The 144,179-nt window shown below is 26.8% G+C and overlaps 7 protein-coding genes and 3 long non-coding RNA genes across 19 annotated transcripts; 4 read left to right on the plus strand and 6 right to left on the minus strand.

The window, feature by feature from the left end:
- Positions 1-256: 256 nt before the first annotated feature.
- On the plus strand, positions 257-20,343 carry LOC132924081 (glycogen [starch] synthase). Of its 4 annotated transcripts, none has more exons than XM_060988169.1 (13): positions 257-278; positions 9,390-9,533; positions 10,685-10,869; positions 13,037-13,228; positions 14,112-14,309; positions 15,229-15,491; positions 16,718-16,838; positions 17,653-17,819; positions 17,883-18,075; positions 18,955-19,129; positions 19,398-19,609; positions 19,740-19,955; positions 20,163-20,343. In XM_060988169.1, exons 2-13 carry the CDS (start codon positions 9,395-9,397, stop codon positions 20,193-20,195), a joined length of 2,094 nt encoding a protein of 697 aa, XP_060844152.1. In that variant the 5' UTR covers positions 257-278; positions 9,390-9,394; the 3' UTR covers positions 20,196-20,343. The 4 variants fall into 4 exon arrangements, with proteins under 4 accessions (XP_060844152.1, XP_060844151.1, XP_060844149.1 ...); XM_060988168.1 differs by lacking the exon at positions 257-278 and adding an exon at positions 686-1,166; XM_060988166.1 differs by lacking the exon at positions 257-278 and adding an exon at positions 1,859-2,110.
- Positions 20,344-20,673: 330 nt separating this feature from the next.
- LOC132924080 (low-density lipoprotein receptor-related protein 6-like) lies at positions 20,674-32,447 on the minus strand. The gene is made up of 23 exons (XM_060988164.1): positions 31,676-32,447; positions 30,515-30,600; positions 30,257-30,376; positions 28,642-28,832; positions 28,401-28,578; positions 28,222-28,334; positions 27,645-27,883; positions 27,403-27,566; positions 27,160-27,333; positions 26,853-27,086; positions 25,921-26,230; positions 25,697-25,841; positions 25,085-25,215; positions 24,795-24,948; positions 24,457-24,718; positions 24,096-24,375; positions 23,814-23,965; positions 23,483-23,739; positions 23,231-23,419; positions 22,266-22,464; positions 21,704-22,022; positions 21,298-21,625; positions 20,674-21,217 (listed from the first exon to the last, which is right to left on the minus strand). The coding sequence occupies exons 1-23, from the start codon at positions 31,983-31,985 to the stop codon at positions 20,782-20,784; spliced, it is 4,971 nt and encodes a 1,656-aa protein (XP_060844147.1). The 5' UTR covers positions 31,986-32,447; the 3' UTR covers positions 20,674-20,781.
- A 6,727-nt stretch (positions 32,448-39,174) lies between these two features.
- Positions 39,175-49,746, minus strand: LOC132927507 (desmoplakin-like). 2 transcript variants are annotated; one of them, XM_060992049.1, is made up of 6 exons: positions 49,188-49,745; positions 43,476-43,558; positions 42,404-43,393; positions 41,846-42,071; positions 40,189-40,406; positions 39,175-39,652 (listed from the first exon to the last, which is right to left on the minus strand). In XM_060992049.1, the coding sequence occupies exons 1-5, from the start codon at positions 49,296-49,298 to the stop codon at positions 40,215-40,217; spliced, it is 1,602 nt and encodes a 533-aa protein (XP_060848032.1). In that variant the 5' UTR covers positions 49,299-49,745; the 3' UTR covers positions 39,175-39,652; positions 40,189-40,214. The 2 variants fall into 2 exon arrangements, with proteins under 2 accessions (XP_060848032.1, XP_060848033.1); XM_060992050.1 differs by lacking the exon at positions 40,189-40,406 and having other exon boundaries at positions 49,188-49,746.
- Positions 49,747-54,528: 4,782 nt separating this feature from the next.
- On the minus strand, positions 54,529-60,650 carry LOC132927036 (dolichyldiphosphatase 1-like). Of its 2 annotated transcripts, XM_060991491.1 has the most exons (7): positions 60,248-60,650; positions 60,095-60,183; positions 59,033-59,133; positions 58,781-58,965; positions 58,612-58,710; positions 57,234-57,362; positions 54,529-54,760 (listed from the first exon to the last, which is right to left on the minus strand). In XM_060991491.1, the coding sequence occupies exons 2-7, from the start codon at positions 60,180-60,182 to the stop codon at positions 54,625-54,627; spliced, it is 738 nt and encodes a 245-aa protein (XP_060847474.1). In that variant the 5' UTR covers position 60,183; positions 60,248-60,650; the 3' UTR covers positions 54,529-54,624. The 2 variants fall into 2 exon arrangements, with proteins under 2 accessions (XP_060847474.1, XP_060847473.1); XM_060991490.1 differs by having other exon boundaries at positions 60,095-60,650.
- Positions 60,651-61,483: 833 nt separating this feature from the next.
- LOC132927477 (uncharacterized) lies at positions 61,484-63,730 on the minus strand. The gene is made up of 4 exons (XR_009661736.1): positions 63,614-63,730; positions 61,878-62,082; positions 61,730-61,781; positions 61,484-61,567 (listed from the first exon to the last, which is right to left on the minus strand). It is a non-coding gene; the product is annotated as an uncharacterized LOC132927477 (long non-coding RNA).
- Positions 63,731-69,999: 6,269 nt separating this feature from the next.
- On the plus strand, positions 70,000-95,515 carry LOC132926675 (sodium/hydrogen exchanger 9B1). 4 transcript variants are annotated; one of them, XM_060991070.1, is made up of 11 exons: positions 70,000-70,137; positions 71,702-72,256; positions 77,375-77,453; positions 87,401-87,775; positions 89,249-89,431; positions 89,593-89,768; positions 90,222-90,328; positions 90,739-90,903; positions 93,167-93,310; positions 93,544-93,645; positions 94,562-95,515. In XM_060991070.1, exons 2-11 carry the CDS (start codon positions 71,980-71,982, stop codon positions 94,901-94,903), a joined length of 1,950 nt encoding a protein of 649 aa, XP_060847053.1. In that variant the 5' UTR covers positions 70,000-70,137; positions 71,702-71,979; the 3' UTR covers positions 94,904-95,515. The 4 variants fall into 4 exon arrangements, with proteins under 4 accessions (XP_060847053.1, XP_060847054.1, XP_060847056.1 ...); XM_060991071.1 differs by having other exon boundaries at positions 70,012-70,137; positions 71,716-72,256; XM_060991073.1 differs by lacking the exons at positions 70,000-70,137; positions 71,702-72,256; positions 77,375-77,453 and adding an exon at positions 79,908-80,069.
- Positions 95,516-99,342: 3,827 nt separating this feature from the next.
- On the plus strand, positions 99,343-113,299 carry LOC132926895 (uncharacterized). 2 transcript variants are annotated; one of them, XR_009661551.1, is made up of 5 exons: positions 99,343-99,657; positions 100,370-100,622; positions 111,118-111,211; positions 112,072-112,171; positions 113,034-113,299. It is a non-coding gene; the product is annotated as an uncharacterized LOC132926895 (long non-coding RNA). The 2 variants fall into 2 exon arrangements; XR_009661550.1 differs by lacking the exon at positions 111,118-111,211 and having other exon boundaries at positions 99,344-99,657.
- On the minus strand, positions 104,164-122,633 carry LOC132926894 (probable G-protein coupled receptor Mth-like 1). The gene is made up of 6 exons (XM_060991316.1): positions 121,982-122,633; positions 113,210-113,751; positions 110,852-110,930; positions 108,548-108,726; positions 106,981-107,155; positions 104,164-105,026 (listed from the first exon to the last, which is right to left on the minus strand). The coding sequence occupies exons 1-6, from the start codon at positions 122,590-122,592 to the stop codon at positions 104,741-104,743; spliced, it is 1,872 nt and encodes a 623-aa protein (XP_060847299.1). The 5' UTR covers positions 122,593-122,633; the 3' UTR covers positions 104,164-104,740.
- On the plus strand, positions 113,745-119,135 carry LOC132926896 (uncharacterized). Its single transcript, XR_009661552.1, has 3 exons — positions 113,745-114,103; positions 117,934-118,014; positions 118,082-119,135. It is a non-coding gene; the product is annotated as an uncharacterized LOC132926896 (long non-coding RNA).
- A 4,832-nt stretch (positions 122,634-127,465) lies between the features above and the next one.
- LOC132925328 (fibroblast growth factor receptor homolog 1-like) lies at positions 127,466-132,124 on the minus strand (the record flags this gene model as incomplete). Its single annotated transcript, XM_060989736.1, has 10 exons — positions 127,466-127,805; positions 128,075-128,215; positions 128,436-128,629; positions 128,800-129,098; positions 129,223-129,454; positions 129,610-129,833; positions 129,929-130,088; positions 131,310-131,497; positions 131,649-131,840; positions 131,962-132,124. Coding segments are annotated over 10 exons (1,953 nt in total), but the record flags the coding sequence as incomplete, so codon positions are not given.
- Positions 132,125-144,179: the final 12,055 nt, after the last annotated feature.

Here is a 144,179-nt window from a genome sequence, read left to right on the forward strand (position 1 = left end):
TTTGAGTATAGTGCCATCCCCCTCTTTCTATTCTTAGATATTTATATTATTTTCTAAAGCTTAGTAAAAGTATTCATCGAAATTCATGTGTATTTTTTATAGGTACGTCGTCAATGTTACAATAATGTTCAATAATCTTCGATGAGAACAGAACTGATCCGAGTTCGCATGCATAACCACCCATAATATTATATTTAATGTAAGATACTGGGCGTTACGTCATTGTCGCTGACATTTAGTGAAGACGGAATCAGAAAAGTTTTGCTAAGACGTAGAAGGTATTAATAATATTAGCTTAATGCCAATGTGTTGTGTCTAGATAATTATTATTTATTGCTTAATTGGTTTTATTTTCGTTTTTCTCTCGAGTCTCGGCACTCGCGCCGTTATCGCAACGGCTGCGCGTGTGCTATACTGCCTATACTGCCATAATGCCATGTGCGATGTATGGCAGCGGCGACGACGACGACAACGACCGGTTTCTGCCGTCCGTCCGTCGGAGAGAAGGAAACGAGGAAAAAATAGAAACCATCGCCTGTGACCGTAATGCGATATAAGGCCTCCTGGGCGGCAGTGGCGGTGGTTATTGCCCGATTAAAAGCGTAACAATAATATAACCGACCACCGTATTATACTATATAATATTTTACATTTCAAACCGACGCATTATGATACGTGAGTTACGACAATTTCGGGCCGTCACTCGTCTCTAGTGTATAGTCAATGCCGTCGCCGCCGACGACCGAGTACACTACGTTCTTATTTCAATATTAATATTATTTCCATTTGAACAAAAATATTTTATATTGTTGAACTCGCGCCCGCCAGTGTGAAAAACGGTGAATGAAATAATATTATTTTTAAACCGCCGCCGTCGCTCGTTATTATTTACTTCGTCGTCTCGTCCGCCCGATGTCTGTCGTTTACCGTGCCCGACGATTATTGAACATTTAAAAAAAATCATAATATTATGTTATAATAATACGTCTATTATACGTACACACCGTCGCATTAGTTTCGTTTTTGGTTTACACGCACGCGACACGCTTATGCACCACACGTATTATTATTTGTTTTACTGCCAGCTACGCGGCGGCGATCGTCTGTTATATTTTTGTCACTGAACCATATAGCCACCATACTTGCGGCTTTCCGCTGCGAAATCGGTAAGATTTGTGCCAGTGATCGGCATTGTTTTTTTTTATTTTTGTTTATATCTTGCTCTCTTATAATATTAAAAAAAAACCCACTAATATTACCGCCACGCGCATATAATAATATTTAAAGATTATGTTATATATAGGTCATTGACGTAAGGGTCCCGAGTCTGGAATTCTAGACTAAATGGATTATGGAGCCCCCCACTGGCTCCACTTGAGGTTACATTTACTGTTCACATCAACTGATATTATATAGATGTTTATACCTATTTATATGGATTGTATATTTGTATATACATTTCATTTAGATTTCATTAATGTTAGAAAAAAAAAAACAAAAATAATATAGATATGTTACGAGGAACATACCCCTCTACCCACACCGGAAATTTCTGGTTGGGCCATCGTCCTATCGATAGGTATGGTCAATAGTGTACAATAATATGTATATTATAAATTATAATCCACATTATCGTTTATCGAGTGTTCCTATATTACTTACGCAGGTACATAGCGTCATAGCGTATATTATACCTATACACACACAGAATAAGTATAACGTAGGCGACATGCGTTCATATTTACGTGCATCTACTGTTGCTATAATATGTCTTATCTAATCTCGTGTTATTGTTTTCAGATTAAAAGGTTTGGTAATTTAGTAGGTTTAATAGCCGTATAGGTATTGCTGTATAAGCATAAGCAGTATCAGCTCGTGTATCGACATTCATACGTAATAGTGTTTTCAGAGTGGTCGAGCACGCGCTTTCGATATTCTTTTAAATATATTTGTTTTTTCTTTCAACAAAAATGCGTTCAATAAAGAACACTTTTACAACTTAAAACTGTAACGTGGTACTCATTAGTTGCATGAAATTTTACTTCACTTTTTTCAAAAAATATTTATATACTCTTTTACTTGTATATCTCAACATTTTTTTAGAAAATTGGTAAGTGTTTTTTTTTCTAAAGCAAAATATAGTCCTATTTAGTAACATTGTGTATTATACTATTTATACTACCTACTAACCTATTGTCTATATTAAACCTTTAATACATATACCGTATGCGTACAGATAAACAATAATGTATTAATGATTTTGTAACTTAAAACTAAAATTAAAACATGTAGCAGCACGGTAAAGCAGGATTAAAAAAATTATTATTTTATTAATAATTTACTTACTAAATAGTACTAATAAGTAGAAACTACTATGTCTTCTGTGGCTGCTTATAATAACACGTAAGCTGCCATGAGCAGTGTTGGTGATCCTTTAACTCATGCGGCCAATTAATTTTAATGATATTTAAATTTTATCGTTCACGGAGTTTTCTATATGTTATTTTTAGTTCAAAAAACAAATAGCACGTATAAAAATTTATAATACGAAAATAAAAATACTCGTACATCACAAAATGTAGTCATATACCTATATAAAACCAATTTTTATGGTATGGATAGGAAATCAAAATACCTCCTTATTTACGTGTTAAATTTGAAGAGGTATAATTATAAATAATTTATACTTACATTTTAATTGGTAATAAATAATTACCGTTGAACGTTGAATGTTGTATGTTAATTATAGAAAAACTATTTTTGTTAAAATCATTTTTTTCATAAATTCAACTAACATTTTTGCTGATGCATCTCAGGGATATTGTCAGTATATTTTCAATCTATAGTCCATAATATTAACTAGATATAGCAATAAACAAAATATGTCTTATAGGTCAGGGTCTATTACTTTATATTAGTATATTATATTTATAAATGTTAGATAAACTTTTATCACGAAATACATTATGACAATGAATATTATATAGTTTGTGAATAGTGTGTTAATTCTAAATCTAAATGATTGCGTAGTCAGATATCTAATCCCCGTATATTCTATATTTATATGAAAGAAATTACATACAAATAAACTTACATTTTTCTTAGACATTACACGCTGATATTCGCATTTCCATCTTACAAACAAACAGATGTATGTGCAAAGTACAATATAAAAAAGTTGAGTTTAACAGAAACAATTTTTTGATCAAAGCTAGAGGTGAAAATCTATGTTTGTATACGTTGGGTTTTTACTTTTTTCATTATTTTTATTTTAAAGAGTGTTATGTGTACGGTGTACCTGCTACAAATATTACAATTTCAAAATGAATTAAAATATCATAAAAATATTTAGGTAAAAAAAAAAAATTAAATAAAGCGGAAATTTATTTTTAAAAATCAACAATATAACAATAAATGTATTAAATTCAACAAATGACTTTTTAATTGATTTGAAGTACCTAGGATTATTTATTTATTGAATATTATTATTATTTTATAAATCTCTAAAAAATGTGTTTATCAGCTTACATTTTATCATTTGAACTTTGGTTTATTCATTTATCTACGTCATAATGTTGTACCTTACACACGAAACATTAAATCACGTTTATGCAATTTGAATGTATTTTGTGCGTCAAAGTAATTCATAGTTAAAAACTGAAATAATTATTTAATTTAAATATAACAGATGTATACACATTTTACACTTAAATATTGGTTAACGCAAATATTGCAAATTTATTTAGTTCACGTCGTTCACGAGTGTTTATAAAGACGCTGCTTTTATTATACTTCCTATAATAATTCTTTTATTTTGTTGTAAACTTGTTATCATTCTATTGGAGTTTCAAAATTAAAATTAAAATTGATATAAAATCAAAAAAGTTTTTATAGGCAACAATGCACGTATGTTATAATTTAAATAAATTGAATAAATATTTTGAATAAACATGTAAAAATTATTCTTTATGTAATTTTACATTTGACTTATAAGATTAGCACAAGCCGTGGGTTATAACTTATAAGTGTTATAACTATAAATTGTATTATTAATTAATAAATAAATATTTAATATATACTTAAACATAAATGTAAAAATACTAACATACAATAACTAATGTATTTTTTAAATTGTCTTCGTAGAAAAATAATATTTACACGTCAGTTTTTGTATTTTTATACCGATTTTAGACAAGTAATATTTTTATTTGTATTCATGATATATAGGTATGGACATTGATGTAGACGGCATAGTTATATTATAATTTATAATATAACCATATATCAATATATTTTTAAAGTTATAGCTCACTTTTAATTAGGTGTGTATTATGTATGTTGTACCACTTGTACTTATGTTATACATATTTTATTATTTTTAATTTTTTAAATAACAAGTACTACAGTGGTTCTCAACCTAAGTTGTCTTAGTCATATAGATTTTTAAAATATATTTTAATAATAACTAATAGTCAATTGACAATTACAGCAAAATATGTTTGTAAAATACACCGTGTTGTCACTTACCTTTTGCAATCATTTATACGTATAAAACGGCATTCTCAGCTTAATTAATATGTATCGACAAAAATCAATAAAACCTAATATATTAAGTTTAAGTATATTTGTAATAATAAATAACAATTTCAGTCAGCTCATTAAAATTTAAGTTTAAAGTCCTGTTTGTCTATTATTTTAAGAACTTTTTAATTAATTCTAAAGATATTTTTTGAATCAAATAAATATTATTATAATATGAAATGATTGTAATTTTTGTTACAAATAATTTTTGCATAACATTTTTCATTAAAGCTACTGAAAAAAAGTTGGGGGTTAAAAGTGGACAGAAAAAAAGTGCCAGGTATAAAAAATATTAAAAAACGCTGAATGAGTAGAATAATATTTTTGATCATATTTTTTTGAGAAACTATAGTACACACCTGGCGGCTGCATCCAAGTTCCGTTCCATGTATGAAATTTAAATATACACTAGTTCATCCGTCCCGGGTTTGATTTTTAATGGGTATATATTTCTGTATTGTGTCAAACATTTAGCTACTCCAGTACAGTTCCTTTTGTATGTAATTTTATATTCTAATAAAATAATTGTTTACTTATAATTAATATTGCAATTAACATTCTTTTTTATTAAAGACGAAATTGGTATAAAAAAAATTTCTTGGGGACAGAACTCGCGGATACAGCCGACCTGACCGAGAGAGCTTTTTCTTTGTACATCGTTATCAAAAATAAATATAGAACAAACCTTAAAATAAACTGCATGAATATTGATAAAATTATACCTTGTATCATTTAAACTTGATTGAAAAACTAGGTATGTAGGTACCTAACTCAAAAAAAGAACAAGAACTTCACTAATAAGTAAAATAATTCATTTTTTTAATACAAAAATACAAAATAATATATTTATTACATCATTGTAATTTTGTTTAATGCACCTATACTGTATATTTAAAATTTTAAAGCAGTTATGTGAAAAAAGTTTAAAAGTTATATGAGGGTATAATCTAGCCAAATAATTAGCTCAGAGGTATGGAAGTAAAAAAATGGTTTGGGAACCGCTGGTATACATATTATATATATATACATAACTATAAATTATAAATAAAATATAAAAATTAATTTGCTTATAAACCTATTCATAGTTATTCACTTTTACAGTATTTTATATGCTGAATAAACTCTTGCACAAACAGTCTGCGCCCATGTAAACACGAGTGGGGAGCTTTGAGCAATCTTCCTCCTTGGTGTTTTTTAAGAAAAAAACTGAAAAATGTTTTCATAGAACATATATATTTCAATTATGAAAATGAAATTGTAAAACAAATAATTCAAATCGGTATCGTATTTCAAATTCATACTGAAAATTGTGTTTAGTATAATATATATCTACTAAATGGCAATGTAGAACATTGTATTATATTCAAGTATAATATCTGTGTGACGTGTGTGCGTGTTTAACTATACAAAGTTCAAGACAGTATCTCTATTTAAAAAAATTTCCATAAATATACATGTATAGTATACACAGATGTAATGTTTACGCTGTTAAACATTAATAGCTTCTGATAGTTCTTGTTTTAGTGGTCAATTGGTTATTACATTTTATCAGCATATTGTATAGGCCTGGTTTGTTTCTCGTTCTCAGCTGTAGACGGCATTTTACTTATTTTATGTTAGTGATTACTGATTACTATAATCAGTATACGGTGTTTGTGTTTCCTTGTACAGTTGTAAGTTACTACAGTCTTACCGTGCTGTATTTTTCTTTAGCGTGAATAACGTAAAAAAATATCTTGAAAATCATTAAATTTAATGCATATATTGGTTTTTGATGAAAATACATTAGTAAGTATACCTACATAATATTATGCTTTTATTATCGACGATGAAATACATTGCTGAGGATATTATAATTTAATTTTTATAGTTGTTGAAACATAAATTTGAATTTTCGTTCAATAAAATCATCGTCAAGACCCATAGTGTGTATAGTACCTATTTATTTATTTATTTATTTATTATTATGCAACGGGATGAGCCCAATACAAATTCCAATATTAATCTTAAAGCAAAGTATACTGTAACTGTATAATTTATAACAACGATATAGTGAAAAAAAATTTAGTTTAATTTAAATACAAATATAATTAACTGTATAGATATATATAGGTACAACTGGTACAAGAACAATTATTTTTCGCTGATTTAATCATTGGTCATAAGGAATAGTCTGCACAATTTTACTAATACACGAAATTAGGTTTAAGTTATTTTTACCACAATTTTTAACTTAAAAGAAACATTTACATTTGTTGTATATATTTTACAAATGCGTAACACAGCAAATATTTACGTTCAGCAGTTTACGTTTAGTTTCATTTGTTTTAATGAGTACCTATCAATTAATATATTATCGAACGTAAAAGTAAGAATATGATATTTGTTTGCGTTAAAATTTATTGAGATATTTTAATTTTTATGGGACGAGCATTTTTAAATGGCAATATTTTATGGGGCAATTAATGTTATTATTAATATACTAAACGTGAATGGATTAACGTAAATTATATAAATATAATAATTTTAAATGTTGTTTTGCAATGACATAAAATTTTTTTAAAACATTATTAATTAAAAATATTATAGTTGTTCGAAATATTATATGAGTATCACACTAGATGTTAAAACATAAATGATCACCTTGTGTACGAAAAAAAAATTTAATATGTTAATATTCGTGTAATTATCTAATTGGCCTAGTTTTAATTCAATTTTGATGACTTTAAACAATTATGAATTTTTATCTTATAACCATAACTGTGAATTAAATGGCTATTCGTCAATGTATAATTGAAAACTTATTATTAAGATTGATTTAACACAAGTGACAAGTCATAACAATATTCTAAATATTATGTATATAGAATTAAAAAAGTTTTTATATTTATTGTTATGTACAATATTATACTATTATAATATTATTATTATAATATATATATATATTATATTATTATTATTATTATATTATTATTATTATTATTATACTATTATAATAGTACCATATATGGTCACCTCTGTATATTTTATATTGTTTTTAATAAATCTTATTATTTAATTTTTTTTTTTAAATATTGGTTAATAATTAATTTTATAGAATTTTTTTCCAATTTGTACTATATATGTTATCGTGATATAATCGAATAAATAAAAATAATAAAAGTCCAAGTCTTTTTTTTATTGAAAAAATGGACACTTGTTGTTGACTTGTCATTAATTGATTGAATAATCAGATGAGAATGCACTACGCAGTGCCTTTTATGATATTTATTTAATTCATTTTTGATAAAAATAATAAAAAGTTACTGTAGTTAAAATACCATTTTTCAATTACTTGATTTAATTGAATAATTAATTTTTTTAAATTTTAATTTCATTTAATGCAACAATCGTTAAAACATGGCCGTTGAATTATAAAATAGTCAAGAAATTAGATTTTTACCTGGCTTATTTATTTTTATTGTGCTGATCACGACAATTGCCATATTGGCTTTTGACGTCACGTTTCGTCGTTTCATTATGAAAATATAAAATTAATACTTTCTAGTCCACGGCACATTTACGTTTAACAGAATCAATGTTGAGTAGTTACTTGTTAGCTTTAATATTAGAATACAGGTACATTAACTTATTATCAAATTTAAAGGTAATAATATTATCTAGAGCACCACAAAGACTTTTATTTATATTTTAATTTTAAAATTGTACTAATTTATACAGTCAAATACTTTGAAATAAATATACGAGGCCATTAGGTTTCCTATATAGGCTAAATAACATTATTATCTTTAAGTTTGATATAATTGGTTAATTTGCTCTTATATCAAACCTAAAAATACCAGATTCATTTTATTTGACGTAAGATATCTGTTGCTCGTGGCTCATAGATCAGTGTGAGATAACAAATAATATACCTACGATTGACATCCCCTTAAATTATGTCTATGTATTATAAACGTATGACATTTCAAACTTGAGTTTATCAGAAAATCTTGTGTCGTTATGTCGAAACTTAAATTCTACCGACTCGCTGTGTCATTGAAAAAGTTAATTTTGATATAGTACTCGAAATTTCTTGTTTCCGGACTTTAGACTCTTTTAACTATTGATTTTTAACCTGTGGATTGATATGAATGTATTTATATACTAATGAATATTCTTAATTATACATTTTGTTATTTATAATTAAATTACATAATATTATCAGAAAGTTATCTATTGTCTATCTGTATATTAAGATAAATGTGTAGGCTTGTAATTGTGTAATAAGTAATAACTATACCTATTAAATATTAATTCAATTTGAAATACATTTAATAAAATCATTTTTATTTACTTATAAAATTAAATGAGTACCTATCAATTAATACTTTTCAAACGCATTTTATTTTGTTTTATTATAATTTTATAAATAATATATTATTTATTAATCTAAGGTATTATATATTTATTTTAGATGTATAATTTCATGTTTGTTGTTTTTAGGAACGAAAATAATGATATTAAATTGCTTTGTATATATTATACTATTATCATATTATATTATTATTCATTAGTTTGGATAATTTTAATTTGGTTTTTTTTTTTTTTTACTTAAAATTGGAAATTTTTAATTTTGGAAGTCCTAGTTTACTGGCAACATACATGTTTATGTATGGTTGTTTGCCAAAATCAGTATGTTGCCAAAGGCTTGTCCTTGAACTAGGTTTTACTGACAGTTCTTACTCACAATAAACGATATTGAAAATCATTTTTATCATTACAAACGTTTAAATTTATTTCTCGCGTTCAACACAATTTTTTTCCAGGTATCATGACTAAAGACCAAGCAAGTAAACGTTTTTATCGTGTGGACAGTAATTATGATTTTACTGCATTTATGGATCGTGGCCAAACAGCTGCTTACGAAAACCGATGGGTTTTTGAAACAGCTTGGGAAGTCTGCAATAAAGGTTTGTAAATTATATCAGTAAAATTACACCTATACGTATTTCAAACAATTACATATTATATAATATATATATATATATATATATATTTTTTCAATAATAAATCATTTTTGACATACCCATTTCATTTATTTATAATAATATCTATTAATTAAATTAATATATTATTCGTACTACCTATTGTATTCAAATATGTACATCGTTTTACTATTAATTTTGCGATTACTTATGAGTGGGTTGGCAGAACCACAAGAATATATATAATACAACAATATACTTGATCAAGACAATTATTTGTTAAATTACATTATCAAAAGTCTAATAGAATATTGTTTACAATAACTAATGAATACAACTAAAATATAGTTTCAGCTGTCATTATACCTATAGTAGTATAGTTTATGGTTTATCGGTGAATTTACGGTTACATTAAACAAATTCCGAAAAAAATACTAAAAATATGCTTCATATTTATTATATATTTCTCTGTAGTATTGATATTAACTCAATTTTTATGCAGTGTTTGAGTGTTTCATAATATAAGAAAGTATTTCATAAATATATTTATTTTGGACTTAGTTTAATTTTTTATTAGTTATAAAGATTGGCATTTTATTAAAATATTTCGACACTATTTGTTTTTGTTTACCTACGTAGTTGTGAAAAAAAAATAAAAACAATAAATAATAACATTTTTGTATTTCATAATATACATTATTTACCTACTGATTAATTTTAAAAAAATCTAAAATATTTTACTCTTATGCACTTATTTATTTTAATATTTTTTAATATTTCATTAAGATATTACATTACGTTTCTTAAAACATTTAAAAAAATTAGTAAAATAAAATTAGAGATATAAATGCTTACTCAGGTATTTTTTAAAAACGGGTAATAACAAAAATATATATGTATTATGTACCTATAAACTATTAAAAGTTTTAAGTAGATAAAGTTATTACAGATCTTTTGATTAAATTGACAATTTTTACAATACTTTATAAAATCCTTTTTATCGAACTCCTAATTAATTGAAAATCATTTATTGTTAATCATATAATGACATAATGCACTCAGTATTAATTAAGGTATTGTTTAAGTCCTCTCGTTGATTTATACTTAACGTTTGATTATGTTTTTTGTTATTTCAGTGGGCGGTATTTATACGGTTATTAGATCCAAAGCATTCGTTTCAACTGAAGAAATGGGAGAACAGTATTGTTTATTAGGTCCTTATAAAGAAAACTATGCTCGGACAGCTGTTGAAGAACTAGAATTTGAAGGAGGATCTCCTTATCACACAGCAGTAACAAAAATGAGAGATCAAGGATTTAAGGTAAAACTTACCTAAAGTGATAAATGATTTTGATTTTGATGTTTATATTTTGTTGTAATCTATTTATTCATATTTACATTTTCTATTTCATATTATCATTCTAGCGATATCAGCTCTTTTAGATTCTGAACGGAGCGAATAATGTAGTATTGGTTTTACATGTGTGCAATAAGACCGTTTGTAGCTGAATGTTAAATATTAAGAATTGAGGGTGGTTTTTGGTAGTAATTGCAGGATTTAATTTGTACTTTAAGAGGACAAAAGTAAAAAATGTCTTGTTATTTATAAAATAATCGTGAAAAATAAAGGAAAAACGAGAATATCATCGCAATACTTATTTTTGACAAAATCTATTTTGTTTTTTTTTTATCGTAATTCAAAAATGTTATGACAAATTACTGGAAATATCCACCAAATGTTTATGATTGTATTTTATATTTAAGACATAATTTTCAAAATATTTTTTATATTCTTGAGCTATTTAATATTTATAAACATTTTTAATTTCTTACTTAGTTTTTATTTATATTAATAATATTTTTGTCTGTAAGTCAACATACCTAATTGAAAATGTACAATATTCTTCATAGGTTTTTATTGATAGAATAAAAAAATAAAAGTAGAGCTTAAAGGCACGTTATTTTTTTTAAAGCGTTTAAAAATTATATTATAATAATTAATAATATAATATATGCAATGAGTTTTTCAAAATTAATTTAAGTTAGGTACCTACCCTATTACTAATAGAAAATTAAGTAAATTATAAAATATCTTTAGTAATAGAGTCAGACACAGTCTTCGCCCAGAATAGTTTTAAATGGTTTTATCATTAAATTCTAATTTATCACTACCTTGGTGATTGTCGATGAGGTACCTATATACTCGAAATGTTGGATGACCTTTACGATCGACCGATTTTCGTATATTTTAGTATTTATTATTCAAATATATATTAAGAGGATACTACTCACGGCACCCGCATGTGTTGTCTCCGTCTTATATAAGTAAAACAGCAAAAGCTGTTTTGCGCGGGATAGAATTACTTATGCTGTAGTGATAGTTAAGACTCCAAGTTGATATACTATAATATAGTTAAGAACATTATCTATAAAATATCGTTTTTATTTTTTTAATATCACTATGTCTTATTGTTTCAAAATCCATTATTTTTGAACTTCAATAATTTTTTTTTTTAGTTAGGTACGATATCTAAAAAATAAAAACGATATTTCATAGCCAAAGTTCTCCTTTTTATGTGGTGAAAATGTCGTTTCTTAGTTATTACTGTAGCCTTCTCGGTTCTTTTCCTTGCAAAACAGTTTTTGCTATGTTTTACATTTGTAAGACGGAGATAACATGCGTGTGTAGCGTCCTCTTATATAATATATATTTTAAATACCTATTAGGTACTACCTATACCTACTAAATTAGAATTTAATAAAAAGTTATAAATAATTTCATTACGAATTAATTACGATTTTTAACTTAACATATCCAAACGTTTTAAGAAATATATAAAAACAATTATTTTTTAGTACTTATGAATGCTATTTTTTTATTCATGGTTCAGTAATTAATATAAAAATATCAATTTATGCATAAAACTTTTATGTTCTAAAAATGTTACATATATTATTTTATATTAAAATGTATCTATTAAGTATGTTGTCTTAGACAGCTAGTGACAACTTTTGTAGACAAAATGAGGGAGATTATGTTGAGATTTTACATGTCTAATGTCATGTGGACATAAACATAGTATAGGAAAAATAATGTTGAAAGAGACTGAAAAAGAAATTAATAGATACTCGTAGAATGAAGAAAAAAATAGCTGGTATGAGTAAATAATAGTTTGATGAGTGATGACAGAGCCTTGTGAAGGTGTAGTTGTATAGGACGAAGGTTTCTGACCACATACAGTTGTGAGAGAAGTTCGAAGTAGAAGAATATGCATACCTAGTCTTACGATATGATTGATAATGAATATTTTTAACTTTTTAGTTAAAATTAAATTATTTTCTTGCAAATTAAAATTATTCAATTTTATTTAATTAGTTTAATTAGTTAGTGACTATAGGAATTGATTAAGTTTACTTCGTTTCTTTTGAAAGGGTGAATTTAATATTTATATTAAGTATTGTTATCCTAATAAAATAAATAAAAACAGTTGTTGACAGGTCGATGGTTAGTCGATGGTAGTCCACAAGTAATATTGTTTGATATTGGTTCAGCTGCTTGGAAATTAGATGAATACAAGCAAACTTTATGGGATACGTGCAATATAGGAATTCCACATTTAGACATAGAAGCTAATGATGCCGTAATTTTAGGATATTTAATATCTGAATTTCTTTCAGAAGTAAGTATATACCTACTCATTAAAATGTAATATATTATACTAATTTATATATTGTGTATATAGAAGCTTTCAGCCAATAATATTTATCTATAGAAGTAGGTAGATTTGTATGTTTTTAAAATCTAAAAACTTTCCTTAGAGTTCCCTCAAATATGTAATAGATCATGATTACTGATGCATTCCAACACAATAATTAGTACAATTTATTATGTGTGTTTGGAGTTAAAATTTATCCATATCAAATTTGGGCAGTTTTATTTAATTTGTATTTCCTAGTGTTTTGTCACTGGACAACCTCCCTCCTCATACCATGTCAGCATGTAAACTATTCTCCATTATATCATATTTGCTATTGTACATATTATATTCCTTGTAGTAAATTTTCTATTTTAATAAAAAAAATGTCTTATTTTGCTTGAATATTATTTTAACAATTCATTATTAACTATTTTTTATGAATGTAATTGTTTTTAAAATCCATATATTCTATATAGACTACTTTATGAACATAGATTAATTTCTTATATACAAAAATAAAACAGTATTTATTTTAATAATATTTTAATGAATACAGAATAATAAATAGTAATAATAATATAGTAAATAGGTATTTAATGTCAAATATATGCAAAACAATGAAATCCTGTACTAAAATCTTAGAGAAATTATACCTGTCTAAGGTGAAAAAAATTATGAATTTGTGAGTGTAATTTAAAAATATAATATAATTTTAGAACTTTTATAGTGACCCATTATTCTATCTATTTACATATATATTTTATAAACCTAAAAAAAGGAAACATGTTTAGGTCATTTAGGTATATTATGTATATAAATATAGTTAAGGATCTAAAAATATTTATATAAATAATTTCATTTTCAGTTCCGAGCAGCAGCAGCAGCATACATTGATTCAACACCGTTGGTGGTTGCTCATTTCCACGAATGGCAAGCTGGCATAGGATTAATTGCATTACGCACAAAAAAAGAACCAATTGCTACAGTATTCACAACTCATGCTACATTATTAGGCCGATATCTCTGTGCGGGAAATACTGATTTCTACAATAATTTAGACAAAGTATGATGTTTTATTAGCTTATATTATGTTAAGGGCCTAGAACTTGCTCTGAAAAATATAATATACCTATTTATTAGTGCAATATAATAGGTTCAATTAATTGTGCTTTTATTTAATTAATTTTATTTCGTGCAAATCTTTTAAGTAAAATCCAAAGTTAATATTTTTTATTTAATTTAATATAATTAGAGTTATGCAATACAAAACGATAAAATGAATACCTATAATGATATCAGTAAATTTAAATTTTTAAAACATAATTTCTAAAATGACTAATACAAATAAATAGATTTAAAAATGTTTGTTAAATTAAATTTTTTATCAATTAGGTATTTAAAAATAACTATTTATTATATTATGGTGAGAACTTTCAAATTGAATGTATGTATAAACTTATTTTAAATTATACATTTTTAAATTGTAATTTGTATTATTGTTTCTCATCAAATATAAGTAATTAAAATAATTGTAAACTTTAAAATATGTTCTTAAAACTAAAAATTCATCAAAAATACTTTAAACTTTTGATGTTATTGTCTTTTTTCATGAAACCAATTTATAGCTTACTTAGTACCTAATATATTATTAGCCCACAAAAACATGCAAATGCAATATTTTCCGAGTTTACACGAATGTTTAATACTTACATGTTTGCTGAATGCATTTGCGGTATATCCTTGTATATTATTAAAAAGGCATTAGATATATGCATAGACAATTTTATAGTTAAATTAAATTATAAAGATTAAAATGCAATTATACAATAATTTATTATATTTATCATTTATCACCTATACTTATAGTTCAAGAATATCAGTGAAAAATTAAAATCATATTTTATTGAAGTGATTTAAATATTTTCAATAGTATTTTTAAATGAAAAAAAAATCTGTGTTTATATCTACGTTTTATTTTTTAGTTCAATCTCGATGAAGAAGCTGGTAAAAGACAAATTTATCATCGTTATTGTATGGAACGAGCAGCAGCACATGTTGCACACGTTTTTACCACAGTATCTGATATTACTGGAAAAGAATCTGAGTATTTACTCTCCCGGAAGCCTGATATTATAACTCCCAACGGGTTGAACGTTGTCAAATTTTCGGCATTACATGAATTTCAAAATCTTCATTCACTATCCAAAGAGAAGATTCACGATTTTGTCCGAGGCCATTTCCACGGGTACTTATTATAAAAATAATATTTTTTTTTAGTGTGTATTATATATTTATAATATAAACAAATATCTATTATTTATGTTGAATCTTGAAGAAAATAATATTTAATTATATTTAAAAAAAATGCTAATACATAAGTAGTTAGTGTTTAATTGGGGTGGAAAGTGGTCTCATACGTCATCTCTGTTGAATAATTCAATTTTAAAAAAACAATATTAATGATTATATCCCTTTCAAAAAAAAAAATACTTGAAAAATTAAAGAAATATTTCGATAAAATTACAAATTAATTTCGTTTATATTAACATTTGTTAATCGTTGATAAATATTAAATGAAATACGACTACTTGAAACTTTTGGAGCATTACCACAGATTGATAATGATTTATGATGTTTATTTACAGATTAATATTTATTTCCTAAACAATACCAATAAATTCCTATTAATTTTTTCACCACTCCTTTCGTTCCTTAATGTGATCTGCACACTAATGTAACAGCTGTTACAACTTACAAGTATCTACAATTAATAAAGAATATTTTTGTGTACATATGCTTGTCGTAAAATGTTGAATAATTTACTCGTTATTTACTTGTGTATTAATTATTACGATATTTTTTTATCTTTAAAATATTGAGTATTAACTTGTAATGATGACTGTGAATTTAATGCAATTAAAAACCTTAAAAAATGCACTACAAATCTAAAAAATATAGTATACATTTCACTATAGTCTATATGTATACTAAAAATTAAAAAGTATAAATATCTATCAAGTGTAAAACATTTGAAATAAAAAATATTATTAATTAAGTACTGTGTGCGTTTAAAATGTTAAAAATAGTTATAAGACAAAAATTAAAATCGAAAAAAGTAATAAAATATTAAAAATGATCTAAATAATAGGTAAAAAAAAAGAGACCTAAAAATAGAAAATAAAAGTTTTAAAATTGAATTCATTAGTATCAAATCAATAGTATCTAATTCAAACTTTGTGTGAAGCTAAAAACAATATATTTTTCTATAAATTCACTTCTGAACTAATAAATATTTATTACCATTATCTCTATCAAATAATATATTTGGATTACTGAGGGTTTATAGATTTCCGTATGATTAGTGACCATTACTTAGTATTTATTTTATAAATGTATTTATCTATCTATATTACATTATTTGTAATCGTATTTATTTCATGTGCTAATTACACTGATTTATCTTAATAACAGACATTATAATTTCGATCTGGAGAAGACATTATATTTCTTTACGGCTGGAAGATATGAATTTTCTAACAAAGGAGCAGACATATTTATCGAAGCATTAGCTCGTTTAAATCATTATTTGAAAGTAAGTTTATAAAATATAATATTCTACAGCTCTATAGGCCGATTCTTTAAACATTGAACACTAATTATATCAAAAAGTGTTGATTTTTTTTCAAAATGTTTAGTTTCATGCTTTTCTAAAACTAATAACTATATTACATTTTTATTTTTTTCACCCTTTATTTAATAGTGAAATCACTATCAATTTTTAAATGGCAACCTATATTTAAAAGTAATAAAATGTCATAGTAGGGCTATTTTTTTATATAAATTTTAATATTAAAATTATTATTTTTCATTTAACCGTTAGTGAGTTATAGCTGCTCAAAGTTGGGTGGTTTGAGGTTTTTAAGTGTTAACCTAACTTACAGGTTATCGCGGTTGTAAAGCGTTGGTAACTGCAGATACAAAGTTCATCACTGCTTTGATAGTCGATAACAAATTTATTACTTTTGAAACAAGAAATATTATAAAAACCGAAAACCGCTCATCTTTAAAAAACTATATATTGCTAAAACAATAACAAAAAATAATAATTTTAATGTTAAAATTCATAAAAAAAATTGTCCTATTAATTTAGTATATTTTAAATATAGGTTGCCATTTGAAAATCAAAAGTCGACAGTGGTTTCACTATTAAATACAAGGGTGAAAATAATAAAAATTTCACACATTTTGAGAAAAGCATGAAACAAAATATTTTGAAAAAAAAAATTTTAAAAAATCATTACTTCACGAAATAATAAATGTTTAATGATAAAAGAATCACCGTGTATAGATAGGTTAATTACCGAATACCAATCTTATTTAATCTGAAAAATGATTTTCAATTGTAGAATGCCAATTCAGATATGACTGTTGTAGCCTTCTTAATATTTCCCGCGCGGACAGATAACTTCAACGTGGAAAGTCTCCGTGGTCATGCCGTTACCAAAAGCTTAAGAGACACCATACTAGAAATACAAACAAAAATCGGTCGGAGGATTTACGAAACATGTTTAAGGTTTTTTAACGATATAATTTATGCGCAAAATACGATGTTAACGTATAATCTTTTGTTTTACAGAGGTCGAATGCCCGTCGAAGATGAGTTGTTGAATAAAGAAGACACAGTGAGATTGAAACGGTGTCTGTACGCTTTACAGAGGGACGATCTGCCACCTGTAACCACTCATAATGTAGTCAATGATTGGTGCGATCCCGTATTGAATACGATACGAAGATGTAAGCTGTTCAACACCACATCCGACAAAGTTAAAGTAAGATAACATGACACTTTGATCTGCAGTGTGCCTATGTATATATATATACAAATATATATATTATATAATATAATATATATACCTAGTGGAACAACCACTAATATACTATAGGTACTGTACGTTTAGTACACAAAAACAAGAGTGTCATTTAAACTCTTTTAAAGGTATGCTAACAACTATAGGCAGGCCAATTTATTATATTGTACATATTATGAAATAATTAAAAAAACATTTTTTTCTCACTTTTCTCCAATAATTCAATCTTTAGATTTACTTCTGATGATCTATTATGTTATGCTTAACATTGTATGCGGCGGTAATACGGTATACCTAAAAATACTAACTTTTTATTTCAATTATTTTTATTTTTATTTTATTATTTATATAGTATTTATACACATTACACAATATTGTACCTAAAATATTGTAGATATATAAAAATATAAAACAAATACTATAATCCTCAGTCACAAATAAATTATTTAGTAGAAACCAAAATATGTTTATATATTTTATTAAGATAATACATTTAAAAAAAAAAAATTTATTTATATTTTCTATTGATATTATAGTGCGGGTATCTTCTTTCTTTCATTTTTGCTATGGTATTTTAATATTAGGTACATAATAATGCTGCGTAATATACCTACTACACCTTATGGCCATAGTAGGCTGATGTCGAACAAATAAAACCAATTACAAAAAAAAAAAAATAACATTATTTTTTATCATAGCGCAAAAACTTATAGTTAGGCCAAAATACAATTTTGATAAATTTTAGGTATGCTTAAGCATACCCTGCAATACCCCAAATGACGCACCTGCACGAAATTAAACGAAAAGCTCCCGTTATATTCATCTCGTGCGGTTTTATAGATTGTGTTCCACCCAGAATTCTTGTCTTCGACTAACCCGCTGTTCGGATTGGATTATGAAGAATTCGTGCGTGGTTGTCACTTGGGAGTTTTCCCGAGCTACTACGAGCCGTGGGGATACACTCCCGCCGAATGCACGGTCATGGGAATCCCGTCAATAACTACAAATTTGTCGGGTAATTGCTAAACTATTATTATTATCTACGATTCTACACGACATAAGACGATTGTAAATTTCACCGATTGTACACTTTTTGGTAAAAATTAATTTTTTTATTTTATATTAATGGGCTATTTTTAATCTGACCTATAAACATAATTTGTGGTATATAATCGGTGGAATTTACATACGGCCCCGGCCGCCATTATATATTGCATCGTTTGCGTGTACTAACACGCCCTACGTAGACAATTAAATGCAATTTGGTGGTCCCATATTTTCAGGTTTCGGTTGTTTTATGGCCCAGCACATCGCTGATCCTTTGAGTTACGGAATTTATATCGTGGACCGTCAAAACATCAGCATCGAAGAATCTGTCAGACAACTGGCACAGTATATGTATGATTTTGCGAGAATGAGTCGTAGACAACGGGTGATCCAGCGGAACCGTACCGAACGATTAAGCGATTTGCTCGATTGGCGTAATTTGGGTATTGTAAGTGAACATTTCAAAACAATAACAATTATTTTATGATATAAAATGGAGTCTCGTGGGTTCGCAAATTGCGACGATAAACGTTTAGGCTATGCTGACATTTGACGATAATAATTACATTGGTTTTCAGTACTATCGTCAAGCCAGGTTGAAAGCATTATGTCAAGTGTTTCCGGATATGTTTGATAAAGAAACAGAAATGTTATGCATCACGGAAGCATCGAGACGCCGATACAACTATCCTCGTCCTTATTCTGAACCGCCGTCACCATCGAGTAGCCGACCAACTACACCAGGCGCTTCACTGCACGGATCAGACGACGAAGATATCGATGATGAACGTGAGGTAAAAAAAAATTTTTATCAAGATGAATAGTGTTTGATTTTATTGTGAAATCACTATTTTAAACAAACACGATTAAATAATATTTTAATCGTTCTGCAATCAAATTGCACGTTTTATTATTTATATGATGGAAGGCAAAAATAATCCATTATTATTGACGGGTGGTTTAACTGTATTTTAATCTATACGTTTTATTATTTTTTTCAGCTTGCAGAGCTTTCGAACCATAAAAATCATTAACTATACATACATAGTTTGCTTCTGTAATAAATATTATATAATATATTTAACACGTAATATAGTACTTCTGAAAAATGTATTTAAAATTTTTTAAGTGTAAAAAAAAATATGTTGTTTTTTACTAAAAATACATTTATTTTAATGAGAATTCATGTCACAATAATTTTTTTTTTTTATGAAAAAACATACAAAAATATAATTAATTGATTCAATTATATTTATACATATAGATGTATATATTAAAAAAAAATAAAAATAGTAAAATAGTATTTTTTTCTGATCTAAAAATCAGCAATATGTATAAGTACATAAATACCATAAGTCTTTAATAATTTATCTTAAATAATTAATTGTTATGGCAAAGCTCAGGTCACAAAATATAAATACACATGTACAAATAAACTTAATTACTTAAAAACGCTTATAATAATATTTCAAAAACTTAACCTAAGTAGGACATCAATTTATCATATCATGTATGATAAATAGAACAAAAATATTGTATTATAAAAATTGTTACAAACAATGAATAAAACAACAATATACACAATCATAATAAAATTCAATTTTTATCAAAAATAAATATTCAACAAAGCCTTTTACAGCTATTAGGTGATGGCGGTGGTGCATTAGGGCTAAAATAAGTGCTTGATGATGGCGAATGGGATCGAGGAGTAGGGGGTGGGGGACAAGGTTCGAGAGGCATTGCAAAATCAGAATCATCATAAATATCGGTGGGCAAGTCAGTTTGTGAACACAATGTGGGGCAAGGAGGCTCGTAACGATCGTCATATCGCAGGTATTGATTTGTTCTGATGTAATCATTTGTTTGCATTGTAAGCGTGGTTGTAGGACTCGGTGGTGGATTCAGGGGGCTGCAGTTCGATGGCGAGATCAAATCAATATGCGTTCCATTTTGCATTGCCGTATAAGCAGATGTTGAAGAATATTGTCTGGGAATTGGTATAGCAGTGTACGTGACTATATTATTACTAGTCAGACTTGGACTATGATCTAGATCACTGAAAACAAATAAGAAATGGAAAATTTATAAATGAATAATGAATATATTTGCAAGATAAGGAAATTAAATTTTACATACCTTTTAGCACAACGATAAATAATGACCAACAACAAACTAAATACTGTTACAAAGAAAATTATTGTGAAAAACAAAGTGTCTTTAAACGATTTGTCATTTGTGGGGCTTGTGGTATGTCCCACATTTCTAATCAACGAGCAAGCCAAATAAGTTTCATCAGATCCATCGATACAATGTTTCCAACCATCACAAACTTCCTTAACTGGTATACATGCACCATTAGAAATGCATTGATATCTATCATTTGAAAGCAATCCAGATTCACAGCACCGAGATTCATCTGAGCCATCAGAACATTGTTTAGTACCATCACACACCCAGCTTTTATCTGTAAACAATTAAACATATTACAATGTTAACACATTCTTGCTCTGTAATGAATTGATATTTTTGTAAGTGTACACACCAATACAATGACCGTCTAAACATTTGAATTGTTGTCTACTGCATTCTGAACAATTGACTTCATCTGAACCATCATGACAGTCTGTTTGCCCGTCACAGCGCCATATCAAAGGCATACATTCAGGACTCAGAGAATTGCATATAAATTGTTCGGGGCCACAAACTGGTACATTCACACATTGGCGGTCACTCATTATCAGACCTAAAGGACAAGAGCATTGATGGTTGCTGGATGTACTCTCATTGACTCCAGTGACAATGCATAAGTGCGAACACATACCGTGTTTGTTCATTGCACTACATGGATGCGATGCTAAAATCTAAAATATAAAGTTATAAATTATTAATGAACAATATTAACAATAGTTCAAATCATGATAAAGATACTATCTAAAATCAATTATTCTATATAATTTAACAAAATGATTATAAGCAAGTGTGATAATAACTAATTTAAGGTTTTAAGATTCAGAATTAAAATGCGAGTTTAAGATAAGCATACTTTATAGTGAATTAAATGATTGCTTAAATTATAAGAAAAGATAAAATAAATATTTCATTACCTCAGGTGTAGGGATGTATACCGAAATTATGTCTATTAAATGTGGATTTTGATTCATGACAGTGCTGCCTTCACTAACAACACCAGTGGATTTATTAACTCTTTCTATCACCTGTTTTTCTTTATCGATCCAATACAAATATGGTCCAAGAACAGCTATATTGGTGATAAGTGCTCCATCAAATGAAATCAACGTTTTCCTAAAATTATAAATTACAAATTAAAATTAAATCTTAACATGTTCTCTAAAATAATCTAGTTATATACAAGTTTGGAATAATAACTGAAGTATATTAATAAACTAATATTTGCAAATTAAAAATAAATTTTATGTTAATTATAGCTAGTGGCAATAACCATAATATTAATTAAGGAACATCAACTTTTTTCTTGAGCTTAACAGAAAATATCTCTTGTTGTATGAAACACTTAATTTTTAAAATCAATTCAATACAATATAGAGAAAAGTAAGGCGGAGATAAAGTTATACTGGATAAGATATTATCATTCCTCCAGTGTAGCGTTAGGATTTGTGAGGCCCTAATCAAAATATGCTACAAATTATAAATGGTTTTACTTAAGTACTTTTTTTATACATAAAACATTTATAATATATTTTCATGCATATAACATAAAAATGTTAGTGATAAAAATATTTCTGTGAATTGTAATTCTTAATAGATTATTAGCAAGTGTGGGTTGAATAAAAATAAAAGTGCAGGTGTCTAGCTACGAGGCACTCATAAAAGTGTAAGGTTACGGGCAAGAGCCATGCTGACTTCCCCCCCCCCCACCACAAAAAAAAAACAAACTTAAAATTTAAATTTACAATTTTGCTAATGATGTATTACGTACTTCTATTTTTATAGTCTAAATAAATAAATAAATTTTAATTTGTTCTAGTATACAAAGAAGGCCTTCATTGAAATTATATAAATTTATACATCATATTTATTGTTAGCTTACCTTTGATAACCATGAAGATCACAAACGTCTACTTTACTTGAATAGGAAAAATAAACCATATTTTGTACTCTGTCAACAGTAAGTGCTTCAAGAGATAACAAATCAGAGGCGATAATAACTCTATTATGGCCATCAATACGAGATCTTATTACTCTGTGTTGACTTCCCAAATCAGTCCAATAAATATAACTGGAAATTTTAAACGAATTATTTAATTAGAGAACAAATCTAAAAATCTAAATAATAAATTACCCTTTCTCGGGATGTATTGCCAAATTTCTTGGTTTTTCCCCATCAAAACTTTTAAAGATAGAACCTTGGAAGCTGCTATTTGTTAAACGAGTAACGTTTATAGTATCTGTTACTGTACAAGTCCAAAACAACAATCTGTTGTATGGTTCCAAAGCGAGATCATATAAATTGTATGTATTTCCATTGTTTCCAATAAACATACTTGGATTTGAACCATTCTCGTGGCAACGTTTTATCATTTGAGTTCTACCATCAATCTAAAAAATATAAAATTATTAAAATAAATATAAGTGAAGGTTCTTTGGAAATAAATAATAATAAATAATTTTACCCAATAAATCATGTGTGATATTGGATCATATTCAACCGCTTTTACATGTTTCAATCCTATGACGGGGAGTGAAGAATCAGAAGAATCGTCTATATCCATTACCACTCTATAAAATGTTGTTTTCTGTGCCACAATCAAGAAACTATTTGGTGCTAAATAGTGAATGAAATTAATAAGTTTTTAATAGAATCAAAAGCTAAGAATAAGATTTAAAAAAATATATTTATAAATAAGATTTTTATAGTTAGAAATAAAATATATGATTCAATAAATTGTATTTACCTGAGCAAGTGTTATTTTTAAATAATGTGAAATGTGTTTCACATGAACAGTGATATGATAACGGTTCATGATCTCTTGTTGATCCTTTTACGAGACATAATTGTTGGCATCCCCCATTATTTACAGCGCATGGATTTGTTCCAGTTTGACTTGCTTTATCAAAGGTTATCAAATCCGTAACATGATCTAAATTTATTTTAGTCTGCTTTAAAATTGTACCACTTTGAATATCGACTTGGAAATAAGTTCCATTTGACCAATCCAACCAATATAAAGAACCCTAAATTGTTTTCAATAATTAATACCATGATTTAGATTAAAATAACAACCGTTTTAAAGAAGTAATGTAACTATTTATTACCCTGAAATATGTTATGGCAGAAAGATAACCACCAAAAGGAATAGACACAATTTTACTTTGACGTCTTCCATTAAAATCAATGCTTTCGATGGATCCACTATTTGGTGTCAACGTTGTCCAATAAATCAAACCACTATCATAATCTGAAGTAATACTTATGACTCTACCAATCTTATTTATCAAACAATGTTTCCCTTCGCCATTCATCGATGCTTTATGAATTGAGCCAGTAATGCCATCTAATTCACTCCAATACATAAATCTAATAAATAAAAAAAATGTATTAATTAAATAAAAATTAATTTAATAAATTAAAGATACTATATTATAAAACTAACCCTTTTTTAGGATTAAGTAATAAATTTTTTGGATTTTTAATATCATTCCAAAGCAAAACTTTACGCATAGTTCCATCTAATCTTGATACTTCAATTCGCTTAGTGCCTGAATCACACCAATATAAGTTACCACCAATCCAATCAACGGCTAATCCTATAAAACATAAATAACTTTTATTTGAATAATCTGTGCACAATAATTTATAAATTATAATACTTATATTTCAATTTATTTTATAGTTGAAAATATTTTTTATATTACTAAATACTACAATATATTAAAAAATTACCTTCTGGAGATTGTAGGCCAAATGTAATAATTCTTTCTGCCATTGACCCATTTAAGTAAACTCTATTAATTGTTTTTAATTTAATGTCAGTCCAATAAACTCGTTTATTCTTTATGTCGACATCAACAGCACTGAAGTTCATAAAATAATTAATTACCAAAAATTACCCAATAGTCCAAAAATAAACAAAAAATAGATTTTTTAATTTAACAATAAAATATATGTTGTACTTAATATTAAATTGCAAGATTCTATTAAAAGTTATAATAGATGTAATGCAATTTTCTAGTTCATCAAATTAATCAATTTTATAACATAATCTGTCATTTCTTATGTCCTAAGTTAATGAAATATAAATTCTATTTTATAATATAATATTGGATTACAATAATAAAATAAGCCAGTGAATGTGTCCAAAGGATAAATATTTTTAAAAGAGTCGCCACGAAAGGCTAATGCAGAACATTTGAGATACTTTATATTATTTACTATTCTACTGTATGTCTGTATTACTATGCAGACATTTTGTGAATGAACTCATAACAAACTAAATACTCATACTAATATATACCATGTTTTAGTTTTAGTGTATTTAAAAAAAAAAAAAAATACCTGGCTTCTTTCATTCCAGCTATAGGAATAATATCTGAATAATGACTATTTTCAGTACTTAATATTCCGATATGTTCAGATCGAGCAAATATTAGAAACGATTCAGACAATATGCAAGTTTTTCCGTCCATAGCCAATTCATAATCTAATTAATAAAGTAAAATATATTAATGGTTACTATAAAATAATAATTATCAATTTTTTCATCATTATATAATAATCACCTATTTCACATGCACAAATGTAGTAGCCTTTAGGTCTATAGAAGCAAAGTTGACTACAATTTCCATTATTATCACCGCATGGATTGTCATTAAGAGGTTCTTTTAAATTTATAGCTTTTACACCCATTAAATTTGGTAATTGATCTATAATGATTTTACGGTCAGATCCAGTATTTTTATTCACTCTGTCAATTGTACGACGCTGCCAATCAGTCCAATAGAGGTAGTCACCCAATTGTGTCAAACCAAATACATGTGGCAAATTTTCACTCACAAGTTCTTTACGGTCTTCCCCATTCATACCAACAACCTATAAAGTAAAATATAGGTTAAATAATTACATCAATAAAACACAAGGTGAAATATGGTGATATAAGTTAGTTCCAGCGTTGGATTAAATTAATTACTAAAAGTAACTAAGTTACAAAATAAAAAGATAACTAAATTATTCTGTTGATTATATGTCTTTGTTACTAGTTTTTAACTTTATTTTTTTATATTGATAAGTAACTAGTTATAATTACGTTACATTTAACATACTTGAATTACATAAAAAAAAAAAAAACAATAATAATGTAAATTTTTAACTATAATGTAATCCATTATTTTGCAGGTACTTACTTAAAAATAATTAACTTAGTTTCTTGTAAAAAAAATAAAAATAAAACAGAAATTACGTTGCAGTAATGATTAATAAGTATGTATATTATGTTATTAACTATTATTCAACCAGCATTAGTCTAATATTAAAAAATCTTAAACAATAGATTTATAAGTACATAGAATGTTTCAATTTTATATATTTTATTTGTGTTTGACTTTATAATTTGAATAAAAACATACAATACTATTTACAAACTAAATTAACTACTTTGTATGAAAGTTATTTTGTTTTTGACTCTTACTATTACAGTAAAAATGTATTAACTCACTTCTATTCTATCAGTTTTTGCATCACAAAAATAAAGGGTTCTTGCTTTAATATCCAATGTTATTCCATTTGGCCACCCTAAATCATCTTTAAGTAAAATAATTCTATCATTTCCATCTAAATTGGAACGTTCAATTTTGGGTCTTTTGTCATACCAATCAGACCAAAATAGCCAACCTAATTCAGGTGCTACAGCTATACCTCTAGGTTCAACCAAATCATTAGCAACTATAACCTAGAGTACGAAAAAAAAAAACATGTTTTAGAATATGAATTTTATATATATAAACGTATTAAAAATTAATTACTCTTCTGTGTTTTCCATTTAATCTTGCAACTTCAATTCTATCTGTTCCAGTATCTGTCCAATATATGTTTCTTGCAACCCAGTCAATGGCTACTCCATCTGGATGATATATTTCATTAGAAATGACAACTCCTTGGTTACTACCATTCATTTTTGCTCGTTGAATCATTTTTATCTATAATAAGAGATATTTTATTATTATTTGAATTATTAATAAAAACATTAAATTTGAAATGATAAGTACTTCATCGTCAGTCCAATAAATATACCCATCAACAGGGTCGTAATCTATGGCAATAGCATGAGCCAAACCAGTAAGAGGTATAGACATAATAGTATGATCTGGAGAATCTAATGATATTTGACAGATATCAGTTTTTTGTACAAGAAATAAGACTTCTTGGACACCTACAAAAAATAATGATTAAAAATAATACATGAAACATCAAAGTAAAGTTTTTATTTAATTAATATAATTTAACAAACCTTCTGCACAATTATGATAATCTATAAGCTTAATTCCTGTGGAACAAGCACATGAATATCCAGGAGAATTTGGAGAGAGAAGACATAGATCTGAACAACCTCCGTTATTCTTATCACAGAGGGTAATTTTTTCTGGCTGTCGAGCTGGGTTCCACACACGGATATCCATAGGTACATTATTACTATGTATAATTTCACGGCTATTACCACCTCCACTACGATTTACTACATGAATCGACCTATAAAAAAAAAAAAATGATTTGTAAAACTATTGTATATTAAATCAATTTTATAAGTTTTAAATTTTTAACAACAATAAATCATGAAAATAAAAAAAATAAAGATTAATACTGAAAATTAATTAAATATTTTTCCTATTCAATTTTTGCTCATTAGTAAAAAAAATACAATCATTCTATGGATCATTGAGAAAACCATACATGAATGATGTTCTAAAAGGAGCTTAATGATATATTTATACATTATGTTAATTACTTAATTAATATACTTAAGTTATAAATGTATGCTTTAAATATATATAAACAATTATTTATAAAAAAATATATCTTAAACAAACCATGTCTTCCAATCAGTCCAATATAATCTATCTTGATAAAGAGCAATACCATATGGATATGGTATTCCTTTTTCAAGAATAGTCTTCCTATTTCTCCCGTCATAATCCATTATCTAAATAAAAAATATTAAGACAAATAAATATTATTTAAGTACTAAAAATAAAGTGAAAATACTTACATCAATAAAACCAAGTTTTCCATCAACCCAGTAGATGTGTTTGGTATAAAAATCTATAGTTAACCCATTTGGCCAAAATATGTTATCACTAACTATGACTTTTCGTGTAGATAAATCTCCATTCATTCCTGCACGTTCAATTTTTGGAACTTCACCCCAATCAGTCCAAAACATTATACTGGAATAAAAAGAAAAAATAACACAATAAATAAATAAATTTATGAGATAAGATGTAACATACCCATCCATAGGAACTAAAGCTACAGCACGTGGTTGATCAATGTCTTCCCAATAAAGTACTTTTCTATATTTTCCATCTAATGATGCAACTTCAATTCTATTAGTATCTCCGTCAGTCCAATATATTTTTTTAGTAAGCCAGTCACAAGCTAAACCATCTGGTGTAATAATACCAGTGTTCAATATTGCCACCTATTTAAAAAAAAAGATATAACTATGATATTATAAAGTCAAAAAAGATTTTTTTTTAAATGTATCAACATTTAATATAATATAATAATAATGCTCTCTTATATTATACTCTATTAAGTTTAATAGTACATCGGGAGACAAATAAAAATTTTCTCCAGTTATTGGCGCTGGGTGTCCGCCTTTTAATCATCCGCTGCTACTACCACCTGTTTTTTTGTCATGCCAATGAACAATGACAGCCGTTTGATTAGTAACAATTTTAAACATTAGATCAATCAGGTGGATTCGGCAAAGTAAAGCAATCAGTAACATATGCACAAACCAGTATACTTTTAAACTGAACAGATATGTATATTTAAGAGTAACCTCACATTGCGACACTGGGTATGGCTAATGCACATTAAGATTTAATTATTTCAATATCTGTTTGGGCAGCCATTTTGCCTGGATCAATACAGTTTAGCTAGTTTTAGACTACAACCAATAGTTAGAAACAAAAGCTGATCAAAAAAGATTAAATAAAAAGAGTTATCTGACCGTACTATGTGAAAATCAATCACTGCCCGAGGATACTTTTATAAAACACGGACTACATTACTACAGAGTATATATTTTTTTCGATATATTATGTATAGGGACCGGATTTATATGCACAAAAAATCCTCAAAATATGCTTTTAATAATGCTGTAATATGTTATAATATATTTATTTATTTTTAAACATGTACTTAAATATGCACTTAAATTTTGTTTAAATTTATGTAAAAATATGTAAATGTATTATGTAAAATTATGTAACAATATTTATTAATTAATATGGTATTAAAAAAGTATAAAAAAGCTTTTAATGTATTTTAAACTCGATGCACGCGGGCACAATTTTAAACATAAAACGCAAGACACAGACTGACATCGAAAACTGACCTTGGAACACTTAAATTCTTTTATATGAGCAACAAATTTATCTATATATATATATTATATATGTTGCATATGACCATATGAAGTATGTCATCTTATCTTTGGAAATTGGAAATAACGACTGGTGTCAATTTTATCGATATTATGTGGCTGTGAACGTGAAAATACGACAAAAAACGAATTTATGTGTTATAAATAATAATATGCACTTTAAAACTAAAAATATGCATTCAATATGCATTTAATAGGTAAAAACGTTGAAATATGCAAAATAAAATTAGTGTTATTTTAATAAGAGTGATCTAAATCGGGGACAATTTTCATCAGATTTCAAAAAGCTTATTCCAATACATTATGCATTTGCATATAAATCCGGTCCCTAATTAAGTATATGAAATGTTATTACTTTTATTAAAATAAAATGTGTAAATAATTTAAAGGTAAATAATTCATAATAGATATTGTTTAAAATTATGAATTAAATTAAAATAAAAAATTTTTACTTTGTTAGTGGCATGAGTTCCGTTGTAAGAAACACATTGAATAGATTCTTGACCATGATCAGCCCAGCATATCAAAGATCCTTTATAATAGAAATCAAGTGCACTTCCTTCGATGAGATCCTGAATAAATAAATAACGATTAACATAATAGTTGCACATTTAAATATAATGGTATCTAACTATTTAAGTTAAACTGGCTAGATCATAACTCAAAATAATTTAAACAAATAAATATTGTAAATATAACGAGGAACTTACTTTTACAATAACATTAATTCTAGTCATTTTTGACATATTAGCCATTCGGATATCCTTAGATGTTGTGTATATCAAATTTGGATAAGCTATAAAACAAAAATTAATTTTATAAATATTATTTTTAATTTTTTGCAGTAATTATATTTCTAAAAATTTAGGACCAATACATAAAATTATTAAATTATATAAATTACATTATAGGCATTAGGTATATTATATCACTTGAAAAATAATCATATTATTATTAATGAAAAAAAATTTAATAGAAAATATACAATTAAGATTTAAATATATGTAAGACCCGAAATAATAAATTTTAGTTACAGCAGGTGAGTGTATTTACATCACACGCAGTTCCACAAAATCTCAGGGCCTTTACGTTACTTTATAATTTTAATATAAAATACATTAGAACAACAAAAATATCGTAATAAAATACAAATTATTAACACTGAAAATCAAACTAGAAATATTTATTAATTGAAAAATTCGTACCTATGAAAAATGTGAAAAAATATGTAATTGAACAAGTGTTTTGACTATAACTAATTGAATATAATGTTATAATGTGTAACAATATTGTACAACGTTAAACAAAGTACTTTTGAAATGCAACGTGATTATTTATCCGTTACCAAGAACGTTACTAGAACTACCTGTGGGGCTTACATTCACATGGTATGGAAAATATGAGAAAGTATGTGAAACAAGTGTCTAGACCTAAACTGATTAAAAATAATGTGTAACAATATTGTACAACATCAAACAAAGTACGATCGATATGTGATGGGACTATTCGGCTCTAACGATAATACCCACGAGAACCACCTGTGGAGTCTACATTTTACATGGTATCCGAGCATCTATTTAACGATCGGTGTACTGTTTGATTTAACGTAATGTGTGCAACGACAGGTGCAATACCTGTCGTTACACTAGGAATTCGAAAAAAACGAACTAGAAAGACGCGTATCATAGAAGTAGACGAAATTAGTCTGTTGATGGCGAACGCGTTTCGTATAGCATTCAAACGCCGGTATTACATGCCCATAAAACGTCGCGAAAATGACACGGTAATAATATAAACAACAACAACGACGACGACGGTCGCGTCCCGCGGCGATGAAATAATTTCACAAAAAACATTGCACAGGTACTTACCGTTGACGAGCGACATCATCGCGGTGCAGTACAGCATCACATAAATCCATGGCGACGTCATCCTGGCGCATTTCCCGGTGACTGGTGTCCAGGACGTCTCGGTTAAAACAGTGGCGATCGTGCTCCTAGCGTTCGTGCCGGTGTTGTGATCAGAAATGACGGCGGCGGCAGCAATGGCACAAGGTTCACGACGGGCGGTCGTCCGACGGGACAATGGTCGTGTTGCGCATCGTCTTCGCTGTGGTGGAGGCGAATGATCAGCAACTCGGCCGACGGATCGCTGTTGCGCGTCCGGCCTCGTCGTCGACATCGGCGTGTTGGTGCGATAATATTGTCGTTGTCGTTGTCGTCGTCGTCGTCGTCGCCACTACTATCATATTTTCGGCGGACGCAGCGTTAGAAAAGCGGCGGGTAAAAACGCGCGCGCCTTGCATGTACTCTTGCGCGTGCGTGCGATCGCGTTCCTGTGCGTGCGGGCGGGCGGACGCTACGGGGAGAGAAAAGAAAATATTTGCACCCGAAGGGACGGGGGGGGTGGTGGGATGTCCGGCAGGGGTGGCGAGAATAGAAAAAAAATTCGAACCAAAACCGAACGAACAGCTCGAACAACTCGCCGAGGTACGGCCGATCGCGACGTACCGGCGTACTATTACAATATTTATTAATTTATTATTGTTATTATTCGTTTTGTTATGAATACTTAATGTTGTTAGCTTGTTGTAATAACATTATCATGACGGTCGGCGTACGCACACGTTATCACCGCTGTAAACAAACGAGCATGTTGTTGCCTGTGGGTGATGGCCGGTGACGATAACTCGGCGCGCACCAACACGAGGAACGCGAGAAATTTTTCGCTCGCAGCGCGTCGGTTCGCAGCGGGGCGCCTGGCCGGTGCGCTGCGTTGCGCGTCGCGTCCGCCTGCCCACCTGTCGATTGTCTCTTCCCCCTCACCGTTCCCCGTCAGACAATACACACGGACAAAACCCGGTGGCGGCGCCGCACCGTAGGCCGTAGGGCGCAGGTGATTTTTATTTTCTCCGGACTATACCTATACAATATTATATTGCGTATAGGTATTTTATAAATATTGTACGTGCGCGATTTGCGTTAACCATCCCACACCCGCCCTACGGCAGATGAACACGTCGTACCTAACCGTTTATGATGGCAAACTACCCGTCACGTATACCAGGTATAGCCGTACAGGTTCTCCTGGTTACCTCCAAACTGACCGCTGTTAGTCAAATAGCCAACTACAATATTATTGTTGTATTACTTTATAATATAAAAAATAGTAGGTAATGCAATGGTTAAAAATGTTAAAATCGTGAAAACCACCTGTAAGATATAGAAATCAATAAGTGTACTGCATATTATAGAGAAATCTCAAATCACGTAGTCTCTAAAAGTATAGGACAAGTATTTGTATACCTACCTACCGTGTAAGAACCTTTATGAGACGTGACTGTCTATAATACTAAAACGTTCCACGAATCCTCAGGATATATTTTTGTTACTTGACTTCTAAGCTTTAAACACATAAATAACAATGGGAAACAATTAAATTAGATAACATTAATTTATTGTAGGTACGTTTAAATTGTAAAAGTACATAAAGGTATTCTATTTAAAATCTCATTAAATACAGATGTAAATTTATGATGTTGGCGTAATAAATGTACCTATTTATCATAATGTTTTATTTAAACATCGTTTTTTAACTATTTTAATAGGTATTTACTAAGGAAATCCTACATGCGATTATTGCGATTATACTGCAACGACACTGATCTGAAGGCTTTCATCTCTCTATTGAGATGCGCTAAAAGACAAAAGTTGTGCCAGACAGAGCAGCATTGAGACATCGGGATTATAGCGGTTGACGAAAAGTGCCACTAGAAATAATTATTATAAAAATGAACTTATTGTATTTTTTTACCATCGTTAAATTTATATTACCTACTAATTTATATTATTATGGACTATGGATAACATGTATACAAAACTAAAATAACTATACAAGTACAATTAATATCTATCAAACAAGAACACGCCATATTATGATGATTATTTAGATTTTAGACCTTTGATACACACATATAATATTATACAGATAAGTCTTAACAAATAAACGGATGACAGGTACAGGATGCCTGTTATTATAAATAAGCCATAGAGTCAATAATATATTATGTTTACTGAATTATGATTAATTACCGTTTATATTTATTTTAATTTATATTTATATATATGCTATATTGCTATATCTATTACAATAAATAATTAAGATTCAACAAAGGTACGTGGGTAACAAAAATAAATTGTAAATAATTATTTGATAAAAGTCGTAGATATTTATTTTGTTGCTTATACATTTTTTTTTTTATTCAACTGCGATATCAAATAAACACTAATCAAATTGTCTAAAATATTTTAAAAATACATTCCTATTATAGGTAAATATGCTATGTGGCACAAACAGTCAGCTACACGCTCTTACAATTAATTAAATATATTAATAATATTTTGTACATCGTACATGGCTAATTAATGTACGATATCGATAAACGCTGGACCCAAAACTCATTGGTTATGTTATAGCTGTATTATTATTTTTTTCCATTTGTATAAAAGATAACCTTTTGGCTCAGTTTGCTGTTTTGACCTTTATTTATATTATAAACATAATATATAGGTACATCATAATATATGTACAAAATATAATAGTTATATACTGCTATAGTACCTTAAATCCATTATCATAATTTATAACTATTATTATTAAAAAATTATTCTGTATTCTGTTAAAATTATAGTTCGTAAAAAAATAAATATATGTATAAATTGTGTGTAAAGCTGTCTCTGTTAAATTGAATTAAAGCGTACAATCGTACAAAGTGAAACTTATTGTTATTAGATAAAATTAAAAATTAAAATACCTATAAAAATAATTGTTTTTTTAATCATATTTTGAGAACTTTAATTTTAACTGATCGCAAATAATTTTACAATAATAGTTATGAAAATGATAAATACATATAATAGTACCTATAGGGCTATAGATAATTAATGATATTTTTTTCTTGGATTTTTTCCTTACACTTTTTTTATTGTTAACTAATTCGGGAGTCACAGAAAATTTGTATTAGTTTTTGATAAAGAAGTTGGATAAAGGAATAAATATATACAATATACATTTACGTATATGTATTATATTTTTCAGACATTCCGTAAGCGTTTCGTACTCACAGAATTATCTATCATTATGTATCACGGTGTGAATTAAACAAAATTTAATCAAATAAAAATGACTTTAATTTTTTAGCGCTTTAAGTGACCTTCAATATCATAGACATATAAAAAAATTTAAAAATAGACTGATCATAGAGAGAGAGAGAGTGATAGAAAGAGAGGGAGAGAGATCTGGTAGCCAACATTGTTAGAAAATGTTAGTATACAATTTATAACAGTTGACAATCTATATCCATTGGCCAGTGGCGTCATTTAAATTTTTTTTTATTAATACGCATGATGTATAGTCGTATAGAGCAGTCCACTTAAGTGCAAGCCACTATTAATTATTCGGACCAATCAATTTATAAAGTGGGCAAAATTACTACAATATTGGATTTTAAATACGCAAATGTATACCTTGCGCAGTCCAAATGACGCTATTGCTATTGGCCATTAATAGTGAGAGAAAAAGTTCAACAACAAATATAATATTTTTTAGAAAAAAGAATTAGGATTCATCATGCACACTTTAGATTGCCTATTTCTTTGTAACAATGTTAGTTTTTGTCTTCTTGTCTGTCCTAACTGCATGATTTCTACACGAGAGTGTATAGTAATTAAAAAAAATTACGTACGTCAATTCCTTTTCTTACATAGATAATATGTGATGTGTAAGTTCCTACACAAAAAAAAGGTACGTTATCTATGTTAGTTTCTACACGATGGGAGGTAGGTACATAAGTAAAAAATATACTCTATTTTATATAATATTATAAGTTATCAAACTGATTATACTGTCTTAAAAAAATAAAAAATATATCATAAATCATAATAAATTTTATTTTCATACATTTTAATAGAAAAAAAAATATATATAAATATATATATACATATACTGCATTTTATAAAATATTATAACTATAAGTTATCAAACTTATGATATGAAAATAATATAATTTAGAAGATTTGTGATTATTTAATTGACAATTATAAATCAAATAATAGTAGTTTTCAACCGAAAATATGAGCGAAACAATTTTCTGATAGAATATACATACGACAAACCACAAATGCATGTGAACGTTTTCATTTAAATGTTTATCATCAACGTCCGCACATTTTTAAATTATTGAAATTCTCGAATTATTTCAAGTTAATACATACATAAAAATAAGAAATGCTGATAATGACACAAGAATAAAAATTACCTAGTCAAAAAATGCCGAAAAATAAAATTTTATAAATCAAAAAATAGTAGATTAGAAAATAAAAAAATATAACTACATAAAATATAATTTTTTTTTATTATTGTTGTATTATATTAAACTGTATGGCAGTATCATATGATATAACTGATATTAGATTGATAACTTATAAATTATAATATTTTATATTATATAGAATGCAATATATTTTTTTCCAATTAACCAATTATGAATTATTATATATAATAATAATATAGGTACGCAGTGTAGGGAACTTACATTATATGTACCTTATTCTATCGCGTAGGAACACTAGGAACTAACATATGTATTTTTTTACCTGCTAGGTCTCGCGTATGAACTTACATTTAGCCAAAATAAATACTTAAATGTAATTTGCGTTTTTAATATTGTAAAAGGTATGGGATATACCTATATACACAATTTTATTTTTATAAGCGTTTGATGTTTGATTGGTATTCAAATTTTAACTTCATTTCGTCTATAACTTGAAAATTTATAAACTATATTGTAGGTATAGTTAAAAATTAATAAAGCTTTCAATTTTAATAGTTAAAACTTAAAAATTGATTAAAAGATTTCTCATAAGTTATTCCGCCGTTATTCGTATAGAAACTTATCTCGAGAATACAAATAAGTACAGAATATTATTTTGAAAGGCACTCCCAAGTTCAAATTTCAGTTGCTATTATAGCTACAGATTATATTGCTATTAAAACTATAGTACAAATATGACAATTATATTAAAATATGTGGAGTGTGGACAAACTTGTATTAATACATTTAAAAATAAAACAAATATTATTATCAAATATCCAATATGTACTTATGAACACAATTATTACAAATTACAATGCGATTCTTAATTCTGGGAAAAGTTTTGATTTAAACACATAAGGACGAATATCAATTATACCTACTTATTAGGTAGGTACTTAACAATCTTGATGATATAAGATTCAAATACGTTTAAACTTAATAGCTTTCGTTAAATCTGTCTATAGTTTTTAAGTTAACATCAAAAATATGTCCATAATTAAAACGCGAAAAATCATAAAAATTGATGTTTGTAATTGTTTGTATTATCTATACATTTCAACTGAAGCAAAACGGAAGTCGAGTAATATAGTTATAATATTGTGTAAATACACAATGTAAATACCTACCTATCAGCTATTTATTTAATTAGGTATATAATTTGTATTTGATTAAGGTAAATACTAAATAATATAGGTAATATAATATAAATAAGATTATTCAAAAATACAAATTATAATATAATAAGCTTCTATCTTTAAAATATAAATTGTATATCAATATCATAGACCATAGTTCATTTGCTAGTAGCTAATAAAAACGAAATACCTACATATTTAATAACAATATAACTGTTTATGTTGTATTAATTACAACATATTATTATTATGGTCGATAGAATTGGCTTTATTATAATATTTCAGGTAGGCGGAAAAAAGTCCACGGAAAAAAGCACAAAAAATAAACACACCAAGGAAAAAAAGACCAGAAAAAAAATTAAAAATAAGCGTGAACATAATATGTAAAATATAACATATTATAATGAAAATAATGCCATAAATTATTATCGTGTTTTGTTAATTGTATAAAAGGGACCAATATAGGCAATTTTATATACGGTTATTTCTTTTTTTAACCTATTTATTCAATAAAAAATAAAAATATAAATAATGTCTGAATATGACTTATGCTAAATTATTTTAGCTTAACTATCTATAAATATAATAAAATAACTCGTAATAGTAAAAAATTTAAATATAAATATTAATATAAATTGAATTACAACAAAATAATTATTTAATAATTTCTAGATACTAAATACATTATACTGTCACCAGTTTTTTATTAACTTTTTACTCAAATTTTTATATTATTATTTTTCCTTGATGTGTTTATTTTTTGTGCTTATTTCCCGCAATTCAATATTTCAATTTATATTAAGATATTAACATTAACATAATTAACATGTTTTTTTGTCACATTTTACCTACTTAATAATAACTAGCATAAAAATTGAAATACTGTAAAAAGCCAACTTAAGAACATAGAAAACATTCATTAGGTGTCTACTTTAAGTTTGATAATAGATTAAAATATTAAAGCTAAAAACACAAGGTTAGTTCTGCTGAACGCAAATTTCCTATGAGTTAAAGAAAGGAAATAAATATGTAGTGCGCCGACTTCCTCTTAAGGCTGTTATAATAGACAATACACTACAGACTGATACGTGAATAACGAGCCCTAGTACAAGAGCTAATGAAACCAAGATAAAGCGCCACGGTGATAGACAATAATGTCACTTAAAAAGTCTAATACCTATAAAAACCACCACCAAATACCAATAATTATAGTCGGCGATGTTATCGCGTTAATTAAATACAAAACTTAGCAATTTAACTCGTGAAGAAATAGCTGGTCACGAATATTAGCTAAAAGCTATCGATAATGGTGATATAAAAATCCTGACAGAGAATGTTGAAACATCATCAGCTCAAACAAACATTAAAAATTCTCAAGGTAAAAAAATGAGTATCAATAAAAAAAATAATCCTGGTTATAATACACGGATTAGGTACTCGGTACTTTGTACTCTTAGAAACTGAAATGTGATATTAAAAAAAACCTAGCTAATAAGTCATTTTGCATGCAATACGTACTTAAAACAAAAAAAATTAAATTCGAAAAATAAATTAGTCACTGGATGTGAACAAAATTATTTTAGAGACTTTAAACTTTTCAACATTACATAAATATAGCATTATTTTTTATACATCATAATTATTTTCAAGATATTTAGACTAATTTGAAACTGAATATATATAACTTGAATTCATTAACATCGTTCTATGGTACATTGGTTATGTGCATTGTAATTGGCAAAAATTATTTTAGCTCACCAAGTTAAAAAATTAAAATAATATTTTGTTTTTAACAACAACAATAATTTATTGTGAATATTTATAAGGATTTAGGAAATTACAAATGAGGATACTTTTATAATTATTCTTAATAATTTTTGTTTTATTGTCAAATAAAATAATTGAAAAAAAAAACAATATTTTTATAACTCTAAATAATATCGGTTTGTAATTAACAATTTCATATTGATCATATGTTGTCCAGCAATTAATCAATACCAACATATTTATTAATTAGCTAGTGACATTTAAGTCCTACCGTTTGAATATATTTTTATGAGGTATAATGCTTACCAAAAACTAAATTGTTACCTATTTATTACAATTATTAAAACAACTAAATTTCATACAATAGTAACAGTTCAAAAAAATGTAAAAAAAAAAAAATATGTTTTTAAAACAAATATCACAATATCTAATACATCAAATATGAATGTTAAAATTAAAAAAAATATATAATACCTAAAAAATAATTAATTTAATTAACATATGTAATTGGTTGAAAAAATAATAAAATAAAATCAGTCGTAAAATAGTGAAAACGCAGTTGACAGCACTATCTGTAAAACAAATTGAAACAAATTAAACATCATTAAAATTAATTAGTGGGTTTACATTATTTACATTGAATAAATTGATATTAAAATACAATTTAGGTAGTAGGTACTAAATTGTCTGAGATTGTAATATTATTTACAATGGCCAATATTTAACTTTAACAAAATATTATATATTGATATTAATATAATAATCATTGGTTATAAATGTATAATACAGTTCTTTGGCTAAAATATATATAAAATGGTATCAGTGTTTACAGCTTTTATACAATTTAAAGCATTCTTAAAATGTGTTTCTAATAAAGAAAAATAATTAATAATATTATCTATAATTGAATTTTAGTTGTTGTAATGAAATATATTAAGTATGGTAAAATGAGCTATGTCAATATTACAATCATTTTTATGCCTGTTAATTCTACTATAAAATATATTTTGTTTAAAATCTAGAAGAAATTAACAGCATATATTTTATTTTTTTTGATAAATTATAATGAATATTACTTTTAATAAAATATTTTAAAATACTGTCTTACATCATTGAGGTAAACTAATTTGATCATTAGTAACGTAAATTACGGACAACACCTTCCCGAAACAAGCTTTTGTTTTGACGTTTGTGTGTATCAATAATTCCAAATGACCGTGTGATTTTTTCGGACTTTGATTGAGTTTTACTAAAAACCGGAGTTCGGACAGTAGATGTAACATTATGTACTTGTTTTTCAAATTCCAGTTCTAATGATTTAATTTCCTTTAAACAATGAAATTAAATTGTTTAGTCTTAATTATTTTTTATATTTCATAATGGGTAAAAGTTTATTGCCTATAATACTTAACATCTATCAAACAACATTTTAAAAATAACCATCTACTTTAAGACTACCACAAATGTTTTGATCAAATTTTTATCATTTTGAACTACACATAAAAGTGCATGAAATTAATATTAATTTTGTGACATTAAAAAAATAATAAGCTAAATAACAACATAAAATCATTAAGAAGTCAAGTAAATAAATATTTTAAATTAATAAAGGAAAGAATTCCTATACATACATAAAATGTTTAGAAACTATATTTTTTTATTCATGAATGTATTTCCATTCAGTTATTATAAATTATATTTGAGTGGACGTTTTAGTTTTTTTTCTTAAATAAAAATATATTTAAACACTAATTCGGTATATTTCTCAGACTTACAGTTACTTTGTCAGTCCCATTATTGTTATTGAATAATAATTGTGAAATCGTAAAAAATAATTAATTCTAACACGTTAATGCAGATTGGTAGTTTATATTATATGCCAATCTGCCTAATTTATATATCGTATAATATAACATAATACTAATCGATTTTAAATGTATATTAATTAGTATTTATTTTATCTTTTTTGAACAGCTATAAATTCTTTATTATAGGTACTTATATTAATTTAAAAGACTATAATATTACACTATTATGTTATAACTAGGGCCCAGATTTCAATGCAAAATGCATCTTTTTTTGGTTAATCTTAGACAATGCTTTTCAAGTTTATAATTTGATTCATGTAACAGAGACTTCAAAGGTGAAATTTTTATTTTGCATTTTTTTTCATATTTCAATATTTTTTTAATTTTTAGAACATATTTTAGCATTTTTGTACAATATACAAGTATAATATATAGTATTTATACATATTACGGCCATAGATTAAATATACTTATAATATTAAATCTATGATACAACTTAATAATCTAAATGTAACTAATTCAAAATATTACTTATGTTTTACAGGTTTTATTACAATTTATAAACCGTTCTATAAATACAATATTGTTTTCTTATCTTTATTTATTACTGCCTGGACTCAGCGAATAATAAATAATATTATAAATTACCCATAAAATCAATAATTTAATAAAAATTTATAAATCCATCTTTTAAGGGCATTTTCCTGGTAAAATGCATTTTTTAGAGCATTTTTCAATGATTTTTAGTGTATTAAAATCTGGGCCGTAGTCATAACTTATAATCTTCAAAATATTTTAAACTTTAAAAATTAAATTGTAATTTTTATTCTAAAATCATTATAGAATAAATAATTAATTACTATTCTCTATAAGTATATTTTTAAACTAAAAATATGTGGGAGAGAGTCTTTAATTTTGTACATGTTTATATTTTGTATTTAATTAGATATTAATCACCTGTGTTATGGAATCTATGTCTTTAATAAGCCTCCCTGTGTATTTGATCTTTTGTTTTTCATTGTAATGTCCCCATGATTTGGCATATGCTTCTAAAATTTCACTTTTTTCGATTTCAATTTGTTTATTCTCAATTTCCAATTGTTTACATTTAAGCTGATATTCGGAAAATTCATTTTCAAGATGACACAAATCTGTTTTCAACTGTCTATTATCATTGTCATGACTAAAGTAACAAAAATCAAAACATCAGTATAAACAATTAATGATTAATGTAACAAAAAAATTTAACTAACACAAAAAATTAAAACTATAAATAATTCAGAGAAAAGATTAGTAAAAATCTTAGGTAAACCCAATTTAAGTCTTTCATACATATTTAAATTAATTTTTTACATATAAAATTATTTTAAACTAACCTAATATTACCTAATTATTATATTATTTACATTTTACTGAGTTTTATAGTTTGTATACACTTCGACACTTTGTCTATAATAACAATTATAAAAAAGGTTATCTAAATAGTAAACACGTACAATAAAAAAATCAATTTACCTGAGGTATTCTATTTGAAGATCTTCTAATTCTTGATCAATGTCTTGAGCTCTTTGAGTTTGTATTACTATTTCTTGACTAGTATCCATTTCATCCCAATGTTGTTGAATCATTGATTCATTTTGATTTAATAATTCTTCTTTTTTTTCCACTACTTCAATTTCTGTCATAGCTTTTAGTTCGAGCTCTTTCCTATTATTTTCCATTTCATCAAGTTGTAACTGCAAACCAATTTTTTGCATGTTGAGTGAAATGATTTTATTTGTCAGATACTGATGTTTCTGGAACAAATTCTTAACTAATTCCCATAAGCTGATCATATCCTCTAATTTATGTTCACTATCCTGAGAGATTTTTAATAAACCAATATTTTCGACAGCAGAATTATAGTCAAGTGGTATATTGGATTGAAAATGTTGTAGATTGGAAATGGTGTGTTTTATTGTGTTATTAAAGTCATTCTCGTTCATTAATGCGTAAGATAGTTCTCTGATAGTAGCTTTCTCAATGATACTGATACATTTATCACAACCAGATTTCAGCTGTTTGACTGCTTTAACTAATGGACAATTTTCTTCCAAATTGGTCAAACATGAATGTAGTTTATCCTGATTAGATTTAAAAATAGATATTTTATCCAAAATACTACTGACAAGCAACATACTTTTGTAAAGAATGTTTGGCGCATGTTCTTCACATAACTGTTGCATCGTGTCACGCTTCCACTTGGTTTCATTAAGTGCTGTTGTAAGTGAGTTAATAATTTTCAATTTTTCCGAGTTGTACAGTTGCAAGTTTTCGATCTTGATTGTTTTCAAGTCAATATTTTCTTCCAGCTGTACCACTTGACTTAGTAAACTGTCAACAACATCTTGGAAATGTTTTCTTTCTACTAATATGTTTTCACTAATGAGCTCCATGTTTTCTTCTAAGGTAATCTCTTTATTTTTCAAATATTGTAAGCCATTTAAACGAATAAATCTAGAATCACTAAAAAATAATAGTTGAAAGTTAAAATGATTTAAAACCATTTAATGATTTCTAAATATATTATTGTATAAACATAACAAACCTGTAAGTACATTGTGTCTTTATAAAATCAAATGATAATTTTCTTAGTTCTGGTGTTAAGGTTAGCTTTTTTCTTCCAGAAGACTAAACAAATTGAAAAATTGTAAATGAATATGAAATTATAATATATTTACGATCATATAATTTTTTCAATGTACTGAAGCAATAAATTCTTATACAAATATATTCTGTTCTATCTTTTTAAATAGATACTAAAAAAATATAATTATGTTTCATGATCTTATTAGTTTATTATCTAATATACTTAGTAAATACTACTAAATAGTATTATTGTTTAAACTTTACAGTAAATATATTTTTTTTTTATGACAATTCTTGTGCATAAATATTAAATAGGTACCTACGTTTCATATGAAATAACCCAATCATTTTTTTTTAAGTCAATTATATTACACATTTTATGTTTTATGATTTATGTTTTTCATAATATGTAAATTAAGTGGTTTTAATCTGGATATTATTTATCAACAGATATATTTACTTTTTGATAATTATATATTATTTATTTATTTAATGATAATAAAATTAACTACATAATATTGAGTCTAGAATATTAATTTAATCAGTTATATATCATATATAATCAGTTATAATAAAATCAGTTAATGTTTATAATAAATAAATAAATAATATATCCAACGATGAAGTGAATCATTTATGTTATTTATCATTTTAATTTTTATAAATAGTATCCGTATTGAAATATTATTAAATGCAAGATTAAATGGTATTGGAAAATTAATATTTATAACCTTTAAATGATTAAATAATTGAAATTTGTTAAATTGTATAATATATTTATATCAAACATAATATCCTTAAAACTGTAAGTATTTTTTGAATACTTATAAGCAGAGCTCGGGACTTAAAGCATTTTCTTATTTTTATGGATTGACTTAAAATGTAGCAGAGTGCTATGGAAGTGTAAGTCATGTTACAACACGTTCAATTATGAGATTTGAAAGTTCTTTTTTTTTTTGCTTTTTTCAACGATTTTTTAAAAAGATGCTTGTTTCCAGTTTTTATGATTATTTTTGATTTTTTAACCAGTTTTTCTACTTTTTATAGTTTTTTCATAAAATCCCATGGAAAATCTATAAACAATAAGGTAAAATGTCTTGAAAGTGAAGTTTGATATTTTATAATAGAAAGATTTATTTAGTTAGAAACTTTTCCCAATCATTTTGTTTCAATATTTTTATAATATTTAATTATATTATTTTTTAGCACAGTTACAAATTATGTCTAGTACCTACTTTATCATGTAAAAAAAAGTTATTTTTTTTTATTAAATATTTTTGCTCAAATTTAAGTTTTTTAAATGCTTATTTTAGTGCTTATTATCATGTTTTTAAGCGCTTATTTTAATGATTTTAAGTGCTATAAGTCCCGAGCCCTGCTTATAAGATTTGAATTTATGTATATTTAAATATTTTTACTGGTTGTTTGTACTGTAAAAAATAACAAAATATGTTTTATGAACCAGTGATTAAAAAAATTCTTTTAGAACATAAATAGTTGTGATTTTTTTAAATATTTTACAGTTTATAGATAGATAATACAAATTTTAAGGTTTTATTTTATCACATGTTGTAATATTTTGTACTTAAGTTAAAATTTTACAATATCGAGAAAACAAATTTTTTTTTTTTATTATATCAGTCAATTTAGTAGAATCAAAATATATAAATCATTAGTCAACCTATCTAATTATTATTTTATAGTTGTTTATACTACCTATATTATTTTTTCAGTATCATTAATTTTAAACAATATAAATAATAATTAAAAAAAAACATTTTTCAACGTGTACACTTCACCACTTATTTCAATTTGGTCATTTTAAAAAGAAATATTTTCATCATCATCACGAACGATTTCTAAGTTTAACATCGACCTAACCTAATGAGCTGTTGAGACTTAGCATCAGTTGAAACCGATCATTTCCATACTGAACGGATTGAAGGATAAACATGAAACAGGAAAGTGAGAACAAATTAAATTTCATAAGGTTCTTCTGACAGAATCTTATTTTCTGTCTGTCAAAAGGATCATACAAAACTTAGTTTCAAAGACTAGATTATTAAATATCAGATGTTGTGAACAGTTTTGATATTTTAGAGTCATATCGGACTCGTATGAATTAAAAAGTGTTTGCGCCATACGTGCGGATTGAGGTGTTTTATATAATGCTAATCAATGAACAATCAATAAAGCATCAATGAAGAATTTAAAACCATTAAAAAAATCGAAGAAATACTAAGACGTCGTCAAAATGTTAAAAATAATGGTGGAAATAGAAATAATATAGAAAATAAGACAGATGAAACAAGTTTTAATTTAAAAATGTATAAAGTAGGTACACATACGTACAACGTACTTACGTAAAGACGTATACTTATTATTTATTTATGTATATCAAGTTTATCATAATTACCTAACTACTAGTTCTAAGATCAAACATTTTAATTATCTGTTAGTCTGTTCGTTATAACATTTTAAAATGTCAAAAATTGTTTTTTCATTATAAATTAATATAATATAAATATAACGTTACTAATGAGTTATAAGATTATCCAATTATTTAAAATTATTTACTGTGTAAATACTGTAAATCAAGCAAACTGATTAGACATTTAGGTATAATTATTTTTATAATTAACTATTTATAATAAATGTATAATATATGATATTTTGTACATAGAAATAAAAAAATGTGGGCAACGTGTACCCACTGGTGGACGGTGGACTGGACGACCGGGATACCGGGAAAATTCCCGTTGGACCGCTGCTCATATAAAATATATATTTATTAATATTGTTATTCTGAAATTATAAATTAAAATATTACCTAATAAGTAATAAGTATGTATTATGTAATATTATTAAACATAAAAAGCCAGATTTCTGATGATTTTAAAATGCGGGACCGGCTTGTGTTCGGCCAGTCCGTGCTTGTTGACAACTTATTGTAACAAGTTTAAAAATAGAATCAAAAATAGTTATTCATTTTATTTTGTTTTATATCAATTAATTAAAATATTTAAAATTTTAAGAGCTAAATTGTGTTTACAAAATATATAATAATTATATATATAAAGGGCCGTTAGTGTACTGAGGGTCGCTAAAATTATGATTTTCCTGGCCTGTTTTTTTCTCCCAGTCCACCACTGGACTAGTACCTATTCTGCTTTGCTTTATGGTAAGTGTCGGGTGTAATCTATGTAATCGATGAGTTAAATTTAAATTTAATAATGATACATCATTGTACACGAAATATTTTTCGAAAATGTTAATGTGTGTAAAATATAATAATCTCGATAATAATGTACGACAAAATTTCAATAATTGTTTAAGGAGAAATTGTTATTTTACGGGTGATCCCATGTATCTCATATATTTTAAAAATGTAAACTTCAAACACTTCTAAAATTTTTTTTTAGATTTTGCATAAAAATTTCCATTTTCCTTAATTTTTTTTCCGGCTATTTTGAAATATCCTAAGAATTTTAATTTTAACTTTTTAAAATACAAACAAGATCCAATTTTCTATCCGAAACCACAATCAAAGTGCAAATAGACTTATATAAAATACTTATCAATCATATCGTTACAGAATGCCAAAAATATAACCAGTATCGAAACCAATACCACATCTCCGGACAAATTTGTCAAGCACTTGGACCAAACCCACAGGACGTTAAAAACTAAATTTTATTCTTAAAAAAAACAGAATTGTACAATTTAATTTAATGTAATCATGTAAATACTAAAATACTAACAATGTAACCAAAAAATTCTTGTACTGATGAGTAATGGCCTAGTTGTCGATGTCTATTTTAGATCAATAAAAAAAAAAAAAATACTTATCATGTAACAGAAGAAAAAACATATACACGTCATTGAGAAATTAATATATTCATTACTCCGCTCGGAATCTAGAAAAATAAGTACTTTATTTTATCAAACTTGATATTTTATTCTGTATGAGACACTATATCTTATCAGGGTTTATTTTTGTAATAATGTAGTAATTTAGTATATACCATTAGTACCTACACAATTTTTATGCGTGTAGGTAATGAATAATTTATAACAGCACACACATTATGTTTAATATGTTTAGTTACAGACTTAAAATATGTACCTAATATAAAGTAACCATTTATTATAATTATACATCAATAGCATTTATTTTGTGATAGAATATTAATAAAAAATAATGAATTTTATTTGCCAATTATCTTGTAGACATTTGTCCAAAATTTATTTCATTTTTTTTCTTGTGGTTCAATACTCATTAGTTTACCGATTTAAGTGTATAAAACTATAAAAAGAAAATTAATGAGGTTTAGTAAATTAAATTTACACTAATTATTTCAATTAAAACTATTAATTAATTTACTAAGCTTTAGAGGATCGTGGTCGATATCGTAGTTAATAAAATAATTAACAAAATTGATTAATATTAAATTGCCCATTAGATATTTAAAAAAAGCTTTGATGGGATTTATTAAAAATATAGTTTTAACCATTAAAAAAAATAATGATTTTGCTGTTAGTATAACTGAGAACTTAAAAATTGCCAGTTAAAAACATAAGAAACGTCTTTTTTCCTTTTTATGAATTTCTATATTATCGACCCATATAATTATTAAAAAGCAACTTAGAACGAAATTAGACACACCTTGTACAAACAATATAGTTATATGACACTACAGTCTACATGTCTATACCTAATCAGTAAACACTTTTCAATCGAACCATTTTCATATGTACATAAATTAATATATTAAAAAAAAAAAAAAAAAACCGGAAATGAATAAAAATTAATCTAATGTAAATAATTATTGAACACAAGATAATTACCATCATCAAAATTAACGATTAAACAAAAACAACATAATATTAATTCGCTCAATAAATAGCGTATTAAAATTACCCATATCTATGCGCAAAACGCTTATTAGTTTAGCGAGGACTTTAATCTTTTTAGATACCTATATCGAACTTTATGATTTACTTAAATTAAAAATACATCTCTAATTGTTATTTGAAGATTTCACTACACGTGTATGTGTTATTATTGTTTTACAAAATTACAAACGTAGGTACCAAAAAATAACAACCGCAAAATTGCCGAACTACTCGGCACATTTTCTACAAGTAGATATCTACTCGTTAGTCGTTAGAATTAAGTTTTTTTAAATATTAATATTTTATATGTTTATAATCATGACTCGTTGGAAAATAGCAATATTATAAAACGCCATTGTAAAGACATGAATGTTTTTACTTTTGAATTTTGATTAAAGCCTAAGATCTATTCGCTTTAATATTAAAAGACTAACAAAAGTTAACAAGACAAAATCGATACTGAATGTAAATTTGTTTTGTCGTGGGTACATGGACATCAGGTGTGGTAAATCTAAATAATATTCATTCTATTTGGAGATATTGATCAGAACTCAAAATCACGGCGATGTGAAAATATTCATGATAATAATATAATCATTGTGAATTAATAATACGATTATATAATTTTGATTACGGGTCAGGTTGGACTTGACGTTTAAAACGTCAAATGTTTTTTTTTTTAATAGCTCGTGTAAATAATTTCGTTTTCATTTCTAAGTACCCAACACGAATTTTATTAATTCTGGAAACAGCAGAAACTCGAAACGTCGTTTACCTGGTCGTTTCTACAGGACGGCCGACGCGAAAAATCGTTCTCGACTGCCAAGGTCGTGTTGCCGCAATCGTCGTAAACCGCCGTCGCTGCCGGGTTATCCAGACTCGACATGGTATTATAGTGTTATTATCACAGAACAAACACCTATTAAATTAATATTTTAATCGTTTCGCACACTTTTCTTAACGGTTTAATATAAATCGAAAAACATAAAAACACATTTATCGGTGTAACATTAACAATAACGATCCGTGTACTACGATTATGCCGATCGGTCGATTTTATTCCGTCAGAAACGTGTTACATTAATTATTAATATTATAATATCGAGTGAGCGCGGATTATTTTTCGATGGACCCGACTACAACGAGTAATAAATAATAATCGATATTATTATGTATACAATATATTATATATGTATATAATATAATATTGTTTTATGAATATTTATATATATATATATAATATATGCACTTATATATATAGTTGAATAATAATAATATGTTTTTGACGAAACTCAAATAGACATTAGCACGGCGATCTTCGGTAATTGACTGTTGTGGTCGTGGTGTTGTCGAAAATCGTTTCGCGGAGAAAGTAATAAAATTTTATCATTTTTATCGGAATTTATTATGGCTGTTGCTGTACAGTCGGTGTGCGGAATTGAGGCAACGCAACGATATTCGATAATAATAATGTTATGGAAACCCCACACGATCAGACGCAATCGTCTAATATTAGATGGATACGTGTGCAGTGGACAGATTATGAGATTACCAGCGACGGCAGCAGCGATAATAATATCATAAATCTTATTACACGAGTCACGACAATTACGAAGTAAAAATGATTTAACGATATTTTCTCGTAATCGTCTAATTAAATGAAGGAATACGGGTCGTGACGTACAGGCGCAAATAGGCAACTAAATTTACAGAGGATTAAGCAGTTTAGCTATAGTCGAAAATCGCGAGTGTTTAAGAATGCTTTGTAGTTTGTACCACGAATTCTAGAACTAGCGCTCTTCGATGGAGGTTTACTTTTATAATGAATTAGATCTAGACATATAGTTAGTACTTTTAGGACGTGAAAGTTGAGAATTCTCAGTATATTGAAAACGTCAAGTATATGTCGGTAATGTCAGTTAATATACATATTGTCAGTTTATTATTATTTTATTATATAAATTACATTTTTTTTTTAATCTTATATTTTAATATGATGGATAGTTAATGCCAACTAATAATTAATAACAACATTATAAAAAAAAAAGTAGTATTAAAAATAAAATTTGAAGTACCTATAATGAAAATTTTGTTTTTGCACGATTTTGCACATTTTAACATTTTAATTGCATGTTTTTTAGGTGTTAGCTGCACAAAAATCCAGTATTTAGTTAGGTTAACTAATACTGTATAATATTTGAATGTATGTATGAATAGTTCTGCCAATTCTGGTAAACTTATAAATTATAATACTTAATACACGTTATCACTTAAATTCATATTTCTATACTAACTAGGTAATAAAATCAGTTATTGTATAAGTATTAAATTACTATAAATATTACTTATATTTCAGAATATACATTTTGTTAGTACCATATAGTATTATAGTTATTAATAAGCTGGTAGCTAGTTATTATGAAATCCGTAAACAATATCACTACTTTTAGAAGTGACTACTGAGTACTGACACTGTTGAACCATAGACATATCAATAAATTAATAAATATATTAATATGTCTATGTGTAGAACTGCACGTTTGTCGCTTACACAAAATAAATATGTGATAATAATATCAATATCACGATTTAATATATGAATAAAAACCATTGATTTTATACCAAGTCAATGATAAAAACTAACATATGACTAGAAAAATATTTTTCCATTAATATTATACAACTAAATTATTAAAAAAAACATATCACGTGTATACATTTTATAAACGAACTAACTTTGGTTACTAACACAGTAACACGGACTACTACATGATTATGGAATCGGTTTGTTTTTTTTGTTTAAAAAGCGAGTAGGCAATCGACCGTCGACACCTGTACGCTTTCAAAATTTCAAAATACAGTGAAAACTCTTTATAACAAATCAGAAGGGACCAAGAGATTTCTTTCGTTAAAGAGAGTTTTCTTAATAGAAAGGGTTTAAAAAAACTACATTTTTGTTAGAAGTTACGTCGATAATAAAATGTCAAAATGAATATATTGGATATCGATAATAACGGTATTATTAGTTTATTACGATATTCAAAGTGAAAGAATGTAATCGTTCTTGGAAATTTCGGCATTTTTGCCGATTACTTTTATAATTTATAATACGATCACAGGTAAATTGTGTTATGAAACATAAAATATTGTTTCGTTTATTGAAAGTGACTATACGTTATAGAGAATGAATTGACTAATGGGTTATATAAAGCAACCCAAACATTAGTATTATAATGTTTACGTAATTTAGAGTTTTTCGATGTAAAGAGTTTTCACTGTATTATAATTATTAAATAATATAATTATTAACAATATTATTATATCCACGCACGAATGCGGGTACCGCGGCACGTCGCGACGTCGCGTCAACTCGCCGCACTGCACAGTTTCGAGCGACGATTATCGGCGCCGATAGATGGCGTTGGCTAAACGACGGTGTATCGATGGCCCATCGAAAGCGAACCGCTGACTTCCGTTCGCGAACTTTCGTCTCAGCCACCCATTACACCGTGTGACGATACGTCTTTTTACGACTTGTCGATCGGCCTATATCGCGGACCACCGTCTGCCGACCACCTTAGGACGTCAAAGTGACCATGACCATAAACGCAAGACTGGTGTTGGTGTCCAGAACATTATAGCATAAATACGCTGGCGACGCGTCGAACGTTTGCATCAGTAGTGGTTACAACTTAACCATTACATTTCATATGATGAAGCAACTACATGATCTATACTGATTAATCGTGTTGCGCCAATGAGAGCTTCTCCAGAGGATCTCATTGGAATTCTGATGCCTCTCTAGCTACTGATGCCAATTATTTTATTATATAAAACAAGATGATTACATGTTATGTATCTCTCAACTTAAATTTATTTAACTGATGTCGAATAAACTTATAATATGATAGTTTTATTTTAATATTAATATGTAACGTTAACCGCTGTAATGTATTTTTTCTAATCCTATTCATCATATTTACTTTCTTACAGAAAATTGACAAATGTTGATAAGAATGCAAAATGACGCTACAGTCTAAAAGTTATAGATTAAAACACAGAATCGCCATTAGTCATTACTCATTACACTAATAATATATAGTTCTCACTGTTCTCAGTATTAATAATTACTAATTACAATACCTACTTAAATGTATAACAATTATTATTCATATCTACACGTATTCAGTTTTAAACGGATTGTAGAATATTTTTGACTTTTTGTTTCACAATGCTGTATGATGCGTACCTTATATATTTAAATCCATATCTGTATATATTTTAATTTTAAAATTGTTTATCATTGCCTTTTGCAGCAGTTAAAATACTTGTCAGTTTGTCACTGTACATATTTAAACAAAACATAGTGATATTATAAAATATTCTTAAAATAATATTGTTCACTGACTACATTACTACAACATAGGACTGGACACTGTATAAAATAAAGTAGCTACAGAGTTGTACGGTGGTAGTTTGTGGTTCATGTTATCTATGCAAATATAAATATGGCTATTATCAATTAATAGAGATAAAGATAAATAGTCAAGAAGAAAAAATTAAATGATTAAACTTTAAGTAAATTATTATAATTATATAAATATATAGATAGCTAAAAAGATATTTCATCATTTCAGTTTTTGTTTTATATTTAACATGGTTAGTTCAAACTTTTTTAAATTAATATTTAAGATTTCACCTAGACCTAATCTCTTACAAGTTGAGTTAAACTATCTAAGTTAAAATGTGATTATAAAATAAAAATTACATATCTTTAACAAGTTTAACACAAAAAAATTCAGAGCTTAAAAGAAAATAGTTAACCTTAAGTATATTTATTTCTATTTTTTTCATAAATTATAATATATTGTTGTTAACATAACAACATTTTATTGAAAATAGAATATTCTTAATCAATCAGTTGGTTAAAAATATCTTTAACATAGGTATCTATAGTTTTTCATTTTGAACTGCCGGTAGGGGGACTGTTTTTACAGTGATCTATATCTGATATATATATGTATATAAATACATACTATGTTTACTACTAGTTATGATATATATTATTGCATTATTATCCATAATCTTTTATATCATTAAATGTAATAAAATACAATGTTGACTAGGCACATCAAACTCAATATATATTTTGTTACTATAATTAATAAGTTTTCAATTTATTGAATAAAAACATTTAATTTCAAAACACTTATATTATTATGTACTTAAAAAATAATATACTTAATCATATATATGTTGACGTATACCAAACAGAGAATATATTAATATACTGTAAATGTGTATAAATAAAACATTTTTAATTAAATAAAGATAGTACATTTTTAATCATTATTTGATTATCCACACAAAGTAATTACCTGATTTTTCCTCAATTACAATAAATTAGTGTGAATAATCAAAAAATTACTATAGTACATTTTAAATTTAATTACTCTAAAATAATATTGCGTACATAAATACATTAAAATAAGTAACAAACTTAAATATAGTATGTATATATTAATATATTACACATTATCAAAAATTTAAATTGAAAAAATGCTATTAATTGTAGTTGTAGACTATTCAGTATTGAAATGTGAATTAAATCAAATCAAACTAATTTAATTCAATATTAATATTTATAGTTTAACTTGCTTTTTTAAAAACATAAAATAAAATAAATTAGTTACTAGTTGAATGTATTCAATCATTCTATAATAAAATAAATAACAGAACATTTGAAATAATTGAAATACATTTTTGTACTTATGTGAGTTATTTTTATATTAAAATTAATAATATTGTATTTATTGTGTGCATATTATTTAAAATTAACACACTAATGCCAAGTCGCATAAAAAATTGATTAATTTAATGGTTTAATAAAATGTATTGGACTTATCACGGGCCAAATCACTAAATGTTTGAGGGGCTATTAGCATACTATTAATTCATTAAATGTTTAGTGATTGTTCTATGCAACCCGATATAAAGACTTTAACAATTCAATCATTATGATATTAATAAAACAGTATTAGATATTATCAAATAAAAATGAAAAATTATATAGCTGTTATAATCACACTTAGACACGTCACAAACATTACACTGGATAAAAATAAAAGTATATTATGTATTTGTTTTTTTACATAATTATAAATGCTTGGACAGGTTATATTATTATTATTCTAATAATTTCAAAATATTAGTCATTGAGATTTTGCAGAAATCGATTTTCGGCGTCTGGCTCTTGCTCCTGCTTCATGACGAATATTTGTGTATTCAAACCATAAGACGTTGGGAATCAGAGTAGTATCTCTTAACAAAAAGAGTTCTGATATTTTCCTAAAAAAATAATATTACATTATTGTAACAAATACTTAAATATTTAACAACAACACACTAAAGCATAGTTTTACCCATATTACCAGAAGAAGAAAATAAATCAATCAATAAAATTAAAAATGTTCATTCAATATTGCACACATACATTGTTATAGTGTATTAAAAAGATAGGAAACTTTTAAATCCAGTTTTCATTCTTTTTAGACCACTAATACAAGCAATAGCGGAGCGCCAATTATCTAACCTAATTGAAACTAATAAGGGATTTTGTAGGTATTATAATTTGTTAATAATATATTAATTAATTTTGAATATAATAAAATTAGGTTAATTATTTCAGATAATAGACGCTCTATTAAATACAATAAAAACAATAAGGCACGTTAAGAATAAAAAAATAAATGGTTTTTATTTATTTAATAAAAGAAAAATAATTTAAGATGTAAAAAGAGCATCATTGGTTATTATTTCTGTGTTACAAATAATTTAATATAAGTAGCAATGTACATTTAAATATAATTTATTGAATTACAAACCAAGAAAAATGGTTAATACGGTTTAAATATGTTCAAATTAGTTTTAAATATTATAATATTGGTTATTTTAAAGTTCAATAATAATTTTTAAAATTTTATTTATACATTAATACATAAACAGATTATGCAATATTATGATATTAAATTATAAGTAATTATTATTAGTATTAAGAAATATTTGTGAATAAATATAAACACTATAGTATTATTATAAACTTCAAATATTGTTAATAGTTTGACTTACAGAGAATATGGTTAACCTATCAATATTCAAATGTTGAAAGTTATTTGATAAGTAAGTGGCTTTTAGGAATATAGCAAAATATTTATTTTTATTGTATCAAGTATTTTTAATTTTCATTTAATTATTAAAAATAAAGAAGACATAAATATCACAAGTTTGGTAGTAAATTTGAAATACAACATTTAATCCATTCAGAAAATTTTAAATATTATATTATTTACTCATTTAATTTTCTCCCATTACTTGCTCTAACCTTTAAATTGTTTTTTTTTTTATATAAATAAATAGGTTTTGGATTTAAATGTATTGAAAAAATATAGTATTTGTTCTAAAAAATATGAGTTTATACACTAAATATGCTCATAAGATCATATATTTTTTTCAAAACAAACTATGATTATTTATTATAAATTAATATAAAACAAATTACATTAAGGTTTATTTATCAATTAATTCATTATTCTATAATCTATACCTTATTATAATTTTAATAATAATAATACACTAACTAAATTAATATTAACTGAGTAGGTAAACTTTGAATTCATATTTTTAGCTACTACTGAATTTGTAGTATTTTCTTTACTCAAAGTTGGATGTAAAGTTTTAACTTATTAAGTAACAAAGTAGTGCAATATACCATAAAATGATTAAAGGTAACCTTGAAATTGTGAAATATACTCTAAGAAATGTAAAATGTTGAAATATAATCTAAATTTATTTGTACTTCACTATTTCGTGAAACAATTTTTATGCTTACTTAGCATATAGTTAATTATAGTAGGATAGACTAGTAAAAATATGAAAATTGTTATACAATCCAACCTAATCTTACCTAATAAATAAACTACCTAATAGGATCACAAATTGTAATTTTCATTATTATTTTTTTTTTATTTATTTTTACAATTTACTACAAAACTATTCAAGTAATATATCTTGATGAATTTTAAATTTAATGAACTTTTTCCATTAATTAATCAAAGTATTTGATTTTAATTATATGCATTTTATTATTTGGTTTGTTTTTTTTTTTGTTTAAGCATAAAACAAAAGCACATATTTTACTTATAGTTAATAATATACATTTTATATGATCATAATATTATTTAAAAATTATAACTTAACTAATTTACATTATTTATTGACAATGCTTCATTACTTTAATGTAATAAATAGTATTTGCCTATCACAAATAAATCATTTTTCTTTTTAATTTAACTTTTTTATAAGATGTCTATGAAAAAGCTTTTAGTATGTATAATGTTTGTGTTATTCAATACTGAACTTTGGCAACAAAACAATTAGACGACATTCAACACATTTTTGAATGGTAGAATATGGTTTAAATTTTAAATGTATCATTTAAAACTATTTAATATCATAATATGTGCTGATAAAGATGTAGATAGGTGAAATATTTCAAAGCAAAACAAACAAAAATTATCTTAGCACTTCATAGAACTCAAGCCTCAAAGCTGAAGCAAATTAATAATTATAATAAATTAAACTAATGTTGGACACAGTAGTAGAATCCATACTCCAGAATGAACATATTGAGGATATGTCTATAATTTTTACAAAAAAAATCACTAGTGTTATTTTGTATAAAACATTAAGTAAATAAACATATTTTTATATTTTTTAATTAAAAAAAAATTATATAATTTGAAAAATGTATTATTAAACATACCATGATATAACTGTTGGAAAATAAGGAGTCAATACCACATTAATTATGGTAAACCAAACAGTACCTATAATAATACCAAACAGTGCTCCATATATTACTTGCTTCCATGTATGATATTGTAGAAATATTCTAAAAAAGTAAAACCATTATTATATTGGTGATAATAAAAACATGTTATATATCATTTAACAAGAAACATCATATTAAATACACATATTTCACTAAATCATGAAATGTATTATCATTTAAAATCTATAATTGTTAATAATATGGATTAGCCGGATTAGAATTTATTCAAATATAAAATTTTATTTTGCTTGTTTTTAATTATATTACTATATTGACGCATATTCAACAACTTGTTACAATTTGTGGATAATATAATTATTTAAAATGATGAATGATTAATTACAAAAATTTGTTTTGAGCACTAATACTATTCTGTAGTTAATTGTCACAAAACTATTACACATTAACATGATTTATAAATACTCAAGAAAAGCAATTTGATACGCTAAAAAACAATGTAGTTATCCAAGTCGGATAATCTTAATAGGAGAGCTTTTATGTTTGAAGATGTTCGAAAACATCTAATAGTTCAATGCGATCATAAAGATAAAAATTTTATTAACTACAATAAAATTTTAGTAAATATTTACCTATATTATAGTTATTATACATGCATATTTTTTTTCAGAATGTTCATAACAATTTTCAAGAAACTTAATTTACAGGTATAAATTAATAATAATAATATTAAAATGTCCAATAATATTAACATTTTTTTTTCATATCTGATATTCTTTTTGTTAACTATTCTTTGAGTGTTTTATTTTTTAAGTTTATTGGGTCATATATAAGTGCACATTTTAATGTAATTTAGTGTTACAAGGTCCAAACTCAGGTTATTAACATTTTTGAAAGATCATTAAGTAAATGAAAAAATTATAATAATATAAAACATAAAATAACAATATGTTAGAATGGAGTTATAATTAAGGGACAAGGGAAATATAAGCTTTTCTATCAATACAAAAGAAGGAATTCATTGTTAAAAAAATTGTTTTATATTCCTAAGTTTATTTGTTTTACTATTAAGAGGTCAGTAAATATACAAGACCATGGTCTGAGTTCTAATATTCAGCTTCAAAGGAAGAAAATGTTCTTTTTGGTCATGATATTTAATAAAATATAAAGTACGAGTAATGATATTAATAATAATTATTAAAAAATGTTACAACAATCATTGTTGTTTTAATGATAATATTATCAAATAACTAATAAGTCATGCAGCTATCAATTTAATAAAAGCTTCTTCTTTCTCATGAACTAAAAAAAATATAATTGTAAAGATATAATATAATAGTTGTCTAAATACCTGCTATAAGAAACTATACAGGCAATAGCAATACATGATACAGCTCCAGCAACTTTCCAGAAAAACTCTTTAAATGCCTTGTTGTTAGCATACTGTAACCTATACAATTAAAATTTATAATATCTACATTATAAATAGTTCTTACTATTAATATTTATTATTAATATACCTTATAAATGTGAAGTAAAACATGTATGATGCAAAAAACCACATAAATTGAGAATGAGATGAAGGCATGCCATATTCTGAGTACAATAAATTTGTATTTCTAGCTAAGGGTCTAGGTTCACGTAATATATGTTTCAGAATTGTATTGCATATTTCATTGAGTAACACACCAATGAAAAAAGTTATCTAAAAATAAAAAATTTCTATAAACAAAATATAAGTAATGGTAGTTTTAATTTAATTGTTTACTTACTGTGTGTAAATCTCGACGAAATAGAATTAATGAAATAAAGCCAGACAGAATTACAAATGGTGTCAAACTAAAAAGTGCCAATAATTTTCCAAATACATCCCCTTAAAAATAAAAATAAAATTGTTAGGTAGGTAGGTACTATTCACATAAAATAAATTTGTAAATAAATAAGGATAAAAGTAGGTAAATTAAAAAATAAAAAACAAAAATATAAATGGTTATAGATTATTATTGAATAGTATACAAATTAATATTTTTGAAACACAAGAAAATCACAAAAGTCTTGCAAGCTAACAAATGATTGTTATACATTTCAAAATATTAGGTATAGTTCTATTTTGATTTATTTTTTTACTTATATTGTTGATTTTAATATTGTTGCTAAGTTTATACTTAATATACTTTCTTTGAGTAGTATATTTTATCCATAAATGTATTGAAATTTTAATTGTAAATGAGTCAAAAGTAACTTAATTTCATTTTGTGCTGAACACGAAAAAAAAATCTACTATGTAGGTTTAGGCTTTATATGTATTAAATCAATTATTAAATAATTATATTTTAATTTGCTTAATTTTTTCATTATATTGAAAATATTTTGTAAAAAGTATTCAAACAGTTTTTGTAAATAACCTTTAATTTATTTTTATACTAACAGTTTTATTATGTAAGAAGCATTTGTCAGTACTTTTAAATTAGTATTATACTTGCTAATTTCATAATGATATTGGTTATTTATTAATTAATAAAATATAATGCTTAAATTTGGTTTAAAACCATTACCCTAATATAGGATGTTAAAATTTTAATAAGTTCAAGTTAACTGTGTAGTTTTATTTATACTTTTGTGACTTGGCTTCTCTATTATAATGACTCAGAGATTAATAATTTCTAAAGGACTTGCAAATTAAATAATTAAGCGACAGAAGTATTGAATTTTATCTCTGTAACACTAATTAGAGACACCGAGACACGAAACATTTACCAAGATCAGTGAGAATATATATTTATGACCAGTAATTGCAGTTTATGTTGTGTACAATTACTATTTTATTCACTCACCCTTTGGATATTCAACAAATGTCAAAGACAATGGTACCCAGTCAACGGATTGATCGTACCCGCTACTGTTAGAGACAATCGAGTCCATACTTGAAAAGAAAAGAGGACTACTGTAAAGTGGCGTTTTCTACATGATAACTACTAAGTACTAACAATATAATATTGAGTTCTCGGCGGAACGTTTACAAACTGTAAGACGACCAGAGTAATTTGGATGTCTGAATTGGCAGACAACAGAAAAAGCGGACTAAAATACTAGACTATTTATGCAAATTAAAAATTAATTATACAACAATTTTAAGATTACGCGGAAAAAGATTAATTTAATAGGTATAATATTGGCGAATGATCAGCGCGTCGTTCAATCACTTCGTACAGTGTCCAGTCGTCCGCACACAAGTGTTTGTATCGCCGGTAATATTATAGTATCGTATAACTATGTCATGACATCGCATTCACCGAATACGCCAGTTAAGTTTTCGAAATCAATTTATTATTGTAATAAATTTAAGAAGTAACTATTTATTTATCGAAAAATTATGTCACATATTATTTTGAACGAAAAGGTGATAAGAAGATACCAGCTGTATGATAACATTGATGACTGTATATAACATATACCTCATATCACATACCTATTATAATAGCCGGCTATAGGCTATAATATTATATTGTTAATATGCCTATGACGAATGCGGAATAATAATATAACTAATATAACATTAATTTAGTAGTGATTTGAGTTATTTCGTCATTGCAGTGGGACTTGAGTCTCGAGACTAGACTACTAGAGTTTACAACACTTCATTATCCAGGTATGTTACTGCAGTGTTACTATGTGTACTGCAGTTACAATGGCGTAGACGTAGTCACGAAGGTAGCTATATGTAGGATTTTAAATCGGGGCAAAGGATTCTGGACTTCTGGTTAGATTTCTCCTCTGAGTGATACAACTTATTCCATTGAATCCATTGTAGGTAATAATAATTTTCATTTGGATTTTTTATTTTGCATTTATAGGTACTTACCTAAATACTTTTGGTGGTTTAATAATAATTAATTTTTATGTTGTAATTTGATGATTCCAAACATTTCCTAAATTCCTATATAATTTCGCCCTCTAAAAATATTAATTAATGATTCTTGAATTTTACATCTATAATAGTTCTGTTACTGGTACAGTGGTACCTATATATTATGGGCTAGCTCTTAAATCACAGGCATAAACTATTGATAAATTATGCCAATATAATATTTATATATTATTTAAAAAAAATAAATAAATAGGTAAGTAAAAATTGTAGGGTATCTATTTATATTTCAGTATAAATTTATTTTAGTCATGTAACAATGAAATCAATATGTCACACTTAACATAATAAAATATACTCACTATTCGATGGATTATTATGTTTCTTGTTATTTGACGTCATTGAATTATTCATCATAACGTCGACAATAATTAGTCAATTTCTATAAAACAAGAAAAATAATTAAAAAATGTACTATCATGCACAATTTACTGGTTAATGCTAAATATAAATTATAACAGGTATTTTATTATTTCTCCTATATTCATATAGATTATGACGTTAAAATGGTCATACTCACAATCTCGTAGACTGCAGTAGCTACCTGATGTGATTTTTCGTAAATTTACCGTGGAAGCAAAAATTTGAATTGGTACCTGAAAATCAAACAGGTAATATTATAAAAAATGTGTAATATATAGTCTGAAACGTTCATTGAAAATTGAAATAATATATAGTTGACAAATATTCACCTGCAGTATTTTTATACACAGTAGGTATTAAGTTAAACCACTTTCGTAGCCGTCTAAAATCAAAATACGCTTCGATGACTTAACAAACGATTAGCTACAATTCACTTCAAATAGCTACCGTTCTGTTGTGAAAAAAGAAATTTATTTTCCCATACAGTTTCGTATGACTGTGGGAAAGTAGCTATATAGGTATTGTGTTGATTTCCTGTGCGTTGTAAATTAATAGGTTGATAAAATAATTATAGAAAACTAACTTTAACATTGTATGGTCATTGGTCATATTATATAATATATCTAGTGAAATATTCATAGGTAGTTAAGTATCTTATATATATTATACAACGGTTATTATTGCTCAATAACCTTTGATTTGTAATCGGTAGTCGGTACTATATACTATTATATTCATACACTCAGAGAAAATATAGTTTTAATTTCTATGATTTTATTCCATTAATTTACTATTTTATTGTTTTCTTAAAATGTATGACAAATTTCATCATTTCAAAGATAACATAATCAATTCAAAGATATTTTCTTTAATTTAAGAATAAAAATATACAATTAAATTTTAACAAATCCATTGATTATATTATTCAGTTTTCTTTAAAATAAAGAAAAAAAAATATTTTATTTTATGTTCAACTGACTTAGAAACAATGAAAGATATCTTCATTTTTACGCATAATTATGATGTTGAATTAATGAAAAATAGTACCTTATTTGTCAACAAAATGGTTTAAAATCAATAGCTTATTACATTAAATACATTTCAATCAATCTTTATATCAATGTTACATTTCCTATAAATTATAATCAATGTTATCGGATTTCATAATTCAAGTTTTCTAAAATAGTATTAGTTTTAAGGAAAACATCTTAATGTTAATGGAATATTATCAATAATAAATATATACATAACAATTAACAACATAGCACAAACGCAAGTCCTCGGTTTAAAAAAACATGTATTTTTCTAGCTCTAACTTTTCAATTTTGGGTTTAAAATATATGTTGATAGATCAAAATTGCTTTAAAAAAATTGATTAATTCGAAAATGATATTAAAAATAGGGGTTGTCATTAAAAAAAAAAGAAGTTGTGTTTCGCATGCGCAAAATACTTAAGTTAAAAAAAATTGTAAGTCATAGGAATTTATGATCCATTTGTTTAGTTTAACGTCCCGCAAACAGGATTGAAAAATATTTAAAGGTTAATGAGTGATAACAGGGTACACTGTTTTCTGGGACACACGGTATATTACGAATATGAAAAATAGATATTTATCACACAGATTATAGTCTATAGTTTTGTAGGGGGGGGGGGGTGGGTAAAATATAATACAGTGTGGTTCTTTTATCATTGAACACTCATTATTTCAAAAAGTGTTGATTTTTTTTCAAAATTTTTAGTTTCATGCTTTTTTAAAACTATATAATTTTTTAATTTTTTTAACCCTTATATTTAATAGTAAAATCATTATGAACTTTTGATTTTCAAAAGCAACCTATATTTAATATGTCATAAAATAGTAGGACTATTTTTTTTTATGAATTTTAATGTTAAAATTATTATTTTTAATTTAATCTAACTATCTAAGTTGGGTGGTTGGAGGTTTTCCGGTCTTCGTCCTACAGGTTTTTACGGCTGAGAGGCGTTGATTAGAACACAATTATATTATTTGCAAAGACCTGTAGTTCAAGTAATAAATCGTTATCGTTCGACCCAAGTACTGACCGGTACTGGCTGTATGTAAGCTCTGACAAAATTACACCCTTTCCTGCTCTTCTAAAAGTCGATATGTAAACTGCAACAAATAAAAATTTAACATTATACAATCTGCGACAAAACCGATAAGATACATTATTCAAACTGCGAAAATTTATTTTATATACCTATATAATATATATATATATGTATATATACATAATACTATACACATACCGATATGATAACATGTATAGGTATATATGCATCATATATACCTATGTGTTTTATGTACAATGTACATTGTACATATGTAATTTAATTAACATGTTATGTTGGAGACAAATTTGTTATGAAAATCCAAATTTATTTTTAAGTTTTAACGCATTCTACTAAATATCGGCTCCTTCACAAGTATAATATTACCACAAGTTAAGTCAGTAAGCATGTGCTGTGTCGTGTAATATTGTATTTAAAACGGAACTTACAAAAATGTTTAGCCAAAACGGCAAACAATTATTGATGCTAAACAATTTTAAATTTAAATTTAATATAATTAAAAAATAAGCGGTTATTCAACATAGATTTGCTCAAAAAAAACATGCAGAGTCAAATTGATCTTAAACAACGTGAATATCTATTACTCTACAAGAAAAATCATTTTTGGTATATAATCTATAGCATACATATTCATATATCTAATTAAATGATTAACGTATATGATGTATTATTGTTTCGGTTATTATGTACATAGTATCTATGTATATTTATATATGATAAAATAAATTGTCGCAGTTTGTATAATGTATCTTATTCATTTTGTCGCAGTTTACCATCTCCCAGATACTAATATCTTTGTAGTTTTGTACCTGCTACTATAATCATAATTCATAACAATAATTTTTTTTTTTAATTTTAAGTTTATTGGTGTATTATTGTAGTCAACATAATGAAAAATATTTTGATAAAAATCCGAAGTTAAAAAAATGATTATTCAACAAGATAATGAGAATTGATGAATATTCGCATGACGTCGTCATAGAGTCGACGACTGAACAACCGCCTATGTTGTACGTATAACAGTAGTTTGATCTACACAATGATTTTAATAACTTAAAATAGTATTTTAGAATCCTAAGTTTATTTATATGCTTAAGGTGATGGTGTGATTAAAAATTTAATATATCTTGTTGTTGTATATGTACATATTAAAAATTATAATTTAGTAAAATTATTGCCGCGCAAACCAAATTTTACAAAACAATAAGGGATTGTTTAAATACAAATTCAAAAAATACGTTTTAACCTTAACATTTTATATTTATAATTTATTGTATTGTACCTATTCACTATTTTAATAAATATATGTAGGTATTCATTATTACTTTTTACTATAAATCAAGAATGTGGTTCTGATTTTTACAATAAAAAAATCGTTATATAATATTATGTTATACAGTGATAATTTTCAATGATAAGGTCTGTAACAAATCGTTGTAAATAGGAAGGAACTACACATATTACGCAACTATAGGTATAATATGCCTATATACATTTTATGAATGAACATCGTACGCCGGTTGTAGCCCTTGAACTATAACCAAAACTTTGAATAAAATCAATTTTTGGAACAGTAGTTGTTTAATATTCGTATTAAACACATTTATGATGGAAAAGTTAAAATGTTTACTTACCTACCTATATTATATTCTATTTATATCATAGGTATTAAAACTTTAGGTATAACTGTAGGTATCTACCTATTTTTCGAAATGTGTTTTATTATACAGATTATAGGTACCTACATAGGTACCTAAAATTAATTATTGTGCAATATGCAATATAAATATTATTTTTTTATTGAACATTTAATTTTGAATAATTCACTTACCACTTATCTATACAACATTGAAGTTGTCTCTATTGTGTTTTTGGTAAGTACTAGCTTATATTACAATATTATCGTAATACAATTAAATTTTATAATTTTAATAGTTAATACCAATATAAAGTAGCTGATTTCTCATTTTCTTCACCTCTTTTTTCGTAAAAAAGTTACTTCACACAAGTACAATATTATGGACTTGCTGTATTACATTTTTATAGTATACAGAATCCGAAAACGTGTTTTCGATAAAAAGTACACATTTTTTAAAAGTTATAAAGTTATTTCTTTCACTTCATTCAAATCATAAAATTGTGTTCAAAATAACTTACCCGTTGTGAAAAAATATAAGTAATAGTACCTTGTAGTTAATTGGAAAAATAATAAAGTTTTTGTACTTACTATTAAATACTAATTACAACAGTAAATAGAAGCAACTTAATATATGTGCAAGAATATACACAAACATAATACTATAGACTATAGTACCTATACTATATATTACTTCTAAGGAGTTACTTGTGAATATAACGATTACAATACTATAATAATAACTATAATAATACTAAAAATTATGTAAAAATAATTTTCTTTTCTTTTTTTCACTTTTTTATATTTTAAGAATATTTAGTATAATACTTACATTATAATATTGACATATTATTATACAATGGATGATACAAAAAGTAAAATATGTATTAATAGAATATTGCGCACGTTTTATGATAATATTGAGATACATATCTAAAAGTAGTATAATAATATATTATTTATCACTTCTTCATTTTTGAATAATATAGGTAGGTACGTCATTCATATTGTTCAAGAATTTTGTAAATCTTCATCTTCGTATATCTATTTTTCAATCAGTTTTTTAGTTTCACGATGAAACTAGCTTAATGCTTAACTTTGAACGTGTTATTTTTAATACTTTTATCATAACTAAAAGTTTAAAGAATCATAATTTTATTATATCATGTTGGACATCAATAAATTAAATTTTTTTGTTCGTTTACAAATTTGACCACGTACATTTAAGTGAGTGCGTATAAAATACAATTTTTTAGAAGCTGTAATAAATTTCAAATGAACACATATATAAATGTATAATTAAAACATAATAAAATGATATAGAAGCTATTATGGATTGGTTTATTATTTTTAATATTTTTCAGTAATACATCCCATGATAGGGGATTATTGGAACTTAAAATAATCATAAAACAAATATATTCTCGAATATTTCATTGATAAAATGGTAAATAAATATATGTAAATAGAAATAAATATTTATTTTATTATAATATAATTTAAGTTGTGATAATGGTGTATATAACTGTGTATTATGTACCAAAAAAGATTAAATGAATACAACACATTTAAAAATTCTTAATTCATACATTTTAAATAATATTTAAAAATAATTTGATAAAATCTTTATCTTTAATGTTTACATATTTGTTTTAATACTTAAAGTAGGGTTTGAAAGTTTTTGTAGACAATTTACATAAATATGCATAATATACGTATTCAATATATTATAATGTAATATTATATAATTATAATTTTTACAACACAATATTTGATCAATAGCAAATTAGATGACAAATTTGGATTTGTATTTGTTAAAAAATCTAATTTTGTTAATTTTATAAAAAGTGGATACCCTAATATTACTACATGTTTATGATGTATTGCTATTGCTGTACAAAATTAGAGAGCATCTTTCTTGTTAATAGCCCAGGTGCTGGTTGGAAGAATTTTCCCATTTTTGGTGACTTTCGGCTTTTCTCTTTAAGTTATAGTATATTTCCCACATTAATATAGTCTTCACTAATTGCCTTTTATATTTTAGTAGTGATCTTCCTATACTATTCTTCTATTTCATGGAATATGGATCCCTCTATTATTCTTTTTAGTAAATTATAATGTCGTAGCGAATTTCCAATTAGTTTTGCTCTTCTAATCTCCAAGTCTTTTTAAAAAAATATCTTCTTTTTCTTACTCTACGAAAAATTTCTTTGTTTTTTACTTTTTTACGATCTACCCGACTTATTTTAAAAATTCTCCTGTAGCACCAAGCTTTGAATACCAGTAATTTATTTTTTCAGACTTCTAATGTCTATATTTCACTGACGTAAAGTGCTACGCTCCAGTCATTTCAGTAGATTTTTTGTTATTTTTAAATCCATGTTCCTGGAAGTAAGTAGGCCCTTCTATTTTTGAAATGCACACTGTGCTTGATGTAATCTGAATTTAATACTTGGAGTTTGGACACATCTTCCGTAACTTGAGACCATGTTATGTAAGATATTTGAAACTTAAATACTGAAGTATTATTATTATTATTATTTATTATAAATTGTAATATTTAATCAGAGTTATAGAAGTCAGTACCAATAAAGTACTACTCTAATGTATTTAAAACACTTTGAACTATCTCTTGACTATCAAGTTAAGCAGGTTAAGCTTTATATAGTTTAGTCCAACTCAAAAAAAAAAAAACCGTAAAAATTAATCACATCCTATTTTAAACATCGACTTAAACGATTTATAGAAAACGGTAATTCCACACAACTTAATTCTGTTCAAAGTGAATGAAATATGTTGAGAGTGGGATGAATATTCGACATTAGGAATAGTTTGAAGTTTCAATTTATTAAAAACGCGATTGAAATTATTATATACCTACCTACATAATAGAAGTATTGTAGAAATAAGTGTCTGTCAAGGCGCTCGTTTTCATTGGCCATTGAAATTATTTTACTATTATTTTTAATTTTAAAGTAATTATTATATAAAAAATGTTTTCTATTTTCTTAGAAAAAATTTAACGTACCCATTATTATTTCTAGTAATATTTTGATGCACTTTAAGCTCCAGTACGCCTTGCAGATTGTAGTCTACATATTGTTTTATAATGATTAATGATTAGACATATAATATTGTTTTTTTATTCATAGTTATCAATGATAATTTTTTAAGATGTTAATTATAATTAATATTGATTCATATATTATGTGTATAAATTGAAATACAATTTTAAGTTTCGAGGAGAAAATAATAATGATAATAATAAACATTTATTTCGATAATTTATTTAGGTACCTATAGTGAGGTAATACTTGGGTTTTTATTTATCAATGTGTGAAATGAGAAACCTATTAATTTTTGAGATATAAAATTATGTTTTGCATAATGTACTGAAAATGTCATACCAAGTTTAAATTATATTTCATGTAGTTCCTACAGTACCTACATGGTATATCTACCATATGGTATATGTATTTTATGAGTATACTACGTATTTATGTAGTATCATTTACAATAAGAATAAGCTAATAATTGTGTAATAGTTGTTTTAAGCACTTAAGTCATTATAATTAATTAAATTTAAAATTTTTATACCAATCAACTCGAAAAAATAGATGGAAATATAATTAATTTACTAATAGTACTAATTAATTATTGTACCTTTTAATAATATTATTAATTATATGTGTACTTATTACAGCATTATAATTTGTAACGTATCTACTGTAGTTGAGAGTCATGTTTACATTTTTTTTATAAATTTATCATTAGAGCAATTATGGTGATGTTCTGAGCACTGGTGCTTATCAGTATTTAGGGGAGTGGAACATTTGAGCGTGTTCAGATCATATCTTAGGTCGTGTGAGTGCAATTAAAATTACCATTTTAAGCGCTATAGTGGTTTTATTTGGGTAGATACTGGGCAAGTCCTACAGTCCAAATGAACACGATTATAAAATATTTTGATGAATTTATGTTTATAATTTTTTATTTTAAGTATGCTTATCGTTTATCTTAATATTCATATTGTACAATGTTTACATATTATGAGTATAATTTGTTTAATTTAAACATGTCAAAGTTGTTGGTAGTTTAAACACAGTCACCACAGGTTTTTTCTTCATTTTAGGTATTAATGAAGTTCGTGATAGAAGTGCAAAAAGTAATATATAGTAATAACAGGAAAAAATTTTTAATTGATACTCAAAAATTGATACAATTTTGGATTAATTAAAATTGTATTTTCTCCGTTTTTGAAACATATGCGAGTATGAAAAATATCAAATTCGTGTTGAGCAGTTCTATTTTTTTATTATAACCATTAAAAATAGAATGAATTGACCTATTATCAAACTTAAAGGTAAAAACATTATTATTAATCTATATTTTCTTGTAAGTTTTTTTACGATATTTTAATTTTTTTTTTTAGCAATTTATTAGTATGTAAAATATTAAAATGTCAAAATTCTCATAACTTCCTAACTTAACATTATTACACAACATTTAATGTACTGAACATACATGCCGTGTGTTGTATGTTTATTAGACGAAAACAACATTTGCGGGTATGGTATCCTTATAAATATTACCTACCTTTGATTGTTTTATTGAGAAATAAAAATGTTGGTTTATATTATACACAGATATAAGTGAACAAAATAATTTATTATCATTATTTTTTATTTTACAATTATAGCAATATTTATCTTACACCAATCACTAAAAATCCATATTCAATTAACAATACAAAGCAAGCTCAAATGACCTATGATAATTCCTAATGAAAACGGGTACGCGTGCTCAAATTTGCTAGGAAAGTGAACTCCAAAGACTTGTGGTATTAGCATGGTAGCCGGTAAGTTATATTTATTTTATGACGGATGAAATATATGTACCCGTATTTAGAATTAGTAAAATTAACTTAGAAAAACATAAGTTTAAAAATAAGTTGAGTTATTTAAATTTTTATTTTGTTTTATTATTTGATCATGTGATCGGCATACCTACGAGTTGGATACTGAAAAAATAATACATTAATAATTGCTTAATTATAAATATTTATGCATATGCTTTTATTTTATGGAATATTTTTTATATGAAAATATTCTTTTAGCATCGTTAAATTTTTATCTAAGTGTGGTTTCGTTATTGATCTTAAAAACTTCAAATGCATTGGCGATTAGTTACGATAAATTTACATTTTTACATATTTTAACAGTTAATACAATAAATCTAGATAGAAAATAATAATTAGGTATATTGTTAATTTTTTTTTTAAATGTATCAAATAAATTGGTTATTGTTAGAAAGTATTTCCAGAAGCTTTGATGAAGGTTTTTTTATACATTAATTTTGTTCTATATTTGTACTTTGAGATTGGTTATGGTTATTTAGTACGTTGTCATGTCTGTCGACAATTGCGTGGCCGAGTATTCATATTATTACGAATTTTAGTTTTAATTTTGACCAAGATTACAATTAGGTGGTTATAAAAGGTATAGTTTTAAAAATAGACAATTTAGGTAGTTGTAATAGTTATTAATGTATAATATGGAATATAATAGTTTTAAAGATGCAATATGTTTTTATGAAAAAAAAAAAATACTATATATCGTCATTCAACATTAACTGATTTCGGTAGGCATTGTACTCAAACAAATCGAAATTAAGACATATATATTTTACTGTCAAATATTTTTAAGCGTGGTAATGCATTCGGCCGTCACGCGTATGCATACAGGTTAATCTATATTTATGTGGCTAAACTAATTTACTAAGCCATTTTGTGTGTTTTCCTTTTTACATTTTTGATGCCAACCTACATTTTTATTTTTAAATCATAAGTAGAATCATTTAAAAAAATGATTTTGTATAATATCAATCATTGAATAAATAGTTTTTTTTTTTAATAATAGGTATTTAACATGTCTGTATACCTACGAGTGAAATAAAATGGAAATAGTTATGGTCTAACACTCCAATTAATTCTATTTGATCAGCGTTATATTTATTTTATACCTCAATATTTTTAGAAAATTATTTTGGTTCTTTTAAAAAAATTAAAATAATAGGTTGTCATTAAGGAACTTAAAAGTCTAATGAGAAAAAAAAATATATATATATGTTTTTTGAAAATACATAATATAGGTAATGTTAAAACTTATAAATGATTACTTAAGATCACATAAAAAAAAGTACAATTGATATTTTGAAATAATGATTGGTCAGTGGAATGGATTACCCTGTAAATAAGCTCATTAGCCATTACGACCGACGGTAAATATAGTACTTATAATAATTACAATTCTTATATTCTTATAGAATAAAAGTACTACGTCAGCTCTGTTACATAATAATAAATATAATATGTATAAAAACTCGGCATGTTTTCGGTCTGTACGTATATTATATCCATATAGGTATTTACTCGTAGGCACACTGATTATGGTAATATTTCACGAACCGTGCGACAGCCGAATCCAATAGGTCGAATCGCCGTCATTGTTGCCGAATCTGCACCGAACTGCTAAAAAAACCGTCTTCAAAATACTCGCCAGTCGTTACCTAACTTTTAGTACCGTCTTCTCGATCTCGATGGTTGTATAAGTCTGCGAAATCGCCGCGTATTCTCGCCGTCTCACCCGCCGCGAGATTGCTACAGTTATCTTAATAAAATATTTGTGTACGATACGATAAAATGGCCGGCATGTACATCCGGAGACACGGAAGTGTCGTCGTCGACTCGCCGTCATCGTCGTCGGCCGTGCATGCGCGAAATCAGCAGATTCCAGCGGCGGCGGCATTGCCATGGCGGTCCGACTCGTACCAAGTGAACGGTCCCTGCAACAGCGTCGATCCGCTCGGCAATAATCCGCTGCCGGCTGAGCCCGGGGCAGTCGTCCAGCTCACGAAGCTCAGGCACAACTGTCCCGCACACGACGACGACCTGCAGTCACCTCACCATTTTCAGCAAGGTAGATTGATATTAATAGTTTATATAGTATAGTGCAGGGGTCGGCAATTAAATTCCACGGGGGTCCAGAAAATTTGAAAAAAAATTTTAGAGGGCCAGATTAACTTAAACATCAGTTATTAATAATTATTGTTGTTTTATAATGACTATTATTGTAGACAACAATTTAAACGTCGATAAACGTCATTGTAATCTACAAAAAATGATGCATACTAAAAATAGATCAAATATCTATTATTTGTACGGAAAATGCAGCATTAAAAAAAATATTATTTTTGGCGGTTTAGATATTTCCCCTCTACGTTTGGATTTGGCCCACAGGCCACCTATTGCCGACCCTTGTCAAAATATATTGATGTGTAAAGAGCGTATATATGTATAGGTATAATAAATTATAATAATTATCAATACGATTACTTTACCGCAATTTTAATTTAAACGCCGCCATTGATATCCATGATAACCTCCAGTGTTAGTGCTACACTGTGATCAGGGGGAAATAGGAGCTAGTACCCCCTATATTTTGGTTTGTCTCACATACTTTATACTATTATACTCCACTTGTAATTTGTAACAAATCAAAATTAATTTAAAATGTTTGTAAAATTTCCATTTGTGCATATTTTTTTATCATTTTAAATCGTGGTTTATAATTTAAGTATTTAAAAAGTAATAATTATAAGACAATTGATTTTTGATAACCAATAAGTATAGTTTATATTTAACTTGTTTGAGAAAATATGTTTATCCCCACAATGGAACAAGGTCTGACGCTTCCACTGACAAAAACATCGAAAAGAAGACAATAAACTTAAATTTTTTTATTGAATTGAAACCGAATATTAGTCTAAGAATACTTATTTTTGTCAGGATTTAAGTTTAGATCGTCATTTAAAAATACTTCTATTCCAACCGCCTAAGGTGGATGGTTAACAATAATTTACTGGCTTTTGTATTATATATAGTTATACTATTATATATTAGCTCTTTAAGTTCATACATGTGATTTAGGGATTTAAAAGTGTTCTTGCTATTTCTAGCGTACCAGTCGATCGATACGTTTATTTTTCCCTATTATTCTAATTTAAAAACGAATAATCATAGATATTTTTAATGTTTAGCAAATATTTAAATTAGTAATTTCTAGACATAGTACAATTTTCAAAATATTTTTATTTTTTTTTGAGCTATTTAAAAATATTTTAAAATTTCACCTATTCTAGATTAAGACTCTGAGCAGAGTAATGAATGAATTAATTGTACAATGAGATGGGTTTTTTTGGTGTCATCAACTTTAAGGGAGAATTATGATAGAAAATTAGATTCACTTTGTTCTTTTAAGAGGTCAAAATTTAATGTTTCTATTATATGTCAAAATATTAGGGAAAAACAAATAAAAATTTAAAGAAAAACTGGATTTTTTAGAATTTTGTCAAAAATGAATAACTGTAAATATTTTTTACCAAATATTTATATGATATTTTTATTTATTTACAATTACAATTATCGAAGTATTTTTTGAATTATTGTTGATAAAAGTTTTTCGTCGAGTAAAAGCTTTAAAATGTAATACGTGATTTTTCATGTTGTTTATTTACCAATTAAAAAATAATTAAAATATATTGTCACAATATTTTTTTTATAGGTACATATTTAAAATTAGAATTTTGATTTGAAACTTTTGGCATTACGTATTATTTCCTATGTACAAAAAGTTTAAAATTATTTAAATTACTTTTAAGTTTTATTATACCATAAAGCCATTCACACCGTTGTGTGGTACGTAAGTATTGACTTATATAAGAATAATATTTAGTAATACTTTATAAAACTACATTGTAATTGTTAATTGTTATTAAACTATTTATACCTACTATTCATGCGATTTGTTTTTGGTAAAAAATAGTTTACACTATTCTATACATTATTGGTTATTTGGTTATAGAAAAATAACAATTGTCTCGAAAAACGGATATTTAGTTGTCTCAGAAGTATTATTTATTTTAAACTTTGATATTAGTGTTTTTGCTTCGAAACCAATATAAATTAAGTTATCATTCTTTCCGTATGAGTATTTTTAGATTACGTAATCATATATCAAGTATGTAAGCTTGAAAATAACATACTGGCTAAGTCAGAGTTCTTCTGGCTCCTAGAGTCTTTGTTGAGACATAAACAAAGCGGCCAAGAAAATTTTTTCGAATATTATCCTTTGTCTTCTGTAGAAACTATAGGGAGCTACAAATGGACGGTACTCTGACTACTCTGGAAAAATGAAATGAATATCGAGAATTTTAAATTACTTCGCTTTAGTCTAAATTATCTGTATATTTCGGGAATAGTAAGCCTGAATTTCTGTATAAAGCTTATTGTGATAAACAGAGATAGCGAATCACTATACTTCCAAGTCCCTTAAAACCATACAATGGTTATTTTCTTGTTAAAAATAAAAAAAAATATTTAAAAGCATGTGTTAAATGAAAATCTAAGTATTTACAAAATAAGTACTTACATTATAGTTAATTTAATACAATTAGGTATATACCTGCTCATAGAGTCGAATTTAATAGTTAAAAGTCAAGAGGACTAAGAAATTTGATTTAGAAATATAAGGTATATTAAATATATATATATATATAAATAATAGCAATATTATAGTTTATGTATATTATTATGATTATATATATATATATAATAAGTAAAGCTGTGAATAACATTATATTATTATAATATAATACAATCAAGTCTTGGACATTTTGTCAATGTCAATTTAAAAACGACTGATGAAATCATAATTTGTAATTTTACTTCAGAAAGCTTATATTTCCCCATACTTTCCTAGTTTGATAAGTTGGAAATGTTTTTTTAAAAATTCTGATTTACTTAACTTATAACTTCAAATTGATGGGATCGGTGTATATTTCTCCAAAATAAGAGAAGGTGGAATTGATTAAATCTTATATAGTCGTCATTATGTTGAATGTAGATTCGTAACTACATGCAGAGACGAATTAAGGATTTCAGCGACTTAGGGCCATACAAATTTCCTTCATCCCCAAACATTAATTTACATAAAAGTATATTGAGAAAATATATAGGTAAATCACATTATTTGTTTATAACTAGTTATCATAAAAAAATATTGGCAAACTTGTTTCTGTTGTATACCAATAGGCTATGAATGTCCCTGAGTAGGTATCTGTAATGAATGAGTTTAATTTAAATTTAAAGATATTTATCTATTGTCTATACGTAAAAATGATTTCGAATGAAGGAAATAAATAGACTAATCATAATGGGTATATTGTCCAGGGATAATTTACATTATACAGTAAACAGTAAATTATCAACGGTCCTCCACGGAACAAGGTATTTCAGGAAATCAAAATTATGTTCATGCACTATATATAAAAATAATAAAATATATAAATAAAAATAAGAAATTAATATGTATTATTGATAATATTAAAATAATTATCATAATATTGTAACAATTTAATGATAATAAAACATGTTAAAAGAATTTTTGTGTTGATTTTCGGCCTATTTCGTCTTATTTCGAATGCATGTTAATTAAAATACGTGTAACCAAATTACCACAGAACAGAGTGAACAGTTTCAGTCCGTAAAAGGTACAATAAATACTTAAAGTTAATAGTTAAAATAATTTTGTATGGAAAATGATACAATAGTACTATACCTAAGTAATGAGTAACATTTTGAAGTCTACGATTAGTATTTTTTAGATTGCAATGCGATTAGCAACTTTGTTTGGAAAAATATCTGGTGGTGACTAGAATGAATACTGGTGGCAATGAGGATTAAAATTCATAGAGAGAGTATCAGAGACTGGACAGAGTGCAAGATTAACAAAACGCGTTTAATGAGAAAAAAAATTGAAAATAAAATTACACATTACATGTAAGGTGTAAAAATACGAGTAAAATTACGAGATAAGTTATCAATTATAAAAAAATAATAATGACAAAATAGCAGAAATCGAATTCGGTTTTAAACCCGGAGCCCTTAATAGTTAATAGATAATAAAAATTGGTTGTACAGTTATTAGATACAGGAAAATAAAATGAAAATCTGAAAAAACTCAAAAAACCAAAATCGAAAATTTAAAAAAAAAACCGTTCTCAAAACCGACAAATTTGAAAAACTTTTTTTAAAACCTAAACCAAAACCTGAAAATGTAAAAAATCGTTCTCAAAACGAAAACTGTAACTGTTAAAATTTGAAACGATTTCGATCCCTCCAAAATAGGTTAAATCTTTAAAACAAGATAGGTATAAACGTTTAATACTATTTTTATTATTTTATGACATCTTAACATTTTTTTAGTTCCTTGAAATTTGGAGTTTGGCACCTTAGCACCTTAAATTCGTCCCTGCCTACAATTTAAACATTTTAATTACTCTTGAAACAAATGTTTTGCTGAAAGGCATCAGTTAACAATTACGCCTAAAATTATTTTTTTATATACCAATTGCGCTTTAAATATTTTAGGGTCGATAGACCAATTGCGCTCAAAACATTTTACAATATCTATGGAAAATGTATTAGTTATTACTTATTTATAATAAATGAAAACACTAAACTGCAATTTTTTTGTGAATATTAATACATAATATAATATAAATAAATAAATAATTTTTTTTTCGCATTTTACGAGTTATCTTTTGATCATCAACTATTCAAAATTAAATACCTGTTACATTATATTATAATTCGTTTCATAAAATTCCTGATACTGTTATAAAATGTATTATACCCAGTCACTTTAACCAGTAATCAATTGATCAATAAAATAAGCTTTAATTTTCAAGCATTTTAGTACCTATATATGTGTTATACAAGCGCAATTGGTATACTGACCCTAAACAAAAATTTTGTGTTAGACGATATTGGTCCATGCCCTACAGAAATACTTATATTTGATTTTTAAAAGCATATAATATGTGAAATACTTCGAATATGATTTTTCAAATGTTCATGTCATAATTATATATATAGTTGCATTTATGTTATTTTTAAAATTTAAATAACATTTTTATATTGTATAAATATTATTTTTAGGCTGTGACTTATACATTTTATGATTTCAATATTGCAGGATTTATCTCTGTGATCAGCGAAAGTAGAAAATCAATAACATTTCAAAATAATAACGAGCCACCATCAAGTATACAGCTGTAAGTATAGCACAAGATATATAATTTCAACCAGTTCGGTAGGTATAAGGTATTTTAAATTTTTAACAAGTAGATTTTTTTAAGCTCAAGTGAGTGCTGAGAGTGCTGTAGGTACATAATAATATTGGTATTGGTTATGCATTAATGAGTTATGACTACTAAAAACTTTACAACAAAATATAATTTAGTTATAATATATTTTAAAACTAGGTCAACCATTTAAAATGAAAATTACTTATGCCTAAATATGTATGAAATGTTTTAATTACGAAATATTGCATTGTATATATGTAGTAATAGTACCTACCTATACAAATTGTATACTCGGTCATATAATCGACTATAATAAATATTTATAGTTGTTTTAGATTCTGAGCAAGTGATGAATGTATTGATTGTAATGATGTGTGCTTATTTATATATATATACGTCACCTTTAAGAGCAGTAAAAATACTGTAATTTTAAACTCTGAGGATAGTTTCTGATAGAAAATTAGATTTAGTAGGTACCCGGGGGACTCAAACAAAATAAAAATTTTATCACGTATTGTAAAAAATGTTTTTAAATAATTATAACAAAATAATTAACATCATTATTTATTGCTTAAATATGTGATTTCATCCAAATTTGAACTTAAAATATCAATAAAAAATAATTGTGTTTGTATATTTTTTAGATTTTATGGTTTAATCACGAGAAAGCATTACATTTCAAAACATAGATATAAAAAAAAAGTTTTCTAAAAACAAAATAATAGTTATTTTTTTTACGATTTTGATGAATTTTGTTAAAATTCTAACTTCAAATGTATAAAAAAAATTATGCCTATGTATTTTTAATATTTTTTTTACAGATATAAGAATAATTTAAGTTGGATCTAGTATTTAATTTTTAAGAATTTTAACATTTTTAACTCAGTGAATAATTTTTTATTAACAATTTATAAAAAAAACTTAAAAAATTATTGAACATTTCTTTAAAAAACGCAGAAAAGTTATACAATTCTGGAAAATTTATGGTGTAATGAAAATGATAATATAAAAATTTGGTGAAATTTTCAAGTATCTACTTATTTTTAAGTGCAATATAATATACACAATTGGGCAAGGAAAAATGAATATTTTACGAGTAAATATCGAATGTTGTAAATATTTAAATTTGAAATGCTTATAAAATATTTGGTAATTTTTTTTATTTTCATTTAGATTATGAAGTTAAAAAGAATCTTGTATTAAATTTTCAAATCATAGGACACAACATTTTTTTATGAATTTCTTATTACGAAATAATTTGTTAACTTAAATATTTTTCGTAATATTTTATCGTAAATATAAAATGATAACATAAATATTTGATGGAAATTTCAAGTATCTACGGTTATTCGCTCTTAAGTAGTTATCCAAAAAAACAAAGTCGATTTTGTCAAAAATTAATTTACGTAACAATACTCGTTTTTTCTTAATTTGGTTTTTATTTTTCCCAATTATAAAAAAAGTGTTGGGAATTTTTTATTTTGACTTCTTTAAAGTACAAACTAGATCTAATTCGCTACCAGAAAATTAAATCATTTTATCGACGAATTATCATATACACACACACACTAAAAAAAAACTCATAAAATTCAATCAAAAATTCATAGTTTTTTATAGAAATTTGATATTTATATTTTCTATGAACCATTAAACGTTGGAAATGTTTTCCGGAAACGTACTTTAAATCTGATTTCAAATAAAAAAATAGGGTTCCGACAATATTTATACTTGCATATAATATGCTTATCAATGAAATATTTTTCCAAGTAAATACATCAGAAATAGTTTCCGTCAAAATATTTTTTTAAGTTTATATGGTTTCTGAAAAATACTTTTTGATGAAATAACTATCCAAATAAATATGGTCTAAAGAAAATATATTTCGAGAATAAACGTTGTGGCTATAATATTTTTCAAATAGAAACATTAAGGTACTAAAAAAATTAAATATATCGTTTAGATATATTTTAACTCACGAGTGAACATGGTGACTAAAAAAAATACAATAGGTATCGTATATATGTTTAGATATCTTTTAAATTATAATATTTATAAGTGTCCATAGTTATATAGCATATTATATATAATATGCACACATAAAATACAATATTACGGGAGGGGGACCATGTTATTTAGTATAATATATCTTTAAAAATAATGTAATTAATTAAATATCGGTATAATAAGTAAAATATTATAATAGGTATATTATACAATTATAAATTATTATTACAGCATTCTATACAGTGCAAACATTATACTGTAATTTGTATGATGCAGGTATATTACATAAATTACGAAGATTAGTGTACCCAGATGCTGAATTAAACAACACTGACAATAATCTAACTAAATAATTTATGCAAACAAAATATTAGCTGCTACTAATATGTGTTCAAATAAAAACTATTATATACCTATTGTGTGATAGTTATCTATTATTTAATATATAACCTATATATTATAATACCAGTGTTCGGGAAAGTTATGTGAACATGTGAATTATCAATTGACTTTAAAATTATATTTATGAAAAATGTACTATTTATCTCGAAGATTGAAAAAGACTACAAATGCATCAGAGTGAGCATCTTAATCTTACGACTTACGCGTATTCTTACAATGCATAATGAATTGTTTAATATATAACAATGCTTGATAAATCTTATATCATATTATCTTTTGAATTAATTAATCTTGTTATAAGACTTTTGCTAGATTAACATTGACATTAAAATTATATGGATAAAATATTTTTCGTATAGGTTATACGTATATTATATAACTATTTAATTTTTACTGTGGTTTGTGGCCTGTTGGCTCATATATTTATTTTATTCTATTTATCCTAGATTTCATCAGGAAATCTAGTAAATTTGAGTCTTTAGAGTTCTAAGATTTTTTTAAGTTTTCAGAATGTTTGCACATAATAATAATAATAATATTTATGACTATGGATATTATGTTAATAATTTTAACAACGACTTGAAGCATATGGTGAGGTTACTTGATTAATACTCGTATCATCATCAAACGCGCATAAATTATATTTTTGATATTTCGAAAGTTCTCTTAATTAGTTATTTTTTTGCGATACATTTTAGAAGAATAACCATCATTTGCGAGCGGCTCTCCGGAATTTATTCATTAGCCATTCATTTATCATATTATTTTTAAATTTATCAGTTTTTAATCAATAGTATCGAAGTCTATATAAATGAAAATATTTTAGTTATTTGTAAATGTATGTATTAAATTATGTTAAATTATTAAATTATTTTTAATTGTAAAATGTCATTTAAACGTTCAATGGTTGTACATTTGTAGTGAAAAGATAACTATATAATGTAACTATATCGTTTAACTAGAGTTAGTTAACTGAACACCAAAAAACTGTTAAACTAGGAAATATACTCAGAACTGGCAGCAATAATGTTAAAATGAAAAATTCACTAAACGAATGCCAAAAATGTGTTAGACTGTAACAGTAGTGTACATGACAAGAAACAGGTAATATTTTATGATAATTACAAACACCCATTTGTTATTTTTCTGCGCTACATGAAGCAATTTCAATAAAACAAACAGGTGTTTTGTTGTATAATTTATTTAAAAAAAAAAAAAAAAAATTACAAAAATAAAGTCAGTTGACTGGAATAAAAAAAAAATGTGAAATGATTGGTTTATTACACTTACACACGGTATTAGTAATATTGTGTGCGTTCAACGCAAAACAGTGTTACACCCGTTTTCAGCTCATGTATATTATTACACTTACGCTGCTTTTTAGTTTAATTCAATAATTAAAACAATAAGTTTAATAATTTTATTTGTTTACTTTTATAATTAAATAAAATAAGTTTGTTTTTTTAAATGAATTCCCCTAAACATAGTACGGAATACATATCTGCTATTAATGTAAAGCAAACCAGTGAAGAAGTCTACAAGTTCAATTTCAGCACAAATAACGACAGAGAAAAAAAGTAATCTTTTGCATTTTATTTCACATATTTTCTTAAGCATGAGTATAAATAATACAGACTTGACAGTGAAATTATTTAACGAAGAGTATTAGCGTATATTAAGGTACTTCGTTTTTTAAAACTCATAAAATGTAATTAATAATTTATATAAAAGACGTTTATTTATTTATTTTTTAAATTAATTACTGTAGTATTTTATTTTTTCGTAAGAATTTATTTTTACTTAAAATATTGACTTTTTTCTTGAAAAGTTCTTAATTTTTATTTTTTGTCTTATAATAGTATAATATGCATATGATTACTATTGACACTAAGTATATAATAGTATAGGTAGTTATTTAATGTCTGTGGCTAATTCATTTTTTATATTTTTATTTTGTTTGACACTTCTTCTTTGATTTTACTTCGTTGATATTAAATATATGAAAGTAATAAATAAGTAATTTTAATTACATTTTCTATGTACCTAGATAATAATACGAGTATTAAAATATGCATAGACAAGTTATATTTATACTTAAAACAATATGTACCATTGTATATATGTTTAGTACCAGTTTATCATATGCTTATAATTTATAGGATATAATATTATGTATATTATTATTTTAAGTCCACGTATACATAGATTTGTAATAATTAGTGATTACGTATCAATAACATGGAATTAAAAAAAAAATTAATATATTTGTTTTTATTTTTATTTTTGACGATGGTTAACACATTTTTTGCGTACAAAGGCACTAACAACAAAATTAACTTATATTTTTTTTTAATATTCAAAACTATTTTTCATGGATTTTGGTAGTAATTATTTTCCAAAATTTCTTATGTTTGAATCATAATTAAATTCTTTAGTAGTTTTTATTAAAATAACTGGAATATATTAAACTAGATCTAAATACATATATTATTTATATTTTAAATCATAATTTATTACATACCTTATTTTAATCAAAGTGTAATCAACAATTTGGATACATTTTAGATGAACGATCAATGAATAAATATTAAATATGTATTCCATTATTTTAGTTAAGCCGTCAAAATATTCAGAAGAGAAACACTAAGCACTAGAATTCATTAAAAATAAAATCGTTTAAGTGTTTTTGCTGTTAGTATAAACGCATGTTTAAATTTTCTTAAACATTTTTTTTTGTCATCAATAAAAAACACGTGTTTTTTTTTTTTAGGTTATTCGATGTTATTGATTCGTATAATCATTAAAAAAAACCATTCGTATAACAGTATGAGATGATGCACCCTATATAGTGTAGGTACATTTCATGTAATGTGTGTGCAACTGTAGATATGCACGATATGGTTATAACAATATTATGTTTAAACGAAAATTAATGAATTATACGAAATTACATAACATAACATAGTGCTGAGTTCACATTAATTATCTGATATTATAACTAGCTATACTAGACTAACAAACTGAAATAAACACATATTTATTTTGTTTAATGAAAATGAAATGAAACGTCCTCGCCGTCATGTGTTGTGTGCTTAAAAACGAGTGAATTATTACTGTAATAGTTACATTATATATTAATGACAATTTTATGATAAATAAAACACCATTATATTATTGTTTATACATTTTTTTGCAAATGCTTATAATATGCATATTTTAGCAAATTATTTTGTATATTATTATTATTATATTCTTTTGTTAAATACATTTTAATAATACATAACATGCTTGTTACCTACTTGCAATATAATATGCTATCGTGTAATTTCTCGGTCTATGTATATATTGCTCGTTATGACTGGACAACTAATTAAAATACTGTTTTGTCCGACAGTGTAATAACTGTAATAAATTGTCCGTAATGAATTGGCAATACCAAATTTACTAGTAATAACAACAATTAGTTACTTAAATTATACATAAGAAAAACAAATTTTAATTTAATCAAATCTGAGTTTCTTGTTTATTTAATACGTTGCTTACGTATTTTTATAAACCTTAGATATAGTAAGTTATGGAACTATTGTTTACTTTTCCTGTTTGTATAATATCAAAATTACAAATCTATATACTAGTCATATATATATACAAGTCTGTACAACTGTATGGGTTATTGGCTTATCAAATAATTTTATTAGGTATTCATACATTTAATGATTAGTTGTATTTTAGAAGACATTATACTATTATATTTTTACAATATACGTAATATGTGAGTTGTGGTGTAGCATAAACTAAGTAGGTACCGTAAAACAGGGCGATTATGGCCTTTGAATTGGATTGGGACAAAAACCAATTTTTCTTTAATTCTCGACTTCACTGTTAAATTTACCGAAACATATTTTATATACAATTTATATTTGATGAGATGTAAGAGTATCAAAACTGTTTTCAATATTTTTACTATTTACGAAACTCGAAAAACTTTGTATGGCTAGGCACTATTCGTAAGAACGAACTTACAATATATTTTACAGTCATAACATAAGATATTAATAGTGTAATAATAATAAAAATACACATTTGATATTCTTAGAACTGAGATATATTTTTTATGGCAATTAAAAAAAATTATGTTTTAATTTTAATAGCATGATTTGAGTCAATGCAAATTTTTTTTTATTTATTTGTATAAACTGAAAAATGCCAAATTTTATTACATATACTAATAAAATAACTTAATAATTACAATTTTATGCTTATTTAATTATTAAAAAAAAAATTTAATAGGCACAATAAATTATATTTGTTTTTAGTAGAATGGGCTCGTAAATAATTAATTCCGGTACATTCACTAGAATTATTGCAGCAGAACAAAAATATTTATTTTTAATTTAATTTAAAATATCTATTGTATTTAAGTAGCTAGATTGGTAATAATTTGTGTTTGATTTATATCTACTTGCAATTTGAAAAGTTGTATAAGGGTATTTTTTTGTAAATAAGGTTATTCCTACAGAGATAGTTTTAAATTGTTTATTTATTTCTTCAATGAAATAAGTTTTGTAATTTTGCAATCTTATCATCAAATGCATATATTAACAGCATAAGTTAATTCTGCACTTTCCGATATACATATCACATAGAAAAAAAAATAATCATTAATATTATTTAAAAATTAACAGTATTATTATTATTATTATTATTATTATTATTATTATTATTATTATTATCATAAACAATATAAAATATAATGTAATATATATTATTAGACATAATATTAGTCTAGTAACTAGAAACCTGCACCTAGTAACTACTATAAGTTATAGTTATATTTTTACTAAATCTAAAAATGTATGACTAAATAATATTATATTCATATTAATTAAGTTACAAAACAAAAATTCAAATGTTGAGAAATGTATCATTTATCTATTAAAAAATTACATTTATTTTTGACCTATACATATGACTTTGTGGTATAAATTATAATTAAAGAATCAAACTACTTTAAAAATTATATGACGTATAAAAAATGGCAATATTAAAATTTAATTATTTGTTTTTAAATTACAACAAAATAAGAAAAATGATTTTGCGTAAAAGTTGTCTCTACTTTTTTTTTTTTTTACAATTATGACGAAAAGTTATATATCTTATTTTTGACCTCCCCAAGGATTAACTAGATTCAGTTTCTTACTACAAAGATAATTTTTAAAGTTATAAATTGAAGTATTTTTTTACTATAAAAAGTGTCTCTAGATACACATACCATTGTAAAATCAAAACATTAATCGCTCTCTTTAGAATATTATATTCAATTTTAGGATATATTTTACATACTATTATTCATTGGTAAGACAATGTAATAGTAACATAATTCATATTCAAACATTCAATACTTATATTCATTTGTTTTTTATTGTATAAAATAACTTTATATATAAATAATAAAAAATTAATATACACAAATATATTATTTAATTATATTTGGATATACATAATTATTTGATATTATAATAAATTTTAATTTTTTTTATAATATGTAGTTTATATAAATAATAAAATCACAAATTAATAAACTTTAAAATAGGCAAAAACAATATGACATATGAACTAGATTTTGTATCCTTGAATACTTTCAAGTTACAAGTATAGGAAAAAGAAAAGTCATATGATTTTATATACTTGTGATATCATTCACCGTAAGGAGAAATATTTCAAATATCAAATACTTATTGTAATGTATTCACAAACTCGCGTATACGAGCGTCGACCATGATAATATCGAACTGTATCCGACGCCAAATTATAGTTAACACTTCATAATTATATTTTATTTACAATTTTAATTATTCGTTTATTTAATGAGTTTAAATTAAGTTTATTTATTTCTATTTTTAAATCATTATAATATTAATAATTTATCAATATTATCAATTGATTAGTCATATACTCATATGAAGGATATTTATTTAACGAGGTCGTTTGAAATAATTAGATGGTATTGATGTGTGGACGCAAAGTGGTTAGTAACATCGTCAATGTTGAATGTTTGCATTATTTTTTCAATTTATAAAATGCATAAATTTGTCATAAAAAGACTTAAAAATTTAAATAAATTCAATAGTATTTAACAAGAAAAGGTCCTTTCTCATCTAGTGAAAGACACCATAATTTTGATCGACATTTATTCGTACATTTTATTTATCAATCTGTATAGCTGCATAATATATTATTTAAACAGTATGTTTTATATTAATTATATTTATAAATGTAGATGAAATTATGTTATTTTCGATGAATTTGGTGAAAATAAACAAATCGATCATACATTCAGAATATTATCTTCGTGACAGCTTATTAGATAATATTGTGATCGCATAACAGAAGATATAATGTTATATATTATTATACCAGCTTGATAAATATGTTTAGAAATGATTTAGGTGAACATTGAGACAAACATAAGACAACTTTTGACAATAGAATAGTGGCCATTTGTATTGAAAAATTAATGCCATTCTTTTATAAAATATTTTTTGGCACATATGAAACGAATATTGTTAAATACTCATATTGATAGGCACTAAACAGTGTCATCGAAACGACCTAATTAAAGGGTGTGAAATTATGTGAGCTGGTTTTATTTTGATTAGTAAATATTATTGTAAAGTATAAAGTTAAATCGTTAGGTTATTAAGTTATTCTTTGTCATTCTTCGTCAATGATTTTATCGTATATGATATAAAAATTTCAGTTATAGCCGTTATATAAAAAATATATTTTTGAAAACAATCTTACATAATATCATACGTTAAGAATGATTTATTATGTTTGTAATATTTTTTTTTGATTTGTGTTCAAGTGCATAAGATAACATGATAGTTATCAGCAATTTTATGTATTATGCAAAATATATTTATGATTATTATAATTTTAGATTTTGATTGGAGCAATGCATTTATTAAACATTTTATACAAAGATGTGTTTGTTTTATTATATTTTCCGAGGAGGCTATTTTGGATAGAGTCCGGAGGTGTGCAAAAATCGAGTGTGAATCTCTATTAAGATTTTTTTAATGGTTTCTAGTAATTGTACAATTAGACATAATACATCACCTCAATTTTTATATAACATTATAAAAAATACAATCTAACGATCACGCGGCGTTTCGTATCGGCAAATTAGCTACACCACCACGTCATATTATGGCCATTTTCCATTATTTGTTCACCACAAAAGTACAGTGAAAATTCCATATAACGAACTTCCATTTTACGAAATTTTCTGTTTAACGAAAAATGTTTAAGAACTATGACCTTTATCTTTAGTGAATAAGTAATTATATTTTACGAATTCCTCCATATTACGATTTTTTGTTGTTGTTTATATTCGACTTCGTTATATGGAAGTTTCACTGTACAAAGAAATTACCATACAATTCAAAACGATATTTTTTTCGGAAATCATTGATGGTGTCATGATGATCTCGTTGTTGTTTCAGCTCCTGGTGGTACATATTCTGTCTGAAATGCCGTCAGAAGGAAGTGGGGCCCGGATGGGAGCCGGGATGCTGGCCGAAGACGTGCCCGCATCCGTACTGCCCGTCGTTCCGGCACGTGGCCCGGATCCTCGCACTGCTCGTCACCGTCGCGCTCTTCTGGGGCGTGGTGCTGACCGTAATGGGCTCGGACGCCAAACCGGGCGGACAACTGTTCAGCATCGCCGTGCTGGTGGTGTTCGCGTACCTGGGCGGATGGGTGTTCCGCATGCTCACCTTGCCCGCACTCGTCGGCATGCTCCTGGTCGGCATCGTCTACAAGAACGTCGGTCTCATCCACATAGAAGGTCACTACACGGAGCTCGTGTCCATGTTGAGGTACGTGTCTAAAAACCGGTGACCCGCTCGAATTGTGCCTCCGTTATTTCGGACCATCGGGTCACCTACAAAGATTTGTTGTTGTTGTTGTGGGCGTTGAGTTAGTAACGAAATGTGATGGACAAACCGATTTCACAAAATTATTTGTGCCTAACGGCTTAATTTGAAATAGGTCAAAAAACACAAATACACTGCGATTATTTCGAAACGTTATAAACAAATAAGAAAACGATTGTACTGAATAAAAGCGCTGTTACACATATAATGTATATTATACTCAATAATCAGTAATCGTTAATCCATCCGTGACTATTTTCATCTCATATTATTAAGTGGTCGTTTATACGTTTATTAGTGCAAACATTATCTTGTAATAATTATTGTGAGTTTACTAATTATTCAGAGATTAAAAACGTTTTAAAGTTTTTGATTTTGATTCGTTAATAATTTAATATTGTTTTAAATATCTCGCCACTCAAATTTTAATTAATAATGAATTCGATCGTATACAAAATGCTTGTGTTGTAAATTCACTCAACTAAATTGTGAAGATGATGATTTTTTTCCACTAGTACTAAGTATAGTTTTAGTTCATTAATATATAATAATAATAAATTTATGTGTAGGAACTCCAATGTTATGCAATGTTCAAATCCTCGATAAGAACAGGACTGTGTATTTTGTTTTTTCATCGGCGTGAGCCCACATAACCAAGTAGGTACCCGGCCCCTGGGACTTCATAGTGGACCTAATCCGGGCTTGTATTTTAGTACTGTACTCCTAATTAAAGATATTACCGTTATTATCCTAGTTAAGTTACACTAGGTAATATAATAATATATTATATAGTTTACGTTCAATCAGTGGCGCAATTTGGCGGTCGTTAAAGTCGCACACCTTTTAAAAAAAATTCAAGTAATTTAATAGAATACTTTAAACATCAGTATTCCAATATAAGTATTACCTACTAAACATACTTTATTTTATTTTATTGAATTACTTTTAATTGATATTAAAATTATTAGATCTCATGTATTAAATTATTTTTACGATGATTCATTTAATAAAAATACATTCTTAATTTAATTTAACTATTAATCAAACGTGTGTGGTTTTGAATTATTAACCTTCCAAATTGCCATTTTCACAACAGAAAAAATGTGTATGGTATTGAACGGTATAAAATGTGTGATTATGAAAGGTGAGTGTTCGTTTTTGAACGACGTCCACGTAATGTGGGCGGGTGACTAGTGGGGCGATTGTCTAAAACGCCTTCAATGTTTTTAAAAATGTTTATCAATTTTATTTTACGTTCACGTTAGTTGCGCCACTGGGCTCGATTGTGATGATTTTGTTTGTTCGCCACCCAATCTTACTGCTGAAGCTACAAGTCTCATCCCTTGACACACCCGCACGATGTGTAGAAAGATAAATAAATATATGTGTAGACTATAACGTGGCATTTTGTTGCAGAAAAATTGCATTAGTGGTGATATTCACGAGAGCAGGATTGGACTTGGACCCGGTAGCATTGAAAAAACTATACTGTAGAGTGTTGTTCCTTGCTCTCATCCCGTGGTGTACCGAAGCAGCCGTAATCGCGGCGACCGTTCACTATCTATTGGATCTTCCGTGGCAGTTCGCTATACTTTGCGGGTGAGTATCATATATTATTATATACATTATTATATTCGGTTAAATATTTCTGTTCTATGCGTACCTATCTATTTAACACGATGACACAGTAATCGCATACTAATCGTATTACCTAAATAGTAAATTATAACACGACTTTTGGCACCTGTCCACTGTCGTAGATCGATTATCGCTGCCGTGGCTCCAGCAGTAGTGGTCCCTTGCCTTTTCCGCCTGAGAACGAAGGGCTACGGTGTGGCCAAAGGAATCCCGACGTTGATCATAGCAGTCGCAGGGATTGACGACGCCGCATCCGTCATAGCTTTTGGAGTGGGCACCAGTATGCTTTTTGGATCAAGTACGTACACCTACAAAATAATTACAATGATAATACACTGGATAAACTGTCACAATATTATTTATTTTCTATGTAATTAACTAATTTAAATTCATAATATATTAAATAACTGAAATTCATTAACTCGCTGTAGGTACCAGCTTGGAAAATATGTTTTAAGCAATTTATAGCCTTTTTATACATTTTTTTTTCTTGTAAAAATGTAAAATATTATCATTTAATTGTTAAATCTAATTTAGACGTTGCTCATTGTATGTCATATATGTATATCGCGCGTGCCTGTATATCAATCTATTTTGTTTATGGTTTCACATTTCATGCTATTTAAAGTAAACTCGTAATTTACGTTTTGCTATTTAAAATGTTATTTTTATACAAAAATATAACTGCGCTATAATTTTTTTCCTCGTTATTCTTAAATGCTATTACCTAATAAATGTTTATGTATTTCAGATTCAGTTACTTATGATTTATTGTTAAGTCCAGTGTCAATAGCAGCTGGGATATTGTACGGTTTAGTTTGGGGTTTTATTGTTAAATATGTTCCAGAACGAACTGATGTAAGTATTATTACTGCAAATATTGTTAAAAATACATAAAATAATAGTTTTACTGATTTTTTAGAATCGCTAAAGCCTTTAGAAGTAGAGAGAATAATAAATTAATTTTAAATGTTTTTGTTCGTGTAATATTTCCTCCTTGTGACGTATTTATAAATTATAAATTAAACAAGAGATTAGGACAGAGCTTGGTACTTATCTATTTATTTTGTAACAAATAAAATTGTGAACAATAATAAATGGTAATTTTTCTAATACTTTACTTGTATTTTGTTTTGTTTTATATCAATCAATAGTATTATTTTAATAACCGTATAAGTATATTATTATTTATAAATGTACAAGTAATAAGTTTAATTTTTCCTTGACTAATTAATGTATTGTCTGTAATTATTGTTTTGTTTATACAGCCTTTTGTGGTACCACTGCGCATTTTAATGTTGTCTGGAGGTGGATTGTTAGCTGTATTGGGTTTTGAACGTACAAGTTTAGAAGGCGCCGGTCCATTAGCTGTGATCATCTCATCGTTTACTTCAATTTATTTTTGGACTAAACAAGGGTGGAATATTGAGGATGTATGTTAATGGTTAAGTAAAATTAATAATAGTTTTGAAATAACACACATATAAAAGTTTATGATTGTATAAAACAATATAATTTAACAATTGGATAATAACTAATGATAATGGTTTAAAAAATTATAAACATCTAGAAATACCTACGTACAATTTTTTACTTAATAACAAGGTATGTTATTGTACTGATAATATATAGAAAATTTGGAATTAATTATTTGGAATAAAATCCAAAAATAGAAAAACATTAATAATTAGCAATTAAAAAGTAATTAATAACCATTGGTGACAATATGATATATAGTATAAAGTTAAAACTTAGGTATTTTGTTGTAGCATTACTGTTAGTTTATTTAAAGAATTTTAAAAATATTTGAAAGTTTATTTATGGCGTTTTTTTCATTACGTGTATTAAAAAAATGGATGTATTATTTAAGGGAATTATTGCGTTGAAAACGTATTTTTGGTTATTTAATAGAGTATTTTCGATAATTTTTAGGACATTTAAATTCGCGATATTTTTAAAAAACAATATAGTAATAATTTATTATATTATACGTGATGTTTTTGGAAAAATATCCACATTACTACTAATAATAAAAATTATATAATCTTAAACCACGAGATTTTTTTGATATATATATAAATAATAATATGTTATTAATTGAAGTATAGATTATGGTGAAAATATTTAAGAAAATAATTTCTCCAATTTTAATGGATTTATAAATACTTCTATATTCGGCACAAATATGCAATTTATAATATTAATACCTAACTTACAATATACAAAAATAGCGTATCTCGCGACAAATTATCTTCCGTTTAATTTAAATAGTTGAAATATTTATGCAGTTTAACTATAAAAATCAATAGACGCACATACAAAATTGATATTATTTTCACAAGTACCTATACTGCCATTCTGCATCTGTACAATGAATGGAAAATCATTATGGTTTGTAGATTATAAAGGAATATTAATATACAATTTCACTTTTTTGCCAAAAAATACATATCATAAATAATTTAAAAATATTTTTGGTCTACTTCTATTGCAAAATATTTTACGTGTTAATTATAAATAATCAAAGTTGACGGCATGAAGTTTTTTTCTTCCCACATACTAATAAAATAAAATAAATTTCCAATTATGACCTAAACTGGCTAAACTGATATAATATTAACTATATCACTTCAGAATTATAACTACAGAATAACTATTTATTAAGAATGGAGTTAAATAACATGCAATATTAGATACTTCAAACACAAAAATATTTTATTTATTAAATGCAAAATATAATATGCCAACTAACCTATTACCTGTAATATTAGTCTATTATTAATAGAAATATATACTTAACCTTAAACTAATTTGTAAATTAGTTACCATTATTATGTTATTATTGATTTAGTGTTTGTTTCTCTGTTAGGGACTATTATCATTTACCGCTGTCAAATTATTATTATTTTGTATGTGTATTTTCATTATTATTGTTTAAAATTTTAATTCTTATTGTATAATACTTAAAAAATGTAAGACTGATATTGTTCATAAAAAGGGTTATTACCCGTTTATTATATATGTATGTATAAATAAATAAATAAAAAATATTCTAAAAAATAGTGGGTAGAGCCGATAGATACTGATAGATCGCATATAACTCAGAATATTTTTTCGCGTGTGATGACTTAGGTATGATTCCAATTATTTAATTCGTTGAGTTTATTATACATTGTACTGAGTTTAATCAATGATCAAATATACGTATTCAAATTCTACTTTGCAGTAGAGCAAGTTTCCCGATTTTTAAAAAAATTGATTATTCTGTTTGCCGTGTAGGTAAATTTCTAAAAGTACTGTAACTGTAGTATAAATAATTTTTGAATATTTATAAGTTTACCATTATTTTTTGTAGTATTTTTTTAAATCAAGGCAAATGTATATTGTACATATAGATAATATTATTCAGGCAGTCGATACAGTACAAAAACTAATAGGTAGTTTTAAATAACTTAATGTAAACTATTTAATCGCTGCAAATGCGTAATGTTAAGTAGTTGCATAAACATTAAAATGTTTATTAAACGTTGACTAAATTTTAAATATTATCTATATAACTGCATAAGACGTGGCTTTGTACATAGTATAATATAATTGACCGTTAGTCGGATTTAATTGAGATTTTTTTAAATTAATTGATTTATGATTGTCATGCAATATTTAACGTGATAATATTGTTGATTATTTCTATACTAGAACCCAGTGGCCACGGCTTTTGAAATATTTTGGATGATTTGCGAACCAATACTGTTTGGATTGACAGGCACACAAATTGTACTCAATGAACTTGACCTGAAATTCGTAACAGTAACCGTTATGTGTGTCGCCATCGCTTTTGTGGTATGTAAAAATAAAAGTGGTCGTCGACCGTGTATTAATACTGTTTATTGCAACTAATATTAATACCTAAGGTTTAAAATTGAATGTGACACACGAGTTTTTATCGTTTCATTCAATATAATAAATAACAAAAATAGGTACTATTATTATTATTATTTTCATTCTATATTTTGCACACTATACGAAATCGGGCCAAATAATTTATAATCATGGAATTTCATTATTCGTTTCAGTCACGGATTTTTATAACGATCATAGCAGCGTCCGGGAGTTCTTTGAATTTTAAGGAAAAACTGTTTATCGCGTTATCGTGGATGGCCAAAGCATCTGTTCAAGTAAATAATGATTTATTTTATCTTTTAGTGTTGATCTAATATTAGTTCATCGAACTAAGATATTCACAATTCAAAAATAAACTGAATTATTACCGAAAGCTCGAAGGTAATTTAATTTTAATTATTAAAAATACATTCATGTTGAGTATCTTCACTGGGAGGTCTTTTTTCCTGTCTTTTCTGTCACTTTTTTATCTTATTTATCATTGAACCTAATTGTTCTAATTAAAATATTAAAAATTAATTTCGAGTAAAAAAGTGAATAAATAAAACCGATTTTCTTATAATCGAATTAAAATAGGTCACATCTACAATAATTCATTGTTCTATCTTTAAAATTCTAAGTATAAACATATTTTAAAATGTTCAATTTTTATAGTCAAAGATAGAACATCATATTATTATACAAGATTTCTTAGAAGTAAATCATATACTGTGACCAATGAATGTAAAAAGTTTATAATCATAGGTTTTTGATTAACGTGTTGTAATTTAATAATATTATTCGTGGGTACTTTAATTTTTATTATTATATTTTATTCACACCATGACATTTTAAAATACAGTTTTTTCTGCAAAACATATATTAATGAGCCCACCAACTCTACCGTTTTGCAATACGCAAATATTAAAATAAATTAGTTTAATAAATAATAGCATCAAACAATAATATAAATAAAAATATATAAAATGTACAATGTGAATAATTAATAATATATTATAACGTATATATTATATTATATATAGTATGATTAGTAATTATATAAAGCGTGACAGACCGTATAGAATGATTTATCATTAAATTTAAATTTAACGCATAATATTATGTACATTATACAGTGACTTTATCCCAAGTACAGCAAAGTGGTAACCTATTTTCTTTTTCTTTTTAAAACGCTCGCGGTGTCGTTTTCAGGCCGCTCTGGGACCGGCCGTACTGGAAGTTGCTACCAACAACAAAAACCCGGAACACATCGAGTACTCCCGGACGATCGTGATGGTGTGCATCATCTCCATCCTGTTGACCGCCCCGGCGGGCGCGATCATCGTCTCGCTGTCCGGTCCCAAGCTGCTGACCAAGGCCAAGCCCAGCAACGAGCAGTGGCGACGCGGCCCGAGACCGTCGATCCGCGACATCACGCTGAACAGCGAGGACGAGGAAAACGGCACGAGCGTGAGCAACGACCAGGCGCAGGAGTGCAGCAGCGACGCGGCAAAAGCGGAGTGCACGGCCGAGGACGGGAGCGACAAGATCTGAGGCCGCGAGAATAACATCATTGTCGAAAAAAAAAAATCGAAAATTCATCTCGTCGCCATTACACGTACACAATAATGATATGGCGATAACTTTATAATATAGAATTATATGATAATATTACACTGTAATATAATATATAATATATTATTATACGTATATCATAAATTTATTATATAGTATATACGCGGCCGTAGGTGAATCTCGATTTCCGATTTCCGGATCGGACGTTTTTGTTTTAAATTTTTTTATAATTCCCATGTACAGTCTATACAATATTATGGTTCTGTTACGATGTTTCATATTTTATAGACGGGTTATATAGTATTCATTATGCGACGGTTTAAAATTTAAATATTTCATGTGATCATCATTCATGTTCACGTAATACTGGACAATTACATATAATAAAGCGAGTACCTTTATCCCCCTCCATCCCTATTCCGGTTTTGTAAAATTATTCAGCTCTTCATTATTTGTTTTCGATATTTTTAATTAATGTGTTAAATAAGAATAATAGTCTTAAGTTAGTAGGAGGTACTTAATTATTAATTAGCATTTGTTAATTTATTTCATTAGAATAAAGTAAATACAATTACACCATATTATATATTATTATGCGTTATAATTATATGATTGTGTTGGTTAGGTATCACTTTATTATATATGTAACAACTAAAAATCATGTATACTAAACAATTTCACTATATATAATAATGTATACATGAAGATAAATAACGTTGAACGGAAAATAACATTATTCGCCAATCATCAGTTATTATTTTAATGACCCAAAATATATATAGGAAGGTAATAACCATTACCTCTGGGATAAATTAATTTTAAAGTATTGTGTAGTATCTGCCGGTGAAACGAATCAGGAAAATGAAAGAAAGCTCTGCTGATGAAAATAAATTCCAACAAAAATGGTGAATGTGTTCGGAATAATTTTCAATAAATTAAGATTAACAAATAATTAATATATAATCAATAAATTAATCTTAATTAGTGGGTTTGTCTAAACCTAATCCTTATCCTAGTCTCCTTATATCATAGATAAACAGTTTAATCATAGTCCATATAATACAATCATATTTTTAGGCAAATAATTAATATGTAGAGTTCGGAAGTTATCAGAGTTGCATATTGTTCTGTATGCTCTCGAGTTATAGCAGGAAAAACTAGAAATATGAGCTATACAATGTTGAGTTAAAAATTGAAAATTAAAAATGCATATTTAGCATATTTCGTCGATTTTAAAGAAAAAACTGCATATTTCTTGATGTTCATGTGCATATTTAATATTTTATAAAAAACTTCATAAATTTAATAATCATAATATATTTTTTAAACTATTTTTTCGGTTCAATAACATTTAAAATGCCAACCAGTTACGCGTCATATTTGAGTTTTTAATAACACATTTTATATTTTAATATTTTAATATATCTTTAAATATTTTTTTTGTTTTTGTATATTAATAAGTAGTAACAATAGTCAATACATTTTTTTTGCATATTTTACATTTTTTTCATGCATATTTTATAATTTTTTCGTGCATATTTTTCCTTTTTTAGCTCCTTAACTTCCAAACGCTAGTAATAACTAAAAAGTAATAAAAATGAAATAACGTTGTACTAAAATTAGTCCAATCTAATGTATAATTTATAGTATCAATTAAGCAATATTGTAATATTATTAAATCGACGAAGAGCCATTGCGTAAACGCGTAAACGACATTTCTTGCTGGACATCTATATTGGCTGCCGGCAATGAAATAACGCTATAAAACATTACTATACAGACTAGATACACATTAACTATACATTACCATTGCGATGGTGTTACAGTTACACTGTACCTACACATATTATATATAAATTTATCGAGATGATAGTGTATGGTTGCTCAAATGCTCCGTAATATATGACCCTGTACATATTATATTTAAGTTTTTAAAATAATCTTTTTTAAATAGACCTGGCCTAAAAATTGGCCATTACAGATTTTTTTTAAATATTACGAGAAAAAAATGTTTATACATGAAAATTAATCCAATTATTAATTCAATTCAAATCAATCTAAATATATTGGATCAAACAAAAAATGTATTAATGGGAAAAATCTTGGTGGATTATGCTAGAAATCTGATGTAGGCATAAAAATTCAAATATTTGAAATAAATATTATAACATTTATACACGTTCTAATACCTCTGAAACAACATTCTGCATGCTTATACATTATTTATGGCCCAACACATTATTATATTTGAACTGTTTACTGTAGTATAAATAGTATAATACAAAACAGGGTTCTAGACGAAATTATAAGCATGTAAGTTTATATTTATGAGATAGTAATAGTGTATAGGACAAGTAAAAAGAGAACGAATAACAAAACGAATTATATTATGTATAATTCTCGTAGTATTAATTTATCATAATTGAACTGTTGTGTTTATTAAACATTTGTATATTATATTACGATTATTATAATGATGGAAAATTATTTATCGGTTTATTAAAATATTAATTAATTTGTAACACTTGATATTAATAATAAATTGTATTTCGTTTCTTATTTTTAAATCTAAAATAATCGAGTTTCATTCATTTTTATGGTTGAAAATTTGGATCACTTTCAGTGACATTTTTATACGTTGGTCGTTATTAGTAAAACATAACATTTTAATATGCAGTTAGGCACCACGACCACACCCAACGGTTATGTGACAAACGGCTAGTTAAAACACAACGTTACATTTTTTCTCATTGAGGTGATTCATTATTGTATAGATAAAGCATCGGCATAAAATAAATTATTAATTTATATTTAATATAATTAAATATAAATTCTTAATGTAGGGTCGTAGCTATTTAGTGCTGCAGCGTCTCAATTTTTCCATCCTATGTGATAATAAAAAAAAACATAAAATGTATGCTCCTGTTTTGCTATTTTGTCCCAGCTTTCAGTTTCCAAAATCTTTTCCCATTCCGCGTTCCTTTTAGAAGGTACCTAATTGTAATTATTTGACTAATCACTACTTAGTTATTTGTGTAATAAATTAATACAATTTATAGTGTACCTTCTTCACAAATGTTAGATGCGTGTTATTCTATTAACCTAATGTAATCAGAAGTATACTATCTAGGTAGTATACCATGTATATAATTTAGATATTGAAATAATCTGTTAAATAAAAATGAAAAATGTCTGAGATCAAATTAATTTGTCAAATAAAAATTTTTCTGTAATAACACAATTAGTGAGTGACAATACGACTTTATACATTAGTAAAACACAAATGTAAATAAGTGGACAATCGGCGAAGATAGAAGCCATACATTAATATAAATTGAAAAATAAATTTTTTATTTATTATATATATACATATAAATAATATTGTACATAGGTCATAGGTGCATATGTATAAAAATTACTAGTATATATGATAATCAATAAAATAATTAACCTACATACAAAATATCTGATGAGTGTTCAAACTAGACAGCTGAAATCTAGTAATTATATAAGCCCTATAAAGAAATTATATTTTATTATCAATAAAGATCACAAGTTTATTATTCTTAGTGACTCCTTATAATAACAATGAACAGTATAAAAATATAACAAATCCAAGTAGCATCGCAATCCTTATACAATATAAACTTAACGAAACTAAAATTAAAAAAAAATAACAAATATCATTCATATGTACATGGATACTCAGTCGAACCGGCATCAAAGGAAAGAAAACTGCAAAAGATCATACCAAAACAGTGGTATCGCCTGTATTCAAGTATTCAATACTAACACAATAATAATAATAATAGAATACCTATTCAAGACGATTTAATTTTTTTCATAACGATTAATAGAAGACGCAAATGGTATATGCTCTGGAATAATCAGAACACAAAACTGACTCAAATTCAGATAACAAATTGAATATAAAAATATTTTCATAGTTAAATCCACCTCTCATAGCATGGTAGATATTATCTTATACTGATAATCGATATTATCCATATCATAAATACGAAATCAATGCCTAGAGAATTATTTATTTTTTTATCGCGGATCGTATGTACGTTATACGAGTTATAAGAACGAATAAATATTAAATTGTGTTGCATTACAGAGGCATTAATTTAGTTGAAACTTTTTCAAAATATCATCCATTTCGTCATGGCCTTGTAAACAATGGCGTGATAAAATGGTTTAAATGTTTTTAACACAGTCGTAAAAATAAAATATGTTATCATTATTACATTACTTGGGTAGGTATAATTCCGCCTATATACACATATCGCATGAATATAAATTCCCTATCGGAGGATTATAATAAATTAGGGTCTGTGTAATAGTATAATATCATATTAACAATACTAATGAATAGTTGGCAAATGCATTAATATATTAAAAAAGAGCTATGAATGTTTAGATAATGAGAGGCGAAATGTTTTAATCGTTGTAAAGCCGTTGCAGGTAATCGGGTGGTCCTAACAGCCCACAAAACTGTTTTATAGTATTCAGTTTATTTTCGTAATGCGCCAAGTGAGCAAACGGCCGGGGTATTAATAGCGTACGGTATACGACTTCGGACTTCGAATTTATGAATTGCTTTTCTCGCGTCGATTCAATACAAAATCGGTAGTGATTCACGTGTTTCTCAAATGATATAGTTCTTCTATTTGTGTGTGACTATTATAGTATTCAACGTAATGTACATTTGTTCGACAGTAACAATAAAGGTAATACAAAATATTTTGAACGCATGGCTCTGCATTTTATTCGGGTATTTTTACTACACATAAGGCTTAACAATACATAATTTTCTTCCAAGAAACAAAACGGTTGATTTTCACCCACCCTCTGTATGTGTTTGAATTCATATTAAATTTATTTTTTTAAATGACATTTACTTATAAAATTTTTTTAACTTAAAAATTGACCTATCTCTTGACTAAGTATCTTCATTGACTAGTCTCTTCAATCCGTTACTCTTGTCCGTATATTATTGTATTAATTATTACCTAAGATTATTTTCGTATTTATACTAAATTACAACTAAGCTTTAAAAAAAATCACATAAAACATTGTAAAATTATCGATAGACTGTTAAAAACTATCATAAATATAACGTTCATGAATCGCAACTTGATTTGGTTATCTAACACAATTAACTTTCAATAAGTCAATTTTTAAGATGGTTAACATGTTTTGAATCAAGGTTGTTAAAAAAATTAATTTAGTTCAAATACAAACTTAAAAAGAGGTTATGCAATTAAAAATAATTTTGTTAAACATTTAAATTATTGTTCAAAAATAAGTCTAATATCAAATCGTTTATAAAATACCCAAACTAAATTCATGGTTATGTGTTCGAAATATTTCTCGTCACACTTTCGTTGAAAACACTGTATACATATTACGTTTATTGATTTTATTTTTCAATTTTTTTAGCTTAACAATTTCAAGGAATTTGATTGACTATATCATCAACATTCAGATTGATTAATGACAATGCGATCCAAGTCCTAAGTGAACTCGTTATTATGAATTGAAGACGGGATATTAATTTTGGCGTCCTGATAATATTATAGCGTCAGGATATTGCACATGATCAATCCACTGTGACGTTGTTAATATTTCATTTTTATGACGAAACTGAGGGACATCATTGACAGAAGTCGCAACTGGGAAACGAGTATAATAGGTATATCCACAGAATAAATATTATATTTTTGCCTATATTATACCGTTTTTGATTTAAATTAATATCGTAAATATTATTATGGGTAAAGTAAGAAAATGGGTGTCGTACGAACAATTCTCCCCATAAAATAAAAGTAAAATAATAAAGGTAGGCAAAACATAAAATATATGGCTTATTAAAATTGAATTAAAAACATTGTAATACTAAATTTAAAAAATCAGGGTAATCAAACATTTGTACTGTTTAATTAATTATTTCTAAAAACTGGAAATAATTTGAATGCCATTAATTAAATATAATTTTAATTTTAGTAAACAGAAAATGTATATTATGATGATTATATTATTGTTAATTCATATTGAAAAAAAAAATAGAACCTGACGTAAGAATTTGTATTTTAAGTATCTAGTATGTTGTATGTATTGTATTATTAATTTATTATAAATTACACGAACTGTCAAACCACATCTGTGACATTTATTTTATGTTTATCATAAATTATGTCTTAAGAAATTTCTGTCAAACTTACATTTTTTTCATATTTCCGAAATTTTTTGACATTGCGTAGTTACACACATTTTTGTGGAGCCATATGTTAGTAAAAGTTATGTTTATACAAATATTTACGTTCAATTTTTAATTTTTTGAAATTTATTATCATACACTTACAGACTAATTAAATGTCTAGATTGTTAGATTATATAGTATACAACAAATATTTAAAGTTCAAACCACCATGTTAATCCCGTCCACAAACATAATAACAAAACACGTATAACAGACGTTGGGTCAATATATGGTATGATTGAAATTTCAAGGAGCTAAAAGTATCTATACGACTATACACAAGAAAATTTATAAACAAATGCTAAATTATTGATTATTGACATTAAGCAAGAGTACTTATTGTAATAATTATTATAGACTATATAGTAAAATATAGTACTTATAATTTTATATCGTATATTCGCATGGCCCATAATATTGTATTAATATAATTAGATAGTTACTTATATTAAATTCGACGTCATAACGTCTATCATGGTCAATATGCGTATTATGCGTAATAAAATAATTTACGTTAATTTAGCAAAAATTATCCATACCTACTGCGGTTGAAAGATATCTATATACAATAGGTATTTATCTATTATGCACATATTATTTTATTTTATTTCATAGTAAATATTAGCAATACTCATAATATATATATATATAATTTATTATATATTAATTTTATATATATATATATTATATATTATTTGTATTATACTGTAGGGTAGTGAACTGGCAGAATGTCTTAATGACCTATGATAAGTACTCCTGTAGTCAGGTTAGAGCAGCTGTAGTAGGCATTTTTATTACGGTATTTGCTTTTTGATATGAAGCCATCAATCTAAAAAAAAAATTCTGAGTGATAACAATCTATAACTATCGCTGTATTGGATTAAATAACTTTATTAACTTTAGCCACGATTTCTGAAATTGATAGCAGTAGGTACAATATAAATAATCAATGCACTACAATAATAACATTATGGTAATTTAGAATTTTAGATGTTATTATATTATAATTTAAAATATATATCCATCGCAGCAGTAGATATTTTTAACAAGTCTATTATGATTTTTTATTTTATAACAGTTTACTATGATAACTTAGACTATCGCTATAATATACATACGGATATCACAATAATTAAATAATTTTTTAGTTATTACTGCATTCACGATGTTCCATAATTTTTTTTAATTTCGAACTAATAAATAAACAACGGACGTGTGTTTAATATGATTAAATTATAGTAAGGGAAAAGCCCTCCTTTCGTCCGTCTTTGATATAGTATCTGTGTGAAAATGAGGGCATTCTATAACTCTAGAACAGTAGGCTTTTACCGGTTCACTGCACCCTTATTTCTAGGTGAGTTATATTTTACACGGGTACTTACCAATAATATTGGTATTAAATATAAATCGTCATAGAGTAATTCACTGTAATGTACATGTTAAATTTCAAACTTCATCACCCAAAATTAAATATTCTTTAAAAAAAAAACAAATACAAAAATAAAAGAATAATGAGTATACACAGACACACGTATTTCTAAGATAGTTACCTAATAATTTCTCGAAAATAGTACCCAACTGAATAATTTTGATCACATATTTTTGTTTCACAACGAATATGCCGTAAAAGTAACGATATTTTTCTTGGTCACAAATGTTTTGTTATTGTTTCATATATTAATTTTTAGTCAACAATATTCTGCTAAAAATCGTTTCCTTGATCACATAGTTTTCAATATTTAATTATTTACAATAATGCATTTTTACAGTTGTAATAAGTAATAGCCCTGCATGTAAGTTGAAAATATTGTTTTCTGATTTTTTTGACATCCGATTGTACGGCATGAAATTCGAACTGAACACTATTATAGTTAATCTTGATGTTATTATTCACATATTAAATTAATACAAATATTAATACCATAATATTGTAAATATAATATTTTTATAGATTTATTTGTTGTATTTTTTTTCTATTATGTAATAGCATTTTGCGCGCGAGCATGCAGCAACAACCACTATCGTGATTATGACTCCGACACCTATGAGTACTTGGCTTTAGTAACAACCTAACCTAACCTACAGTCGATGGGTACCGTACTACCGTGACATGTATTGAAGGTACATCGTAAATATTATTCATTTATTCAGGGAATAATAATGCAAATAATAATTATTTTTCAAAGGTAGTTCATTATGATTTTAGTTTTCGATAAGTCTGTTGAATTGATTTACGTTGGCATGTCTTATACACTTGCCCACTCGTTATTAACAAACGATCAAACAATTACAAACGATAATTATTTTTAGTTTTGTCTTTTAATTACCTAATAAGTAGTTATTATAATACTCTGATGTATACAAATATACCTAGGTACGTGTCTACAACGATCCTTATTAATGTTTTAAAATACAATCAATTGTAAATAATATATTATATATTATTTTATAAAAATACTATATATTGTATGTAAACCTATAATATAAAAAATGTTTATTTCTCAAATAGTAGGTATTTAATATTTATATAATATTATATGCAACTATAATATATAAAATTGAAATTGTATTGCTACGAATATCGAATTCGTTATTAACTTTGATTAGCTAAATCTTTATATAGTTTTTGTAAAATAATAAATTATTATAGAAGAATATAGAATGTACTAAATAATTAATATGTTAATTAAATTTGCTCTTATAACAAATTGTGCACTATAAACGTCACAACATTTAAAATTTAAAGCAAACACATATTCTATAAATATAATTTTCACATGACATTGAATAATTATGTTTAAAATTTCTTTTTTAAAAGGATATGGTTAATTATAATATTTACATTATTATTATGTCATGAATCTTAAAATAACTGTTAAGCTGAATAGTTATTGACACCATCTAATATTCACAATATATAATATATATTTAATAAAAATACAATTAATAAACGTAACAACTAACAATATTATTGTAGTTAAGATGTATTTGTGTAAAAATTACAATAAACAAAAAAAAATATGTAAGTTATTAAAAATAATTAAGAGTAAACAACTCATTATCTATGTATGATATAGCAAATAAGTAGGCACATATATAATAAGTAGTTAATAAATAAATTATGGTATACATTTGTGTACTATTATTGTACCTATTATGGAATTGCAGGTTTCACAAAACCTGATGCTTATTTTTTCTTTACAAAATACTTTTTCATAGTTTATTGGAAGTGAATAAAAGTGAACATTAAGAATTTAAGAAAAAAAGAAAACGATTAATTTAAAAAATTAACATTTTTTTCTATTACTTTATTAGATAAGATTTATTCATTTTTATAAATATAAAATAATTATGTACTTATTTAAAATGACGATAAATTGTTTAAGTAGAAAATTGGATAAATCGAATTTTATGATTATTTATTATTATTTTATTGTTAAAATGACAACAGAAAACGTAATATTTAAAAGCACTGAAATAATTATTTTTTTCTCTGTTTAAGGCCTAAGCCATAGAGTCTTAATAGTCAATATTCTACATACACATTGTATTTAGAAATCGTTATAACTTTTATGAGCACTGCCGCTTTGTGAAGACCCAGAAATAGTGTTCATTTTTGTCGACTCACTGTGATCCATAGAACCTCTAAACTTTTTCCGTAAGCTTATAATAACTTTGCGTTTGGCCACAAATATAATAAATATCATCACTCCTTGTAGTGCGTTAATTTCATCTAAAATGTGCCATATGAACCAATCATTTTGTAAGATTTTAGATAGTATCTCGAATGTCCACGGAATTCCCATAACCAGAAATAGTTTAATGCTCATTACAAATCTGTTAAAAAACAATAAATTAAAAGTTATTTTAAACCGAATGAAAAGTCCTTCGAAATTTTTCGACTTATTAGTTATTAATCAAAAATTGTTTGGCAGATTTATATTGACTAGTATTGAAGATTAAAACTAATAACTAAAAAATAAAACTATTTGATAAATAAATAACATAGTTGTACGAGAGCTTAGAAGAGTAATTAAGTTGCAGTAGTCAAAGAGAACATTAAATAATATGTAATTTAGTGATTAAAAAGAAAAAAAGCAGTTATGCACCTAAGGCTCGGAAGTTGTAAATATTGCATAATTTTTTTTTAAATAAACTTTTGAATTATAGTAGATCAAGCTAGATCCATTCTCTACAATAATGACTTATAAGTTTAAAAATTAAAAATTGAAAATATATATTTTGCATTTTTTGTCAATTCAAGAAAAGAAGTGCATAGGTATTTCTTCATTTTTGTTTACAAAGTGAATTAAATATATTATCTTTAATGTTTTCTAATAAAAAATTGATGTTTTTTTTGATGTCTTGCGTAGATATTTCAGTATACAACTTCAAAAATACTGAATATATATTTTTTATAAAAAATGTTTAGCTACCAATAGTATTTTTCAGTTAAAAATAAATTAATATTGGAAATTAACCTAAACCTAGTTCTCTACACATGAGTTCATATCTATTTTATTTTTAATTAATTTAATTAAACAATTTTTAATAAAATATAATTTTAACAATGTAACAATAGTAATATATACATTTAAATATTTTTAATCAATTATTAATATAAATTATTAAAGTATAAGTTAAAATATGATTTTTTCATTATTCTCATAATCTGTAGTCACTTGTCGCCTATATTTTGACTTACTTGTGTGACTAAAGATTACACCATAGATATAAATGTTGTGAGATTCCCTAAAATAAATATTAAGTAATACTGTTTGTCGTTTGGCGCATACTGCAAACAAATTATATCGTTTACAGTACGATTATTCTTCGTCAGATGGTGGTTACAGATTTATTTTCTATTTTATAACTCAATTTAATTATTCTTTAGCTACCAGTTGTCTAATTTATGGCGATTAAGTCCGTAGATAGTAATCTAGATTTAAATAACTCACAATTAAGATAATTAAGTAATAATACAAAAATATTTTAAGTTTTAACCAAAAATCGACGAATTATAATGTCATCTATAGTGACTATAGCACGGTATGGCTTATCTTATGGCCTTTACTGAAAAATTGTCACTTATAACAAAATATAGTCTTTAAACCACCAATAATAATATATAAATATATTTCTACATAGAATAAATATAATAAATTCTCGAAGTAGATACGTACGATTATTTATTATTTTACGTATTGTATAGTGAATGAGTTTAAATAATATAAACTGAAATTAGTTGATCGAATACACGATAAAGTCTTTACCAGAGGTAGTGAATCTTTTCCTGATCAAGTGCCAAAATTGTTTAATTAAAGTTTTTGAAAAACATCGAGTGCCAGTAATATGCTCAGAAGTACCTATACAACATTTTTTCTCTGGGTGTGGTGGTTTTGAAAAAAAAATCCATTGTCATTTTTAATATCAATTGTGTATTTTGTTAGTCTTACATATTTTAATAACATATAAGCAGCATTAGCTTGCTTCATCCCACCACGTGCTATCAGTTTTGAATTGAAATAATTCATCGTGAAAAATAAATTTTCACATACGAGTATGTTGACATGTGAATTTAATATTTTAAGTACATAGTATTATGTATGTTTTAAACTTTTAAAACTGATGACTTTATAACTACAAGACTAAACAATGAAATAAAAATATTTTAACTTTATATTAAAATTTGGCCAACAAAATATATGGCTTTATGCCATCATAGGTTCACTATCTCTGGTTTAGATACCTACCAAGAGTATGTAGTGTATCTCACGCTCCATATACTTACTTTTCTTTGTCAACAAGAAATCGCTGTGTTTTTGAATCGGTTCGTTTGAATTTATTGAGTTCAGATTTTATTCTTGAACAGTGAATAGCAGTTAGCATGAACAAAATTAAATTGGCAGACAGCATAGCAGAGACGGGTAGTATGAAGAAAACTATATTTCCGTAGTTAGTGTTTTCTGAAAAAAATTTAAATATAAATTAGTAGTTATATATTTGTATGTTATGTTATGACCATATATATATATATACGTATTTAATATAAACATCCAGTGGCGCTGACGTCCATTCAATGTCAGTTCGTGAAATCATAAACTTTAAATAAACACCCACCGTCAATTATTTTTTTTTAAGTCTAGTGGAGGGCTTTGCCGCCCGCAACACCACCCAATTAATATCTTCATTTGTTTATTAATTTATACAATTACCTACTCCAATTGGATAATTGCGTTATGGATAAACTAAAAATGTAGACCTTGGCTAGGATTGTACATGGTTTTGATATGTATGTTGTGACATATGTATTATAATAGTACTTAAGTAGATAGTTTATTTGTATAAGTAGTATATAATATATAAATATTAGTATAGCTATATACTAAGCTTCTCTAATGGATTCAACAAAAACTTTTTTCACAACTATAAAGCAGAGTTATAATGCAATGAAAAGCGTTAATAATAAATAAAATATAAGTAACAAATATTTTCTAATCGAAATAAGCTAATAAGATAATCTGTAAGACTATATACTTATAATTATGTATTTGTGTTTTTTGTATAATAAAGATAATACGTGATACTGTGATTACTGATTACCGTAATACCATTGTATTCATCAGGAATGAGCCAACTCCTATGCAAACTAATTACAATAATTTTGAAAGAGAAGTTTTTTATTTAAAACACTTTTCTAAATTTTTATAAAATAATAAATAATTTGTAAAATTTAAGTTGCCAAATTATTATGTTTTTACAAAAATATTTTTCAAATACTCTGTATGATAGATATAATAAAGATGTCAGTAGCGTGCCTAGACATTTTTTCCTGGGGGGGGGGGGGGTGAAGTTTAAATATTTTTGTTGGAACAATATTCGTGCATTATGATATATCGGCATATTATTCAAACAGAAATCATCATTTAAATGTTTTTTAAATAAATATTATTAAAGATATATTATTATTATATATTTTATGGTGATTATATTCTGGGCATAGTCCAATCACTTCCTCAACTGTCAACAGTATTTAATAGTATAAACATATAACACATCAGCCCATATTATAATAAACAAATGCAAATATAATACCGTATAAATACAATTTTTATAAATATTTTTAGAGAATTCGTCAGCAAAATACCTCAATCAGTTGTTTATGCTTCTGTCCGCAGTTCGTACGATATGATGGTTAACAGATGTAGGTATGTTTAATCAATATTATGTATCAAACGTTAACCATTTAATATTTATACGTTTCAAATAAAAGAATATTTAATGGTTTGTTTTAAATTTATTAATTAAAAAAAAACCAGTTGGAGTAGATTTAAAAAAAAATAATTTTGTGAACTTACCAGAAAACCAACAACTACGGGTTCCAATATCAGGTGAAAATTTCAGTAGCATTTCGTTGTGTGAATGTTGAAATAAATAACCAGTAGATACACAAATACTTGATAATCCCCAACAATAAATATGGTATACAATGGTACGTACTGATATAGATGCATTTCTGTTTATTGAATTGTTGTACCTAAATTAAAAATAAGTTGAAAGTATTATGAGCAGTTATATGAATTATTATTAGTACTTTTAGATTTTAGAAACAGTACCTTATAGCTTCATAATATTATAACTTATAAGCAATAGCTTGAAATCAAAATACAATTTTTCGATATTATTTTAAGTTAGGTTTATTGATATAAGTTGTTTTGATTTCAAAAAATTTTTATTATTAATTTTTTATTTTTAATTTTGATTTTAAAATTATATACTGATATTTTTATTTTATTATTTTTATATTATTGCACAATATCGATTATATTTTTTTTTATTTGTTATCGCTTTAAAATCGATTTTAACTTTGATTTCTACCTACAAGCTATATTTTCAAGATCGCTGTTTGCACGTTTCATAAACGTGTCGTCACGCATGAATCTAAGGCAGTCCTATGAAAACGAAATTACTTACCTATGAATAATTTTATTGACCTAACCTGTTAGTTATTGTTGAATTCTAATTTTTAAATACATTTTTTTTTAAATTTTATATTTATAATTTTTCGAATGATTAAACTATTATTATTTTGATATAATATTTTATCTATTTTAAGTTTTTTTCAATTCCAATTTCATTATAAATTTAATATATCATTATAAAAGAATTTTAATTTTGATATTAATTTTATTTCAAAGAGGATTTTTAACGATTTTTTTTTACATTTATATAATTAGTATTTAATTATAATTATTATCCATGAATTGTTTCTTTTGTTATTAAACTACTAGTTTGTAGGAATTTCTTACACGACTTTAATATGATAACTGCTATTTTTGATTATTGTTTATTAACTATTATGGACGATTATATACTTATTTGAATACACGACCAGGGGCAATATATGATAAATTCCAAGGATGAAGGGGAAACAAAATATTTTACACATACTTACAGCATATTTCATATTTACTGTTGGCCATGATAAGTACTTTTATACTTATAACAACTATACACTTTATACCTGTAGGCATATGAAATAATTTTTATTTATAGGTAATCAATGTCTCGTGTTTTGATGACTTTTAAATTTACTACACATCTACACATGCCATGGAGAGACCCACTCATCGCCCTACCTCACCCATAAAACGACCACTGGTTATTACAATAAAACTATAGTACAATCAACTATAATAAATATTAAATTTTCTAATGAAAAGGCTTACTAGTAATAAGTTACTAACATAACGATAATATTATGGGTGTCTCAAAAATATCCAGAAAGTGGTATGATAGGTGGTATGATGTTACACTTCACATTCGTAAGGTTAAATTATGGTGATATAAAACAATTTGTAAATCTTAACCGTAAAATTATAACAGAAAATCACAAATTATTTATATTTAATTAATTTTTACTCATAAGTTATGATTTATAATTATCTATCTCCTCATTTATGACCTAAAATTAGGGTGGCCATACTCGCGTTTCTGAAGATTATGTTCCCTTATTCCCACACATTTCGGAAGAGACACTTTGTTACGTTTTTAAAAAATAATTTCGTTTTAATCCCGTTGTTTCCGTATTATTTTAGGTATATGTACAAAAGAAAAAACATTGTACCTACACGAAAAGAATACGAAACAATATTTTTACAGTTTTATATTGAACTATTGAAATCAAATTTAATAATTAACTATAAATCACAGTTTATATTTTTATAACGAGCATCGAGTGACGACGACGAACAGTAATAATTGTTGGGTATAGCATATTATTATGAGATATCGAGATATGTCGTTATGGCGAGTATTACGCAGTGTAATGTTATATATTATGAATAACTTTCATCGTCTTCGCACGGACATCATTCTTTCCAACAACATACGCCTGCACACGATTCTACAACATTTGCGGAATCGTTCAATACCGTATTTCAACTAAAAGGAAAATATTATCACTAAAATACGATTAAAAATTATACAATTTTGTACAATTTTCGGATGTCATTTTTTAGAGTTGAAGCAAAATTGTTCTCGTGCCGTTTTTCCTTTGTAATATAATTATGGACACCGCTAGTTTAGAATTTTATAACTTTACATAAATACTCATGCTTGACATTGTTTTATTTTATTATATAAGAAGATAATTTACATACCTTAACATCCAGTAAATATCGAAACATATTACATTTAACCAGCAAAATGTTGTCAGAAATGCAAACAATGTAAAATAACCTAAAATTATACTTTAAATTAATTAAAAACATATAAACAAACAATATTAATTAATAATAAATATTTTATGGAAGTCAAAATATTAAAGACAGTAAGAAAAATAATAGCTGAAATGTTTTTATTTATTATTGTTTAGTTTTAAGAACTTTGAATTATTTTTGAAGTCTTAACTTATTTTATAAAATAGTCTAACCCAAGGACCTTCAACTTTTATTGCGGTGCACTCAATCTAAAATATGCTTTGGCATGCGGTTCAATATTGGTTAGAGAGGAATAAAAAGGTAAAGACATTTTAAGAAAGATAAGAATAATTTTATTGATATGAAAATATCTATACGCATCCTTACCAAAAAATGTATGGCTGTTGAAATTTCATGCAAACAAATGAACCCGCGTTACTGTAATAAACGCAAATTACTAATGGCCATAAATTCAGAAACTCTTGACCAATTTCAATAAAAGTTATATCAATAAATTTTCTGAAACTCGTAAGCTGTTTTTAGCTTCTTTTTAAAACTTCTTTAATTATGTTGCAATAAAGTGTTTTAATGAATTTTTTTTTGACTTACGATTATGAAATACTTATAAATTGACGCCATTGGCTTACACAATATAGTACCTTTTATTATTTCAAGGTTAGAAATATGGTATATTTTTCAATTCTCTTGTATACATTATATTATAATCTGTTACAATTGAAAAGAGTTAGGATGATTATAATATTATCATACTTAAAAAATCAAATTTCTAAAAAATTAGTTTTGTAGAATATGATGAGTATTAGAATAAGTCGCATATTTTATTTACAAATTTTCATTAACATGATATTTAATGTAAGATTCTGATTTTCAATTTTGTAAAATGATTTATTCGAACAAAATCTATCAGTGGTGGTGGCATAAAATCATAAGTAATAACATATCGTTTACATACTCACGTACATTCTACAACAAAATATTCCGGCCATCTCCGTTTAACTATTCCAAAATTAAGATATGGTTTCCCCAAAATATTATTAAAGTTGTGATTATGAGTAGGTAAAATTATCGTACTTCATTTAAAATGATCAAGTGTTTTTGTTATTTTGATTATGGTATTATGTATTCGTGGTATAACTATTTTCACTTTTTTTTTTTTTTAGAATTTCAAAAATGTTAGAATTTGTTCTAACAATGTCTGCAGGAAGCCAAAAATTGAACTTCAAATAGCTGAGGCAATTAAAAAAGAAGTAAAAAAAAAAAGTGAGTAAATATAAATGATTAGACCAGCGATTAAATAAAATCGTTACAGGTTATGACAGAACTAATAATATTCATAAAAATAAATATCTTCAATAAATTGAATATAATTTGATATATTATACTTTAATTAATATTTTATTAGATATTTTTGTAAATTTTTAAATAATTAATTAAAACATGTATTTCATTACATTTTAGTACATTTTTTTACAACATGCATTTTTGAAAAGGAGAATGAATGTTTCTATGAATTTTAATATATTAAATTATTTTATTTATGCATATTATTTCTTATAATATAAATTTATGAACGATACATTTTTTTAGTTAATTTAAAATTAATTAGTTAATAGTTATTTACGATATAATATAATATAACATGACTATGTTTGTAGGCGGACATTATTTTTATAGAATGTTATTGCTATAAGAAAAATATAGTAAAATTAATTAAAAATATAATTTAATTTGAAAAAAAAAATGTAAAATAATTTTTTTGTGACACATTATCGCGGAATTATATTATATGTCGGAGATATTATGACCGGAATGTTTTGACGTGTCACTCTCACGGAAGCATTAAAATAATTGTCTATCCAATAACCCTAAAAAAAGGAGTGCTTACAACCCCGTTGAGCTGTTCTGGCATATCATATAATATTTTAATGCATATTCGCACGCGAGTGTCAACAGGTATTATATTAATGGGCAATGGCGGTGTGTATATAATTATTATTACGACGAACACTGATGACTTTTCAGACCCGGACGATATACTCTGCCGTTTAAATATAATACACACCTTTAGGTACCCATTCATTAAACTAATTTCTAATTTGTATTTTTTTTTCTATATTTTTAGGTATTATTCTTAAAACCGTTTTCCGTCGGACATTTAATGACGGCGCGGAGATGCATTGGTCCTTGGATGTTTTTTGTTTGCTCGAAATGAAAATAATATTGTCCACGATAAACGAATAAAATATAATATTTTGTTTTAATAAAATAAACAGCCGACACGGCGATATCGCAACATACCGAAGAACATGCACGGCTGGCCGTTGATGGCGTCCTGTAGCCACTGGATGGTCAGCAGGCAGACGAACGACAGGAGCAGGCAGGCCACGTAGCACATAACGTTGTAGCCGTGAACGTTGCGGAGACCGGACAGCGTGGCGTACACGAGCAGCGTGAGCGCGAGGCACACGATCGACGGCACGGAACCGGCCAGGATGACGAAGTATTTCCAGCTGCCGCGCGTGTCCACGGCCGCGGCCGCCGGGCCGGCCACCGGGGCGCACACGAACGCCTCCACGCCGACGGTGGCGGGCGGCCCGGCCACGGCGTAATACTCCACGCAGTAACGGGTGGCCGGCACGAGCGCGGCGTAACCGGTCAGGTAGAGGTTGCCGTCCGCGGTCAACGCGAACCCGCCGCGCACCTTGTCCCGCTTGGCGCACGCGAGCCGCGCGTAGTACGGCAGCACCGTGCTGTTCGCCGGACCCGCCGGCCGGCCGTCCGCGTCCGTCTCGTAGGCGGACAACGCGAACGGCGTCTCGCTCTTCTTGCACCCGCCGGTTCTGGATAACACGACAATACAATTATTAATACTCGTTAGTTCGATTGCCGGTTCGGAGGTCGCTCGTGGGCGCCAAGTAATACTCGGCTGTCATGACCGACCTCGATCATCCGAACTGTATATAATATCGGGAGGACCTAGCGCCGGATCCGGACAGACGAGAGGAGATTCAGGGCCCGACTACTCGTTTTGCCGAAAACCGGTCACCGGTAAATGTGGAAAAAGTTTCGATTTGCTAATAACTTCGAGCTTGATTTCATATATACATAGCATAAAAAACTACGATCGGCCATAAAAGATGAAAACTAAATGTGTAGAAAATCAGAAGAAAGATTACCGTTTGCAACAGAAAGGTATATAGGTAGCGTTTATAAAGTTAAATGGCATTTAATAACATATTTTTTTTCTAATAACGTTTCAAATTATTTATTTAGGCTACAAAATGGGACGATTTGTATTTTGGAAAAATAATTTTCTAAATTAAATTTAGAAAATAGAAGTTCGTAAGGTTAGGAATTTTTATATCTAATGAATAGTTGACTTGAATAATGTTCGTAATTTATGCAAATAATTTGGAAAAATAAAAAATTATATTTTTAAGTATAATCAATATATATAATGTATGTCGGATGTCGACAAATCGGGCGTCGGCCAATCGGTACGTCACGGACTCACGGATGAGAGTTTGGATATTGGGAGTTTTTTTTAAACGTTATAACGTATAAGTAATTTAAAATCTTTGATATGACATAATGTGTATTGTGTATGTACTATATTATTATCACAATGTTTTAGATTAATTATTTAATAATATAATCTATAAAGATGCGTATAGTAGTATACTCACTGCAGTAGAAAACAAAACATGACTGGAAAGTAGTGCAAAAAGCTTCAATCGGGTAGAATGAAAAATAATGACCGTTCGTATAAATGTATAAAAATAGTACATAATATTATGTACAAATACAATACAGTATATGTATATATAATATAATATATATTGATATGCTGGCCGCACGTGCATGGACGTTGTTTAGATAAACACATAGCGTATCGATTATCACAATAAATATTATGTACACATATGCATGTAATGTACTAATAATAAATTCCAATAACAATTTAAAATCGGTATACCGGCCAATACGTTTCGAAAATAGTGTTCGGATATATCGATTGACGCGTATTGACGTTCGGGCAATAGAGAGAGTTCGTGTTACAGAGATTCGGATAATCGAGAATCTATAATATAATAATATGAACGAATATATTCATATAGCACGGTAGAAGCAATTTAATTTTTCTTTTTTTTTTTTTTGAGGGGAAGAGGGGGATAAATTAATGTGTTTCTTATATAAGCCCCTTAAGGTCGTTACTGAAAAAACCATTGGGGGGGGGGGGGGTCCAACATTTTTTTAAATATAAATACTGAAAATTTATAGTCGATAAACTATTTTCACCACTAAAATGTTTCTACTTTTAAAAATGTCGAGGTAACTCTCTCCAATTACAGCCTTGAAGCCCCTCTCTTAATTTATTTCGAATAATTTTTTACATATTACAGGATGTATACTGTATAGGCCACATTTTATTGATATATTGTTATTAATTTATTATTATATTATTCAGGTCTATCTAGATAGGGAACACCCATACACACCCGTAGACAAAAAAATTATTAACAATTCCAAAAAAAAAAAAAAAAACGATTAGGAACTAGCGCTATCTAAAATCAAAAAGAAAATAACCAATAATTGATAATATTATTTTATTAAGAATCGTCAATTTTTTACAATATTTTAATTTTTAAATGAGTTATGACCATATTTATATTTTAGTATTTTACATACTCACGCTCACTTAAAAACATACAAGTGGTGAGGTTAGGTTAATAATTGTAACTTAAAGTTAATAAAAATATGTCAATTTATTTTAATATTAATGTCAACAACATAAAATCGGTAAACGTAAATTTACTATTTTACATGTTTTTAAGCCAGAAATAACACATTTGAGTGTAAACATTGTTTCAAGGCACTATGTTTTTTCTCTCTTTCTATACGACGTAGACTGGAGCGTACTGACTTGTTATCAAAACAGATAAAAACGCTATCTGTGTTATTATGTGGGCTTTTTAAAATCATTTAAATTTGTCTATGATATAATTATTATCAATTTTAAATTATAATACCTTCCATATTCATAATAGTAATTAGTAATTAATTACTTTTCATAAAAAAAGTCATCGCACAAAAGGTCAATTCTTTCTAATATTAAATCAAACAACATAAGATTAATTCTGCTGAATGCAATATATGTTGCTCATGGTTCAAAAAGATAGCAAATGATCAGCATAATCGTATGCGTATATTGTTTCAATCAATGTTATACAATTTTAATGACAAGTTTATTAGTATAATATATAATTTGATGATAACCACAATATATTTAATTTACAGCAGTTGTGATGGCAGTTGGCTTAATAAAGTCGACAAAAAATAATGTTTAATCGATTTTAAAAAATGCGTGTAATAAATTACATAAAAAAAGTAATCATATGATTATATAAACGATTTTATTTGTAAAATAAAAAAAAATTCCATGGACGTGTCTATGCTTAGTGGGTATAGAAGAAGTTAAGTGTATCTCATTATTGATTAGGTTACTAAAATGGATGTGTTAAATTTGAGTTCAGTGATAAATCATTCTATACAATAAATAATAATTCTGATCGAAGACAGTAATATGAAAAAGTTGGTTTAGTTACACTAATACAATGAAAATATTATAAACATAATTAATTCCTCATACCTACAGGTTTTTGTTTTTTTATCGTAATTAAAAGTTATGTTTAACTTTTAGCCACGTTAATTTTTTGTAAGAAATTAAAATATTATGACAAAGTTTGATATTCAAAAAGATTTTTGTTATTTAGTTATGATTAAAAAATAATATCGTAAAATTTGTCAACATTTATTTATTTACAAATTATTTTTTCAAGCTGAAAATACAACATTTTTCATAAGTTGTTATTACAACAATCTAAATATATTTTAAAAATAAAATTTTGTAAAATAAATTATTCATTAAAATTGAATAATTAAACACAATATAACAATTTTAGTTAATTTCTTGTAATGCAAAAAATATTATTCATGGAAACTTGATACTTTTCAATTTTTACCATTACGTGTATGTATTATTATTTAATATATACAATGAAATTTTAAAAGTATTTAAATTAGTTTAAGCTATTTATACCATGAATCTATTCATACCATTCTTAGTTATTTAATTATGTTGGTATTGACTAATACCCAAATTATTTATGTATAATGAAATAATATTTTTATAATTATTATGTAAATATAAATTTTGTTTTTTGAAAAAATTAGTTAAACTTATTATACTATAGTATTATACCTACTTATATAAAAAAAATATTTGTGATATTATGTGAAATGTAATAAAATAAACTTGGTAATATAGGCTGATAAACTACTATCATTTGTATAGTTGCAAAAAATGAAAACAAAAAAAATCATAAAAACTCATTATTGTTAAGTTATTACACCTATAGTTCCGTCTTCGAATCTAAAAGTCAAAAGTTTCAAATTCTTATAAATAGCCAAAAACTAGTCAATACATATTTTGAAATATCCAGAAAATACTAATATACATTTTTTGTGAAAAATTTAAATTTCTGTAAAAGTGCCAACAACATATAACTTGCTAATATAAACCTCTTATATAAAGTTTTAGGGCGTAGCATTTTTCTACTATACCTACAACACGTACACACACACACGACGAAAAATCACACATTATTGTAAAATCTATATATTCGTCGTTTCGCAAAGAATTCTAATAAATAAGGTTACAACTGATACAAGTATTTTGGAAATGAACTTATGATGAGGTGATTGCTGGGTGAATAACCTATTAATTAATAAAGTATTAGATATACCTCATTATAAAAGCGAAGAAAAAAAATGGGAGAAGTGATGTCAACATTGTATCCAGGTGTGGTGCGAGATTTGCTTCTGGATGAAAATTATAAAGTATAATATTATAATTTATTATACACACATAGAAACTAATTTAAAAATTCTAAAATGATTAATATTAATATTTAATAAACAAATTAATAATAATACTTAATTTGTAACTATTTTTGCCGTAGGAAAAAGGAATTATACTTTTGGTTTTATTTTTGCGGTGAAAAAAATTGTATTGATACTTGATGGAAACTAACTTGTAACTTGTAAGTATTTTGAATTACATTTAATTAGGTATCTTGATATAATGTAATAAAGTACTTGTTTGTATAGGTTAGAGGAAAATAATATTTTAGTTGGAAATTAAACAAAAATGCACTATGAACTCAAAATAATTAAATCTTGAAAAATCCATAACATTAAGATATTCAACTATAAAATGGTTGCGTGTTTTGATGTTTTTTACGGCATTTGTACATTCAGTAAGTCAACTTAATATTTTTGAACATAGAACAAACAAATATATTTTGTATCACAAACTTATGAAACATGATGATATTTTTCTTTACCTTGGTTAAGTCCATTACATTAGAACTTATGAGTAAATATAAATGTTTGCCGATAATTTATAGTTCTGTACATAATGCAACTAGTAGACACTGTATGTATACAATTGAATATAGACTATGATATGATATTTACCAACTAACGGTAAAACTATTAAAAAAAACTTTTACTAAATTCTTTTAAAGATCCCTGTGGATTTTAGACTTTTTCTTATTCACATTGGTAAACCCTAGGATACCTATACAAAATTCAAAATAGTAAGTTTTATATCGAATACAGAATGATTCGTTATTCATTATATTTCATTATAGTTTTGTCTTTTACAATACCTATAATGCGCAGATCTTATAGAATATGTACAAACAATGGTGGTAAAAGTAGTCCGAGCTCTATTATTATGATCGGGAAAATAGGTTTGATATGGGTTCAATAATTTTACAAACACAATCGGATAATATTGTAATCAAAACTATAACTATGCAGTATAATACATAGTGTTATAGTGATTACGAATAAAATCACAACGTTATCATAATAATAATTCAATTTTTATTCGACTATATTTTTAAAAATATCAAATATTGTATTAAATATTTTTAAACTCATTGCTTGTTTATAATATCAATATAATATCTAAATTCTACATCATTACTTACACGTTACAGTGGTATAGTTAAACGTATATAAACGTTACGCGTTCAGTTATATTTACAATATACGTATAATTTATGTAAGTACCTACTTATAAATCGCGTTTATTGGTTGAGTCGTTCTCTAACACTTACGAGTCCGTTGATCGTATACAGTTGTATACGTTTTGTTTTATATTTAAAAATTGAATCGAATACATAATAATAATTATATATCATAATTACATATCATAATTCAAAATATTCTATTTTTAATATTATTTGTGTATCTCCGCTTTAACTCTTTCAAACCATCCTCATTTTAATTATAATTACGCTCGTCTAATAATATTGCTTAAAAGTGAATTTAAGTTTAGCAAATAATAAATTTTAATTTAAAAGTGGTAATAATAATGAAAAATATCTCAAAAAATGACCTGTAAAAAAAACTTTTTTATCGCATAGAAACCACTAAACCGCATAATATATGCAATATAAATTATAATCTCATTTTGACATAATATCAGTATGCAATGATAAAACCCAGTATACACTATGCATTTTAATATTTATACTCGAGAGACCCGGTGCCCGGTGGTTTATAGGTACTCGCCCATTTATTATAAATAAATTTATCAAAATACATGTATAATATATTATGTTGTTTGATAAACCTGCAGTCGGTTACTATCAAATCATCCTTTCATCTCGTATATTAATATAATCAAGACGTACTGTGGACAATAATAAAAGGGGCGTATCCTGTAGGAGACATAATGCTACTTAGACCAAAATTCTCAAATTTAAGTATACGAATATATTAAAGAAACGCATTGAAGTTTTACACATTCGTAATGACTAATATGTAATGCGTACATTTGTTACCGTTAAAATATGTAATGCGTTATTTAATAATTTAACGAACTGCTTTAGTTAAAGTAACTAGTAAGTATTTACAATTTATAATTACATTTTGATATTATTATTATAAATTGCATTGAATAACTAATTATTCTAAACATTCCTTAATTAAGAATAGTTAAAATATACGCACATCAGTACCTAGTTGAAGAGTAGATATAAATGTATAGGTATTGAAAAATACATGTAAATACGAACATGTGTAGTGGGGCACATTAACTTCTTGAAGAATAAAAAATATTAATTACATTCAAAAGTAATAACATATTTTATACTTGAAATATTGTTCACAAATACTTAGGATAAAATGTAGTTTTAGACAAAAAAGATAGGTACTTAGAAAAATTGACAATTTCAAAATGAATACCTTTACGAAATTATAAAAATATTTATAACATTATTTATTATTATATTATTATAATAAAATATAATTTTTTAATTTTAAAAATTAAGTTAATTTATTAATTGCCTAAATTTGAAAATGATGCAGTGGAATAACAACTATTTATTATTAGATGACAATTTGGTAACGTTATGAATTATATAATATACATTCTTATATTTTAATTACATCATATTTTTCATTATTTATGTAAAATAATAAATATAATCGTTGTTCCTACTATCGATAACGAAAACGACACTAACTAGTTTACACGTAGTCAAAATTTCATTTTATCCTGACTATACTTCCAATATAGGTACATAAAATACAAACATAACTGAACAATTTCTAGGAATTTATAAAATATCTAACTGAATTATAAAAATATATTAAGTACTTGGTTTATTATCATCTTTATTTGATTAGTGTATAAACTATAAAGCATCAAATATTACGAAACATGAATGTTTCATACTGTAACGCTAACATATTATAACTAAACAGATTAAAATATCTTCGTGTTACAGTATTGTTCCTTTATTTTATTAAATTTAATAATATTTGATACTTAAGTCATAAGACTTAAAACAACAAAAATGTATTATTACATATAATATAATATAATATTATGTTCAGTTTAAGTACGCTTTAATAGACTATATTCAAGAACACTATTTTTATGCATTTTGCACGATTACAACAACTTTAGTCTATAAAATATACACAGTCTTATTATTTTTTAGCGTCAGTTGTTGGCAGTAGAGTGGTTACTGGTTAGTATGATTACTGTTTGCGCCGGTAAAATAGTTCACGGGCATCTTTGTTTTATTACGCTGCATTCCGAACACGTATCATTTTGAAAACTATATAGGTAGCTATATTCTGTACAAATCATATGGTACTGTTGCAGGTATATATCATTATAATATATAAAAATAAATGTATGCAAAATTAAAGAAGTCAACAATTTAACGTTTCTCCTCGATCATTATATTATGTACCACTGGGGCGTTGGATTGTATTTGTCAAAAACGCCTACAAAACACAAGTGAACACGAATTGTGGGCTCAAGAAAGTTTATAGTACTATTACAACTAAACCATTGACTTGAGATTATTATAGGCGAAAAATCAAAATCGAAAAATATTGAAATGAAATAGACGAGACTACGATAGATATTCGAATAAGATGTCTTGTGTCTTTGAGCGGGTTGAAGAACAATGTGGATTTCGTTTCAAATTTGATCCACCCTTTAAATATCTATTATATTCTATATTAATATCGTCTTTACATATTTTACGTACAATACGTATGTCCACAAAAACGTTATAATGTCTATACCTGTGAATATTTCCACGGAGACAATATTTATTTAAATGACTGACATCAAAGTTGTTGTAGTAGCAATATCTATCGTTCATGTTATTTATTTATTCAAGTCAATCTTAATTTTATGACTATACGGATTAACTAACAAAGTATTGATGAAAATAGAAAAATCGTCACGCTAATTTTTTTTTTAAATTCTCGCCCATATAATGTGAATCCGAGAATCTTAAAAATCTTGTTTTCTAATTATTTTATTTCCAAGTATGTAATGTCTTTCGTGCGTAGCAGTCGTCACACGTCCCCCACCCCCCGCACACCACAACCACTTTTTGACCACGACCTAAGCTATATAGATACACTCGGAGTAAGCGCATGCTATACTTATAAACGCCGCGGACTTACTCGGCGACGATCATCCGGTCGCCTTTGCAGCACTTGTTGACGCACGTGTAACGGCCCCCATCGCAGTACTGGTCGCGCGGCCGGCACGTCCTGGCCACCAGCTCCTCGGACGGCGTCAGGTCGAAGCAGTAACCCGGCGGCAACCCGTCGGCCGACGCGTTCGCTGCTCCCATCAGCCCGGACACCTCGTCGGCGGGTACGTCGACCAGCACGTGCGCGGCGTCGCACTTTGGCGGCTCGTAATCGTAGCCCACCATCGCCGCGTCGGCCGCCTGGAAGCCGTTACGCAGTCGCCGCATCATCCGCTGCCGGTACTCGTCGCCGTCCGCCCCGGCCGGACCGCAGAACCGCATTTCCGGGTCGTACGGCCGGCCCGGCGGACAGCATTTCCGGACCGGCACGGCTGTCAGGTTGTCGTCACACGTCCCACCGTCGATTGCCTGGACCGCGTGGAACGTCCGGTTTCCATTCCGGCAAGACGCGATGCCGCCGCCGCCGCCCGCGACAGAACTGCTGTCGCAACAGAAGGCGGCGTCGGCGGCCGACCGACAGCCGATCGCGACAACGAGCAACGGGACGGCGGCGGCGAAACACGATCGGACGGTATACATCGCGTGTGCACACTGTTCTCGCGGCGACGGTGGACGGTCGCGATAGCGACGTGCCGACGCAATCGCGACCGTTCGACATGCTGCCGCCGCCGCCGACAGCGGCGCTCGTATGTGATATTATTGTAAAATAACATTATATTGGTTTCCGTCGCATAATTAATATTATTAAATAATTTTGTTTTTGAATTATAATAATAATATAATTATATCATGTTTGGTGTTATGAACACATGCGATTTATAATTACTAATTAGTTATTATAATACGTCCGGGCGAGTTATCGCGTAATGTATTATTATATTTTATTCTGCAACGACTGCCGTCGCAAATGCACCTACTGCTGCAGCGGCTGCTTCTACGGATTGTCATTATGACCGATACTACACGTTCAGCACTGACGATTTCAATTATGATTTTAGTGTCACTGTATCGCGACGTTACTCTGTTTGTAACGCGTAAAAGAAAAAAATAGTTTGCTTAAAATATGAGTACAGTCGAGTCGGGATAACTCGATTTATTTTTTTATTCTCCTAGAAATATAAATTATATATAAATTCGAGTTAGATATCTCGAAGCGAATTTTTATCTCCCTTCAACGCCGAGTGATAACTCAAAAGTTAATAACAATAATAATATAATATGGTACAACGTATAAATATATTATATTGTTATAATAATTAAATATTAATAATATAATAAATGCAATGTTTTCGTCAAAAATCATATCTACTTACTATATATATAAATATATATATATATATATATACTAATAGTACAATAAATTAAGTACTTTAATAGCTATATCAGCAATAATTATATTATGAAATATCCTTAATGATATAGACCGTTTCCGTTCAGAATCGTTTGTCATTGATATATCATTGAATTCGAATGTAATACATCCATTACAGTGGCCCACTCAACGCTTCGCATAGCAGATGAGCGTGGTACCCATTTTTCCATCTTTATTATTTTTGGTCTCCAAAATTACCATCTAGAAATAATTTGCTACAAAAACATCAAATCTAATTATATTTTAAGATGGCACATCGGTGCTCAGTATGTCATATACGAGTAGTATTCGGTATTTGTATACAATATAGATACATTATAATATACGAATAACGCTTGAGGGATATGAAATCAATATTTTGACGTGTTATCTCTGCGATTCGAATAATGTAAAAACCAAAGCTAAGAAATACTCAGTGTAAATTGTTTTACGATTGTATAACGAATCACTGCGAGAAAAAACCAAAACTAAAACTTACTTAAAATATTCGCAGACAATTGACTGGACTCGTGGTAAAAATGAAAACCATTGTATATATAAATATTGACTCGGCGGCGTATCGCAATCACAACAATAATACCTTTAAAGTGTATATAATATAATGATATATTATGCACCGTGTCTTGATTATATATTATAGGCACTGGAGCACTCCGCCGGACGCGCAACGTTTAAACCTGACCCCCCACCCCATCCCACTGCGTATGTATTGAATTGCCGATCAAACATTTATGTATAGTTTTTATAGGTACTGCACAATAATACGTGATTTGTAATCGACGATATCATTATATGGTCACGGCTATAGGGATTTCGTGGTTTTGCATACGTATCGCACTGTACATACGATATATACATCATAATAATATAATATCGACTTGGACGTAATTATAATAGTACGCTGTAAGACATAAACTGTTATGTATGTATAAAATATAATATAATAGGTAAAACTGACAGAAGTAGGTAAATAACAATATAGGTCAATATGAAAATCGTAAAAATTATAAATTTAGTATAGATGATGTTAGACACTAATATATACAATAATAATATGATTTGTAATCGACGATCATTATATTCCTACCGTTGTGTATTGGTATTTTGTCTTTTAATGGTTTCTCATACTATATTTAAAGAGTGAATCACCTGTAAGCATTTTCACCCACATGTTTTCCTTTAAAATAATGAACTTATTGAATTCAATTCAATTTATTGATTTCTGGAGTTTGTAAGTACGACAATCAATACTATGGTATACTTTTAACTAAAGTTAAAAAACTTATTACCTAAAAGGTTTTCTATAAGTTTTCTTTCAAGTAACTGTAAAAAAAAAAACTCCAACGTTCATATAGAAAACATTTTATGAGCGTATGAAATTTAAATTTTTACGAAATCACATAATATTACGATCTACTATACAGAAGATACCCAATTGCCCACCCTTTTTCCCATATTATATATTAATTTTATAAGAAATTTTGTGCTGGGTCTACTTATACCACTGGTCTGAATAGATTTAGAACTGTTATCATGTCATTGAAATGTGCGTTCTATCACATGTCGTGATAGCTGAATTGTATTTATGAAAAAGAACATAAGTCATTAGTAATGACTCATTACTGTCCCTTTTGTAAAACGTATTTCGACTTGAGACCTTTTGCTCAAACATCGTATTTAGTATTAATCAATAAAATTTTATAATTTGTAAAAATTATTTGAGTATAATAAATATTAAATAAAATAATATACTAGAAAAACTAGATTTAATATTATATATTTTATATTTTTGCAAAAATATTTTTAAGGATTATAATATATTATCCTTATAGTAGGTATAAACATTTTAATAATATGAAAACTACTCATTCATATTTTGATTTTATAAATTAATATTTTCGAAAAAATTGTCTGCTTAACAAATTACAGTAAAAAAAGATTGATTATTTATTTTTATTTTTTATGTCTATATCACCGTTAAAATAATGTATTTAGGGCTTAGGTATATTACCTACTTAAAATTAAAAAGTAAATTCATTAATAAAGGTTAAAATGAATGTTGTAGGCTTGGTAAATCATGCTCTATATACTATATACAATATTATAAACATACTATATTTAATTTGATATGACTGGATTTAGACGTTGTACTGGTACATCATAATATAATACGATTCTATTTATAATATATATCCTAGCAGTATCGAATTTATAGACAATTTATGACGATAACAATGTATTATTAATAATAAAATCTATCTATAGATAATAGATATCTATATAGTAGATAGCATATTACAAATATTAATATAATATATTTACTAAAGGTAAATTTATTTCATCTTCATTAAACTGCCGTATGCACCACGATAATAATATAAGCATTAGCCATTTGGTTTAATAATAATCAGAAAACATTATATTAATTAATTGATAACAGTGCTTAAAAATACTAATACTTATAGACGATAAAAATACAAATTATACATCAGATCGAAAAGTAGATGCAGACGCAGACACAGGTCGCAAACGAATGATGATGACAATATTGTAAACTTAAAACAAAAATGCTTATAAGTTATAATAATGTCCTGGATTTTTTTTAAAAACGTCATAGGTATATTATGTTTATACAAACCCAAAAACCACGATTATTGGGAATATGGTAAAATCATGAAATTCGATTTAATAGCGAGTACTTTAGATTATTCGAGATCACATAATTCGCACGTGTAAACGATTAACTCTTTTTTCGCTAATATCGTTTAATTGGAACTATATAAGTAGTTACCTGCTATAAAAGTGCAAGGTCATTATATGCCATTTAGGTACTTTAATTACGAGGTACACATCATGGAGTATATGCAATGCGCAGGCTATCCTTCTTTGAACTAGTTATCGGGCATGTAATGTGACAAAAGTTATGCGATGTGTTTATACATTTTTAATTGTATTTAAACCAAATTTTATAATCATTTTACATTTAAAATTCATATTAATTAGTACAAAATACTAACTCTTGAATCAGGCGGGACAGTTGCGCCATGGTTATGGTTGCTATAACTGTTTAATTATTTCATATGGTTATATACTTATATTTGAATATTACTAGTTTATATAGTTGCAATAAGTATGATGCAAGTTGGTTTGAATATAATTATTCAACTAATTTAGTACTTTTAACTAAATAGGTACATTGTTTGACATAACTAAAATATTTGTTACACCAACTAGAAACTATAGTCAAATTTTGTTTTTCCTTGGATAAGTCAATTTGTTTTCGAAAGTGATTTTTCCGTGGAAACGGTTTCATTAAAGAAATCTCATCTCGTTAGGACGTCACATACAGCTAGGTGTTTCATTTGTGCGTTTCATTCGGACGTTTCAGCCTATCAGTCGGTCACGTACTTGCGTTACTAAATATTTTTGTCATACCCTCGGTAAAGAAATTTCACTTCAAAAAATAGAAAATCGTATGATAAAATATTTAATTATAATGTTTAGATATTTCAAACAAATTAATTTGTTTAAATAATCACTTATTGTTTTGTTCTATGCAATTTTTTCTTTTATCAATTTAGAATAAAAAATAATAACGTTTAAGGATGTACACCATATCTATCACTATTAAATGTTGCAGTTTTTTATACATTTTCTTCAATGATAGATAAAATATTAAAACATATTAGAAAACTTTACACACATTCTTATGAATGTGTGAGATGCTAGATATATGACACCACTTAAGAGTTTAATATTTTAAGAAAACACGTATTGTTTGAATTCTTTTTTTTTCTGAATAGGCTTTACTAAAATAGGTTAACTTAACCCATTATTATTTAATGATGGGTAATCCTTATTTTTTTAACTTAAACACCAGAATACTATCTAACGTTTTGATGAGCTTTTCTTTAAGTTCATCATACCTTGTTTGTATATCGAAGTTTGTTATTTTTGTAATATTTAATAAATCATATTCATTCAATATTAACTAATTATTAAAAAAAAAAAACAAATAAAAACTACATTCAAGATGAGTAATCAGCTGATGCTATTCTATTCTGCAGTTTAAAGGTTTGAAATATATTTAATATACTAGCAAATAAAAATCATTTGAATAAATGTTGACGAATGCAATTAAGGTAGCACTAAAACGAAATTCAATTTGAGTCGAATATTATGTTGAAAATACCAATCGCAACTAATCGATCGAGTTTTAATACTTGTCAAATGCGACACGCTGTTTTAATCGAACGGCTCTTATATGCTGGTGGACGGAGTGTCCACCTGCGGTAACCTAAAGTCAACGTATTCTAGATTGGTCATCATTGACAGGATTTTATCGAGATACTTCACCACCTCATTGAACGCGGGCCTGTGGCTAGGATCGATATTCCAACAGTCTTGCATTACCGAATATCTGTAAAAAAAACACACGCGGTGGCCACATGTTAATAATAATATTTATCAGGAGTAATTTTTAATACATATAGGTATAATATGATATCATACTTAATGCAGAGGAGTGTCAGTGTCGGTCAATGATATCGATATCGTTATTCGAAAATATATTTGGTACCATATCGTTTTAAAATTATAATATATATATACGGATAAAGATTTATAGCATCGTCAATCCTTGGTTTCATGAATATTTAAAATAATAACAGAAGATTTGTACAAACTTACATTTCCCGAGAACAGTAAAACGGTTTCTCCATACGATGTCCACTCTTGAGAAAATTCAGCAATATCTCCGTATTGGGTACGGAAGGATAGGGCCTATCCCCCAAGGTCATTATTTCCCACAACAGCACTCCGTAAGACCATCTGCATTTTTGAATAAAAGTAAAAAAACATTGCATGGTTACTTTATCGTTTATAATTTTATTTATCACCTATACCTATGCGTTAAGAAGGTAAAATAACAAAAACCATAGGTAGTTTTGTAAATATTCATGTTGCATATTTTTTCAATGAGGGATTATGTACTGTTATATGACGATTTCTCCCCCCTCGATGTAATTTTCCAAACGTGATTTTAACTTACACATCGGACTGAATCGTGTACAGTCCACGGGAAAGAGCTTCTGGTGCCATCCATTTTAATGGGAGTCTTCCATCGGTTGTTTTTCTGTAATATTCTTGATTTTGAATGTCTCTTGCTAATCCAAAATCTGCAATTTTCATTACAAAGTCTTCGGTAACCAATACATTTCTTGCTGCCAAATCTCTATGAATACACTATATGACGAATAAAAAAAATAACTTGATATAAAATTAAATATATGCAATACCTAAATATAAATTATATTACACATATTCATATTTAAATGTTTACATCAATAAAATAATAATAAACTATAATATAATTTACAGTTATAATCTATGGTTAGTTAATAAATGTGGCTTACCTTTTTTAATGCCAAATACTCCATTCCTTTGGCAACTTGATATGCAAATGATAATAAATCCTTTGTCATTAAGGTATCATCGAGGTTTGCTCCTATAGCTGGTTCGTAGCCTGATGATGGTCTGTGTTTTCTCAAGAAATCTCGGAGATTACCATGTAATGCGAATTCCATTAGAATAAACAAAGGTCCGTCTTGTGTACAACACCCCAATAACCTTATGACGTTCACATGTTTACCGATCATCTTCATAATTTCCATTTCTGATACTAAATCTATCATGTCGGTATCAATGTGTTCGTCTACTCATTAACCATGAGTTAATAAAATAATAAATCAAAGATCTTATATTTTAAATAGATACCATTAAAATGAATGTCTAGAAACAATTATTAAAATTTAGATAAGAATAATATAATTAAGTACCTTTTAACATTTTTACCGCTACCGTGTTCTTTACATTTTCGCAAAAATTTCTATCGATTTCACCACGTACAACTTTACCAAATTCGCCTTCACCAAGAGTTTTATCTAGTGATAGTCTGGCTCTTGAAAATTCCCAATGAAGATCGAGAGGCAGCTCGTATTCGGTCAAGCATGCTTGGTCTTGTGTTGTGTAATTGATTTTTTGTTTTTCGATTTTCACTATCGGTTGAAACTGAAATAAATAATTATTTTTATATATTATATCTTATATGATTTATTTTTGTCATTGTTTAATAACGGAAACAAAAATATAATAGATGTTTGAACATAGTTATGGGTATACTTTAATATTGCATATTTGTATGTAGAAAATGCAACTCAACTCACTATTTCTTTGCTGGGATTTTGTTGTTTTTCGATGATTATTTTCTTGGTCCATTGGATCATTCCATTGCTATCCGATTGTCTGGCTACCGATTCCATATTCTCTCTCTGATTGCTTCCTAGCATTATGATAAAGAGAAAAATTACCAACACAATACTAATGCCCAGTGCAGCCAATAGGTACTCTTTTAATTGATATGTTTTAAAATTTCGATTTACCGACGCCTCTAAAAGATTTTTATTGCATATTCAATTATCTTAAAGGTGAACCAGTTTTATTACTCGTATATTGAAAACATTTTTAATTTATCTAATTACTTACTGTTAATCACTTTCAAATAGGCACTACGGTAGATACTGAAGATATCGGGTTCAGAATTTGAATCATTCTCCTGAAAGCTGTCAATGAACACGCATGTATACCATCCTTCGTTAAAATGCGTTACGTTATTCAATTTCAATTCATTGTTGTCATTTTTTTCCTACAACAATACGAGGGGTTACGCATGATGTATTAACAAGATTATGATAAATATATTATAGGTTTGAAAATATTTAATATTGTATCTCTGAGATCCATTGAATCTAACAAAGTGAGAAAACACTTTAATTTTACCGGGAGTGTGTGCCATGACATTATCCTTAGTAACATATCGCCCACAGTGGCGTGCTTACGGGGTAGATCAGGGTGTCATATCCCCCCTTTGGATTTTTTTTTGTAATGATATATTATCTATATGAAAACAAATGTAGGGTCTGTGACAAGTCAAAAATGAATATCCCCCTTTCAAAAAAGCTGAGCACGCCACTGGATGGGGCTATATGCATAGAAGGTTGTCCATAACTAAAAATTAAAAGCAGTAAAGATAGCCTGCTAGTGTTCCTTGGACGACGTATGGACGATCGGACGTCGTATAACGACTTCGCGGGACTTGGGAACAACGCTAATCTGAGGACCACGGTTGTAGTCGTAAAGCATCAAACACAGTAATCCTCGTGTCACCCGTGTCGGCTTGGTATTTAAAAAAAAAATGTATCATTAGGTGAACAATTAAAATTAGCCCTTTAATATTAACATATTTATAAATTAGATTGGAATAGAAGTTTTATATGGGTAAAGGACGGGAGTACGTCGCTTGCATTGATAACTATAAATATATAACTACGTTTGTAGTAAATAATAATTATCACAGTGATCAAAATATTAAATATTTATTATGTATAAACAATATTTTATGCATAAGTAGCCCATTGCCGCACTGAATCTCATGAATAAAAAGTATGTGGTACAGTTTCAGTAGACTACTAAACTAATAACTTTAAAACTGTGTGTTAATTAATAATTGTTTCTTATTCTTAATAATTACAAACGAAAAAACATCTAAACCACCCAACATCAAAAAGGATTGTATGTAGCCTATGTAGGTGCTTCTGTAAAAACTTGACAATCGTGTAACCATTAAAAAAAAAAAAATTCCAGTGAACTCATCAATAAATGTTATGCTTGTGACACACGATTATTATTATAATATTGCTTCCATCTCCAAAAATCAAAATATACACGCTCCGTATGTGTATAATGTATATACTATCTAAATATTTATTTTATATGTACATAATTAATTTTAATGAGTAAGCTTTGAAGACATCAAAAAGCGCTATCATAGCGTGCCATCCACTTTTAAAAGTTTTGCTTTCGATACCTTTATGACAACGCCGTCTTCTAAATTTTCTCTATCGACATTCCCGACCTTGGCGTTATGATAGCGCCATTGCATTGAATCGTATATGATACCCCGAGGTTTACCGCATCTAAACGATACGGTGTTGTCTTCACGTGTGGTAACATCCTGAAGAACTTCTTCAAAATAGAACCAAAATGGATCTCTAGCTGTTTTTGCGCAAGTATTATAATTTGTGATTAATTTCGTAAAATTAGTTAAAATATTTCATTTTTTTATCAATTCAGTTAAATTTATTATATAATCAATAATTACTAAACAATAATATGTTACTTATACCACGATGATATCTATGCTCACTTTTTATTTCGACCTCATAAGTGAAATCTATAAATCCGTTCTCGTTGCTCACTTTACATGTATAATTACCGGAATCCGCTATCATTAAATGTTCCAGTATCATGGTCCATTGTGTATATATAATCATACCATTTTGGCGTGAAGGTGGCGTGACTCCGTCTTTATACCATGTTATGTTCGGTATAGGATTACCTGTATACGCAATGAGATTTATCATTATAATAAATGTAAATGTTAATTCGAATTTAATTAATTTATCTTTGAAAATGTTAACGACTACTACTTCTTATTAGTTTATAAACTTTAAATTTACCTTCAGCTACACATTTTAATTCTAATAAATGTCCTTCGGTTCGTATGATTACGCTGTCGTCGAGTTCTATGAATTTGGGAGCATTAGAATTTTCTATTTTATCGAAAAAACTGATTTTTCCTGAATTGTTGATAATTTCTTTAGTGTCTATTTCGATTCCTTTGTTTTGGTAATTGGTAAATTTTTTCAGAAACAAAAAACAATTAATTTAAAAAGTTAATAATTTGAAGTTTACGTTACATAATTTTACTAAAGTATTTATTCATTTAACGCTTTATACCTTCAAATATTATGTTTTTTGAATGTATCGGTAGGCATAATCCTTTAACTAAACAGCCAATTACCAAAACTACTGTTAGTAATATTTTAAATATAACTCGATAATTGATCATTTTTCAATTATCTGGAATAGAAAAATAAATATTTTAATTTAACATAATAATATAACAAATATAGGAAAAGTAAAATATATCATTCACAGAATTAGGAAAAATACAAACTTTACATAAAAGTATATTTTAATACAACTAATACAAGCTTCAAAGTTTTGTATATTATTCCGTTTCAATCCATCTAAGATTATACATTTATTTTGGATTCGAGATACTGTGATCATAAACGTAACAGGAGGTTTATAGTAAAAATAGTATTAATAATTTGTAATTTAGAGTCTTAAAAGTTTTGAAATATTATTTGTTCAGTATTTTCAAAATAACCATGAAAAAAATAAAGAAAAGAAAAAGATAGGTAAGTGGGTATCGCTTTTCTGTACAGTATGTGACAAGTGGATGGATCACTTTAATGGATGTGTTAAATATGACTTCAAAGCTATATCATTTTACACGAAAAACGGTTCTTGGCAGAAACGTATATCAACGTATATAACGTGTTCGCGTCAAGCAACTTGCTAAATTGCTTATCTCGGGCCGCTACTCTGCGTGACGACGACACCATAATAATCATCTTACTTCTCATCCATACACCACACCGTCCTTTAGTTGTTAATTATTATACCACTGTTGTTTTATTTATTCTCTTTTTTTTTGCATTTTCTCTATGTACGGGTCGGGAGCATATGACTAATAATGCGCGCGTCCCGGTCACCAAAATACTTCGTACGTCCTATACACCAACCGACAACCGACCTATGTATATATTTGTGTATAGCACTCAACAGGAGGAGAACAAGTTCGCCGAGCAAAACTTGTGTGCTAGTGTGTGGGTGGTGTGTGTATGTGTAATGTGTCATGTGTGTAAACTTAAACTACTAAACAGATATGTAACTTTAAATAAAATGATAATTCAATAGTTATAGTAAGAGATATGTAATTTAACAGGGACTGGAACCTATTGGGTTTTTCGGTTCCGGTTTCGGTTATTCAATTAATTTTTTTAAGGGTTCCGGTTTAGGTTTTGGTATTCTAAAAAAAGTGTTAGAGGGTTCTAGAATCGGTTAATTTCGGTTAATTGTGATTGTTAAAGATTTATTAAAAAAATGTTATGAAATAAATTATTTATTCTTGTTTAAATTGTAATTATTTTATGAAAATAGAAGGTATTATGAATAGTATAGTATCTGTAAAATAAAATGGCTACAATTGAAAAATATACATATAATAAATTACACATATTATAATATGCATTGCAGTTTACAAAGCAAAAAATAATAAAAACATTAAAAGATTTGACTTTTATTTTTCTGAACCGAAAAACGGACAAACAAACAAAATAGTCATTAGTCATTACCAAAGTTTGACTAGCCTAAATAACTAACCTAAATTAACCCTTTTATAGTTACGGTTACGGTTTTTCCAATGATAAAAGAGGAATACACGAATTGAGTCCCAATTGTTTTATAAAGTTTTACACAAGTTGTAGTGTGCTGATAAATTCAAATCGATATTTTTCATAAGAATAAAATATGTTGTTTCGTTAATTGAAATAATAAAATTATTATAAATTTAAATCGAGAAATTTGTCCATCTCAATTATGTTGTTTAAATACCAACATATATTTCATAAGATATTTATTGAATACAATTCTTCGATTCTGTTCATTATTATTATCATCGCGTGGAGATAAGGTATACGTGGAGCTACGACGAGTATTGAGTATATGACTTTTTTATAGGAACTTTTGCATTTTTTGTGTAAAATATTATAATATATAACACACTTTTGATTTTTTGACAGAAAAATTCAAGATTTGAATTTATAAAATTTTTTTATTTAAATGTTTGCTTTATTTGTAATTTTACTAAAACTATTATTATAGTTATTTTTATTTTATATTTATATTTATTAGACAAAACAACATTGATTTTTGTTAGATTATATTACAATTTTTACTATAATAATATGACTTTTTTATACGAACTTTTTCATTTATCGTGTAAAATATTATAATATATAATATACTTTTAAATTTTTAATAGAAAAATTCACAATTTTAATTTATAAAAATTGTTGGACACAATTCGCGTAACCCAAAAAAAACTGCGGGACATAACTCTTTTGCAGCCATATTATATTAGGGACCAGAATCGTAACCAGAACCGGTAACCTTTAAAATTTGGCTGATGTAATATAATAAAATAATAATAAATTACTACTCTTTTTTGCCCAACAAGTAAAATATTTAATAATTTAAGTCACCTGTTCGGCACAACAAATTATATCGATGATAATGAATAAAATAATAATAAAAAAAAACTCACATTTACAGTCCGTGCTCGCCTGGCCAGGTGCTACCTATCCTGAGCTATAATACAAAGTGGTACACAAAATACTACAATAAATACTATAAAAAGAAGTTATAGGCAATTCTACCCTGCACGGCTGCACGATATAATAATAAGCCGATGGTGGCAATTCGCACCTATAGGATAAAAATATGGCTATTAGCGCCTATACAATACAATATAATTCAACGGCGATTCGCGCACGTAAAATATAAAAAATAGAAATGTGGCGATTAATATAATAACATTACAATAAATAAAAATATAATTCACAATGCAATAATAATAGAAGGTGGCGCTTTTCTTATTCGCGCTCACACAATATATAATAACAGTGGCGATTCGCGCATTGCAATAGTATAATAAAATGGTGGCGATTCGCGCCTTGCAAAAATATAATAAAACAAAAATACTGGCGATTAACAATACAATAAAGTAAAAAGAACGCCGATTTTTACTGATATAATATTTTGGCGCACGCCGCGCCGGTGCTGACGCATAGGATAGGTTTAAAATAAAATTCTAATTTATTTAGTGATGTTGTATATTATCAGTCAAATGCTCTTTTATATCCTTTATATTTTAATATATATTTCTAATTATATCAATTATTTCACTATTAAGTAATATAATTGGTATGCAATGATTTATAGTTGAATATTCAAATTTAACACATAGATTATTACAGTGAACCACTCGATTTACATTATAAAAAAAAAATTTAAATATATTTTTTTGGATATAAAAGAGCATTTGGCTGATAATACAACATCACTTAATAAATTAGAATTGTATGGTTTTAGAGTTACTAATTTCTGCTCTTAACCTTTTTCAGATCATACTTAGATTTAAAGTCGCAAAATATTAGAGTTAGATAATATGTATATATATGTTACAGGCAAAGTATACAATTTGGGCGTTTTATACAATGCTCGGGCATTGTATATAATGGCTTTCGTATATTGGGCAATATAGATAATATAATATTTAAAAGAAAATATATATATTAGTACATTCATATCGCGCCTATCATATCCATATGCAATAATTGTAATATGGGGTGAAACAAGCAAATCTTGCTTGCATAAATTATAAGTCACGGTAAATACTTTCGTGAAATTATACTTAATAAAAATAAAATATTATGTTATACTATAACTTTATGAAGATTTTGAAGTTTTTTTTATTGATCTGTGGGTTTTATTTAAAAAATATTTATTCCCAAATGTTTAAAATGGACCTATGAAACTACACTATTCAACTTGATCATTGTAAAAATCTAAAAAATTATAAAATTTAAAATTAATTTAGGTCATCTAAAATAGGTAGGTACTTTATTTTATATATGTTAGTATTATGCACTCTATGAATTTAAAATACCTATAATCTTACCTTATAATATTTACTTTTTAATATTTTTATTTTGTTATATAACCGATGTTACTGTAGGTAGTATCATACTGTTAGTTTTAATTTTTAATCTATTTTTGAACTACACACGTTTCTCTTTTGACCAATATAAATTCCGGTTAAACATTAAAAATTCAAGATTTTTGAATGTTTCTCAAAAAACATTAATGATTAATATTTATGGCCTATTCATACCCCTTAAAACGGATACATTATAAATATATAAATGTGTAATTTTTACGGTCCAGTTTTGTCCAGTCCAGATTTTTACGGATTTAAAATTTTGAAATTCCAAACTTTTACTGTCAAGATTTTTACGGTCTTGTTTTGTCCTGTAATAACGCAACAATAAAAGAAATTAGAAAATAAAATAAAAATATAAAAATAACTTATTTAGATAATAACACTAAAGTGACAAATACTAGGGACCCAAGCCTTGAATAAATGTCGGATCTGTGGAACCTTTTTCCTACATTTATAAGTGCTGGAGAATATAGTTACCTATCAGATGTAAATATTAAAATTATTTAAATTTATGCTATTACCTTCCTCCCGATGGTCGGAGGGCTCTCGAGATCGTGATTCGAGAATATTTGATCAAATACACCGTAGTGATAAAACGTATAAAAACAGATTTACACAAATTAACGCAAATAAAATGATGCTCATGCACCTTACCTTATTCACTGTTGAATTCATTAACCTGTAGTTGTCTTAATAAAACTAGAAAGTGTTGATCACACGGATCAAAATAATAGACAACACTGAAGTATTTCATTGAAATGAAAATGGTCCAGTTGTCGGTCGCAGTCTTCGGTGTGGTGGGTGTATATGGTGCTTATGCACTCTTGAAGGATATATAGATATATTAATCAAGTGGTTGGTGCTCATGCACTCATCAAAAAGATATTATTAAAATTTCTGGTGCTTCTGCACTCTGGAGAGAGACGTCACCCTAAAGGGTAATGCGCCTGCACTGGTGAGAGAAGACGACGTGGTCAAGCCTGCCAGTGTCGCAGGCGGCTCCATCAAAGGCCTCCGCGTCTTTAGAGAAATCGGCTTTGTCCCCGACGACGGGGATGCTCATTGGGCCATCCCTTGTCTCTGGCGGCACACGAAATAGATCACACGCTTTGCGACATATTGTCACTGCAATAACGTGTGAGTTATTCCTACCTGACCAAACAATGTGAATCGTTTATTTCATCAGTGATTAATAGGGATTATTGGTTTTTATTGACGGTTATCTGCGTGCGACAACTTTACCGTTATTTATTTAATAAAATAATAAAATATACAATAAATTATGATGTGTGAGCATATCATTACAGTCCAGTCAGGTTTATACGGTTCACTTTTGTCTAGTCCAAGTTTTTACGGTTCAGATTTGTCCGGTCAAGCTTTTTACGGATTTCAATTTAAATTCCAGTTTTTTACCGTCCAGATTTCTGCTGTCCAGGTATTAAATTCCAGAGTTTAACATTCCAGATGTTTATGCGTTCTCGTGTATATCGTCGCCATTGCAGTACGAACACAGTTCTCCTATGCCCATCTTTGTATAATAAAGGTAAAAAATATAAATAATTAAATTATTTTGCACTCGCTAGTAACCAACTTCTCTCAACATTCCTAATACGAGCGCCCCGGTCGTCGAGTTTCACCAGACACTAGTCAGTCGGCCATGTCGTACACGTGTAAGACGGAGACAACACATGCGGATACTACTCCCTATTAATTATTGATATTCCTCCATGTCGTCGTCGTACGGTGATTAGATTGCCTACCCGCCCAAAGCCGGGTCTGCATGAAAGTTTGCCTACCGAACACTTAATAGGGTTACCGCAGTTCTCGGGTATTACTGAGTGGTCTATCGGGTGTCCCGTACGCTCTCGGGCGCAAACACTAAGTATATTTCATAATATATTTGTTGATACAGCTTGTTGACCGAAGCCAAGTTTTGACATGATTAAATTTAATCTCAAGATTTATGTTTAGAAAAATACATTATACAAATTGTTACACAATTCATATTACTATATAATAACAACCATTTACAGTTTTACAAATACCGTTTGATATTAAATTAGGATAATGTATATACAATTATAACCCGCTGACTCAAAATCTGTGACTAAATACAATTAATTATAATAATATTCCCAATACTAAACCGACAATAGCATTTTTATTAGCAACACCATCGATGTTATTCAATAATATATTTGTCGACGTCTAATACCTTATATGAGACTATGATATTAGTATATTGTATTATATTATATCATATTATTACCCGATACTAAATTTGTAATGTTTATAATGTGTCTTCCAATGACACGAACGAATACCATGAAAATTAATAAAATAGTAATTTTATGTACTCACATTATTTGTTGACGCGTCGATCGCTGGGCCCAGTGATGACGATCTGACGCTAAATAATTAATAATATATACAATACCTAATACAACAACAACAAAAAACAATAATAGTTTTAAAGATGAAAATAACAGTACAATTTGAAATAGGTAACGTATAATAAATAACTCAATAACAATTAAATCTGGCCTAATGGCACATTTTTACAATTATAATCATTTTATTGATGGTGGTGTTCGATGATGTATGTGATGATGCTGTCGTTGAGAAAAATATGATAATATTATATAGATATATAATATAATATAATATTATATTATGCAATTGATATGATTATACATCCGATACGTTAAATAAGATAATAAAACAATGATTACTATTACGAAACGGGTGTCCCGGTCGTAGAGTACACGATAGTAATAATAGTAACACTGACGCCGCACGTTTTCATTATAATAATACGAAAATACGAAAAAAAACCACAGATAAAATGACCAAACGGCACTGCAGATTATATGCATAATACTCGTATATATATATATATATCACGTATGACGGCCTTGAACTTGTCGCGATCAAATGGTTCTGGCCTAGTGCGATCAACATAGCTATTAAGTCACTTATTATACTTTTGGTATAACAGTAATAAGTAGATATAATTTATCATTGCATTTATTGTAATAGTGTTGAGTTAATAACACTTTATTTATATTATTAAAGTAGGTATATTAGAATTTTTTACTTTCGACCTCTTTAAGCGTCAACTATATTCAATTTTTTACCAGAATCCATCCTCAAAGTTTAAAGTTGAAACATTTTATTGACTCGGAAAAATGATAACAAACAAAAATTAAAAACATATCATTTTAAAATAAATGCATTTATTGTTCCTCACAGAATCTAAAATTATGAAAAAACAACATTTTTTATTCAATACCTGCAGTATTTGATCAAATTGATTTTTTTTTTATTGTGATTTAAAAACAGAAATCCGTTGTGCCTTGTTGAATTTGATATTCATTAGTCATTACATACATGCATTTTTATGACACGATAAAATGTTCAAATTATTGTGGCTCTTATCTTGATATATTTATAGATATTTTAAATATTTGATTTTTTTTTTGTTTTTATTACATTTACCTATGATAACATTTTTGTTGAGTAAAAAAAAACTTACCTAACCGAATATTAGTAGAAGTTTTCTCAGAAGTTATTCTTACAGCAATTAAAAAATATAAAAATACTTAGATACAATTTATTTTTGTAAACTTACATCAATTTAAAATTTTTCTAAAAATTGCAATAATTATAGCAAACTATTTTTTAGTTGAAAATGTATTGAATTTTAAAACTGTACACCTTAGGTTTGATAATTTACTACAAGGTTTATGTTCTTAAGACAAAAAAAAAGTTAAGCATAGATCGACATTAATTTTTATTTTTATTTAAATTTATGAAAAAATTCCTAAAAATCTTGAATTAATTTGTACTTGGCCGACACACCACTACTGCTTAGAATCGTGTTTCATTGTACTAATTGCTTTATCTTTCCAGTATAGTGACTTATTCAACTGCAAGGTGTACTCGATCGGTTACCTATATACTTATCCATATTTTTAATCAATAACGTAAATATATATTTTACTTGACATTAAATGATTTGCTTGCATTTGTCATTTACTGTCTTTCAATAATTATTTATTTGGTCAAATTCGTTTTACATTTCTGGCCAATTCTTTGACTAAAATCTATTCCAATATATTTCTTTTTCTATGATTCTTATATAAGCTCGGAAGCTGGAATCATACGAATAATACAAGTACGAAAATAATCCCTAGAATAATTTTGTTATCGGGTTACAGATATTAAATTTTCCATATATTTAACTAATTTTAAACTTTTTATACCATAAACTTATTCACACAGTACCTACGGGGTACTGACTTATAAGTTAATAATAATTATGTTTAGGTAATATAATAAATATATTAAAGGTATAAAAAAACGCGTTTTGATTTTCTAACTATAACTTTGAATATTATGTTAAATATATTTTTTACATCAAATAATAACTTTATTATTTCAAATTGAATTATGTACAACATCATATTATTATCTATATAAATATTTTGTTCGAGCTGTGAGCTGCGAGTCGCTAATAATTCGTGACCTATTCGACTCCGTTCATTAAATACTTCGCGTGCTAAATCACCTGTAAACTACCAATACCGACCGCGTTGGTCACACTATGCGTAATGTAAAAGTATATTGTATGGGTATATTAAATAATAATATGAGGATGCAGTTTAATCAGAGCGGTTGGGAACATCTGACGTGCTACGCAATAATGGTGTTTGTGTATGTTTAGGTTATATACGTAGGTATACGTGAGTTTGTGTGTGATAATATTAATATACTATGAAAAACGGTACAATGATTGGTAATAAAATTATATCCTAGTATTCAATATAGTGAAAAGTATTTCTCATGTACAAGAAGTATAAATTCAATAATAATTAAAACCCTTTTGGCTCAACAAATAAAAACAATAATATGATTAACAGGCAACAGCAATACAAAAAAAAGTAAAATGCAAATACTTACCTACGTTTAGTAGTGCTACAGTTTAGCCAACTGGTGCCTATCCTACAAAAATGGTGAAATGTTCACACACACACACACACACACACACACACACACACACACACACACACACACACACACACACACATATATAACACACGAAAAATAATACAGCGTATTACAATAAATTAGCGATGATAGCGCATACTTTGAAAAACATAATAAAAACTAAATTTGGCCAATATCGCCTACATACAACTTTAGAAAGAACACAACAAAACGTAGTCCACGTTTTTCGGTGAATTTTATACTAAGTTTCGAGACGACGGATAATATATAAAAAAAAAATCAACATTATTAGATACCGTGGGCGTTGGCATTTTTTTATTTACTTTTTTTGGTACATAGTTCATAAAAAAGATACTTTGTAGTAATTGGTTATTTAATAATGTAAGTGTCGTGGGTGTGTGAACGATTGGTGGTGATATCAGGATTACTTTTTACTCGGTTTTATATATTTGTTGATATATAATATAAACGTTATTACTCAATTACCTCAATTACAGGGTACTTAGATACTGTTTCATTAATATCAACTTGTAAAATAATATTACAACAAACATTGTGTATTAGTATGTCAAGACTCTACTTAAAATACATTTTCATTATTTTTAGAGTTTTGTTATAAATGTATAATGTATAAAGTGAAATATTTTGTGTAAAATAAATTTATAAACGATAAAATATATATAATGTATGTATAAGAAGTAAAATATAAATATATAAAAGACTAATATTTTATAATTTAACTAGCTATTTTGAATAATATGCATTATGAATAGTAAAAATCTTGGTACTTTATTTACTAGAGAAAAAGCATGAAAAATAAGTCCCATGGGATAATGTAGATTAATTTAGATAGTAAAATATTGTTAAATTATACGGTATACAATATAGTTCCATATTAAAAAAAAAAATATTTCAAAATGTTTAATTTTATCAATAATATAATAATTAAAGAGTCAAGGGTTGTAATAATTATTTCATATATCTTATTTAATCCAAAAAAGGGTTTTATTTTATTAATTATACCATATTTATGAATACTTATAGTTGCTACTGAGTTACCTTTATTTATTATTCGAGTTAATAATTATTAGTCAAGTATGACATTTTTAACCTCATTAAAAAAAAAAAAAAGTACTTTAATAATTTATTGAATTTGCTAGTAATGTAAAAAATAGTATACATTTTATATAATGATGAAAACTATGTGTACCTATTTTATTTTTAAATAAACCGATAACTGATAACTCTATAAATAATTCAGATTGCCTAAAAATTGACTTAAACGAATTTATAGTAACAATTTATTGTCAAATGTGTTCATTGATATGATCGATTTTAGGATCAAATAAGCGATCAATAATATGTGTAGGTATATCTTATTTAGTATTTACATATGTCTTATAAGATGCACGTTGATTTAGTACCTAAATTATTATTATAACATTTATGTGTAGTATATGCCGAAGCATTTACACGTACCCAAAAATAACGACCAAATTATATTGATATAAGCATTTTATCCTAGTCATCTTTATTTGATAAATCGTTATGTTGCGTAAATGTTATCTTAACAACTTAGTTTTGGCAAATATATAATTTTTATGATGTTTCTTAACGAGTTATACAATCGTATGTTTGTTTAATTATAACATAATTGCTTTCTTAATATAGTTTTTACGTAATACTATTTCGTATCGCTAGTTAATTAAATCTATGAATAATTTAAATCATAACAAATGTTCCCAATTTAACAAAAAATATAATCTCTTATTTTGGATTACCGTTTAGTGTTGTTTAAAATTGTTTCTATATTATATTCAATGTGTAAAGAAAAGGTAAAGATGTGTGTGGCAAGATGTAAATTCGTTGGCTTGCCTCTGTGTTGTTTTCAGTTCCATATAACTTAATGATTAATATAAAACATTTGGTTAAAATGTGTGCATAATCGTGATAAATAGGCGTATTTTTTCAAAAAATAATCAAATCAATTTAAATTTTTCAACAAAATAGTAGGTGGATGTTTGTTCTTTGTAATAATCTAAACAATAACAAAGATTTCTTTTAAAATTGGGTAACAAAATTAATTATATATATCTATATATATGTATTAAAATATAAAATCAATATTAAGTAAGAAATACACGAATATCATCATAGGTATTATAAAAGTATTACAAATATAAATTAACATATTTTATTTATAAGGATTTTTAATGACATTATTTTTTTTTTTTTAGACTACATTCGTAAGGTTTATTATTTTAGTAAATAATATATTTTACTATTTTTTCATACAACATTTATATTACATTCTCGGCCCATCCGCTACTCATATCATGTTCTCCGTTTTTAATATCAATGACCTACAACAGGTTAGGTTATTCAATATTTGCTACGGTAGGGCATAATAATGACTTACCTTATAACTATAAAACTTTTAGGTACATACAAAAAAAGGCACTCGCTCCGCTCGCTAGATAACCCAACTCTTATTTAACATATTTTTTTTAAACTTTAACATAAATATTCTTAACTAACATCAGTTAAAGACCTGCAAGGGCCATAAATTTACGGCCCAGCCTGGTCCAAAAAATGTAAAAAAAAAACCCAAATCCAGTCCGAAAATCATCATCATTAGCTCTTAAAAAGCCCGTTCCGGTCCAAGGATATTTATTATATATTTTGATAAAAAAAAAAACACAATCCGGTCCAATCTAAAATATTTTTGGAGAAAAAGCCTAGGCCTGGCCCAAAAATTATTCTAAGCTCTTAAAAAATTCGGTTTGGTCTGAGATTTATTTTTATCCCTAGAACATCATAATTTATAATATTCAACTATATAATAAACATTTTTGTGAGTAATAGTTGCTCGTGTACAAAAATGTCATAATAATAGTTATTTGTGATTATTCTAACGTCGAACTAGCAATATGTACCAAAAGCAACAGTGATTCCAACGATGATGATTCTAAAGTTGAAGATGCCAATGTTAGTAGTTCTAATGTTGGAAGTTCCAACGTTGTGAGCTCCAAC

Source organism: Rhopalosiphum padi, chromosome 3, assembly GCF_020882245.1.
Source record: "Rhopalosiphum padi isolate XX-2018 chromosome 3, ASM2088224v1, whole genome shotgun sequence".
In the NCBI taxonomy this organism is placed as follows: Eukaryota; Metazoa; Arthropoda; class Insecta; order Hemiptera; family Aphididae; genus Rhopalosiphum; species Rhopalosiphum padi.

Coding starts and splice junctions, on each gene's coding strand:
- LOC132924081 (XM_060988169.1), top strand. CDS start 9,395: ATGACTAAAGACCAAGCAAGTAAACGTTTTTATCGTGTGGACAGTAAT. Junction 19,610..19,739: donor ATTGGCGTAATTTGGGTATT/GTAAGTGAACAT, acceptor ATTGGTTTTCAG/TACTATCGTCAAGCCAGGTT. Junction 19,956..20,162: donor ATATCGATGATGAACGTGAG/GTAAAAAAAAAT, acceptor TATTTTTTTCAG/CTTGCAGAGCTTTCGAACCA.
- LOC132924080 (XM_060988164.1), bottom strand. CDS start 31,985: ATGTCGACGACGAGGCCGGACGCGCAACAGCGATCCGTCGGCCGAGTT. Junction 28,579..28,641: donor GCTTTAGTTCCTATGGATGG/GTATGTTACATC, acceptor TTTTTATTCCAG/TATAATGTTTTGGACTGATT. Junction 27,334..27,402: donor TTTATTGGACTGACGATGAA/GTACTTATCATT, acceptor CTCTTATTATAG/ATAAAAATGATTCAACGAGC.
- LOC132927507 (XM_060992049.1), bottom strand. CDS start 49,298: ATGTCGAGTCTGGATAACCCGGCAGCGACGGCGGTTTACGACGATTGC. Junction 43,394..43,475: donor AAGACACAATGTACTTACAG/GTTTGTTATGTT, acceptor ATTATTTTTTAG/TGATTCTAGATTTATTCGTT. Junction 40,407..41,845: donor ACATAGATTCCATAACACAG/GTGATTAATATC, acceptor CATTGTTTAAAG/GAAATTAAATCATTAGAACT.
- LOC132927036 (XM_060991491.1), bottom strand. CDS start 60,182: ATGGACTCGATTGTCTCTAACAGTAGCGGGTACGATCAATCCGTTGAC. Junction 58,966..59,032: donor TTCGTCGAGATTTACACACA/GTAAGTAAACAA, acceptor TTTTATTTTTAG/ATAACTTTTTTCATTGGTGT. Junction 57,363..58,611: donor TGTATAGTTTCTTATAGCAG/GTATTTAGACAA, acceptor TTACTTTTTTAG/AATATTTCTACAATATCATA.
- LOC132926675 (XM_060991070.1), top strand. CDS start 71,980: ATGGCCGGCATGTACATCCGGAGACACGGAAGTGTCGTCGTCGACTCG. Junction 89,432..89,592: donor CAGTTCGCTATACTTTGCGG/GTGAGTATCATA, acceptor CCACTGTCGTAG/ATCGATTATCGCTGCCGTGG. Junction 90,329..90,738: donor ATGTTCCAGAACGAACTGAT/GTAAGTATTATT, acceptor TTGTTTATACAG/CCTTTTGTGGTACCACTGCG.
- LOC132926894 (XM_060991316.1), bottom strand. CDS start 122,592: ATGTATACCGTCCGATCGTGTTTCGCCGCCGCCGTCCCGTTGCTCGTT. Junction 113,752..121,981: donor GACCGGATGATCGTCGCCGA/GTAAGTCCGCGG, acceptor CGTGTTATCCAG/AACCGGCGGGTGCAAGAAGA. Junction 105,027..106,980: donor TTTCTTGTTGACAAAGAAAA/GTAAGTATATGG, acceptor GTTTTTTAACAG/ATTTGTAATGAGCATTAAAC.